The 134,924-nt window shown below is 40.1% G+C and overlaps 1 protein-coding gene across 8 annotated transcripts; it reads left to right on the top strand.

The window, feature by feature from the left end:
* Nucleotides 1-20,886: 20,886 nt before the first annotated feature.
* TDRD15 (tudor domain containing 15) lies at nucleotides 20,887-126,352 on the top strand. Of its 8 annotated transcripts, none has more exons than XM_054701335.1 (8): nucleotides 21,259-21,359; nucleotides 21,867-21,975; nucleotides 24,600-24,691; nucleotides 27,853-34,066; nucleotides 34,822-34,931; nucleotides 47,941-48,014; nucleotides 95,317-95,527; nucleotides 126,336-126,352. In XM_054701335.1, exons 4-5 carry the CDS (start codon nucleotides 27,856-27,858, stop codon nucleotides 34,878-34,880), a joined length of 6,270 nt encoding a protein of 2,089 aa, XP_054557310.1. In that variant the 5' UTR covers nucleotides 21,259-21,359; nucleotides 21,867-21,975; nucleotides 24,600-24,691; nucleotides 27,853-27,855; the 3' UTR covers nucleotides 34,881-34,931; nucleotides 47,941-48,014; nucleotides 95,317-95,527; nucleotides 126,336-126,352. The 8 variants fall into 8 exon arrangements, with proteins under 8 accessions (XP_037384346.1, XP_054557310.1, XP_054557309.1 ...); XM_054701334.1 differs by lacking the exon at nucleotides 126,336-126,352 and adding an exon at nucleotides 106,522-106,536; XM_054701333.1 differs by lacking the exon at nucleotides 126,336-126,352 and adding an exon at nucleotides 98,134-98,685.
* The last annotated feature ends 8,572 nt before the right edge of the window (nucleotides 126,353-134,924 follow it).

Raw genomic sequence — 134,924 nt, 5'->3', positions numbered from 1 at the left:
CTTGGTTCTTCACTGAGAGAATCTGGTGGGTTTCCTAGAGGTGAAGCTCAGAAAGATGTGAGAGACTTATAAGATCAGACTCCAGAATCTCTTATTCTTATGCCAGTGCATACTCAGTGTCTAAGGACTGGTCAAAATTACCATGCAAGTCTGCGTATCAATTACGTGGCTTAGTGATTTCTGCTCCAGGTAATTGTCTGACTCTGTTCTCTGTCCAGATATGGGGGAAGCTATTTGTCCTGCAATTTTAGCCCCCTTGTGTGTCCAAGAAAAGTCATAGATAAAGCTCAAAAGGTAGCTATTTCAATGATGTTCTATAATTTTAAGTACATGAATCTTATCTTTCTTTTTATTCTAAATATTTTATTCCATTGATGTTCTTTAAATGGGATTATTTAAATTCTAAATTTCCTCTTTGGATTGTTCATCACTAGTATATAGAAATAAAATCAATTTTTGTGTGTAGATCTTGTATCCCACAGCCCTGCTGATCTGCGATGGTAGAATGCTTCTATTTGGGTGATCAGTTAAGGCTTCTCTGCAGTCAGGGGAAATTGGATTTTAAAATGTCCCCAAGAGCCATTGCTATACTAAGAAAGCACACGCTTAGTAAAATGGCAGGTAAACAGCTAGAATGAGATGTGGGATCCAGACCTTCATTTTTATTGTGGGCCTGGCACAAGTGTGTTTCTGGACTGAAGAGAGAGCCCCATGGGAAGAAGAAGTTTGATATTAGAAATAAAGATGGATGACAGATGAAGAAAGTGCCAAAGTTGTCAGAAGAGGGTATGTTAAATGCAGGCATGCACTTTGCGATCCCTTAAGATTTACCTGTCTTGGACTCTGGGTAAGGTCAAAGACGTAATTGCAAATAAAAGTGTGGCCGAGGACTAAAAGCAAGAAGCTGATGGAGAGTATATGTGATGAATGCATTTTCTTAATGACTCCCGGTGACCTGATGAAGGGAAAGGTGTTAAGGAAATCCTGAAGGTTTGGAATAATTGTTGAGGAAATTAGAGAACAATCTGCCCAAGGATTAGTAACAGGGTGAATGAATAGGTTTTGCTAAGAGACCAATTGAGGCTGAGCAAAAAGGACGCCGTGAAAGGCACATAGGTCTTCAGTGCACAGTTTGAAGAGTGGTTTTTTTTTTTATTTTAAAAAATGCATAAACCTTTACTTCTATCGAGCTGTAGGATATTTTCATTGCTCTGGAAATTTCTCTGGTCACTCTTCCCACTCAATTCCTGCCCCTTTTGAGGCCATAGTCTTGATTTCGATCATCGTGAATTAGTTTTGCCTGTTTTAGAACTTCAGATTAGTAGATACATAGTAGGTATGCGTTTGTGTCTGGTTTCTTTTACTTAGCATGACATTCAAAGCAAGTCCTTCTAATAGAAATTTCACAGTACTAAGGTGACCATATTCAGTCCTGCATGAAGGCAGAGGGGTACAAGATCCCTGGTGTGTTTCTACCTCCTGAATATTTTGCCAAGAAAGCCAAAGACAAGTCTTAGGCATTACAGGAGCTCTCGTGTGATCAAAAACCACTCAGTTTTGTGCTCCATTACCCCTCTCCCTTCCTGAACTTTTTTTTTTTTGTCTCTACAATGAACCAGTAAGAAAACACTCCCCTCCCATACCTCTGAAAGGGGTAGTAAACCTATGTGCGTCATAAGAGGATTCTGTTTCTGCCTCGGGACTTAAATAGAAAACTCTGGAATATATTCTTCAACTGAGAAGTGAAATTCCAGTTTACACATGAAATTGTGGGATAGATTGTGTAACATCTGTTTCAACAGGAGCCAAAGTCTGTCTTTTTCCACTCCTTTAAACAGTGCTTGCCCATGTGGAGGTGCTGTAGGCACTCTACATTCCAATGTGGAAGAACTAACCCCCAATACAAGGGTGTTCAGCATGAGATGAGGCTTAGGGTTAGAAGAGGTGATGAGGGTGGGGTCCCCATGATGGGATTAGTGCCCTTACAGGAAAAGACACCAGATATCTCCATCCCTACCCCAGTCTACATTACAGTCTATGAGCCAAGAAAAGAGGCCTTAGAATTAAACTACCTTTCTGTCACCTTGGTATCCCCTCCCAGTCACTAGCGGTATGAGAAATAAATTTCTGTTGTTTAATCCACCCCATTTATGGTATTGCACATGGTGGTTCAAGGTGACTCAAATAGTAAGTAATTGTTATTTATTTATTTATTTATTTATTTATTTATTTATTTATTTTTTAAAGATCTATTTATTTATGCATACAAGTACTGGGGTGTAAGCCAGAGGTGTGTGTGTGGGGGGTGTGAGAGGATTCACCAGAGAGAGTGGGAAGCAGAATAAGCAGATATACTGAAATACACTGCTGAGGGGAGAAGCAGGAGAGACAGGAAAGGCCTGCTGTGCCATGTGGGTTACTCCCTGGCTGGCTGGGGATCGAACTTGTGCTGCAGTGGCTGGTGATAGCTTGATAGTGCTGTATTTAACCCCTGGGCCACCAGGGAGGCCCTAGTAAGTAATATTTATTAAGTAAAATTTACATGCTAAGCACTGTGTCAACTTTATCTTTTGAGGCATAACTAGGAGATAGGATCTAGTATCTCCATTTTGCCAGGGAGGAAAATAAATGTTAGCATCATACAACTAATAAGTAATGGCAGATATCATCAAATTTCCCTCGAGTCTAATGAAACTGCACACATTTATTCTCTCATTAACAATCCCCATACATTTACCAATCTTGATAATTAACCATTTTTAAGATCTTTGATTGGGCTATCTCATTGTAAGGCTCTTGATCTTGATGTCTTTATTCTCTTTTTGTTAATTGTTTTATTTTGTATTGAAGTAATGTTGGTTTAAAACACTGAAGATAAGATTAAGGGATTAATTAAACACCAGATGATATTTGAGACCCCCGCCAAGCTAAAGTTTTCAAGATCCTATACCAATTGACTTCCAATTATTTTCTAAGTCTCATCTTCTCTAACTCCTTGATATAAACTTTCTTTACATTTGCCATTAGAAATACATTTTCATATCACTTCAGACAATATAAAGTTCAACATTTAAGAGCTCAAGGCAAACGAAATACTTTTTCTCTTATCAAATGAAATCATTAATTCAACTTTTCATGGCCCATAAATGGTTTGATTGGTAATTTGATGAAACATTTATACACAAACATTACACTAAAGTATAAAATCTACAGACACCAAGAAATTTATTCAGCTGTATAGGTAATCTTAGAATAAAATGCTCTGAATACCCACAAATGAATAAGACATAAGAATATAATAAAAAAGCACTTTTACTGGAGGAGTTTGGCTGTACATGCCCCTAGAGATAAAATGATTAGAATCACTTTCTCTCCATTCATTTTACTTTAAAGTCCTTTCATATAACTCACTGCTTTTATGTTGGGGGTTTATCCTAAACTTAATTTTTTTTCTTATAATCTTAATTACTGTATTATTTCTTTCAAAAAAGATTTTAAATACTGGAATAAAAGCAAGATCATTGGCAAGTTTTACAAAATATCAAATTCTAAACTCCTTTGGACTTCTAAATTGTGTCATCCTACATAGCTGCTTTCTGCACAGCTATTCTTTTTAACATCAATGTTTTTATTCACTTTGTCATTCCAAAGGAAATCTGTCTATAATGAGGAGCTTTCCTCAGAGAGTACTGAACATAACTCAGTATTGTCCTTCTGGACAATATCCCCAGCCTTTTCACTTTTTTTTTTTTAGGATCATTTATTGAGCTGACATTGAACAAATTGCTGGGGATGCTGATACACTGATTCTGTACAAGTACAAGGTGACATGCTCGGGGCACCTTTAGAAGTGGTTGAGCTCTGCAGCCTGGAGATGATAAGGTGCTGAAAATGTACTTTAAGTGATGTGCTATCAGATTTTTCTGTTTTTTGCTTAACACATGCCTGTAACGTACAACTAATGCTAGATCTTCCACTTATGTATTTTTTTTATTCATTACCAGATGTTTATTCTCTTTTAATCTTCAAAAACCAACTGGCAAGATAAATGGGGTAGTAATACCCTCTGTATCTAATAGATGAACTCTAAGACCTGTAAAGCTAAGAGATTGCCTGGACCCCACAAAATCTGTCTGGTTGAAGTGATGATATAATTGTCTTTTAACTCCTAGTTCGATCTTCTTTCACTCACTTCCCCAATTTTCTCACAAAAATAGCAGAAAACTTAGTATTTCTGGGTAGGAATGGATATACAGTGAAAAGGAATACATAGACAATGAAATTTACCAGCTCCCTTCAAGAGATAATATCTAGATTTTATAAGATGGTGAATCTCCCCATGCTGGCGCAGCTAGAACACAGAGTCTTGCTCTTATCCCTGAAATCTACTCTGCCCAAAGGGTTTTTTTTTTTACTGCCCTGTTACATGTACCTCAGCAGGTAATCAGATCACTTTCCTAATTCCCCATAGCACAACTGAGAAATAATATTTTCAGTTTTTATTTATTCAGGTTTTCTAGTTCACATTAGGTCAAATATAATCATTTGTATTATAGATATGGCTCCATTAGGATTTTAAGTTGAGGTTTGATGAAAGATCTGGTATGTGTCCTTTATCCAAGTGTAAATTTGTGTTGGTATTGTCCTTCCAAGCTTGCACTGGGTGGGTGGATCTGCAAGAAAAGTCAACCTTTTTTTAATGCATAGTTTATCAGCATTTGATGGGTGAGCAGCACTCATTGAGATGAATGCAATAACTGCAGTGGATTTGGGGTCACCTCTTTTAGGGAGGAGGTGAGTGTAAAGATGAGTATGTATAGAAATATACAAAGAAGCTGGAGAAACTGATAAGGTTTTAACTGAGAACACAAACTGTCCACCAGGTCAGTTTTCCAGTTCTGGCTTTGGACACATCACTAGAGTCCATCTCCCTGTCTTCTTCACTCTTAGGCACAGCCACTGAGTAAGTCCTCACCAGCACAATGTGGATATCACTCATGCTGGCTCCATAAAAGTCTCTCATTTGTACTTTCCACCCTCCTTTCTGAAAGCTGGACATAGAGAACATGATTTTAGGAGATAGGGTGATGAAATACAAGTGATCTGAAGATTTAAAAGACTGCATGGAAGAGCTGACTGCAGTGCAGACCAGAAAATTTTATTTGGACAAATACTTAAGTGAGAAATAAGCTTCTTTGGTATTTACCCAAACTAAGGCAGAAAATTTAGGTTCCTGGTAAATATGCTATATCCATTTCTAACTTACTGAGAGGCTTTGCGGTTGTGCTAAATTTTATTAAATTTTGTTGACATCTATCAAGGATTTAACAGAAATCTTCTTGAGTCTCCCAGTCTAATAAATTTCAGTGCATTCATAGAGTTCTTAAAATAGAACTATATTTAAAGGAGACCATGATATGGCATTTTTTTAATGCTCTGCTGAATTTGAGTTTATTATAATTTGCATAAACCTCTACAAGTGCTTTATTGGTTTACAATTTTCTATTCTATTATTGTCCCTTTTTGGCATTGAGTTTATACAAAATTGAAATTGATGAACTTTCATTTTTTTCTTTGGTCTTGAATAACATATATTATGACTCATCAGGGCCTGGTATCTTTCTGAGAGAAACAATTTGTACTATGATGCTAGCTTCCTCTGTGGTCATTGGTCTACTTTCTATATCTTCTGGAATCATTTTTTTCTTTTTATTGAGGTAATATTAATTCATAACACTGTGCAGGTGTCAGGTGTACAGTTTCTTACTTCAGCAAATGCTTATTTTATGCCACAACCACCACCAATGTTCAATCTCCATTCACCACCAAGCTAGTCCCTCCCTATTCCTTCCCCTCTGGTCACCGCCATTTTGCTGTTAGAGTCTAAGGGTTTGTTTTTGTTTTTATTGCTTGATTGATCTTGCTTTTTCTTATGTTTCACAATAATTAAAATCATATAACACTTGTCTTTTTCCTTTTGACCTATTTCATTTAGCATACCTCTCTCAAGATTCTTTCATATTTTAGAAAATGGCAAGATTTCATCTTTTTAATGGTCAAGTAGTATTCCATTGTGTAGATATGCCATACCTTCTTTATGTATTCACCTGTTGATTGGGTACGTGTGTTGTTTCTAGATCTTGTCTATGTAAATAGTGCTGTAATGAACACAGGCATGCATATATCTTTTCAAATTAATATTTTCATGTTTATCAGGTAAATACCCAGAAATGGGATTGCTGGATCATATGGTAGTTTTATTTTTAATGTTTTGAGGAACCTCCATACTGTTTTCCAAAGTGAGCATAACAAATGACATTCCCAACAACAGTCAATGATGGTTCCTTTTTCTCTACATCCTCACCAGTACTTATTTTTTCTTGACTTTTTAATAATTGTATCAGTGTGAGGTGAAATCTCATTATGGTTTTGATTTGCATTTTCCAATGATAATTGATCTTAAATATGTTTTTGTGTGTCTATTGGCCATCTGTGTCTTTTTTGGGAAAATGTTTATTTACTTCCCCTGTGCATTTTTTTCTATCAGAAATTAAAAACAGGCACATAGATGAAAGGAACAGAATTGAGATCCCAGCCATAAACCCACACATCTATGGACAACTAATTTATGACAAAGGAGCTAAGACCATACTGTGGAGAAAGAAAAATCTCTTCAACAAATTGTGCTGGGAAAATTGTACAGCCACATGCAAAAGAATAAATTTAGGTTATTATCTTACACCCTATACTGAATCCAATCAAAATAGATTAAAGACTTGAATATAAAACCCGAAACCATAAAACACATAGGGAAAAGAAGAGGTGATAAGCTCTTTGACATCAGCCTTGGTGATGTGTTTGTGGATCCCTCTCCAATAATAAGAGAAACAAAAGAGGAGACAAGCTAATGAGTCTCTATCAAACGAAAAAGCTTCCATACAGCCTACTGAACAGGCAAAGATCTTTGTAAACTGTGTGTCAGACAAGGACTTAATATCCAAATTATTTGTAAACAACTCTCACATCTGAACAACAAAATATACAATGCAATTGAATCTATCTTGGTACTTTCTCTTTTATTATAAATTCAATGATTTCATTCATTTAAATTTTTCCATACCATCAATTATATCCCTTTTAAAATTCTGCTGTGCACTGTTCTTAATCGCAGTTTCCAAAGGGTAACGTATTTTCAAAGAATGTGAGTTTTATTCACTGTTCTCAGTTCTATCCTCTTTACCCATAGGATCATACCCCACTCCATCCAAATAATGTTTTTGATTAAACAATTTTAAAATTCTCTAATTTATTTTGCTTTCACCTTTTAATAGTACATTCCTTACTTTTGCTTTGCTTATTTTGTTTTTCTTTTTTGAAATATCTTGAGTGCTATTCATTTATCTTCCTTTTTGTTGTTGTTGGTTTAATTATAATGACAGAAGCCTTTTGGGCTAAGAAGTTTCCTCATTCCACAAGTACTGGTGCATAATATCCTTGTGTTATTTCTAAAATTATCTGTTAAAATTCTTCATTAAATGCCTTCTATAATAAGAACTGAAATAATGTTCTTATGCTAATAACATCCTTCCATTTCTCCATGGATATTGGAGTGTTCTGGGCCGTAATTTACTTTTTGTATGTCACATCAGGTGAATGAGTAAGGGGCTGAAGCAAGTCCAATTCCTCTATAATGCTTCTTATTCTTGAGTTTCAATTTTACTCACTTGTTTTTTTTTTGTTTTTTTTTTACTATTTAATCTTACTGTGAACAGAAAGGAACCTGAATCCTTATAGGTAATCTATTTCTTTTTCAGTACTAATTGGAAAAATATACAAAAATTTGTACTATATATTAAAACTTTTTAATTCTATAAAAATACGAGAACTTATGATATAAAAATTGGTACATTCCATTCTGTCTTTAACTGCTTTCACAACTATATGTGCAAATGAGATACCTTATTAATATGACATGGAAATTTATACTTCTTTATTATCTTCATGGAATTAGTTGCTGAGTTGAAGCTTAATATGGCTATAAAATAACCTTTATATGATTCGCTATAAGCATTTAAAGATGCGTTTTCTCTTATCTTCTTTAATCATCTCATTTTTAAAACCTGTTACATCTTCTTATGCATAATAAATTCATTCCTTGGGAAGATGTCAAATATCATGTCTAGTCTATAATATCGTTGTTCAAAACATGCACTCTGGTTATATTATTTACTAGCTCTGTGACATTTGGCAAGTATCTTAACCTCTCTGGACTTTTGCTTCCTCAAATTTAAAATGGGGATAATTATAGCACTTAACTAATAGGGTTTAACAAGTGTTTAGAGTTCAAGTTGTAAAGTTCTTAGCACAATTCTGGGGACAACATCAGCGCTGGGCAAGTTAGCTATTTTTATTATAATCTGGAAGCAATCACATCAACTGCCACTGAAAACATTTTTTGCTGATTTCCCTCTTATTATTAGAGTGTGCTTTATATATATAAAGACATTACCTAAATTATCATATTCTCATCCTCAATCCAGTGATGGCAGGATTACTACTCTCCCTGTGAGAAACTAGAAGTGAAAAACATTGCTCAAAATAATGATGTTATGACAAAACTGGGAGTTCCTGCCCCCAAAGTCCATGTTGTTACCATTATATCTCAACCTAATACCCTCCCTCTCGGTAAAATCCACCACTAGAACTTCTTTCTGCCATCATCAATAAAGGTTCATCCTTTTTGGTACATAGAAAAGATTGCATTTATAGTGACAATGTGGTACCTCTGTCCTGGGATTAAGCTCTAAGTATCAGATATCATTAATATTTATGGCTGCTGTTCCCAGCTTAGCCCAGGTCACTTGTCAATCAATATTCAGCCTTTCCATTTTCTCTAAGCCATCCCTCCCTCCCAGTTCCTAGTTTCAAAGGAATATTTAACAAGGCCCGCCTCTAGGCAATATCATGGTGATGGTGCTACACAATGGTGTCTGATCAATATCACCCAGGATATCTGGGGTTCATGGTGGAGCAGGAGGAAAATAGCTGCTTTCCAAGATGGGGAGAAGAGTAGTTGCTGAGAAAGTGCTTCCTAGGCCTGGAAAGATTCAAGGTTTGGGTTGTGTTCATTCAAAGACCTTTGCCCCATCTCGGCCTGCACATCCAGGAAGCCAGCCTTCCCTGGACACTCCTGTCCTGCAAGCTCACCACCTGTCCTCCCACCTCCTAGAGTAGCCTTGAGTCCCACAGTGGCCTATTAGTCTGCATTGTATTAGGTATTTCCCAGTCTCTCTGACAAAATGCTAACTTCCTCATATTTCCCCTTGTGTCTCTATCCCACATGTTCTCGGCCAAGTGAGGACCATTATCTTCTGCTCATCATAGTAAGATGTACATAACAAAAAAATTGATCTCTTTAATCATTTTGAAGTGTACAGTTCAGCAGTGTTTAGTCATTTACATTATTGTGCAACTATCCCCACCTCTGGAACTTTTTTTTGCCATGCCCAGACTGAAACTCTGAACCCGTTAAGCAGTCACTCTCCATTCGCCTGCCCCTTCAACCGCTGGAAATCACCATTCAACTTTTTGTTTCTAAAAGTTTGACTGCTCTTGTGTAAGTGAAATCAATCACGTGGTCTTTGTCCTTTTGTGTCTAGTTTATTTCACTCAGCATAGTGTCTTCAAGGTCCATCCATACTGCAGCATGTATCAGGACTTCCTAACTTTTTTTTTAAAGATTTATTTATTTATACAAGAACTGGGTATAGGCCAGAGGTGTGTGAGGGTGAGAGGATTCACCAGAGACAGAGCGGGGAGCAGAACAGGCAGATGGACCGAAGTACACTGCTGAGGGGAGCAGCAGGCAAGACAGAGAGGTCTGGTGCGCCATATGGGTATCTCCCTGATTGGCCGGGAATTGAACCCGTGCTGCAGAGGCTGCAGACAGCTTCACAGTGCTGCACTCAACCCACTGTGCCACCAGGGAGGCCCAGGACTTCCTAACGTTTTAAGCCTGAGTAATATTCCAACATTCAGATATATCATATTTTACTTGTCCATTCATCCACTGGTGGGTATTTGGCTATTGTGAACAATGAACAGTGATGGTGTACTAATGTATGTTTCAATCCCTGTTCTCACTCTTTTGGAGTATTTAGTAGTGGAATTGTTAGATCATATGGTACCTCTATGTTTAGTGTTTTTTTTTGAGGGCTCACTATATCATTTTCCACAGTATTGCACCATTTTCCATTCCCACAAGAAATGTACAGAGTTCCAACTTTTTAATATGCTCCTAACATTTACTAATTTACCATCATTCTTCTGACTTGATTATCATGACAAAGGAATAATTATTACTCTAGCATCTGCAGTACACTTCACAGTTGACAATTTTATTTTTTTTGCATACTTTGTCCTGGCTTTTGTAATAATCTTTAAGTGTTACTTTATATTACAAAAAGAAATTGAAGCTTAGATATATTAAATCATTTTCCTAATATCACAGAGCTGATGGATGGGAAAGTCTCAAATACCTGACTTTAATCCTGATTCTTTTTTTGTAGTTTTTTTTGTTTATTCTATAAAAATTAACATGTCGTGTTCTTCCTGATTCTCCCCTACGTGTTCTGTTTACTCTGAAACAGCAAAAGGCAGGTTCACACATTGAGTAATGATTCCACAATAGAAGACCTGCTGTTCTCCCATATCTCTTAAGGTCTCAAAGAAAATAAATGGCTTAAATAAGTAGCAGGAAAGATTTAGGTAAGTTATTAACTGGGTGGCTGATGTTGCTGAAACATTGGAAAAGATTATTGAAGGATACTTTGAGATAATTCAAGTTCTTAAAAATGCTATGGGTTGGATTCCATCCCAGTGCATGCCTGAGGGCACAGAAAGTAATTCAGTGAATTCTTGCTAATTATTTGAAAGCAGGGGATAAAATGATTTCACATAAGTTCTTCAAATTCTCCGAATCTGTAACACAGATTTGTGCTATTCAGAACAGCTATGCTTTGGCGTTTGGGGATGGATCTAGCTGCCTTGACTCTTTCATCCTTCCACTCTCTCTGTCTGTTCTCAGATTGCCCCCCAGGCCTCAGGGGAGGGCTGAGCCAACCTACCTCACTTGGCGGGCTTAACTATTCCTGAGGCAGTTGGCTTTCTTGATCACAGTGATTTGCTTTTACTCTGCTCCTCAGGGAGATTTGAAGATGTTGCAATTTTGGTCTAGACTAAAGGGGACAACTCCAATGCCCCAATTTTATGGGTTGTTTTCTAGTGAATTAAAAAGACAGTAACCCTAATGGAATAGTGCCTAGAGGGGAAATAAAATTGTATGTATATTTCTCTACGTGGTGCCCAGATCAGCTGTCTGCATTACAGCACAGTTGATAAGGTATTTAGATGTCGTGTGATTTCACTCAAGCTTACTGTCCCACCCCTGTCCTGCAGAAGTGTGATTGTATGCCTTTTTAATGACCATACCAGAAAAATTCTGCTTCCTTGATGTACTTGAAATCCATGTGTTTTGGCTTCCTCATTATTCCAAAGGAAGTATCAGAACCTCCCCCCTCAAGGTTGTTAGAAAGCTAACCAATAAACCCCTTTGGAAAGTGGCATGCATTCTATGCACTTTAAAGACCTTTCTGGAGACTGTTGAAATTAGGAAAAAAAAAAACAAAAACTGTTCTAGAGATCATTTAACAAAATACTAGCTGAGAAATTGAGGTAAAGTGCTGCACAAACAAAAGAGATAAGCAGTTAATAAGTAATGACATTTGAAACTTAAACAGATAAAAATGAGAAACATTATTTTTTATACAAAAGTGTAAAAGTATTTGCTCCCACCCACTTTCTTTTTGTACTTTCTCATTCTTTGAAGTCCCCATATCAGGGGCCCTTACCTCCTACCTTGTGAGTAACAAGTGAGGAGCTGGGTTTGGGGGACAATTGCTGAGCACTGCATTAGAAAATAGCTTCTGCAATTAGCTTTTCCAGCAGGCGAGCCCCGCTGACCTGGGCGGTGAGCCCACTGCTCCTGCTGGATCACAGTCACTTAGTGCCCAGGACCACGGAGCAGAGCACACATTGGTGAGCAAAGTGCTCGGGGATAATGCCATCCAACCTGCACTGCTCTTGTGCAGGTAAAGCAACTGGAGCAGGAGCGATGTCAATTACTTTTAAATTTTAGAGTTGGAGATTGACAAATGCAGTGGGAAACAAGATGAAAAAACCAAGGGTGTATCCCTGAACCCCCGACCCAGGCAGCCCTCATTTGTAGGTAGACCCAGCCACCCTCCAGGAACAACTTGGTGATGCGTCCAAATCAGGTTTTTTTTTTTTTTTTTTTTTTTAAAGATTTATTTATTTATTTATACAAGCACAGGGTACAGTCAGAAGCGCGGGAGGGTGAGAGAATTCACCAGAGCCAGAGCGGGGAGCAGAGCAGGCAGAAGGACCGAAGTACACGGCTGAGGGGAGCAGCGGGCGGCAGGAGAGGTCTGCGCGCCATGTGGGACCCTCCCCGGTGGACTGGGAGCAGCCGGGGATTGAACCGGCGCTGCAGAGGTTGTGGGCAGCTTCACAACCCAGCGCTCAACCGCTGCGCCACCGGGGAGGTCCCAAATCAGGAATTAATTCAACAAACACGTGGAGTTAAGGCCAACATACCCTGGATTACTGCTGAACAGAGCCTCCTTCTCACAGAACTCCCTTTTGAGGCCAGACACCTCCACAGGATGCTAGAAACCACCCCCAAATTGCTGCCTTTCTACCTCTGCGGGGCTGCTGGAGGCTTCTGCAAGAAGAGTCCTAATCCAAAAACCTAGTTCTTCTCACTGACCCTTGGTTACCTTCTCTTGAATTGCCTGAATTTTAGTGTCTGTGATAAGAACTGAGAGGTGTTAATAGCATCACATACCCTGGAATCCTCCACTGATTATGAGCTGTGCCCTGCAAGTGAAGTTAGCGATAGCAACATTAGTCTAGTTAGGAGTGTGGGGTTTTGTCTGCACTGCCAGGGTCTCCACGGAGAATGCCACGCCCTGCATCTTCTATGGAGCTGCCTTAGTTCACCACTTTTCACACCTGATTGGGATACACTGTCCATCTTGAGCAAGGTCTGCACCCAAGTATGCTGTGATGTTTCACATAGTAAGTCTCAGGATTTAAACATCAGAAGCATAAAGCCACCTGTCTCTTGTTTATTCTGTAAGATTTAACATGTCATCTTTGCCTTTCATCGCCAAAGAGCACGGTAAACAAAATGAATTGTGGTGGGATTATGAAAATATTTTCCTTTTTTAATACTTCTATATCATTAGATTTTTCTTTTTTTTTAAGATTTATTTATTTATGCATACAAGAGCTGGGGTACAGGCCGGAGGTGCTGGGTGAGAGGATTCGCCAGAAACAGAGCGGGGAACAGAACAGGCAGATTGACCAAAACACACTCTGAGGGGAGCAGCGGGGAGACAGGAGAGGTCTGCTGTGCCATGTGGATTGCTCCCTGGAGGGGGATGGAACTCATGCTGCAGAGGCTGCAGATAGCTTCATAGTGTGGCACTTAACCTTGTGCGCCACCAGGGAGGCCCTTGTTAGATTTTTCTACGCTGAAAATTATTCTCTTTATAAACCAGAGAAATGTTTTGAAGAATCCTGCCAGGTATAGTGGGGGTGGTTGGGTCTCCCAGGGCCTTTGTGACCCGGGATCTCAGTCACTCCCTCACCTCTCTGCTGAATGACACCCTGGGACTTCCAGGTTGTGGATATATTGAGGTTTTATGATTCCAGGAAAGATCTAAACTACTGATCATTAAAATGGATCTGCTGGGCCTGAGAGATAGGCTTGACCTCTAGTTTTATCATAAGAAACCCTCGACTTGGAACTGGATGGTGCTGAGGAGTCTGCGGGAAGCAAGTGGCTGTCCAGGATGGGGCTGGGGGCAACATGAACATTCCTGTGTTTTCTGCTTCTTTGGTGTTTTCCTCCTTGTGACTAACTAAAATGCTCTTTGTTCTTTGTTCCAGAGTCAGAGACATTCCTGCCACGCGGCACGTAGATTTATAACTCTGGGCAAAGGTTTTGACAAATACGATTTCTTCACTCCGAAGTCCATCTGTGTGTGTTCCCTGAAATGAAGGACAGCGCATATCTGTCTGCGGCTCTCAGCTCCCAGGAGCTCTGAGAGGGGCCCAGGAGGAGATCCAAAAAGGTCTTCTTAGAGCTCTGCCAATACTTCCTGGTGCTGAAAGGCTGGCACTGCCAGCGGGAACACCTGTGGACTTTTATTATTTCCTTTTATTTTTCCAGCTGAGATAGTGCCTATACTATCTGTCCAGACACAGGCAGTCCAGGAAAAAGAAACTGTCTTTTACAATTTTATAGAGACAGTGTCAATGGACAAGATCATAACCCAGAGGGTCCGTGGAAACACGCTTTTTGTCCAAACCATCATTATAATGTTGCAGTTGTTCTACTCAGAGAAAGAAAGTTTTATAAATTAGCAATAACAAATGAAAAAGAAGACAAGATTTGGGATTAGGTGGGATGATCTGGACCATGCAAGGAACATATTAAAATTTCTGATTTCATATCTGGGATCTGGGAACATGATTTGAGACATAAATCAGAATCTCCACCCCCCCTCTGATGAAGATGAGCAACAAGGAATGTGCTGGAATTCTTCTAGGCCCTGTGGGTGTCACTTTCTTTCTTTGGCATCTACATAGATGGGCTGGAATAATAACTAAAGCTCACCAGGGTGCCCCACTGCAGTTCAAATGTCTGAAGTCCTTGTGATAATTCCCACTGAACATTTGACTTGAAGCTGAGGCCATGACACTGAACCCATGACAGTGAACCAGTTTGTGCGAGGCATCCCTTCTAAGGCCTTAAGCTGGAGGCCAGCCCCAACACTAGAGAAGCTCAGTATTACAATCTCACTCCAGAGTCTTGTGGCAGAGTCCAGGTGTGGTGTTCACCTTTGAATGACCTAATCTCCGAAGGAGCCCAGTGGCCTATGGAACAGCTGAAAATGAAACACTGCCTACCAGAGATGGGAAAGTTCGCCTGCCTTAGACACTCTGATAAGAGGCCCTTGAAGCTGGAAAGCACATGACGTCAACCATAAACCTCGGTTCTTGAGAAGTTCACTGTATACCAGGCATAGCAGTTGAAATAATAATGCCTCAAAATAACTTAGGTGCTACCCTAAGGTACAGGGTGCTGTCAGGACAGAGGAGCTTCTAATCCAGTCAGGTGGCGAGGGCACTGGAAGGCTGCCACTGTATCTGGTGAAAAGGTCAGAAGAGAGTTAATGCATCTTATCTTGAAGATGACGCTCGCCTGCCTAATACACCAGACTCTTCCCAGACCTGTTCCAAGGGACTTAGCTTCTCATAAAAACTCTTAAGTATTTATTTGCCTGTATGAATGAAAGGGAAAAAGGCCAGAAGTGTGCCCATGGTCAGATGCAGGCCCATGTCTCTGCTCTTTACTGTGGTCCACTGTTTGTGAATGAGTTCCTGAATCAATATACCTTCCTACACTTTTTTTTTCTTTAAAAAGCCAGTTATTTCCTGTCTTCCAGTCTGGGCTCCTACTTCTCTTTGCAAAATCCTTAACAGGTCTCTATTTAACCACTAGAGCAAATTGCTTAACTTCATGGGATATTATTTTTCTGGAAGATAAATCTATAATTGCTTCAGATAATTTTTTTTGTTTACATTATGCAAGATTTTGCACCACTTGATACTTGCCGTTTTCCCTCCCCTGTCTTCTGCCTGCTTCAAGGGAGCTTCCCAAATAGTCTGGCCTCACCCACTCACATCTGAGTCATATTTAGCATCAGGTCTTGCTTTATAACTATAGAGGATATGCATTAGAGAGCAAGAGATGCTTCTAGCTGGAGAGATCTGGGAAATTTTTATGGAGGTATCTTTAACTTTCTCTTAATTCATTTAATAAACTCTTGTTGATGTTTACCTCATGCTAGGAAAATATTTATTTTCTGTGAAGTTATCTAAGTAAGCTGAAAATCAGAGAATGGGCTCTATCTGATGATGAATAATCACACAAATAAATTAACCTCAGCGGTCCTAGCCACATTGTGACAGTTCAGTGTCACGTGTGGCTACTGTATTGGATGTTTGCCTCGTGGCAGAAGATTCTATCGGACAGGGTTGTTCTAAAGCAGTAGTTCTCAGCTGGCGGTGATTTACAAATCCTCACTGCAGCGTAATCTAGCCATTTTGTTTTCTACACTTGGGCATGGGAGGGGCCTACTGGTATCTCCAGGGATGCTTCCAGATATTACAGTGCAGGGCACCTCCCCAACAGTTAACAGTTCAAAAATGTTAACAGTGCCAACGTTGAGAAGCCCCTTCCTAAAGCAATAATGTCTAAATCTGGCTAGCACTATATCCAAAAAGCAAACCAATCACCCACCCAGCTTTATATGTTTAAGGTATAAATATGTTACTTTGCGAAGTTTATGTGTGGTAGTATGATTGCTGTTGTAGTGATATGTTCCATCTTCCATAATTATAGTGCCATATTATTGGCTATATTCACATGCTTGCCTTACAACCCAAAGTCTTTTTCACTGTTCTATCCTAGCTGGCTAGCTTTTAAAAAAATCCACCTACCCCAACTTTCAGCCCTAAGATTCTGATTAAGGAAGTAGAAAGAGAATCTGAGGATCTGGTTGTTCAAGTAGTTCTTTTAATTGGCTAGATTCTAGAACTATTGTGTTGTTAAAAAGGACGGACTCTCAGTTCTTAATTCAGAAGAAAATCACCTGGCAAACATTAACAGTACTCCCAGAATACATTGCTGTCTCCAAGGCCATTACCTCTTCTGTTTAATTTCTCTAATCACCTACTTCTCAATTAATGGGGTCATTAAGCACTTAAGACTTGCATTAATTTCCCTTCTCTTTTTTTTAATTCTTTCATTCTGCATAAATCCAATTGCAAATGATTACATCTTGTTAAATATTGTACACTTTCTGTTTACAAACAGAACAAATGACCTAGAAAATGTTTGGCAGCTGTCTTTGTTTGCGGGTGCTTATTGGGAAATAGCTGAGCACACAGGCCTGCAGGAGGGAGGTGTTGCACTTACCCCTTACCACCACCCCCTCCCTTACCTCCGGCTAACTTAATGCATGAAAAAGGAGTTCATTTTACATGGTTAAAAGGTACATTCTTTAAGGTCAATATGAATCTGCTGAACTTAGTTAAGAAAGTATTTAAATGAATTAACTTTAGTTTTTAAGGCTTTCTCCTCGCCCCCCCCACCCCACTTTCTATCACACTGTGGTCAAGTTATAGGAGGAATATAGGGGAGCCAAATAAGACATTAGGGGGGGAAATAATTACAATACAAAACACGACAAAACAAAAACAGACAATTATAAACCGGAGACATCCTGCAGGGGAGGAGGAGGGAGAGGGATCAGAGGGAGGCAGGGAGGAGCACAGGGGGCTGAGGTGATGGTGCACAGGTGCCTTGGGGAAGGACACTCTTTGGGGACTACACCTGAGGTGGAGGGAGTGGGGGAAGCAAACATTGTTTAAAAATGAAAACGTGATGTAAAAATTATATAAATAAGTAATAGTAGAATTAAAAAAAGGAAAAGAACAGCTCTTAAGAAACTTAAAAGGTACTATAATGTAGTCATGGAAATGAGGCATAAACATAAGTAACTACAAGAACAGGTGTTAAATATTCTAAAAGGCTGCATATTTGAGAGGAAGAGCTGCTTCTGGCTGGTGAGATCTGGGAATTTTTCACTCAAGCAGCAGCTTCTTGTGCTTCCCCATGAATAGTCCGCTGATAGTTACCTTCAGGCTAGCTTCAACATCTTAGGAGTCGGGGATCAGCAGGCACAGTTCTACGCAAGGAATTTTAATTCCTAGGGATTGGTCAGCAATCAGTTATTTATTGTGTCCTACTGTGTGCCGGACCATATAGAGATAGGCAATGATGATTCAAAGTGATGTGTTAAGATAGGTGTAGGACATGGTCCAATTAATTACTGACTGGTGTTTTTATTACCCCAATTCTCCTCCCTGAGCACAGGCATTACTCTGACCTCATTTGCAAGGCCAGGTTCATAGGGCACTCCTTCATCCTCAGCAATAATCTCACCGTGACAGTGATTTTAGTGCAGCTCTTGTTATATTTTGTAACCATAGTGGATCACAAGTATTCATTCTGGCATCCTCCAAATAATCTTTAAAGGATTGTTCCTTAGAAACCACCGATAGGGTCTCAGTTTGTTAATTTCTCTGACAAGGTTTTCTGATAGAATATGTAATGACTTGTCTGTATCAATTTTGAGATTATTCAGGAATATGATCACCATTAAAATACACCATATAGTGTATTTTGTTGTCAGAAGTTCATAGCGTGACTGTAATTTTAAATTATAAGACATTTCAAGCACACTGAAAGTTCAGAAAATACTGTAACAGACACAGATATATGCTCCCCACAAAACATAAATGACAGTAACATTTTACTTTTTTTTAACTTTCAGTCTGTTATATTCTCTGGGAAACAACTGAAATAAAATATTAATGAAATAGCAAAAAATAGCTAAAGTCCCTTTGGCACCCTCCCCCAGTTCTTTCAGGCTCCCTTCCTCTCAGAGGAAGACATTATCTTGAGGTTGGTAAATTGACATTCAAGCTCTTATGTATTAAGTGAGAATTAAAAATTTTAGTTGAAAATTAAAATGTTAATAATACAATTTTTAATGGCCACATACTCACCTGTTATATGACTTGAATTCTTTATATTTGGACCTTTATGTCCCTTCTAGCTTATGCTATTATGACCAATGCTGTACTGAATGTGCTTGTAACTAAATATTTGCACATGACCATAAAAATTTCCTTAAGGTTAATTACAGGAGGGTGGGAGAATTATTGGAGAATGCCAAGGCAAAGGATATGAAAGCAATTGTAAGGCTTCAGCCTAATGCAGTTTTCAAATTTTCTCAATTCATACTTGGACCACAAATGTATGACAGTGTCTGCTCTCACATGTCCTTGTTAACACTTGATGTTATTGAATAAAAAAAGGTTTAATTACATCTCAAGTAGAATGATTCTCTCACTTCCCTCAGGAAGTGGGAGAATCTGAACACACATGTCTGGGCATTGGGGGTGATTCATGCTGCCTCCTGGTGGCATTTAAAAAACCAACAAGACAGAAATGACAGTCAAACCAAAGAGACAGAACAAGTCAGCAAGTGTTAATTTATTTAGGGCTAACATTCTAGAGGGTGGGTGGTAAAACAGAATATTTAGGATATTGGAGATATGGGAACTAGAGGAAGGCTTTTCTTACAAGTACAGCTTGTGGCATCACCCACAAAGTGCATTTGGAGATGACTTAGTAAACTGAACGATCGTAAAAGAACATGAATGTCTAAACTGCAGACAGTGAGGTGGGATCACATGTAGCTTCCTTAAAGGAGGGCATGGGGACTACAACATTGTACAATTTAGTATTGATTTCTCCATCTAGAGGTAAAGACAATGAGACAGAAAAAGATTAAGAAACGTGCCCAGTGTCATAGTCTAGGGTAATCGTTCACTGAGAAGAAGACTGTTAACAGTAGTTATTCACTCTGCACTTTAAATTGCTTTGGTGAAGCAGGTTGATTTTGACTTTGGTATTCGTGTGTGCAAACCATTGTGTTCCTTACTAGGGTCAGAGGAGGAAAGGAAAAGGAAAAGAGCTGAAAAGACAAAGGATACATTTCCCCTAAAAGGAGTTATGAATCCACTGCTGTTTTCTAAATTTCCTCCCTCTGCTCTGCTCCCCTGTTGCTGGGTAACCTCATCTACTGCCAGGACTCAAATACCACCTCCTCAGTAATGCATTTGCTCATTCAACCTTCCATTTCAAGATTCACTGATGAATCCCTATGAAACCTGATATTGTGGGAGATACAGATATTATATAAACATGTAACAAATGTGTTTACATATTATAGCAGGAACAAAGTTTAGGTTACAATGAAAAAACAATAATAAAATTATTTGCTCTCATATCCTTAATGTTCTTATCGCTAATGAGTGAGTTATAAAGTGAGGACTTGACTTGATTCTTTAATCTTTATTTTTTAGTGCTAAAATTAGAGACTTCCTGGCTTGAAAAAGTATTTTCAAATAGAATTGTCTACTGTCTGAGCTTTTGGGAAGTTTAACAAAAAGGCTTTATCAAAAAATTACCAAATTAAATATTATTCTTACCTTAAATATGCTTACTTAACAGATATGCTCAGAAAATATATTCTTAATTTTAACAAACCTTTCAAAAGCTGTTTTTCTTTTTTCATTAAGGTATAACATACACAAAGTGCATTCATCCTAAGTGTATCTATCAATGACCTTTTAAAATGAAGACTGTGGTAGCAAAGAATTGTTTAATAAACATCTTTATTTTGTAATGTGTCAGGCGTCAAAGATCTGGTGAATTCAATGTCTGAAAAATGTCTGTAAGCAACCTAAGTGAAAGTGAATTGTCAAAGTGAATTCTCATTTTCAGATCATTTAGCTAAACCTGACTGATTCTGTCAGAACAAGTCTGACTTTATTTTTCATTTCAAATCAACATGTTAGCAAGCATCTCTATGATAACCATCTTATTTCTGAATTCTAAGATCGATTGCAAAATAATGAAAGAGCCCTTGCCGCAAGTTTGTAGTCTGAATGAAATAAAGCACCTCTGCTTTGAAAGCCACCTGCCTCCATTTTTGGGTTTGCTCTAATAAAGGAGCGCAAATACCACGCACACAGCCAGGCATCTGCTCAACAAAGGCCATCACTTTCACTGATCTGCGAGGTCACTGGGTCTCCTGGGTTTCCTTCCACCTTGGGCAGGTCACAGGATGGGTCTGTCAGTAGTGTCTGCAACCCCAGCACAACCAGGTAAGTGGGCTGTCCCCACCTCAGTGCCAGCATCAGGCAGGTGCACACCTGACACCCCAGTAGGCCCTCCCAGAGCGCCCAGCGCCATCCTCCCCTAAACCTTACCCCACGTCCCACCCCACACGAGGCTTTAATCAGGCCGGGCCTGCAGGTTTAATCAGCGGATCCACCTTCAGCTTGGCGCGCAGGCCGGGCACAGCCGAGCTTTGGGCGGCAAAACTGGGCGCACCTGGTGCGCGGGCCCGGCGTCCACACTCTGCGCATGCGCCGCCGGAAATCCAAGCGGCGCGACCAGGCCCCGCGGGCCGCCGGCCATCTTGAGCTGAGGCCTGCGTGGAGCCCGCGGAAGAACCGTCAGCCGACCGCGCCGGGGCGTCTCTGTAACTCGGAATCTGCTCTGGACGGTATTGCTCTCAGGGGCGTCCGCCCCACCCCCTTTTATCGCTGGAACCATTGTTGTTTCAGAAGTGGGCGCCAGCCCTTGGTGATGGGGTCCCCTCAGCCATGGCTTGGGGCGTCCTACCCGCCCCTAATGGCGTTTGACCCTGGGTCGCCCCTTGGGTGCCGGTACCGCGACCTGGACATGTGGGGTTCACAGAGAGGGGGTCCTCCGGGGTGGGTTCAGTGAGGACGGAGACTGTTACTGGGTTCTTTTTAATTTAATTTTTTTTTTTTTTTTTTTGGTGGAGTTCAAAAGACAGTCGCAGTAGGAAAGTGCCTATTCCGACATTTATTTTAGTCTTAACTGTAATGTTTTAACACACTTTCAAAAATAACTTACTTTTTGGAATTAAAGCTAAACACAAGCCCTGCATTTGCAGCCTTTCCTAAACAGAAGATAAAGTTAACTCCCCTTCCCTTTTCCTTAATTTAGCTGTTAAACGCGACTCTTCCACACCATCTCTTCGTAGGCAAACGCATTCGTCTGTATGTGGGGTGCCTTGTTGGTTCACTGGACCCGTCGCTCTGACACTCCCGGCCCCAACTTAACAGGAGTCCTAGACCTACTCGTCAGAGCTAGTAAGTGTGAATGTTACATAGACATGCTGTTTTTTAGTCATAATTAAGAGACTGCAAGAAAGGCTTTATGATTTAGTCTGCTGTCCACTGGTAAATATTTAGGTTGTGGGGGGAGGGTGTGTGTGTGTGAGTGTGTAGGTCTCAGCTTTACTGAAGCATAACTGAAGTACAAACTCCCCACAAAGGGAACAGTTGGCTGACACTTGAAACATATATACACCCATGAAATTATTATAAGAAGTGAGTAGTTTATTGACACTTGACACCCATCAAAACAATTTTCATTATACAGCACACAACCATTGTGTATGTATGTATATGTGTGTGTGTATGTATATACACATGATTATTTAGATTTGGATAGTTCAGACATTTATCAAAAATGAGTGTGCACTTGCAATTATGGATTATATGATCTGTCACACATGTAAGAGATGTCTCAATAAGTCATATTTTGAAAAACTACATCATAAAACCAAATAGAAGCTCTTTTTACATCAAGCAGCAAATTGTAAGAGCTTTTTTCTGATCATTCCAAAAGGGATAGTTAATTGAGAGAGAAATTTCAAATAGAAGTGATGAAAAAAATGAGTGAAGCTAGCTTGTCTCTTTAAGGAAAACTGACAGTTGTTGTCAGTGATAAAATTAAAGTTTTAAAGCCCAGAATAGAAAGCTGGAGAAGTAATGTCCGCCACTGCCAGCTTGATGACTTCCCAATATTTCAGAGTTTTCTGACAAGGCTTCAGACCATGTCTAGGCATACTTCTGGCTGCTTTTTTTTTTTTTGCTTGTTTTTTTTAAAGATTTTATTTATTTATTTATACGAGCACTGGGTATAGTCAGAAGGGCAGGAGGGTGAGAGAATTCACCAGCGCAGAGAACAGAATAGGCAGACTGACGAAGTACACTGCTGAGGGGAGCAGCGGGCACCCCATGTGGGACCCTCGCCCATTGTCTGGGGATCGAACAGGCTCTTCAGAGACTGTGGGCAGCTTCGCAACCCAGCACTCAACCGCTGCGCCCCCAGGAGGCCCTGGCTGGGTTTTTAATACAACTCCCTGGTGTTGCTTTCAAGCACACTCCCACTGTATTAGATTGAGCCTGAGAAGGGTGGAGCGGGGAGCCTTGCCATTCTGTGCTTTGTAGTCTTTAGTTGTGCAGCTGTCTACCTGGCTCACCCCAGCAGTTTCACATGATCTCCCACAGTTAGATCCACACTAAGCAACACTACAACCACCGCCCCTCCCGCCCTATCATGGGAGCACAGGTTTGAATTGTGCAGTTTCTGCCTTGGCCACTTTTTCCAGGTGCCTCCCACCTTGCTGGCTACCCTTGTTGGTGGAGTTGCATTTTCTCAGGGTTCCTTCTGTTGCTAATGGTCAGCACTGAACCCTGAGATCAGGAGGTGCTCTAGTTTTGCCCTACATCATGGGATCCTCTCAGTCTATTGCCCCTCTGGAACACTTTAGATTATTCTCCTGTGAGCAGAACAGGGAACCCCCTTTTAACACCAATTTACCTCCAAAACTTTAAAAGTAATCTTTTGGTTTTCATTTTCGTGGAATATCTTTTTTCATCCCTTCACTTTAATTGTGTGTCCTTATATCTGAATTGATTCTCTTACAGGCAGCATATAGCTGTTTCCTTGTTTTATTTTTAAAAATCTGTTCAGCCACTCTCTTGTTTGGAGAATTTAGTTCTTTTTAATTTAAAGGAATTATTTATATGTATTTACTATGCTTTGTTAATTGATTTCTGACTGTTTTGTAATTCCTCCCTTCCTTTTTATTTGTAGTTTGATGACTTTTTTTATTGGTATGCTTAGAATCTCTTTTTCTTTGGTGTATTTATGATAGTCTTTTACTTTGGTTACCATGAAATTTAAACAGAATAAATTATAATTTACAATAGTCCATTTTAAATGGATAATAATTTAGATGTGAATGCATTTTAAAACACTACATTTTTACTCCCTCTCCCTGCATACAACTTATGTTTTTGATGCTAACATTTGCAACTTTTTATCTTATATATTCCTTAACTAATAATTGATTATTTATAGTACTTTGTTTTTTAAACTTTATACTAACATTCTTAGTAAATACATCTTTACCGTTTATTTACTTTTACTAGTGAGATTTGCTTTTACTGGTGAGAATCAGAAATTTAGTGTAGGAAAGGGCTTTCTTACCAATTTTAATAGTGTTTGTAGATTGAATTTCGCACAAACCTTAGAACTCTGATGCTGTGAATTTTTCATTTTAATTCAGAAGTTTGTGACTTTTATTGATTCTCTGTGTATCTGATCCTCTATAGTTATGGAGCTATTGAATGTCTCTGAGTGTGTTTATCTCAATACCAAACAAAAAATAATGTAAATTATATAATGAGAGCTTCTATAAAACCAGAATTAATCAGTATTAATCAGAATGGCTTTATCATTTTCACTTACTAACTTTATAACAAGTTGTATAAATTTATGAAATTATTATCATGGCATTTTTGAATTCTATTGTAGATATTTTATGTTTTCTATTTTTTTCAACTTATGTGGTTTATGAGATTCCTGTTGTCAGAAAATGGCTTGTAAAACCCTAATTTGATTCAGCCCTCTCACTTTTCAGATTTAGAATCTGATTCTAAGAAAAAACAGGTCCCTAAATTTCACACAATTGATTGAATCTCAAGTAAAACTCACGTTTCCTGTGTGTACAGAGTAAGTACTTTCTATGAATATAGTAATTGTAAGAAATATATTGAGTAAAGGCAGTTGGATCTGAAACATCCTGATTTAAATGAAAATTTTAATATAATTACCTATTGTATAAAATGATTGTTTTTTCCCTTTAGTTTTCTCTGAATTATAACACTCTGATCTCCAAATATGCAAGGTTAGGAGTTTTATCTGATATTGGGAACTTCCTTTATCATCCTATTGAGTAAGCATTGGAGAGACAGGTGAAGGAAGCTAATTGACATCCACAGAAAGGTTATTCTATCTACCTGCTTAAAAGTCTTTTTCATAGTGAGGCCCTTTGGTGAGCATCATGGGACTTGCACATTTCTTTTATGTGTCAGTTTTTAGAGGCTCATCCACATTCCTCTTCTTCAGATTTCTTTGTAATAAATCCTACAGTCTTGCTCCTTTAGAATAGCTAATCATCCGGAAGAAATGGTTAGCTATTGTCCATTAATATATATTGATTCTTAACTCAAGCAATTTTTTTCTTCATGTAAAGTTGATGTACCAGTAGGTTTATCAGTTGCAGATATTTCCGTTCTTAGATAAGGCTGTCTTTGGATTGGTGTGTAATGCCTCAGTGGTCTATTTCTAGATGTTACTGCCATTAGGTAAGATTAGCATTAGATGAGAGCAGTGTGCAAAGTAGGCTCAGGTTTGTTCTTGTGCTGTGAAAGTCCCCTAAGGCCCATTGTATGGATTGAGGAAGGAATAGCTTTGTGGAGGAGTAGGTTTCTGGTAGTTTGAGTGGCCTGATCATGCCACTTCCTTCTGTCTGTAGACTTTCTCTGGCTTATATGCTTATGTATACTCCATACACCGTCTTCATAGGGCCATATCTGCTTTTATACACCTAAAAAGAGTGTTGTGGTTCCTGAACGATTATTTATTCCCTTTCCCATTTACCCATGTTAGTGGGCACATGTTCTTTCGGGTGATCCCCAAGAATGTTTTTGGTATATTCAGAACATGATTTCTTTCTTAAGAGTTCCTGGTCTTCACTTTGTGTAAGGAATTGTGGTCTGTAAAGTGACTAAAGTCTGGGAATTGGATGAAGCCAATGACTTTAAATAATGGTGTCATAAGGACCTGTTTTTCCCTGAAGTTTTTTGGTTTATTCTAATGAAAGTCTTTAGTGTTTTAACACAGATTTTATTCTTAGATTCCAGGATCAACTAAGCATAGCCTAGGATCGCAGTAGATTAGATCATGCAGATTACTGCACAAAATTAGTTACCGAGGTGGAAATAAAAAGCATAGTCAGTACCCAGATGTCATCTTCAGTCTTTTCTTTCTGTAGCTTTTTAATGCCCTGTTTGGGTTTGTGGACTTGAATTTTATGTCTTAGAAAAGACTTATGTCCTGTTATTTTATCTTGCTGAGATAACATTTATACCTTTGTAAGACTTTCTACTCTGATCTTTATACTCTTACATCATTTTATCCGCTTTCTCTGAGTTTTGGGGTATTTTCTAACAATTCTCTACTCTACTTGTCTTTATTTGTAGTGACTTTCCCTATTGCAGTTTTAAATTCACCATATGTGTATAGTTCTATCTACTTTTAATCATTGCCTCATAGTGACTATTTAGTCATATAAAAATGCATTATTTTCTTTGACTGTTTTGAAAACAGGAGACAGATTTTTGAAAGCAATTCTTTGCTGTTTCCTTCAATACATTCATTCCTTGCTTTCTTTTAAGTGGTTCTCTCATAATTTTAGGCCCTGTTTGTATAATCCTCACAGAAAAAAAATTGAGGGCCTCCCCTGGTGGCGCAGCAGTTGAGCGCTGGGCTGCGAAACTGCCCGCAGCCTCTGTAGCGCTGGTTCGATCCCCAACCACAGGCGAGGGTCCCACATGGCGCGACAGACCTCTCTTGCCACATCCACTGCTCCCCTCAGCAGTGTATTTCGTCAGTCTGCCTGTTCTGTTTCCCACTCTGGTGAATTCTCTCACGTTGCCGCGCTTCTGACTGTACCCAGTGCTTATATAAATAAATAAATAAATATTAAAAAGAAAAAAAATTGATACCTGCCAACTATTAACTCATAGTCAAGTAGGAGTTGAGCTATGTCATATCACAGTAGATATTGTTGAGTGAATTTGCATAATACTTTATACTTTTTGAATTTTTCCCTTATTTTTTTAATTTATTTTAAAAGATTTATTTATTTATACAAGCACTGGGGTACAGGCCAGAGGCACAGCAGGGTGAGAGAATTCACCAGAGACAGAGCAGGGAGCAGAACAGGCAGACGGACGAAAGCACTGCTGAGGGGAGCAGCAGGCATGACATGTGGCAATCTCCCTGGCTGGCCGGGAATCAAACCAGTGTTGCAGAGGCTGCGGTAGCTTCACAGTGCTGCACTAAACCTGCTGCGCCACCTGGGAGGCCCTCCCTTATTTTTAAAATCCCAACTAGAGTAACTTAGCTTGAGTCATAGTTATAGTAGAGAGCTTTGCCTTTATGCTAAAGATTACTTCCTCTTCCCACCACAGTTTTGGTAACCAGTTATGCCATCGACAAGGTCCACATGTATTTAATCTACCTCAGAGTCTTTCATGTTTGCCTTTCCTTTGTGTGGTGTTCAGGACCTAACCTGATTAAAGAAGAATCCTGGAGTTGTGTAGTGACAGGGTCCAGATATTGCTAATTGACATAGACTGGGGAGAACAGTGTGTCCCCTGTTGATTCACCATTTGCACTTGTTTCTAGCATTCCCTTTGAGTTTTGGGTTGTCAGAAGGAGTCTGCATGAGGGAAAGTAGTTTTCTCACAGTGGGAGAAAGACTTTAGTGGACTTTGTTTGGCTTCTTCCTTCTATTATATCACATCTCTCCACCCAATATCTAGTAGAAATTTGTTGGTTTCTGGAAAATTAAGATTTTACTTTGTTTTCCAGTGACTCTATATTATTTCCCTATTTTTTTGTCATCTCTTGATTACGTCAGTAGAATTTTGGAAGTGTGGAAGGCACTGAGCAGTTTAAATGCCATCTTGTCCAGTGTATATAATTTTTCCAGCATGTTAAATTTGTTAAATATTGGTGCAGAATTATTTTTCAAGTTTATATTTACATATTTAATTTTCATAATTGTCCAGAAGCTAATAAGTATTTGTTATTTGTTTTTTTAGAAAATGGAGTCTGTGTCTCCGTTACAAACATTTTTAGGTATGGATCTAACAATATCACGTATAGAATGTTTCCCTGAGGACATTCTGGTGAAATTTCAAGGCAGAAGTAATACTGAATGTGAGTTTGACTATCACATATTGCAGAGGGAAATACAGCATATTCCCAAAGTAAAAAATAATGTAGACATTGATGATTTTTGTTTGGTAGAAGAAAGAGCATCTGGAGAATGGGAGAGAGGAAGAGTTGTGGAAAAGAAAAATGAACTCTATACTGTGCTCCTCATAGATAGTGGAGAAGAACGAAGAGTTGATAGCACACAGGTTGCTTCAGCCTGTGGCAACTTATTTGAGCTGCCACCACGGATGGTATTTGGTATTTTTACCAACATACTGCCAGTTGGGGAAAAATGGTCCCCTAAGGCTTTGAATTATTTCAAGTCTTTAGTAGGACTGCAAGTGAAAGGTTATGCACAAGCTATTTTGCCTCTTCAGATGATTCTTCTTGAAGTGCCCAAAATTATATCCCAGGTTCTTGAATTACAGTTAGGAAGACTTATTGATGGGGATTCATTTTATCTTATTGTGGAAATGTTAAAAGAATTCCCGCAACAAAAGCCGGATTTATTACAGCATGGAAGACCTGAATTGTCATTAAATAATAAAGACACTTTACTTGATATTCAACACATTCTGGATAATTTGCAGCCATCATTGTCAGTAGGTCATATTGGAAGTGTAAAAGTATCATCTGCATTGAGCCCAAGTAAATTCTATTGTCAGTTAACTAAATGGATCCCAGAGTTAGAAAACTTGACAGTGCACATGACTTTGCATTATGATAGTCTCAGTCAAGAAAGTAGTCCCATGTGTGATAATTTCGGATTACTGTGTGTTGCCAAAAGGAGAAATGGACAGTGGCACAGAGGAATTCTTCAGCAGCTGTTGCCCAATAATCAAGTGAAAATTTGGTTTATGGATTATGGCAGTAGTGAGGCTATCCCCTCAATTTATGTAAAGAAACTTAAGCAGGATTTTATGTCAGTACCGTTATTTTCATTTCCATGTTCCCTGACATATTTACATAGTCCAGATAGAGATGCAAGAAAATCCCAACTGAATGTATTCAAACGAGCTTTGTTAGGACAGATTGTTTTAGCACACATTGATTGGTTCAGTAAGGATGAGCATTTGTATTATGTGACATTACAAACTCAAGAGTCTATAATTAATTCGAGGTGTCAGAAAACTGTGGGCACACCAGTACTTTGTCCAGTGTCTGATTTAAAAATTTCTAATTGGCTAAAAGAGACTAGTGCTTTTGATATGAACAGCTTTGCAGCCCAGAGTTTTATTGGAAATATTGATTCTCTAAATAAAAAAGATACTTTGAAAGTAGGTTTTCCTATTAAAACTGTAGAAATGGAGGTAGAGGCCACCTACATAGCTTTTGTAGCATATGTCTTAAACCCATCCAATTTCTGGGTACGCACTAATGAACATCAAAATGAATTTCAAGTTATAATGAAAAATATAAACAAATTTTATGACTTGTGTGAAAATGATGACCTGATCCTAAGAAATCCGGAACCTGGGTTGTTTTGTTGTGCTAGGTACAGCAAGGACAGATGTTTTTACAGAGCTGTCATTACTGAAATTAATAGTTATAAGATTAATGTGTACTTTCTGGATTATGGAAATACTGATTCCATACCGTTTTTCGATGTAAAAATTTTGCTTCCAGAGTTTTGTGGATTGCCTGCCTTAGCCATGTGCTGTTCACTTGCACATGTATTTCCTGTTGATGATTTATGGGTAAAGGCTGCAATTGATTATTTTAAAAAAATTGTCTTGAACAAAGAAATTTTGCTTCAAGTTATAGCAAAAAAAGACGACAAGTACACTGTAAATATTCAGAATATTGAAGCCTCTGAAAATATTGATGTTGTCTCTCTTATGTTACAAGCTGGGTATGCAGAATATTGGGAAGTAGAACCAGAATCTGTAAGTGAATATTCAATGTTAAATTTAAAATCTAAAGACAAAGACAATATTAAGGAAGTCACGTCTGCTTTTCTTGAAGTACCTAAATCTAAAATGTACCATTCAAATAAGCTGAAAGAAAGTAACTTAACTTTGTTAAAATCTTCAGCTGTCAATTTCTCAGATTTAAAAAATCCTTTCATCTTGTCTGTGGGACATGAGTCACCATGGCCTTACAAAGAATATTTTTTTAAACCAGGAACAGTCATTGACATTAAGTGTTCTTCTTCTTGTGGCCCAGGTGACTTTTCATGTCAGCTCCAGTGTAAGTTAGAAGATCTAAAATTACTAATGGAACAAATTCAGAATTATTATAGCTTACATCCTGATCCTTTTCAGATTGGGCAGGTTGCTTGTATTGCTAAGTATTCCAAAGACGGGAAGTGGTATAGAGCTGCTATTTTGACTCAAATATCAATAAAGGAAGTTGACATAGTATTTGTTGATTATGGTTACCAGGAAAGAGTTTTAATTAAAGATCTTTGTGCTATTAACCCACGTTTTCTTTTCTTAGAAGCCCAAGCTTTCAGATGTAGTCTTAACCATGTAGTTGATCCAATTAGTCGTAAATTACTCAAGTGGACAAAAGAGGCTTGTAGAGACTTTGGGAACTTTGTTACTTCATCTAGAGGGTTATTGACTTGTGTTATCCACGCCTTAGTTCTTATAAACCCAAACTATCTCTGTAATCTAGTGGATTTACAATCTCCATCTACTAGTGCAGAAGAATTTCTCATTAATCATGGATCTGCACAGTACAGCACATTGTCAAAGCCATTCCCATCTTCAATTCATCTTTACAGTTACTATTATTCTTCCTTTAACATAAAAATTGGAAGTGAGGAAGAAATATATATATCTCACATATATAGTCCCAAAAAGTTTTATTGCCAGCTTAGCAGAAATAATAAAGACCTAGAGATGATAGAATCAAAAATTTCAGAGATTAATAACCTCAAGAATTATAGAAAATGTAATTCTAGTAATATGAGACTGTGCCTATCCAAGTATATGGAGGATGGTCTCTCTTACAGAGGTTTAGCAGTACCAACAGATTCACTCTCTGACTTTCTAGTCTATTTTGTGGACTTTGGAAACAAGCAGTTAGTGGAAGAAAGTATGCTGAGGCCTATTTCAGATCAGTTTCCAGAGTTGCTCCTTACACCTATGCAAGCTATTAAGTGTTTTTTGTCAGATCTTAGAGATGTAGATATTCCAGCAGAAATCAGTAGCTGGTTTGAAGATAATTACTTGGGTAAACCATTAAGGGCCATAATATTATCCAGGGAGTCGGATGGCCAGCTTGGAGTAGAATTGTATGATGGATATCAACATATAAATCAGAAAATTAAAATGTTGCTCCATGCTTATAGAAAAAAGCACTGCAGCCAAACACACTGTGTAGAAAAAGGTGATAAAGTAAATGAGAACAGGAGACATACTCTTTCTTTGAAAGGCAAAGTAGAAAATAGCCATCAGCATAATAGTCTAGTAGCATATTCTGAAAGCAAAATAGATCAATTAATGAATTCCAAAAGTGTATATGCCAGGCTTTTGAAACCATCAGTTTGTTATAAAATTGAACCTGTGCTGAAAAACAAAGTGAAGATGTCTTTGAATGATGGAATTAAAAATAAGTGTGTTAAGATTGTCTCTGGATCTGCACATATTCTTGGTGAACATGATGTGGGCCAGAATTCAGAAAAGGTTGTTTCACAGTCTTTTATCAAAGAATTTAATCAAGCAGCCTCAAGAAACCTGCATAACCTTACAAGACCACAGATTAAAGACCTTCCTCAACCCAAAATTTATTTGAATGCCAAAGTTAAAGGGTATGTTTCTAATATCAGTAATCCAGCAAGTTTCCATATTCAACTTGCTGAAAATGAAAATGTAATCATCAGACTTGCAGATGCTCTAAATGATAGAAGAGCAAATACAATGGAGAGAAAATTAGTTAAACCCATGGTGGGAGATCTTGTTGTTGCAGAATACTCTGGCGATAATGCCATCTACAGAGCAGTTATTAAGAAAATCTTTCCAGAAAATTCTTTTGAAGTGGAATTTATTGACTATGGTAACTCTGCTGTAGTACACATATCTAAAATTTATGAATTTAAGAGGGAGTTCTTGACTGTTCCTCAGCTGGGAATCCATTCTTTTCTTAGTGGAGTCAAATGGAATGAGCCTGATGAAATATGGGACAGCAAAACTGTGGATTATTTTGCATCAAAAGTAAGTAACAGAGCTGTTTCTTGTGAATTTTTGAAAAAACATGAACAAAAATGGGAAGTCAACATAATCTGTGATGAAAAGTATGTCATCAGTGAACTGTTGAAATGGACAGCATGTTCAAAACTACAGAAAACAGTTTTGCAAAGACCTCATGTTGTCTCTCAAAAGGTGAGCTATGGTGAGGAGAGCGAAGTGAAGAAAGGGGGAACCAGTGAACATGGAGGTTCTGTGATCCCTCAGCCATCCAGCCAACACCTGGTTACGATTCCTCTTGAAGCCTTAAAACCTGGACAACTTGAAAAGGCTGAAATACTTTATGTTTCAAAAAGTGGGACATTTTACGTGAAGTTAGATAAAAATAAGACAGTTCTATCAGATTTAACAATATTAATTTCTAGAGAAGTGAAAAAATCCTCTTTTATATCTATGAACAATATTGAGAAAGGCTTAGAGTGCTTGGCAAAATCTAAGAAAACTTTCAAGTGGTATCGATCAAAAGTAGAGAGAAAGTGTGTTGATGAGAAAGTGCTTGTTTTTTTGGTTGATCGTGGTAGGTATGAAATAGTGCCTTTAAATCATACCAAGGTGCTTAGTAATGAAATCAGAAATATTCCAAGACAGGCCGTGCCTTGTAAGTGGATTTGGCTTGAAAATTTTAGGAACATGTCATTTGACTCCATTGTGTGTTTATTTGCTCATTTGGAAATAAATATCCTTTTCCTGAAATACTTAGACACTGCCTGGGAAGTAGAAATTTTGCTAGATGGCTTGTTGCTTTTAGAATATTTAAATACAGTCCTTGTAAAAGAAAACAAACTCAGACCTTCAGAAACTATTTTCAACCTGGAATCTAAGGCTTCAGTGTCATCCTGTACAATAAGGTCATTTACTTGGGCACAGCTCCATAGTGGCGGGCAGTACTCTGGCATTGCCACTGCTGTTTCTGATCCATCCAACTTCTGTGTTCAGTTAGAAGATTTCTTTGACACAATGAAATCTCTTTTTATGTTGCTTTCTGATCTGCCAGAAGATTTGCAGACAGTGCCCCAAGAACACATAATTCCAGGTTCTAGTTGTTTGTTCAAATATGAAATAGAAGATCAGTGGAACAGAGTAGAAATTTCTAAAGTCTCTAATCAGTCTTTAGTTCTTGTATTCATTGACTATGGATTTTCTGTTTACATACCTTATTCCGATATAAAACATCTTAAAGTTGTTCCTGAGGAGCTTTTGAATTTGCCAAGGCTAAGTTATCCGTGTAGCTTATATGGTATCTCACCTGTCAAAGGGGAGCATTGGAATGAAGAAGCAAAATCTGTCTTTCAAGATTTCCTAAGTAAACCAGGCTTAGTTTTTCAGTTCAGGAAACATAGTTTTGAAACAAAAATGAAAGTAGATGTCATTCATGAGAAAAACAGTGTGGCAGATATATTAGTTTCATCTGGTCTTGCACTGTATTCTGAAGATTCAGAACATATTGATGCATTTTCTGCTGGATCTACTAAAACCCAATATAAATCACAGAGTCAGCCTGTTTGTCCATTGTTACATCAAAATGGTTACAAAAGAGAGAATATAAATTATTTATGCCCCGAAAAACAAAAACTGAAAAAGCAGAAGTCTGTAAAGAGGAAAGATGTCTATAAGAAACTCTTAAGAAAAAACCGTATTAGGAAAAGATTATTACATTCCAGAAATTTAACTCTCAGAAAGATTGATAGTGAAAAACAAGATCCCCAACGCACCATTACATTTGGTACATACGCAGCAGCTTCATTTTGGGAATCACCTACTGGCTTGAAGAGCTCCAGTTGCCTCGAAAACATTTTTCAGAAACTACCAACTGAAGGGATGCAGGAGAATAACACAGTGAACCCCAGAACAGCGGGGCAAGCATCACACGTGAATGACAAGACTGTGTCAGAAGAACACTTGAAAGGTAAGTGGCCATTTTAAAAAAGTAGATTCTAGTTTTGATTCTTTAAGTTTGTTATTATGTGCTAAAATTACCCAAATTGAACATGTGATATTATAAGAAAGTTATTAGAAAATCTGAATAGAGGGATAAACTGACAGTGATCACTGGAATTATATGGTGATGCTTTACTTACTACCTATTTTGAAAGGTGACGTTTGAGAATATAGTGGAAGTAGATGATTTTAACCAGATATTCATGCATTTCCTCTAGGACCTAGTTCCTCTACTACCTACATTCCCTGAGGACTATTGGTTATCCTTAAAGAATGACTGTATTTGTTTTGAATGTATTTGGTGAAAAATAGTAGCTTAAAAAGTTTCTGGTGCTGCTGTGCAAGAAACTGAAATATTTAAGACCGTGTATACACATGTGCAGTGTTATATTAGGTTAATGGTTAAATTTCTATTTTGAAGATAGGAATTATGATTTAAGGGACAATTATAGTTCTAAATAAAGCTAGGTATTTTTTCCAGAGTGGGCATATACTACTAACTGATTAAGAGAAGAATATTTTAGTTATGTAATTATGTAATACTGAGGTATACCTTGTTTATGCCTGATTTTGTAACTTTTTTACCTTTATATTGTAGCTTTTAGGAATTAAGTAAAAAAGAAGTTTTGCTTATAGAAGGAATTAAAAAAAAATAACTCTCAATGTAACCCATAATGCTTGCAAACTGGATACAACATAGTTGTTTTTTTCCTTGCTTTTCAGTAGGGGCAGATGAAAGTTCAGATCGTTTATGCATCAGCTTGGCAACAAATGATCCCTAGGATGCCAAATAATCACTCTTGTTGTAGACGCTGTGATCTGTAATAGAAGTGGTAAGCATGGGCCAACTTTTAACATTAACACACTTTAAAGGATGTCATGTCATTCAGCCTGTTTTTCCGAGAGACACTGATTAGAATGTTGTAGAAATTTTATGTGACTGACAATTGCGATTTGATTTCAATAGGAAAAGTAGGTATGCCCCTAAAGTATCTTGAAAATATTTTATATGATAAACTTATTTGCATGTGGTTTCACACTCAATAGATGATCTCATCTTTACCAGTGGCTGTCTTGCATATTTCAGTTGCCTTTCTCACCTAAAGCCTTTTTAAATTAATGTTTTGTAGAGTCGTAATTGCATCCATGGATAATATAGAGTTAATGCTCTATATGCATGTTCCTTGGACAATACAGATGTTTATAGGATTGATACTTATTAAAAGGCTATCCAGGAGAACTCAAACTTCATCCTATGATTTTTTTCTCTCTTTAGTGCCTACCATGGTATTTTTCTTTATTTGATAGTTGGATATATTGGTTTTATATTTTGGTTGCATATTAGTTATGGATATTTGTGACATTCAGGAATGCTGATCTTTAGTGGGGTGGGGCTATAGATAATTTGTCAGTGCCTCTGCTTCTGAATTGGAATATATTTTGGAAGTAAACATTTATTGAGCAAATATAGAGTACTGTTTCGGTGCAGAGTTAGATCCATAAAATTGTACAAGTGTGTAAGAGTCAGTATAAGTCATATAGTTTTGAGAACTAGAGATTTGGTTATTTAAAGACTATTTGGGAAAACTTAGAAATATCGTAAGCTAGGAGAATAATAAATATATCATTCATACATGCACATTGTATGTGTTGCTGTTATCAGTTTTTTGAGTATAGGAAGTGATTTCCAGAAATACTGTTATTTAGTATACTGAAGTTAAAATTTATTCAAGGCATGGAAACTCTCTCTCTCTATATATATATTTTACATTATAAGCTAATCTCCAGTCAATTTACATTTTTGTAATCTAAATTTGAGTACTTTTGTCCTTTCCCCTGAAACCTCACCAGATCTTGAAGATTGTTTCCTACAATTTAGAAGAATTCTCCCATTGGAAAAAGGAATAACTGTACATAATTTCTGTGATTTAGATTTGGGTTTGTTTTTTTTGTTTGTTTTATTTTGGTGTCTTCGAATGATTTGGTTAGTTGAAAAAAAGAAATGACTGAATGCTAGAGTAAGAATTTTTTTTCAGCTCCAATTTAATAACTAAGGACAACTTTTAAACTTTTCAGAGTTCTTTTAACTTCACTTAGGTGTATAATGTTTTGTGTGGAAGAGACTAGAAATAGACAAACTTTACAAATTTAGCATTTAAAATATTAGATACTGTAAAAAAATGACATTTTTATAAGTTAATTCCTAATTTTTTTCCCTATTTGGGCAGATGTCTAATGCAGAAAGTATTTGATAATATGAATAAAATTAGATTTTGTTCTTTTAAGATAAATAGCACTGTTTTTCTTTTCCTTTTCTTTTGAAGATAGATATAAAGAGATTATATATAGTTTCTGCTGTACATTACCTGTTTTATTATGCTATGAATTACAACATGGAGAATTTATGGTAAGATATTTTCAAGTGAAAACAAAACTAGCAGAACATATTCATTTTAGGATTTATTTTTCAGGATTAGATTTTGTAAGGTAGAGGTGATAACAGTAGATGTTAGAGTAATGCTTTTTTCTACTCTAAATCACTTAAATTAACTTATGGGAGTAGAATCTGTTATTTTATGAATATTGATAACAGATTATTAATTTTTGGAAGCATTAGAATATTTCTTATATGAAAATATTTCAAAGTTTAGCATTATCTTAAATTTTCATTTCTTTTTTATTAAGTTGAAGAATGATATTTTAAAACTTAAGTAAAATGTTTTACAAATGTGGGGAAAGCATGATAGAAAAACAACTGGGAATATTGATACTTGGCAGCCCTCCTGCTTCTCTGTGACTATGCGGGTGCTGTTTTCACAAACCATTCTCGTCCCAAAGCAGTGGCAGCAGTGCTCTGCCCACCTGTGTCTGTGCAGTGCAGGTTTTTTTCTTTCTCCTTTTACTGATAAACTTGTCCTTTTAATATGTAAAAATAAAGATTATTGATATTTGTTTTTTAAGCATATTACAATTATGTATTTTCAAGACTGTATTGATATGAAATAATAACACTCAGATTCCAAACTGTTATATAAATATAAAGATAAATTAGTCATTCATATATTCCTCACGTGATCACTTTGATTCAGAATTCTATAATGAGATGCATGAGTCGGTTAAATTTAGTGTCTGATTTTTTTCAAAAATTTTCATTTGTGTGTATTAGCTTAGAACTTCTGTGTGAGGAATATTAGACTCTAATATCCATTAAATCATGTGTTTTATTTTTGTTGAATTTAGTTTATGTACATCCGAGGGAAATTTGTATATTTAATGTTTTGAGTTAAGTTTTCTACAATAAAATATTTTACATATACTCCCCTGAAATCCAAATTTGTGTTTGTTATAAAAGGGTAATATAGTGTTAAATCAGTTATACACGTTCATATTTTGATCATATATTGAATTCTCTTTACATTTTTCCTTGACCAAAGATAGCTCTTGATCACTAAGATTTTTCTCTTCCGTTTAATAGTACTGTATCATTTTATTCTCAAAACAGAGTTCTTCCTTATTATTCATTGTTTCACTAATAAAGGAGTCTTGGATATTTATTTATTTATTTATTTAAATTTTTTTTTGTGTGGGACCCTTGCCGGCAACCGGGGACCGAACTGGTGCTGCAGAGGCTGCGGGCAGCCTCGCAACCCAGCGCTCAACCACTGCGCCACCAGGGGAGGCCCCGAGTCTTGGATATTTAAAGATTATAAATTTCTTTAATCTTTTAATTTGGTCTGTAATTTGAAAATAATTACCTCATGTTTTTAGAAATCTCCAGCATTTTATTTTCTATTTTTGACTTTAGAGTAATTTTTCTTAGAATGGATATTATAACCTAAGTGTATTTAAGATTATAATTGTTTTTTCCCTTTGGCAATGATATATTAACATCTTAGAATGTGAACTGGTGAATTCATTTACTTAGTTTTCTCATAATGTCCTATTAATCAAAATGATCAGTTACTGACTAAAGCTACTATTATCATGTTTTCCATAGCATAATATTTCTGTCTTTATATCCTTGAACATATCTGTGTTTCTGAATATCTTCTTACTACCAAATCATCCTCCTTTACAATCTTGTCATAGTCTCTTATATGGTGTATTAGTCATTAAAGTTTTAGAAGCCACTTTACCAGATGTGGAAGATATAAAAGTCGTGGGTGAGTCATAAAATTCTCGTTCTTGAGATAATTCCATTACAGTGTTGGAAACACTCATTATAATAAAGTGCTATGTATAAAGGCATATAATAGGGGTTTGAGTGTGCCTGACTTTTGGGATTGAGGAACCACTTGAAAAGACTTACAAAATATGATCTATAAACCTTATTCTTTTTTTTAATTTAAATTTTATTTTTATATTCCCCATATAATTACAACCCCCTTATTTTGACCCCAATCCCTCCTTCCCCCCCCCCCATAGAGTGTCTCTGGTTCATAGTTGTTTGTTGATTTTGATATTTTCTTTCTTATAGTTACCTTATTCTTGAAAGACATGTGGTATAGTTTACCAGGGGACTTGGGCAAACACACATGGAGGAAATTTCAGAAAAAGCATTATAGACACGCAAAGTTGACTCATTGTATGAACACAGGCTTTAAAAGAAAAATATTCATTATTTGTAAATCAGTTTTCAATACATATGCAATTACAATTTGAGAATTTTTTTCTCAGTATTTGATGGTTTTGTTTTACTGTTTTTTGACATCCCCTTTTGATGCTGAGAAATCTGCTTTCTGATTAGTGGTTATCTCTTTTTTTATGTGTTCTTTTCTTTCTGGTCCTTTACACCTTCACTTATATTTGGTGTTATAACGTAGTACACCCCTTATTAATATTAATCATTACTTACATTTATCCTGCTTATGACTCTTTGGCATTCCTGAATTTAAATATTGGTGCCTTTTTTCAATTCTCGAAAATTCTCAGCCATTATACCTTTGAATGTGGATTCTTGTCAATGGGTATTTTTCTTTCTTTGCCACTGATTTGACATATGTCAGTTCTTATTGTTCAGTAACTCTTAATATATCTTCCATATGTTAGCTTCTTTGGATTACTTATGGATAGCATTTTTAAATCTCTCTTCTAAAAAAATTTTTTTTTCCGGTAAACTCTGGCTCTGGTACTTGTTTACTTCTGTGGAATAACACTTTCTGTGGTTTCTGGCTTCTCTGGGTTTCTTTTAGTTTCAGCTGCGTGTTTAAAAATATTTTTTTCAGGGCCTTCCCAGTGGCGCAGCAGGTTGAGCACAGCACTGTGAAGCTGTCCGCAGCCTTTGCAGTGCGGGTTCGATCTCAGCCGGCCAGGGAGAAACCCACATGGTGCAGTAGACCTCTCCTGTCGCGCCCGCTGCTCCCCTAAGCAGTGTATTTTGGTCATTCTGCCTGTTCTGCTCCCCGCTCTGTCTCTGGTAAATCCTCTCACCCTCCCGTGCTTCTGGCCTATACCCCAGCTCTTGTATAAAAATAAACAAATCTTTTAAAATAAATAAATAAACTATCTTAAAAATATATTTCACATTTTATAAGCATTTTATATAGGACATATCTGGGGTGTATTTCTGGAATCTGCCTTCCATATTGCTGGAAATGGAAATTCAGGTAGATTTTATTTATAAATGAAGAGCCTTTCATCTACAGAGGAGTGAGCATTTTATATTTCCCTATTTTGTCTTGCAAAAAGAAAATGTGAAGATATGATTAAAAAATTTTCAGTAGGGAGGGAGACTTTCTGAATTATCTGAGTGGGCCCAGAGTAATCATGAACGGTGGCGCAGCGGTTGAGCGCTGGGTTGCGAAGCTGCCCGCAGCCTCTGCAGCGCCAGTGCAATCCCAGGCTGCTCCCCGGCCACTGGTGGAAGGTCCTGCATGGCACGCAGACCTCTCCTGCTGCCCGCTGCTTCCCTCAGCAGTGTACTTCTTCGGTCCTTCTGCCTGTTCTGCTCCCCGCTCTGGCTCTGGTGAATTCTCTCACCCTCCCGCGCTTCTGACTGTACCCAGTGCTTGTATAAATTTAAATAAATAAATAAATAAATAAATAAAGCACAAATGTTAAAAAAAAAAGAAAAAATTGGAGAAAAATGAAAAATGTGGAAAATGGAGTGTTTATATTCATTGATTAATGTAATTTTGGTAAATGAAAAAGGCATCCCATGTTATAGGTCAGTAAATTCAACATTGCTAAAACGGCAGAATTCCCTGAAGTAATCTAAAATTTCAGTGCAATTATGAACAAAATTCCAGCTATTTCTCGGAAATTGACAAATTGATCCTAAAATTCATATGTAAATGAATTGCCAAACAATGTGGAAAAAGGAATGAAGTTGGTAGACTTCAAACTTACCACAAAGTTACAGCAGTGATGCATGTTGTGTTGTCATAAGACTAAACATGTAGGTTATGGTCTATAGAATATAGGTCTAAGATAGAATTGGACCTAGAAATAAACTGTTACATTTATGATTAACTGATTTTTGACTGGAGCACCAAGGTTTTCAGTGGATGAAAAATATTCCTTTGCAGAAATGGTTCTGGGACAAGCTGGGTATTCACACACACACTCAAATTTGACTCCTTGCCTTGCACCCTACATAAACATACTGACATGAAAACTAAAACACCATTAGAGAAAACACAGGTGTAAATTTTTGAGAACTTGTATGAGACAGTAGTTTCTTAGATGGATGTCAACAGCACAAGTAACAAAATAGAAAATGCGTAACTGGAATTTCAAAACTTTTGTGTCAAATAACATCAATAAAGTGAAAAGCCAACTCATAGGGTGAGGAAATATATTTGCAAACCATATATTGGATGGAAGACTTGTATCCAGAATAGCTGAAGAACTCTTATGTAAAGCATTTCTCCAAGAGAGATCTGTAGTAAAAATCTACAGAAATGCAAGTTAAAACCACAATAAATTGAAGAATCCACAGGAAAATGAGTATCTTCATGCAGCAGGATTTTATCCAGTAATAGAAATGGAATATTGATGCAGGCTATGAAGCTCGAAAACATTGTTAAGGGAAAGAAACCTGTCAAAAAAGGTCACATTTGTGATTACATTTATTTGAAATGTCCAGATTAGGCAAATTCTTGGAGACACAGAAAGTAATTTAGTGATTGTCAAGACCTGAGGGGAATAAGAGACAGGAAGCAACTACAAATGTTTATGATCTTTGTCTTTGGGGTGATGGAAATATTCTGAAGTGGTGAGAGTGGTTGAACAGCTCTGAAAAAACCACTAAATCCTACACTTTTTTTTTTTTTTTTTTTTTTTTAAATATTAAATTTTATTTTTATATTCCCCCATACAATTGCAAACGCCCCATTCTGACCTCAATCCTTCCCTCCGCCCCCACCCCCCAAAAAGTGTCTCTGGTTCATAGTTTTTTGTTGATTTTGATTTTCACTTTCTTATATTCATTTTCCTGGTCCCTTATTTAAGTTTTCTAGATTCCTGCTATGAGTGAGACCATCCGGTATTTTTCTTTTTCTTTTTGGCTTATTTCGCTGAGCATGATCCCTTCCAGTGCCATCCATGTTGCTGCAAATTGCATGTGTTTATCTTTTTTGAATGCTGAGTAATATTCCATGGTATATATGTACCACATCTTCTTGATCCAGTCATCTATTTTTGGGCATTTGGGCTGTTTCCAAAGCTTAGCTATTGTAAACAGTGCTGCTATAAACATAGGAGTGCAGGTGCTCTTTGGAATTGATGTTTCTGTGTCCTTTGGGTAAATACCTAGGAGTGGAATTAAATCCTACACTTTTAACAGGTGAATTTATGACATATATCTGTAAGGTTGCTTCAGTATTGTGTATGAAGCTTATGTATAGCTTACGAATTCAATAAGCTACTCTTTGAGAGCATTTCAAGAAGATAAGTGAAATGTGAAAAATTCTGATTATCAGGCAGGGATTACAAAATGAAAGGGATATCTTAAACTTCAAGGTAAAAACAAACCACTAGAAAGGTACATTGCTTTGGTAGTATTTCTAGCCCAGAGTACTCAATGGATGTCATTGACATTTTTTATTTTATTTTATTTAATAGCAGTAACGTTGGTTTTCAAACTTGTTTGTGACTAGCAGAATAGGCTCTCTCTGCCTTAGCTGTTCTTACCACACTACCCTGCACCCACCACTAGTCCCTTGTGCTCCCTCCCCACTTGGTTCTTGCACTGCCCTCTCCCCCTCTGGTGTCCTTGCTTCTGCAGTCAGATTCATGGAGTTTGTTACTAGTTTGACTTTACCTGACCCTTTGTTTGGTTTCTCAGTATCCCACATGTAGATGACACCACCCACTATTGGCCTTTTTCTTTCTGACTTACTTTGCTAAGCATAATCCTTTCCACTTCCTTCTATGTTTTCACAAATGACAAGAGTATTTCTTTTTCTACAGCTGGGCAGTATTCCATTGTGTTCATCTACCACATCTTCCTGATCCACTCCAACCCCCAAATCCCAGCTACCATAAGCAGCTTTGAACTTATGTTTTCTGAATCTTTAATTCAGGAAAACTATTCTGTGGTTGGCCTACACTGCACCTTGGTCCAGATTTCCCTGGGGTGAGAAGCAAGATGAATATAGGGATTTTTTGTGTCTCACCTTTCTTAAGGATTACAGCGCATCATGGGTTGCAGTTCAGGGCTTGTGAACAGTTTTTTAATATTCTTTCTAGGTTTTGTGTCCATTGTTTCTAATAACAGGGTGAGTCTAATGCTATCTCATAGCCTAGGCCAGAATTCTTTCCCTAGTTGTTGTTTTTTTAAAATAATTTTTAATATTGGACATGGAAACACTTGACAGTAAAATAGACACTTGCATTACATGTCCTCTGGTCTTTCATTTAATATCCTCTGGTCTTTCATTTACTACCCATTCTATTTCCTCCTATAAACTGAATCAAGTACCCCAGCCAATACAGTAACCTTCTCTTACCTATTAGTTTAGGGGCATGAGGAACAGGGAGTGACCAGGTGGTGGTCTGAGCTTCCAGTTCAAGAGAACCTTGTTGTGACTCCGTGGTGAAAGCTTTGTGTCTTTGGGAATTTCGACCTTTAGACCAGCAGAACATTGAGTTTTGGGAGTGGGAAGCATAACATTGTCTTGCGTGGGTGGTTTTCCTCAGCTACTAAAGGAAAATTCATAAATTGGGCTATAATACTGCTGCCATCCACTTTTGGGTCATTTTACTATTTCTTGTAAACTGTCTCTAAGTGAAATCAGAAATTTTTCTTCAATCATTGATCAGAGAATATCCCTCCCCCTTTTAAGAACTACAATTAAAAAAATTAAGGTAACACAGGTTTACAACACTGTATATGAACAAGATCCCACCTCTTTGGGTGGTCACACCACACAATGCTCCACTGTAGTCCACGTGCCCCCCTCTTTCCTTTCCATGCTCCCCGCCTTTCCTCTGATTATCTTAGTTTTATAGTGACTGTGCAGGTGTGTGGTGAGAGAGGGAATAGCATGCAACACAAATGGTCAGTAGATGTCATGGATGACAGGTGATTTGCCTGCACAGTGTCCATGCCTCTGGGGCCTCGTTAAGTCTCAGCACTGTCACCACGATGGCCCGGCCAGGGATCTGACCCACATGGCGCAGCAGACCTCTTCTGTACAATGAGTCTGTGTGATGGTTGCTGCTGTGCCGGTCATGCTGTGCTTAATGAACCAGACACCCACTTTGTACTGGGCAGCTCAGGGTGCAGCAGGAACTTGGTGACCTGCAGTCAGGTGGTCTGGGTGTTTCCCTCTCATGCACAGACATCTGATAAGTGAATAGCCTCACCCCCCTTTGAGGAAGACTAGGAGGAGTACTTTCTGTAGAAACATTTGCCAGCAGAGCAAGAGCCCTTTCTCAAGGGTACCCGCTGTCACCATCAGTGAGATTTTGGGCTCATTCAGTTCTGGGACCTCGATGAGGGCAGTGACTCTTGCAGTGATGTGGGCAGGGCTTCACCTCAGGCTTAGGGTTTGTTCCCATAGAAAGGAAAACCTCAGGAGACTTCCTCCAGTTCCGTTCTAGGAGTATCATGATCAGTCACTGCCACAGATTTATATGTGTCAAGTCATTTTAATTGGTGCCCTCCTCTGCCATTATATTGGTGGCATATGCCTTGTGGTTAAGTGACTCTTCTTGGTTGCTGTCACTCTGAGATTCCGTCATTCTCGATAATTATAGTGAGTCTGTAACAAGGGCAGCATATTTCACCATCATCCTTGGCATGCTGGTAATTATCACGACAGAGCTTTACCAATGTATTTCTCAAATCATAGATGAAGGGAATGTTTTCTCAATCCTTGTGGGACACCTAGGGAGTCAGAAAGCAAACCACATAATAAATGCATTTCTACTCCTATCTGCCATGTGTGGGGGTTTCTTCTGTATCAGGGGCTTTCAAAATTTTGCATGTATCACATCTGATACACTGTGAGTTCCCCTGAGAGTTTCTGATTTAGTAGCTGTGGAGTAGGCTTGAGAGTTTTCCCTAGGTGATCTTGGTGCTGTTAGTCTGGGGACCACCCTTTGAGAACCATGGTTCTGTATTAACCAAGGGAATTCTGGCCATCTTGATTTTAATGTAGGATGACTCTGTCTGCATTTTACTCAGCCAGCTGAGTGAGCTGTTAGAGCCACTCTCAGCTTCTTGAGCAATTACAGGGTCAGATAATGCTGAAAAGACTCCTACACTCATGCCATGTTTTAATAAAGGTAAAGGATATGGCGTGGCAGGAGAAAGAGCACAAGTTAAAGTCCAAGGTGTTTCAGGCCTCCCTGGTGACGTAGGGGTTAAGTCTTAGCACTGTCACCACGATGGCCCGGCCAGGCATGCGCAGCAGACCTCTCCTGTCTTGCCCTCCGCTCCCCTCAGCAATGTATTTCAGCCGATCTGCCTGTTCTGCTCCCCACTCTGATGAATCTTCACACCCCCTGCACCTCTGGCCTACACCCCAGTTCTATGCATAAATAAATAAAAATAAATCTTTAAAAAAATCCCAAAGTGTTTCTTTTAGTCTCCTAGAATGTGCTTCGTGTTTTGATTGTGAACCATCACAGTTCGTGTGCCATCCTCTGACTTGGGAGCTGTATCTCATTTGTGAAGGCACCTCACTGCTCTGTGGTGATTTTTTTTTTATAGATCTTTGCTTTGTTTCAGTGACAACTATTTTTCCTTAAGGTTTTTCTTGTCCTTTGTGCTGCTGGTTTTGCTCTCAGTATTTCATGTTAAGTACTGTTGGTGAAGGGACTAAAACAGTAATTGGAACTTTTCCATTATTGGACTGAAGGATGATTTGACTGAAGTGTTTATTCTGTTGACTTCTCTTTGGTTTGTTTCCCCTGCTGACATTGCTATCAGTCCACGCTTGGTGGATATAAACCAGATTACCATTCTGGGAGCTAAATTAGGAAGCTCGTACTATTCAGTTGTAAGTATAAAAATCTAAGTGTAGGGGTCTCACTTTGCCGCCAAATCTTCAGCACATTTTATTAACCCCTGCCCCCCGTCGTGCTCAGCACCAACCTGATTAGGAGGCTGTCTTACTTCCTGTATAATTCCGTGGAGTAGTAGCTCCCAAAGTTTTGGTCCCAATTTCCCTTTGCAATATTAAAAATTATTAGGGATCCCAAGTTGTTTTTCTTTCTGTGAACTATACCAAAATTCACTGTGGTAGAAAATAAAACTGAAGACTTAAATGTTAATTCATTATAAAATAACATGTTTTAGAAATTTAATTTTTAATTTCTAATTAATTTTATGAGAATAATATTTCTAAACCAAAAAAGAGAGAAGAATTACGTTTTTTTTAAGTTTTTGTAAATCATTTAAATGTTGACTTAGAAGCTTCATTTACTTCCTCCATAAAAATAAAACCCACAGGGCCTCCCTGGTGGCGCAGCGGTTGAGCGCTGGGTTGCGAAGCTGCCCACAGCCTCTGAAGCACTGGTTTGATCCCTGGCCGCTGGCAAGGGTCCCACAGGGCGCGCAGACCTCTCCTGCCGCCCGCTGCTCCCCTTAGCAGTGTGCTTCGGTCCTTCTGCCTGCTCTGCTCTCCCCTCTGACTCTGGTGAATTCTCTCACCTTCCTGCGCTTTTGACTGTACCCAGTGCTTGTATAAATAAATAAATATATCTTAAAAAAAAAAAAACCACAAAAAGGCAATGTTCTTGAAAATGCTATTTCAGGTTCTGATGACCGACTCCTCTTCCTCCACCAAGATTCTGTTTTCAAAACAGTAGAGCTGAAGTTATTACCTTCCTTGGAGAGGGAGAGGCAGAGGGAAGGGAAAGGTACAGTAGGGTGGGGGCCGGCTCCTACTAAGAATGGGACAGAGTGTTTCCCTACAGTGTTTCCTAGATTAGATGGTTGGAATAATCATCAATGGTGTTTGTCGTTTCCATTGTTGATTTTTTTTATCCTTTTGATCCATCCATCCATCCATTCATCCATCCATTCATCCATCCATCCATCCATCCATCACCTCTCCACCTGTCTACCTGCCTTCTATTTATTTTTCACATTCTTTAATAGGATTTTGAGAGGCAGTAAACATAAAAATGTCCCAGCCATTATTTCTTTCCTCCATAGTTATGCATTTGACAATAGCACTTTGGTCTCCTTTACTACTCCTTTTTTTTTTTTTTAAGATTTATTTATTCATGCATATAAGAACCGGGGTACAGGCCAGATGTGGGGGGGAGGGGCAGGTTGGTGAGAGGATTCACCAGAGACAGAGCAGGGGACAGAACAGGCAGACTGACTGAAATACACTGCTGAGGGGAGCAGTGAGGGAGACAGGAAAGGTCCGCTGCACCATGTGGGTATCTCGCCTGCTGCCAGGATTGAACCCACGCTGCAGAGGCTGCTTTCAGCTTCACAGCATTGCGCTCAACTGCCTGCGCCACCAGAGAGGCCTTACTATTCATTTCTTGATAAATGGATATGAAGGATTTTATTATCCAAAATGACCACAATGCTATTTCCTGGCCCCATTCTGTTTTTTTTTTTTCCCTGAAATTTTAATAATTTGTCAGTTATTTACGCATCTGTATCACTTTGGGGGTATATTTTTACAGAGTACAGAGAAGCGAGGCTGTGTGACTTGTGAGCTTGAGTCATGCAAGGCTGCATCCCTCTAACTTGCTCACTGAAATACTGTGCTGAGTTGCCATGTGGGACGTCCATTACCATGAGGTTGCCTTGCTGTGAGGGAATTGAGGTCACACAGGAGCCTATGTTGAGGCACTTTTTTCAGAGTTCCAGGCCGTCATCATTTGAGTCTTCATAGCAAAGACCCAGTCACTGTGGAGCAGAGACAAACCAACCCTGCTGTGTCTTGTCAGAATTTCTGCTTCAGAATCTGTGAATGTAATATGTTTATCACTAGGTTTTAGAGTCAGTTGTCTGGTAGTCATAATGCTGAAAGAGATTTTTGTAACATAGATGAGAGGCTGCTGTAGCTTTTGGACCAAGCAGTGGGCAGAAACTGGAAGGGTTTGAAGAGAGGAAACTTGATGGGTCTCAAGGAGCATAGTAGCGAAAGCTTTGAGGAAGCTGAGGAAGATGATGTTAGAAACTGGAGGAAAGGAGACCAGAGACCTTTGTAATGTGAAGTAAAGGAAATTTGGCAAAATGTTCCTGTCATACTATGGAAAATTGATGATGTACTGCAGAAGGTGAAGAATCAGACTAGAGATTTACTGGGATTAATTGCTGTATCCTTTTTTCATTTTGAATTAGAGTACTTACACAAGTTATCTGTACTTGTGCACAGTTGCATGTTGGATGTGTGGGAGCTAACGTGCCTCTCTGTTTCATAGGTCTTCAGATCAAGAGGAACTGTACCTGAGGACCCTCTCCCAGAGAGCCTGCTCTACTCTTGGACTTGATTTAGGTGATGAAGTCTGAGACTGTCGTGATGCCATAATAGATTGAGACTTTGGAGTCTTGGGAGAGGGGTGGTGTGTTCTGCTTATGGCAATGACATGGATTGTTGTGGCCAGAGAGTGGACTGTGTTACATTGTATTAGACAAAGATTGTTGTGGTGGTATATTTTCTGCCCACATGCTCTTATACAATGTGATTTTGCCCTTTGCCATCCACAGGTAGAGTATGATTTCCCTTCTCTTGCACCTGGGCAGCCTTATAACTGCTTTGACTGAAGCACAAGGCAGAATTGGTACCATGTGACTTCAGAAGGCTGTGTCATGAAAAATGAACTCTTCACCTTATTTTGTGAAACACTTGCCCCTCACTGTTGTCCTGGCTTTTTCCATCATGCAAGAAACTCAGCTACCACATGGAGCCTGAGGAGACCCGTGGTTGGGGTGGGGGGTGGGTAGAAGTCTCCTGTCAGCAGTTCCAGACCCAGTCTTTGAGCCTTGCTCAGGCCGTGGGCACTGTGCAGACAAGCCAGCTCCACAGGCCCATCATGTCAGCCTCTAAGATGCGGCCTCTGTGAATTTAACAGCATAGTTTAAGCTTTACGTTAGACTTTGAGGTAGTAACTGGTACACTGAATTACCTTAAAAACCACATAAGAATTATTTAATGTTTAAGTGGATAGTAAGGGTAAAGGAGTTTGATAATGAGTAAAGTGTGAGTTTAGTGAAAAAGTGTATGATACATTTAAACTACCTGGTGACTTGATTATTCATTTATTCAGTTTTGGGACACTAAGTTGCACGGTTATATCTGAGTTGTAGATAGTTAACTTTACAACTGTATATTAGTTTGTACTAGCTTATTTGCAAATGATTTATAAACATTTGCATTTTGTTCTCAGTTCAAAAATAAATATGATTCTCTCCATTTGTCTCTATAGTTTACACATAAGATGAGTGTACACTGATTTACTGAATATTAAAATTGGTCATTTTTTCAGAGAATACAATTCATTACCTTTTTTTTTCTTTTTTTAAAGACTTTTACTTTTTTTTTAAATTAATTTATTTATTTATACTAGCACTGGGTACGGTCAGAAGCGCGGGAGGGTGAGAGAATTCACCAGAGCCAGAGCAGGGAACAGAACAGGCAGACTGACGAAGTACACTGCTGAGGGGAGCAGCGGGTGGCAGGAGAGGTCTGTGTGCCATGTGGGACCCTCGTCGGTGGCCAGGGATCCAACTGGCGCTGCAGAGGCTGCGGGCAGCTTCACAACCCAGCGCTCAACCGCTGCGCCACCAGGGAGGCCCTATAATTCATTATCTTAAAAATAGTTAGAAAACGTTATAGATGATTTAGGAAATAGGGAATTACATATCAGTGTTAACCCTTATATTATTAAGGGTTGTTGTCTGCCTTTAAGGAACTTCATTCTTGGTAATTTATACATATAAATTAAATGCTTTTATGAGGTAAAGATTGTAGATAAAAGAGCAAAATTTTTCTAGCAGTTAAGAAAACTATTTCTGTACTTTATTGCAGGGTTTTACTGACATCTAGTGGCATTCAGTCTTATGTGGTTTCAATTCCTTTTAAATTTGTTTCTATTCATCTTTCCATGGCTGTCTTCTTGTAATTTTTAGACAAAGATATTTCAGATGCATAAAGGGTAGATTTTTTTTGGATTTATGATATTATATATACCTCATATAAATTATATATGAATAAAATATGATCCTGTCATTCATTCTTGAGTGTAGTTTTTCCCTGTTTTTCCTCATTTGATTGACTCCCCTTCCTTCCTGCCTTCCATTCATATAATTCTTCCACCTGTGTCCTCAGTAGGTCATAGCAGCCTAGATTTTCTGCTATGCCTGTCATTCAATGCATGAGTGATTTTAGTATAATTGTGTTAGTATATAAATGCAATGTGTACATTTGTTGCTATGCTTTGGAAAAGTAAGATCATGTGCATTTTTCTGCATTTTACTTTTCTCACTTAGCATAGATCTTAGAAATGAAGATAAATAACATAGTTCTATTTATTATTTTATGTCTATGTGTAATTTTTAAAAGTTGGAGTGTATTTTGATTTTGTTTTCAGCAATTTCTATTGATAACCATTTTATCTTTGCAGTTCTTGCCACCTTGATTATAGCTGCCATATACTTATGGGATAACTTTCTTTCTCTGAGACAGCTTTTAAGCAGTGATGCTGCTGGGGAAAAGAATGTATTTTTAATTTTTATAGATGTTACCATATTGCTTTTAAAACAACTGACATATCAATAAGCAACTTATAAGTATATCTTTCCCTGCACCATTAGCATATTTGATCACATGTTAAATTAACATTGTTGCCATAGGCTGGGTGTAAAGTGACTTACTATTTTAAATTGAATTTCCTGATTCCTAAAGAATTTTAACAACTTTTTAGGTGTTGATTCTGAAATTGTTCTGTGAATTTTCTTTTTTGCTGCTTGGAGTTACACGTGTACACAACAGCAGGTAGCTTCTCTCTACTGCTAACATGGTACCTTGTTTTATTTAGGTATTGGCTTTTGGTTGGAAGTGCTGTAAGGAATGCTCTTGTCTGGGCCTCTCTCTGAATCTCATTTTGCATTCTGCTGTCAGCAATCATTCAGATATTGAGAAATTGAAATACTTTGTCATCCGGTATTATGCAAGTGAATCTTTTTTTAATTTTTATTTTCTTGCATCATTGTTCATTTCCATACAATATTTGATTTATTCTATGAATTTTCTAATTTTAACTCTTGCACTTTGTGTATTATAAGATGTGAACCCTTGTTTTATCATCCAACTTAGATTATTTTGTAAGAAAAAAAGATATTATGACAGAGTTTTACTTCTTCATATAATTAACCTTGCCTGTAGGTAGCTTTTGAGCCTCTGATTTCCCCATATGTAACTAAGACAGTCTCCCCCAGATGTAGATTGCATTCCAGGCTCCTTTTTTTTTGATTTTACATAGTTTTTATTGTTTGAGTTTTACATTTAAGTTTTGATCCATCTGGAATTTATTATTAATTTTTAAAGATTTATTTTTTATTTATGCATATAAGAACTGGGGCGTAGGCCAGAGGTACCTGGGGTGAGAGGATTCCCCAAAGACAGAGTGGAGAGCACGACAAGTGGATCTGCTGAATTACACTGCTGAGGGGAGCAGCAGGTGAGACAGGAGAGGTCTGCTGTACCATGTGGGTAGCTCCCTGGCCAGGGATTGAACTGCTGCTCCAGTGGCCACTGATAGCTTGCTTATTAGCACTGACTTTAACCCCTGCACCATCAGGGAGGCCCCCTGGAATTTAATTATTTTAATAAACTTTAAAAAAATGAAAGGGTAACATATATATATACACACACACTATATATATGTGTATATATATAGTACATATATATACTTCAGTACTCAATCATTACTCAAAGTGAACATACCTGTGTAATCGGAACAGTTTCTTTCCCTTCTTTATTAGCCTACATCCCTCCAAACTAGATGCCATGGTGCTATCTATAATAATTATTTCCCTGCTTCTTTTACATAGTTTTGCCTCTTAAACTGGATCTCTAAACACTGTAGTTCAGTTGGGTGTTTCTTGACCTTAGTATAAATAAATTCATGTAATACATAATTTTTTTTATATCCATCATATTTTGCTTACCCTTTTTGTTTGTGAGTTTTCTCCACTTTGTGGTGTGCAGCAGTCCAGTCATCCTCCTGGCTGTGTGGGAGTCCATTGTGTGGATATTTGGCTCCTTATCTGTTCCACTGTAGGTGGATGTTTGGGTTGTTTTCTTTTTATGGCTACATGGAGTACTGGTGCTGCCAACACTCTTGCGGGTTACTATTGATTCTTTATTAAGACATTTCAGTTGGTATGTATGTTAGAGGGAAACTGATAGGCCATCGTCCAGCTTCAGGATGTCATTATTGCTTAAAACATTTTCTGAGGTTTTTCTACAGTTTGTAGTTCTACCATATTTAGTTACAGTTGGTCTATATTTTTACCAGCTCTTAACATTGTCTCCTTTATTTTTTTATCTTAGTCATTCTGATGAGTAGGTAGTGATATCTTACTGTGGTTTGGGTTTGCATTTCTCTGATAACTCATGAAACTGAACCAATTTTCTTATGCTTATTGATCTCTTAGTTGTACAATGAATTGCTCCTTCCTGGCAACTCTTCTATGAGATACATTTTCTTATTGATTGTTTCTTATTGTTCTTTAAGATTGTCTTAAATTTTCCTCAATTTTGCATTTCCATAAGCATTTTAAAGTTAGTTTTTAATTTTCTATAAAAATATGCTCTTAGAACTTTCACTGACGTTTCACCGAATCTGTGTGTAGGACATTTAAAAAACTGTATATTTATAATATTGAGTCTTCTAGTCCATGAATATGATGTTACTATGTTTAGTTAGGTTCTTTAAAATTCTTTTAAAAATACTTTATAATTTTTGATTGAACAATCTTGTGCATCTTTAATTAGATGTATTTATAGGTATTTGTATTTAAGATACTGTTATTAATAGTATAACTTTAAAAATTTTATTTTTAATTATTTTACTTTTTCTATATTGATCTTATATTTATTGATATTGCTTAAATTTTATGAATATATGTAATAAATTCTGGAAATTGAATTTCTTCTGTTTTCATTCTCATCTAAACTTTTTGCTTGCCTTAATAAATTCAATTTTTGCATAGAATTCATACACAGTAGATTTGTATGGAATGTATTTGTGGAACAGAAACAGTGATGGTGAGCATCTTCATGTATTTCCTAATCTTAGAAAATATTTAATATTTCACCACTTAGTATGAGACAAAAGTGGTTTTTAGATAGTCTTTGATAGAGCATGGTAGTTTCTTTTTATTTCTAAGAATTTTTAGTGTGAATGGGTGTTGAATTTTATCACATTGTTCCTACTGATATGATTGTATGATCTTTTTCCCTCTTGTGGTTTATTTCATTGTTTTATTTATCAAAGTTAAATCAACCTTACATTCGTGGACTAAACTCTGCTACATCTTGAGGCATCAAAATTCTCTGGATTTAATTTGCTAAATTTCAGATTTTTATGACCATGAAATAATTAGATTTTCCTATACTTTCTCTTAATAACCTTAGGCATTTTGCTGTAAAGATTAGATTGTTCTCATAAATTGAATTGGAAAATACTTTATTTCTGTTCTCTGAAAGACTATGTGTACTGTTTGTGTTAGATCATCTTTACATGTTTGGAAGAGTTTATCAGTGAAGCCATATGGGCCTGAAGATCTCTTTGTAGAAAGATTATTAAATATAGAGATTATCGAGATTCTAGTTTTTAAAATATGGGATTACTCAGATTTTGCATAGCTTGTGTCAAATTTGATAAACTGTCCAATTTTTGCAGGTTTTCAGATTTATTGGCATAAATTCATCATGTTCTCTAGATAATTGTAGGATCTGTATTGATTTGTCTATCTACATTTTCTGATATTGACCTTTTCTGATATATAGGGATTATGATTGTTTGGTAGGGAGACTATAGAGGTGAATTGTCATTCTTGTCACATATCAACGTTACTGGCTATACATGACTTATCACTAAGAATTTAAGCCTTGTTTACATGCCTGAGGTAACGTTGGCCACATTTTTTTCCCTGTAAAGTAACACTTTTCTCCCCCTTTTCATACTGTACTCTTTACAAAGAAGTCGTGAGGTGCATCCCATATTTAATAGGTTGGAAGTTATGCTTCACCTCTTTGAGGAGCAAATAGCTATATAAATTAGTTGAGATTATTATATGTATAAGGTATTTGTTTGCATCCATTTAAAAGTTCTTTATAAGCCACTTATAATCAATTTCATTTATATGTTCACTTTTGTTGGGTGTAGTGCTCAAACATGTCACTAGGTCATTTTTGTGCTATTTGGAAATTTTGCATTCATGCTAAATTTTTTCAATTCACATTTTTTTATTAGTGAGAGGGATATATTACAATCTCATTTTGATAGTGGGCTTGCTGTTTTTCCTTCTGCTTACTGTTATATATTTTGAAGATAGGTCTTGTTAAATCTACATGGTGTTGTCATCATTAAAGACTCCTTTTTAACCCTAGTAGTGCTGTTTTCCTTAATGGCAATTTTTGTTGATAACATTATAGCTATACTAGCTTTGGACTTTTGTTCTGTTAAGTGTTCGGATGATTTTCCATATTATACCTTTTCTCTCCTTTAATTTCCTTTTAATTTCTCTCCTTTTAATTTTGTATCTTTATTGAAGGTGTGTTTATCATATGCAATCTGTAGTTATTTTCCTCCAGTTTGACTGTATTTTTCTTTTGAATAGAGTATTCCATTGACATAATGTAATTAGAGATGTAGTTGGTTTATATATACTGTCTTGGTATTTATATCTGTCCTACCTGTTTTCTTTTTTTCTCTTTTCTTTTGAATCATTTTATTACATATTTTTTATATAAGTTTTAGTTATACGTACTTTCACAATCCTTTAATGGTTACCCAGAGACTATCACATATATCTTCGCTTTAATAGCTAACTATTTCTACTTTTTATACCTGATAGGATCGTAGAACACCTTAATGCCATTGACCATATCTCGCATTTTGTTATTACTGCTATACATTTTGATCTCATGAAATGTTATTTTAATAGGGTTAAACAATTACTTTATTTACCCATGTATCTGCTATTTCCCTTGGTCTCTTGTTTCTCCTTGTATCTTCATGTTTCCTTCTGGACTCCTCCTTTTTTTTTTTTGTAGAACTCATTTAGTATTTCCCTTAGCACATGCCTTGTGATGAGGAATGCTCTAATTTTTATCTGTAAATATATTTTTCTTCAATTTTGAAGGGAGTTTTCATTAGGTATAGAACTGTAAAGTTATTTTGCAACTATAGAGTAAAATTTAATTTTTAATAGAATTTTAGCATTATTTTCTTTCAGACATTTAAATATGCCTTTATATTATTTTGAGACTTTATGTTTTCTCTTGAGAAATCAGCTTCTAGTAGTATTGTTTTCCTTTCAAAGTAGTGTGCTTTTCTTCCTTTGGCTGCTTTCAGATTTTTTGTTTCATCTTTTTTGGTTTTTTGTGGGACCCTCGCCGGTGGCTGGGGATCAAACTGGCGCTGCAGAGGCTGCGGGCAGCTTCTCAACCAGCACTCAACCGCTGCGCCACCAGGGGAGGCCCTGTTTCATTTTTTTACAAGTTTATCTTTGATGTGCCTTGAACACTTTTATTTGTAATTTGTAATTGTCCTGTTTGGGATTTGTAGCACTTTTGGATCCTTAGCTAGATTTTGGGGGGGTCAGTTTTGTTATTACCCGTCACTACATCTTCAAATATCTCTTCTGCTCATTATCTCCCTACCCTACTTCCTTTTTGGGATTCCAGTTACATTCATGTTAGATGTTTTCACTATATTTTATGTGTTGTGTGGCATTTTATTTTCCACTCTCTTCAATTTCATTGCTTCAGTCTACCTACCTTCTGCTGACATATCTTCTACTTCACTCCCTTCTTTACTTGTATTTCCACATTTTGAGTTGTTATAGTATTAAGTTTTTAGTTCTGTGGTTTTTGCCTTTTTTCAGTGTTTCCTTTTTTCTACTTAAATTCTCCACTTTCTGATGCACTGGGAATCTTATTCTGTAATTTAGAATTAATAACATCGTTTTTAGATTAGCCCTTGAGTCTGCTTTGTCCTGTTTTTTCCTTTTGCCTTTCAGTCAGTGTTGTTTGCTTATTTACTTTTGATTTACTGCAGAGCATTGTATGTAATATTGTTTGTGGAAATTATGGATATTACCTTTTTTCAAATGATTTACTTTTGCTTCTGGTGGGTAGTGAAGCCAGTCATAGATCACTTTACTCCAGTCAGGTATGAGGAGGTTTTTTTTTTTTTTTTTTTTTAAAGATTTATTTATTTATTTATACAAACACTGGGTATAGTCAGAAGTGTGGGAGGGTGAGAGAATTCACCAGAGCCAGAGCGGGGAGCAGAGCAGGCAGACTGACCAGGTACACTGCTGAGGGGAGCAGCGGGCTGCAGGAGAGGTCTGCGCGCCATGTGGGACCCTTGCCCGGTGGCCGGGGATCGAACTGGTGCTGCAGAGGCTGCGGGCAGCTTCGCAACCCAGCGCTCAACTGCTGCACCACCGGGTTGGCCCAGGTATGAGGAGTTTTGAAGGTAGGCCATTATTGTTTCAAGGGCTCATCCTTACCAGTTCATTCTTAATTTTTTTATATACACATGTAGGTATATAAAACATATTACATATATGCAATATATATATTACATCATTGTGCATTTTTCTACAGTATACACTTGTATACTTTCTCCTCTCAGGTGTCAGCCCCATAAAATTCCCAGCACCATAGTCCCTTGTACTGTTCTCTCCCCCATTTTGATTTCTCTACCTCTCCCTCCCTTGCACAATGTCTCTGATTTATAGTTGCCTGCTAATTTATTTATTTATTTATTTTTCCTGATCCCTTATTTGGTTCCCCTATATTCCTCATATAAGTAAGGCCATCCAATATTTTTCTTTTTTTTTTCTTAAAGTGTGACTTCCTGAGTCATAACTGAAAGCTTTGGGTGCTTTCCAAGGCTCTGCCCTGGACATTAAACTTAAGTATTTCTCAGCCCCATGAAATTGCTAAAAGCTTTGCTCAGTGTTTAGACTTTTAGTCACAGCTTTTGGCAACTGACTGGCCTTACTGTGTAAAGTTGTACCAAGTACCAAGTTTTACTTTGTCATCTTTTCTGCTTTCCCAGACATTGGATCCACAGATTTTACTGCCTTGGTTATTTTCTGATAACTTCAAACAAGTGTATCTTATATTTTGTTCAGGCTTTCTGGATTTCTTTACCATGGGATTTGGTTCAAATCAACCTGAACTACTTATTACCACCTGTAATTTATTTTTACTACTTGCAGGTGCTTTTTGCTGGATTAAAGAGAATCTGTTGTGGTTATTTTTGTGTGTGTGCATACTTTTTATTATAGGTGTGTCCTATTTTTCTAATTTTTATTACTTAGTTACTAAATAATATCATCAAAATAACTATTTTAGTATATTATTTACATTGGTTTTATCTTCTTAGAACATGTTGTGAATTTCTAAGAAAGTTATGATTAATATTAGCTGTGAAACACATTCTGCTTATTTAAATTGAAAAGGATTTGCTTTTAACATACAGGATAATTTTTGCTGTTTTATTTACTATGTATTTTTTTAATATTTAGTATCTTATTTATTATGAAAAGCTGTTGAATGGTATTCAATTGACTCAATCTTTAATTCGTTGCTGTAATTTGATAGATCAACAATAATGTATATTGATAGTTTTTTTTTTTATTTTAAATCATCTTTGTGTTCTTGAAATAAATTTTGCTTGGTTAAATTAGATAAAACTCAGCTGTGATCCCAGATGGTCCATATGTAAATTGTTAAAAATAGCACACATTAAAAAAAATACTGTTGTACAACACTTAATGCAATGTAAGTAACTAATATAATTAGTACCTTTCAAGACCAAGAACTAGAACATTATCACAGAAGCCTCTCAGGTCCCCTTCCCTCCAAAATAAAATTATTCTAAATATTGTGTTTATCATTAATTGTAAAAAAAAGTCTTACCACTCACGTTTGTATCTCTAAACTTACATTTAAAAATTTTGTCTTACTAATTTTATAAAATGGAAGCCTACTTTATGTGTTCTTCTGACATATTTGGTCACTATGTTTTGAGGTTCCTCCACTTTGATGCATTTGGTGACTCATCCTTTTCAATTTTTCTGTTCTACTTCATGGGATTTTATATTGTTTCTAGTTTTGGTGTTCTACAAATAATGATGCCATAACATTTTTAAAAATTATTTTTGTTTTTACATTGGATATGGCACTATGTTTTAAGGGTTTAGGTTCACACTTCTAAAAGTGTATGTCATCACACCATGCCTACCACCAAAACACCACCCGTAATCTCTCACCAGAGTCCACTGAGTCTGCACCCCATTTTGCTCCCACCCCACCACCCTGTTTCTGGTAGTCAGATATCAAGGGTTTCTTTTTTTATGTGTCTCTGGTACACATATGCAAGAGTGTGTTTTGGGTGTATTCCTAGGATGAAGGCTGCCAAAGCTGTAGGATATGACATGTACAATGTTATTTAGTTGTTAACAGACTATTTTGCAGATTTTCAAAATTATGCACACACTGAGTTTATGAAAATCGACATTTTACCTCCATATCCTCACCAACACTTAATGTTATCTGACATTTACTCTAATTGGGGTGTGAAATGAATCTTAGTTTCTTTTAACTTTTTATTTTGAAATAATTTTAAAATTAGAGAAATAAGAATAAAATCATTTCTAAACTCTCCACATAGATTTTCTAGTTGACTGTATTTGCCTTCTTCTTTCTCTTTGTGTTTATTTGTAAGCATGTGTGTATGCATAAATGTATGTGCATGTGTGTATGTATACAGTAGGTAAAGTGTGAAAATGTGTGTCTGTATACATGTGTGCAATTATATATATGTAACTTCTTTAACTATTTGAGAATAATTTGTATGCAGTATCCCTTAAACGTTTCATTGTGTGTTTTCTCTAACCAAGGACACTTACTACATAAAATCGGGCAGACAATTTAGGTCTATCCAGATGCACAGTCCTTTCATCCAGCCCATAGACTCCTGTTCACGTTGTGCCAGTTATCCTAGTGGTGTCCATTAGGATAACTTTTGCTTTTGATCTTGGATCAATCTAAGTGATGTGTGCCCTTAATAGTTGTGTCTCTCAGTTTTCCTTTACTCTGGAGCAGTTTCTCAATTTTCTTGACATTCATGGCTGATAGTTTTGAAGAACACAGAACAGTTATTGCAGAATGACTGTCAATTGGGATTGGATAATTTCTCATGATTAGATATTGGTTATGCATTTGGAACAAATTTTGCAGGAATGATACCATGTTCTTCTCTGCCTATATTTGGTGGCCCACAACATTAGTCTGTCCTGTTCTGCTGATGATGACATCTATCATTTTTTTGGGATGGCTTTCCAGATTTATATATAATACATTTTATGCTTATTGATTAATGATTAAAAACTATTTTGTGAGGCTGTTTAACAGCCTCTTATTCATCAAATGTGCACCAACTAATTTTGGCATCCTTATGTTTCTTGTCTAATAAAATACTGCTATAATAATTGCCAAATGATGGTTTTCTAACTCCACCATCCTTTTTACACACATATAAATATTTATATACACACATATAAATATATACTTATTCATATACTTACATCAGCTATTACTCATGAATTCCTTTTCAATAGGTTACAACCCATTACTACCAATGATCCTTAATTCGCAATAGGATTGACTGATAGGAAACTAGTGAAGCTGATTTTCTGTTTTGGTATGTCTGCACAATTCTTTGAACCCTCCTTTTCCTTAGGGCATTCAGTCTTGCATTAAGATATTTCTCCAAGGATCCCTGCTAGTTTTTAGTGTCTTTTAGTGAAAATGACAATTATAAATTGAGATCTGGGCTTTGGTGTGTTCTCATATACTGGTTCTCTTAGTCCTGTACCCACTCAGTACACAGCTCTGTACACACACACACACACACACACACACACACACACACACACGTGTGGTTTATATACCTGCATATTTATGTATGTGTATATATATATGTGTGTAGTTATATTTCCATAGCTAGCTATATTAAAAGACATGTTCATATTAAACTCCAATTCTAGCTTCCCCCTTTTTCATGTTTGTACTTCTCTACAGTGAGAAACCTGTTTCCTGTAATCCTCAGTGTATTTACCCTGTTCAGCTTCATTTTAGGCATTCTGTCACCTGACCCTAGGCCATCTTTACCGCCCCAACTTTCCTGAAGATGGTGGTCACAAAACCCAACTTTACTCACTGTGGTGGTATTCCCTCTGAAATTTTAATGGACGTTTCTTATATTTCAAATTAGGCCTTTAGCTAATGGCCATTATGTTACTCCTTCAATACAATTCCTATACCTTTCTTCCCCCGCCCCACCCTTTGTATTGGGTGGTTCTCTTTCTTACTGATTTTGGAAACCATTTGTTCTCTAGATTTATTGGTGTTCTTGAATATGTAAATTGGTGTCATTTATAAATCTGAAAAATTCTTGCTATACTTTTCAATGTTTGCGCCATTTTCTCTTTTGGGAACTTTATTTAGATGCAAGTTATAGATGTTCTCATTAGAGAATGCTTTTAAACTTCCTTCTATGGTTTTTTATCTGTGTTCTGTTCTATATAATTTCTATCAGTTCTTTTAGTTCAACAGTTGTTTCTTTAGATGATAAAATCAAGCCATTGAGTTTTTGTCTGCTATGTAAGAAATATTTCGCTAGCCTATTATCACAAAAATAATCTAGTTTTAGCTAAAAGTTTTATTGTACTGCCTTTCACAATTAGATCTGAAATGAATTTTTTGATAAGCTGTGGGCTAGGGGCCTAGATATATTTTATGTGTGTAGATATCCAGTTGGTCAGTACAACTTACTGAAAAACTTACCCTTTATTATGTTGCAGTAAAATACAGTCAACTTATTGTACAGGTGCAGGCTTGTTACTGACTGTTCTCCCCCACTGGTCAGTTCATCCTATTGCCAATACCAGATTGAATTCCTTGGTATGGTTTACAGTAGATCTTGGTAGCTGGTGTAAAAATCTCCACTTTCGCTCTTCAAGGTTGTCTTAGCTATTGCTGGACCCACTGTTAATGCTATTTATAGGGTTACTACTTGTTTTTTTAAGGCCTACTTGCTAGTCATTCTCATTTGGAGAATATCTTTTCATCCCTTTGCTGTCACACCTGTTTCCTTCTGTTCCTGTGTCATTTCCCTGCCTGTCTCCATTTCTCTCCTTGTCTGTGTAACCCTTCACCTTTCCCTCACCTGCCCTTTGCCCTTCTCCATTTTCCACAAATAATGCTAGGAGAATATTTTCTAATATATTCCTGCTGTCCTCTTGCCCTCCCTCGTATCCCCCACACTCAGTTTGTTCTTCACATAACTGAGTAAACCTATAAAAGCTGAAATCTGATCATGTCCAAAACCTCCAGGGAGTTCTCACATTTTGAATAAAATTCACAGACCTTGTGCAGCCTGCGAGGCCCTGCATTGTCTGACCCCCCCCCCCCAACCCGGCACTGCCTCTCACTTCATCTTCTACCGCCCCTCAGTCACTATTCTCTGGCCACGGTGCCCCACTTACTGATCTTTAACATGTTTTTTTTTTGTTTGTTTGTTTTTGTTTTTTTTACCTCAGTCCCTTTCTACGACCATTCTTTAACCTACAATGCTTTTCCCTAGGAATACATAAATTCTCACTTTATTCAAGTGTTTTATTTAAAACTGCTTTATTATAGAGGCCAATCCTGACCATTCTCTATAAAGTAACATGTTCGTTTCTCTGTAACTCTCTCCAAATTATGCATTATTTCATGACAAATTGAAATTTGTTTGGCTCACTGTAGCCACTGCCTCTAGATCAGTTGTTGACTTATAATATGTGCCCAATAAATATTTGCTGAGTAAAGAATGGTTCAATGCAATTTCTGATCATGATCAGGTTTTCTGTATTCAAATCAGAACACACATGCCTTTTTTTCCCCATGAGGTTGGCTCTAAAGACTGCCAGACTTTTATTTTTTAAGTATGGATTTAATTTGTGTATTATCAAACTTATAATCATATTGTTAATTGAATGAATGTATGCATGATTTTTAGGAAAATTCGTTGTGCCTTATCTTTTTATAATCCACTCTGAGGAAGATGAACTGAAAAGTAATGCTATCCCTTAGAATTTAAAAGTTGAAATTTTGGCCACCAGATGGAGACCTAGTACTGACTATATGTAATAGATAATCTGACAAGTAAGCATAAAAATTAAAAAAAAAATGCTTAAACCAATTGCTTTGATATTCCCCTCTTGTTTTGTATATTCCTAATGATTTTTCACTCTTAGACATATTGTTACTTATTTTCAGGAGGTTTTGGTGTGATTGGCGTGTCATAGCATAAAGAAACCAGACTAGGAATGATTCAGATGCCCATACACAGATCAGGGCCTTTAGCTAATTCTGTGGTGAAGTAAAGTTGAGAGAGCACAGGCTGCTGGACAAAGTCAAAATGTGTGGGAAAGTGTGAATAATGTTGAACGATAGGATTTCAGGAGTCCAGGTGTGGGTTTTAGTGGAAAGAAGGGTCAAGTGGAGAAGAATTTAAAAAGGGAAAATAACTCACGATAAAACAGGTGCAAGCAAAGTGTGCTTTCCTACGTCAGCAAAGCAGAGTGGCAGTGTATGTCACAAGTAGAAACTCGTCACCACAGACTTGTCAGCAGCAGGGATTTTCTGACTGGAGAGGCGACTTGTTCTGGCGATCCTGCTTGTTCTTTCCTGAAGGAATGGAAGAGTAAGCTGATTTATCACTTTTTTATCCCTTTTATTTTTGGTCTCATTTTTCCAAGTACAATACAAATTGGAGAGTTTTTTTTTTTAAAAAAAAAAAAATGAGCCCAGAAAACAAATTTAAAATAAATTTCTCTGTTTCTTCACTGGGTTTCATATACTTAAAGAGATGACCAAAAAAAATTTAAGTGTTTCTCTGGCAATACTAGAAGAAAAACATTCCATGGCCTCTGCTATTTGATCTGAAGTAGAGGCAAGACTTGCCTTTTGTTCCCTGTTTCCTCAGAGTTGGGTGAGCTGTGCTCTAGTTCCCTTTTACCCTCTGCAAATGGCAGTCACCTTTCAACTGATCTCTCTGGCTCTGCTCTCTTTTCTGTCCCATTGGCCTTTTATAATCCTGTCAAACTGTTGTACCTAAACAAAGATGACCGGCCCACGTCTGTCAAAGACAGCATTACTGCAGGGCAAGCTCCAAACTCTGCAGAGTGCCCAGCGTCCGGTGACGTGCCCTGCCTGCTTCTCGGGACCTGATGGCTCAGCACAGGTTTAAGTGGCCATCTTATTTTTTCTGAACAAAAGTGGGGTAGCTTCCTTTTTTGCATTCTAATGCTTTTTATATTTTATATATACACACACTTCTCACACCATTTACACTGTGTCTGACTCCATTGATCTTGCTATTGCTGGGATCTGAGTTCCTCAGGTCTGGAAGGCTGCCTTGTTTCTCAGGTTCTTCAGTACCTGAAAGAGAGCACTTAGTAAATGAGTAAATTTTTTGTTGAACCTTTCAATTTTGTTTTTGTAGATACGTATAGTCCTTCATTTTCTGTTATTCTGTTATAAAGACTTTAGATAACTGATTTGATCTTTTAAATTCTTGCCTTTGTAATGCTCAAAAGCAAAATAGCCTGTTGGGCAAAATGGTAAACCAGAGAGAATATTGTCATTTAAACCTCTTAACATGGTAATAGTGCCCACCTTTATATTATGGATAAGGTTTAGTAGAACTTATTGCTTTTTTGAAAGTCAGGCACAAATTGGACAGCAATAGAGTCAATCAACAGCCTTGGAGGAGTAAGCATAAGGAAGAAGCAGCTTCTGTGTGCACCTCCCTCAGTAGGACCTGCATGGACCACATGCAAACTGTAACACACACATTTGCCGAATATAGAGACAGTTTATTTGTGAATCCAGTGTTGAGCGCTTTAAGATTCACTTATTCATTTGTCAAAAATTGATTGAGCACCTGCTCTGTCAGACAGTGTCGCTAGTTCCGGAGAACATCTAAAAATAGTCAACTCATCACTCATGGACTTACCACCTATGAGGGGACAGAAATAAATAAACAATAAGAGGGCATCATGATTTTGGAAAATGGTGATTGCTGTTAGGAAAAATCTGAGCAGTGGTTTACAGCCTTGCTGGAAGGTCAGGAGTTCTGACTTTTCCCCCTTCATTTAAAGGATTATATGAGCAACGGTGATGGATTACAGTGGGCGTGGTAAGTATGGGGAAGAAGTGTGTGGGGGGGAATATTTTGTAGGTAAAAACATCAAGACTTGCTGATGGATTACATTTGAGGTGCCCAGGAAAAAGAATCCAGGATGATTTAAAGTTTTTCTTTTGCTTGACTATATACAGATTTTAGAGAACTAATGTGATTTTGAAATTCTTGCATTTTTTTCCCAGATCTATGAGGATGTAGGGGCTGTTAACTGAAGCAGGAAGACATTCTATAGAGATAATGAACAGGAGTGAACTTCCCACAGTATTCTTCAGCCTGACATACTCTTGTTGAGGGAACTTAAGAACCATTTTCTGCTTCTTTCTTTATCAGTATTATATCTTTGTGATGTTATCAAATAGTGTTGCAGGTAACATTAGTCTGCAATGCTGTAACATCTTAACCCTGACACCATGTCCATAGAAGCTGGACATGGAGCTCATGTGATTAATGACAGGATGTAACTATCGGCGTGTACTAGGTATTTTCTGTTTTTTTCCCTCCAAATTTACTTTCCACTCTTGCATCAACCTGCTGTTTCCCAGAGGATGACCTTTGTGCATGGCATCAATAAGCAGTCCTGCCCTCTGGCCTTTGGTTAGGGTCAGTCAATGGGATGCACTGACAGGAAATTGGACGGTGGGAAGAGAGTGGCACTGGGGTGTTTCTTCATCCTCTGTGCTGCCAGAGACACAGAGGTTTTCGAATTAGCATATCATGGAGAACCTCAGAAGGCTGGTCCTTCATCCCACTCCTCTCGTCAGCTATCTAACACCAGAGGTCACTGCTACTCAGAACATCTGACTAGTGTGCTGGCAATACCTGTGTCCTCTGCTCTGGGTGGTTCTGGGCTTATACTGTCCTGCGATCCGGTCATCCCAGGGAATCCATCGTCCCCATGTCACCTGTGGCATCAGCATCAGCATCCTTATGTAACAGAACAGACTCTATGACTCTTTGCAAAGATGTTGGCATTCCCCTCAACTGATTTATTTTTATTTATTTTTAAAGATTTTTTTATGCATATAAGAACTGGGGTGTAAGCCAGAGGTGTGGGGAGTGAGAGGATTCACTGAGAGAGTGGGGAGCAGAACAAGAAGATCTACTGAAATAAATTGCTGAGGAGAGAAGTGGGCGAGACAGGAGAGGTCTGCTGCTCCGTGTGGGTTAGCTTCCTAACTGGCGGTGATCAAACTCCTGCTGCAGCGACTGGCGATTGCTTGATAGCACTGTTTTTAACCCCTGCACCACCAGGGCGGCCCTCAAATGATATATTTTAAAACCCATGAGTAAGTATCGTCTAGGTTCTCTTGGAGGACATAGGATGGGAGAGTAGGCCATTCATAATATATTAACTCCTGTCTTCCAAATTCTTTTGATTCCTTCCAATATATATCATATCAAGAATTTTCTGATGTTTCAACATCATTTAATGTAGTTTTCTTCAGAACAGGGTTCAGTCAACCAAGTAAACACAAATTAGAACCATACCAGCTCCTCAAGCCAATACATCAAATTCAGAATCTTTGGTAAGTAAGTTCATGTTGATAAATTCTTCTCAATTTAAAATTGTTAGTTTTTTCTTGGCCTAGTATCTTCATCTATTCCCAGACACGGTCCCGTTTTTTGATGTTAAAATAAGCAGTCATGCAATTCATTTCATGAGGACGCTTTTCTGCTGGGTTGACTTTTCCAAGTGGCTCTCTGTGGAAGGGGTGGTTTGATTCTGGTTGCAGGTCAGATTGCAGCTGGAGGCTTGGGGAGAATTGTCTTTCCGACAAAATAGCTGTTTCAGAAGAGATGCATAAGGGACCTTGTTCTCTGAGCAAATTAAGAAGAGCCCCATAAATCAGGAGAGAATGGGCTGTTTTTTGGCAAGGGATCCTCAGTGGATTGAGGAGAGGAGTAATTTGGGTCACTTGGATCTCCTGTTTATCTCCATTCCAGTGTTTGGGGACATAATCGTTTGCAATTATTGCCCTAATTTCCATATAAACTTTCAGCAATTCCTTAGTAGGAAACTAAGAGATCTTTGAGATTAAAATTTTACTTTTAGCTACTTCAGCCTTGTTCTGACTATGGATAACCTTTTATCCAGTGTTACAGAAATGTGGTTTTTCAGCCTCATTTGAGGGGAGACTCTAGCACATTGTGAAGTACCTACTGATGGTGCTTGACCGCCTCGTGCCCTGTGCACTGTCTTGGGCGGTGGTTACTAGGTCCTCAGGCATGGCATCCGGTGGTAACTTAGAGATTTCCCCACTGTGTGTCTTTCCAACCATATTCTGGCTGTTGGAGGTGGGTCCATCAGCACCAGCCTGAAAAAAATTTGGATTAAGCAGAAATGGAGTTTTGAGAGATGATGTTTGGAGAATCAGAAAAATAAATAAGTGACCTATCATTCCTGACCTGGTGATAAAATCGCTGCTTGTTACTGCTGTCCGATGGTGCTTTACAGGAAATTGATTTATTAATGCTGCGGTAGTGAAATTAGCTATTTTCACTGGGAACTGAACTGCTAGAGGAAGCGAAATCAGCCTGTTGGCTCTCCTGCAGTTGGAGCCCAGACACTGAGCCCTGCCCACTGCTCCAGGGACCCAGAGAGTGCCCTCCACGCACAGCCTGCTTTCTCGAGTTGCTGATATCTGATCCAAGTTTTGTGCAGGTACGGTTGAGTCCAGGTCACCTGCTTGATGCTCAGAAGATTGGGTTTTGTATTCTGACTTCTGTGTTGGGAAAGTGGAGCTCTTGAGATGAGATGTTTTCTAAATATAGAAAAGCTATTCAAATGAGGACCATCAGCAATGCCACAGAGGACATTGGATGTCTTTTTCTTCTTTCTCATTTATTTAACTTATGGTTCATATATAGTAAGTATTAAGTGGATGATTTATATCACTATATTTTATTTTGAGTGAAAGAAGTCTTCTAAAATATTAAACCATAGTATCATTCATATAAAAATATCTTAAAAGATAATGTGTATCATTAATATGAACTCACTGAACAAGAATAGAGACCAGTTAATTATAGTCTAAATTAACAGTAAACCGAAGTAGTTTGTTCTAAAAATAATAGTTGTTCCAAAATTAAAATGTAGTAAAGAATTTTTTCAGTTCATTTTGGTATATATAAATAAATTTTGTGTTGGATTACTGAACTGTGTCAATGCATTAAACTAAAACAAATGGTTTAATATTTTTCCCCAACTATGCACATAGTTTTAGATTTCATAACTATTTTAATTTTTTTATTTCCTAGTTGGGTTCTTTAACATTGCTTTTTCTATAAATTCCTCTTAAGTTGCAGTTCCACTTCATCTTTATTTTTTATTTATTTCCTACCCAATTGGCTAAAATTATCTTTCCCAGTGTTGTCTCCCCACAGCTCTGCTCTTCTTTCTCCACATTTAGGTCACAGTTATCATTATCCAACTTTCTGTTCCAACTTTGCTTCTGTGGGGCCTGATCTAAACACCTACCCCAAATCCCACCAGCATTTCAAGTGCCATTTTACCAACTACTGTAATATTTCCTCAATATCGTTCAAGCCTCATGTTTTATTCATTTTACATGTTTTCTAACTAAAGCATATCACCTTCCTCTGGGGACCTCGCTTACGTACTGGAGTGTCACTTTGCGCTCCTCCCCTGGGTGCCTGCAGATCTTCAGGGTGTGGCTGAAAGAGGTGTTTCTGATTTTTACTTTTTAGGGTAGAGGTGGGATCTACCAACAACTTATAAATAGAGGAACTGAGAGCATAGGTGGGGAGAGTCCAGAGGGTTCCACCTTGGTAAGTTTTCAGCAGCCCAAACTGAGAGTCTCTTCAGACTATGTGACATTATAAAAGATGCACGTTTGAGCATGAATTGCTTTCAATGACAGCCACTTACAAATCACTGGCTTGAATAATTTTGAATGATTTAAGTTTCATTCTAATTTATTCGTTATTGTTAAAAATATTTATACAAATCAAGCTGTTTGATCTGTGCCTCAGTCTTCTGACTTGATGTCTTTTTAAGTCATAGGGTGATGTGGGAGAACAGGGCTCTGAGGACAGGTCAAGTGCTGAGTCTTTCACAGAGTAACGCTGACTCCTCCATACCCTGAAATCAATGTAGTCTACTTCTGAACTGTGTCTCCAGTTATCCTCGTATTTTGTAACCCATGTTGTCTTCTGTCAATTATTGTAGACTTTTATGTTTGTATTTTTTTAAGATTTATTTATTTGTGCATATAAAAACTGGGGTATGAGCCAGATGTGTGTGTGTTGGGGGTGAGAGGATTCACCAGAGGGAGTGGGGAACAGAACAGGCAGCTTGACTGAAATACACAGCTGAGGGGAGCAGCAGGTGAGTCATGAGAGTTCCGCTGCACCATGTGGGTAGTTCCCTGGCTGGGAATTGAACTTGTGCTGCAGAGGCTGCGGACAGCTGCATAGGTTGCGTCTTAACCTCTTGCACCACCAGGGAGGCCCTGTATTTTTTTTCAAATAACCTTTATTTTTTTGAAGATTTTAATGCTTATTTTTGCTTATTTATCATTAAACTAGTATTTGATTTATCTTCAAAAACTAATATTAATTGGGATTATATTATTTTCAGAAATTTATAGGGGGTACGTTTTCATTTTCCTCTTTGTGGCAATTAGGGAAAAAGTATTGAATACATATTACTTCTTAGTTCATAGCATACTATTATCACCAATTCATGCCTTGTTTGAATTTGCTTTTTTTTTTCTTCCTTCCCTTACTTTCTCCTGATAGGAACCTATTTTCATTTGTTGTGGATATACCCTCAAAACATGCTTGTATATTTCTACTGACTTTGTGAGAGCATATGTTTTTAATTTTCATGACTGCTACTGTTCTATATGTACTTCTTACTTTCTTCACTCATAGTAATGCCTTGGAGATCTCTGTCCAGGTTGCTATAATGTGCATGTAGTTTGTCATGTTAACTATGGAACTATGGACCATAGAGTTGTTGTTTTTTTTTTTTTTTAAGAGTTATTTATTTATTTATACAAGCACTGGGTACAGTCAGAAGCACGGGAGGGTGAGAGAATTCGCCAGAGCCAGAGCAGGGAACAGAACAGGCAGACTGACGAAATACACTGCTGAGGGGAGCAGCGGGTGCGGCAGGAGAGGTCTGTGCGCCATGTGGGACCCTTGCCCGGTGGCCGGGTATCCAACCAGCGCTGCAGAGGCTGCAGCAGCTTTGCAGCCCAGTGCTCAACCGCTGCGCCACTAGGGGATGCCCCAACCATAGAGTTTTAACTACTGGATAATATTTTATTTTATCCCCCTCCAGTTCCCTGCTCGTGTGCACTCAGACTCTGTTTTTATGCGATCTGAAGCGAATGATAGTGAACAACCATGTATTTGTAGAGACAAATGGAACTGTAAGTAAGAATTCATTTGTGATAACTAGTGAGACTTGGAATTGTTGGGTTTTAGGACAAATAGTCAATGCAACTAAATACTGCTAGATTGTTTTGGGTAAGAACTATTAGCAGCACACAAGGCCTCGGTTTTTTCTATTAGTTTTGCTAACACTGGACATTTACTCTTTTGAAATTTTTTATAAATCTAATTGTATTAATTGGCATCTCACTGCTGAAATTCACCCTGGTTAGTAGTGAGTTTGAACATCTATTCATTAGTTGTTAGCCAGTCAGGCTTTCTTTTTAGGAAATTGTTTATTGTTCTTTGTCTTGCTATAGATTTTCCTTAGTTTCTTCTTGATGTGTAAATGCTCCCTATATATCATAGACAGGAATCCATTATTGGTTTTAGATGTTACAATTATCTTTTCCAAGCCAGTTAATGATGTCTGTGGTGTTTTTTGTTGAATAAAGTCAAATTCATCTTTTTTTTTTTTTAAAGATTTATTTATTTATTTATACAAGCACTGGGTATAATCAGAAGCGCGGGAGGGTGAGATAATTCACCAGAGCCAGAGCGGGGAACAGAATAGGCAAACTGATGAAATACACTGCTGAGGGGAGCAGTGGGCACGGCAGGAGAGGTCTGTTGTGCCATGTGGGACCCTTGCTGGTGGCCAGGGATCAGAGGCTGCGGGCAGCTTCAGAGCCCAGCGCTTAACTGCTGCGCACCAGGGGAGGCCCTCATCATTTTTTCTTAAATGTAGGACTTGAGTTCTTTGAATGTCAAGAAATCTTTATCATTTGTTCATGTATATATTTATTAATATTTTTAATTATAATTTTTGTGTTTTAATATTTTATTTTTGTCTTTCACATTTAGATCTTTTGTCCACATGAAATTCAGCTCTGATTATGATATAATTTAGGAAACTTTTTCTCCATATTTTCTCCTTTAACTTCTCTACCAGTTTATACTACCAATAACCATTTATGCTATATCATAACTAACATCTAGTTTTTAACATTTTTAGTCAGTTTACTAGATAAATGATGTTTTCTTGCAGTAAAACATTTTTCCTATGTTATTGAACATTTCTAATTCTTTTGAGTACCTATGATTAATCATTCACATCTTTTGCCTATTTTTGCCCAATCATTCATATATTTTGCCCAACTACTTAGTGCCACTTACTTGATTAACCAATTTAAAGTTGTCATCCTCCCCACATACATTCTTGATCCTTCTTAAACTATCTTGTTTTCATAGTGCTGATCACATTCTAATATATTATTCAGTTAATTTGTTATGTTTACTGATTATTGTTCACTGTGCCAATTCCATTGTAGTCTGTTTTGTACATTAAATAATGCCTAGCAAGTATTAGGTACTTGTGTAAGGCTTCCTGTCCCTCAAGGAGTTAAATATATTTGATCATTTTATGAACTCAAAAACAGTGATTAATACTTTGGTGTATTTTTTCCATTTTCTTTTCAAAAGAGAATGCATTTTATTTGTACTTGAAGTAAAAATTCTGTGCAATTTACTTTTTGCCTTTTTCACCTAACATCATGACAGAACTTTGCCCAAACTTTTGTTAAACACATTTTAATGACCACATACTACTTCAATAAAAGAATATATTGCATTTTCTCTGCCATTTTGATTTCTGATATTTTTTCTGTGTGCGAGATCACATAGGCTCACTGACATATCAGTTTGCTATAAATGTTTATCTACTCTGTGTAACACTGTGTTTAACTCTAGTGATGGTAGTGGGAAGATGTGTAAATGGGGCATGGATTATAAATTATAATGCAAAGTATGAAAGTTGATTTTGGAACACAGAAAAGGGAATAGTTTGGCATTGGCATTTTGGCATATGGTGCACTAATGATTGACATTTGAAATGGCCATGGAGACTTAGTAGACTTTTCAAAGTAAGGAAGAACGGGCATTCAAGGTAGAATACATGAATAAAGGACTGGAGTAGGGAAAATATGGAATTCAATACTCACTTACATATCTGTGCTTATAGCAATCTGCTGATATGTCTAGACTATTTCTTAGTAAATACTTTCACCATATCCATTTTTAGACCCGCAAAACTGTTGATAAGAAAATCCAGTCAATTATGTTATTTGTATATTATGTCTGCACATTTCCTTTTGTCTCCTGATGGCAGCTGTGAAAAATAAAATGGTTAAGTGACTGGTTAGATATGAGTCTTTTGTTCTCTTGTATTCTGTGTTTAAATTCATTAGTCTTACGAGAAATTGTTTTGGGAAAAGGCAGTAGCCATAGAAAGATAGGAACCACCCTGAAAATGTCTGCAAGGTCTTACGTGGAAATGAATAGATATATTTTTTAAAGAAATAATTGTTTTAATGTAGTGTGAAAGCTAGCATGTAAAATAGAAGAAAGTCATTTTTTGACTCTCCATCCTTGTGTGTATTTCCTTTAATATTGAGAAGATTCAAGAATTACTGAGGGTGAAAAATTCTGAAAACAAAGGACTGATACCATACATACATACATACGTACATACATTGCAAATTATAAGTGGCCATTTTATATGTGTTTTAATGTTACCAGAATATATGTTGGGGGTAGAAATCACTATCTCTGGAAAAAAGGAGGCCTTTTATCAAATCAGTAAAAGGGGAGTAAGTTTTGTTCAGGATGAGCTATACTGGTTAGATAGTATGTGAAGTCTGTGAGTAGCACTAATTGCAGCAAGAGTAGAAGTCTCTCTTGAAATCACTTCATGCTCTGAAGATTTGTTGAATTTGATCAGAACAGTGCCCCATGTTACAGCTCTCTCTGTCAGACCTGATGAATGAACATCACATGCTGCTTCCTTCCGTCTTGAGTGTTCCCACAGTTTCCTCAGTGCAGTGTGGCTGCGTTATTATACCAAGCAAGAAGGAAGCTTTCCACCTTTGATAGCAAAAGTGCAATTACCTAGTGGGGGAAGACTACAGATTAAGTGCAACAAAAAGGATATCTACATTGTCTTAATTTAGCCAAGCCACCTAGCTATTGAAGCTACTTAATAAAATAATTCTAAACTTTATCTAAGATAAAACTTTAATGGCAGTCTTTTTTTTTTAAAGCTGAATATTAGTAATTTAGTCTTTCTAGCACAACTGTGTCTGTGATACAAATATAAGTATTTGCTTGTCTTTTCCTTTTCTCACTCAAACTTGAGGAAAAAGCTGAATATACAAATTCATAAAGCTTATAGAACATCAAATTATGTAAATACAACAAAACCTACACCAAGACACATAATAGTAAAATTGTTAAGAGTCAACAATCTAGAAAAAATATTAAAAGGTTGGTAGGTAACCTATAAAGGTATTTCCATCAGGTTTTCATCAGATATTTCAGCAGAAATTCTATAGACTAGGAGAGAGCAGAACATATTCAAAATATTGAAAGATAAAAACGACCACATAAGGATACTGTATCAGCTTTTATCCTTCAGATATAAAGGGGAAATAAAATCTCTGATAAACAAAAGCTGAAGGCATTCACTACCATTTATTTTACAAGAAACTCTGAAAGGAGCTCTTCCATCTAAAATGAAAGATGAAAATCCACAAAAATTTGAGTGAGATGATAGAATCTGCAAAGTGCAACTTTATCTCAGTGTAGACTATTAAGCACTGAATTATAGCATCAAGGTTAAAAAAGAAGCATATATGTGTATGTATATATAAGCATATATATAATGTGTGTATAAATATATATGCACACACATGTTAATGTGATAATTAAAGTGTAAAGTATAAAAGGAATATTTTTTGAGAGCAAAGTATTAATGGGGAGAATGAAAAGGTGGAACATGTACAGGCAAATTAAGCATGTACTTAATCCAGCACTGACTTCCTTGTTATAGAATGCAGGCACAGGATATTTTTCATTGAACTGTTTCTTCTTCCTCAAAGTTTCTCAGTGATACTGTGGCCAACTTCACACTGATACCCTTTAAACTGAAATCAGGACACTGTACATATTCTTGTAATATACACACATAGACATAATAGCATACCTTCATTTTATGAGTTTGTAGGATCCCCAGTGTTCTGAAACTATATAACTACTGTCAGCAATAGGACTAGGTTGGAGGCAGAAAAAGAAATCCTCATCCTTTGACCTCTCTAGTTAGGAAACGTGAAGATGTTACTTGAAATGCATACCTTGTTTCCTTCGCTAAATTACTACCAGCAAGTAAAATTTGTTACTTGTTTAAATAGACTACACTTGTGTCAAATATCATGATTCCAAAAAAGAACTTGGGCTCAGAGTATTTCCCTTAGGGACGCAGAATTCATTCATTCCACAGATATTTTGGTGTGTCGGTGGGATGCAAATCATTCCATAAATATTTATGCATGATCTGTGTTTGGAACACAAATAATATCTTTCCTGACCTCAAAAAATTTATTTTTGATAGGGGAGATGAGAAAATTAGAGTTATCTGTAATAAAAGGTGGGATAGTGTAAGTTCTGCATTAATGTCCATTTAATATTTAGGGAGTAGAGCAGAGTAGGACTTAGTGTTACAAATGTATTTTAATGTTAGTTCAGACCAACAAAGGCAATTTGAAAACAAAATCTTTGTATTCCATGGGCATGGAGGTGAATTATTTCCAGAAATAACACTGTCACTTTGCCATTAAGAGACAAAGCAATTAGATAAAGAGTTTGAAATTCTTCTGTATACTTTGCCGTATAAGAAGTTATCTAGCTCTTTCCACTCAAATAATGAAAGCAAACAAACAAAGGAAAACACCTGCTTATTTCACCTCTAATTGTGTTTTCTTTCATCCTGAACCCCAAGGGCCAGATTTAGTCAACAGCTGTGCACCGTGTGTGCCCAGAATCTGTAGGAATTTGTGCCATGGAGCTGCAGAGCACACACTCTCTCTTTCTTTTCATGGTCATGATTGGATTTAGTTAATTTTTCCATTGTTGCATTTAAAGTATGCATGATGAGAAATTAATACACACACATATATACATGATTAAAATTACCCTGCAAAACAAAATGGAATTACTACCCCATCCATCTCTTAATATTTGACAACTACAAAGGTATATGATGAGTTGCCCTTGTATCATCTACCTTTTCATGGGGAGGGAAAAGGGTCTCACTGTTCTCACAGTGACTAATCTGTAAACTTTTACTGGGGAATCATATGCTATGGAATCTTTATAATTGCATTGGGGATAGGGAAACGTCATCTTTGCAAGCAGAATGTAGCTGAGGAAGATAGAAGTAATATACACAGGGACAGTAGCAATATGAAGTCATGTTTCTTGAGTATTTTGGTGTGTATTAGAGCTGGTGTTTAGGTGTTCCTTATAAAAGATTTAAAAACACTATTATCTTTGCTGATTTGAACTATCTTTTTCACAGGGAGGTAGAGAGCTGTAGTTAACTTCATGTAAGTGACAGAAACAAAACCTTTCTGAGGATTCTGTGGTGACTTCATCCTTACTTGCATCTCTGTCTTGTGGCTGGAGATTCCCAGCTGTGGTCTGTGCTCTAGTAAAGTGCTGGGTCATCACGTTTTTGCTAGATTATAAATATAGTTATCTTCTTTTAAATGTGCTTTATTTTAAAATAGTCTACATTCTTATTAAGCAATGACCCCACACCAAATAAATCAAGATAGAAATAAATGAGAGCTCAAGATTGCATTAGCCCAGTTTGTCAAAATCTTGATGATGTGGGCCTCCCCAGTGGCACAGCAGTTGAGCGCTGGGCTAAGAAGCTGCCCACAGCCTCTGCAGTGCCGGTTTGATCCCCGGCCGGTCAGCGAGGGTCCCACATGGCGCGACAGAGCTCTCCTGCCGCGCCCGCTGCTCCCCTCAGCAGTGTGTTTTGTCAGTCTGCATGTTCTGTTCCCCACTCTAGCTCTGGTGAATTCTCTCACCCTCCCGTGCTTTTGACTGTACCCAGTGCTTGTATCAATAAATAAATAGATCTTTAAAAAACAACCTTGATGATGTAGTGATAAAAAATAGCAGCAGTGAGTTATGATGACAAGTGACAAAAGTAAATGATTAAATTGGTTAACATTGTCATTGTTTAAAATCACCCCTATAAATTCATACATAGAATCATATCCTTCTGGGAATCCAGAAGACCCCACTATTCCACAGGGATGAATGCTTTCATCAAAAGGAAGTTATAGTTTTGAAATTAGTCGGAAAATACTTGACTTGTTCTACAATAGCATCACACAAGGTTTTATTCTTCTTAGTTTCTTTCATCGTTCTTTGATGGATGTTCTGTGGTCCTGGAGGGCCTTTTTGTTAGATTTTTTTAGGCTTGCTTCTTCAAAATGATGCTTCATGATTTTGTTAACACTGGTGATTACTGTGACATGTGCTGCTTTTCCTTCTGGTCTTTGAGCAGAGAATTCCCAAGCAAGGAGCAACACATCCGTTACCCTCTGTCCTGCTACTGGTCATCTTCCTACTCTGGCCAGGCACAGACCATTAGCAACTGTTTGGACCTTGTAATGAATGTTAGTGATTATGTGCATAAATGGTGGCGAATCTGGTGAAGGCGAACAATAAGCCACACATTTTATAGAGATTTTCCTTGATATAAATTATATATAAATAAAACTTTAGTATGAAGTTTATTGGCTTTATTAATCAGACATTTCTAAATGTTAAAGTAAATGGACTTGAATTTTGGTGAAACTAAGGCCTACTCAATTAAGTGTGGTCATGAGGTGTGTTCATAAAACAAGTAGGAGTATTTTGGGAGAGGTGTCCAATGGAATGACACGTGAACCAATACACTCTCTCATTTCTTTCCCACCCATAAAATTTCACAAGTGGTGTAATTCTGGAACTACTCTTTATTTAAACTACCTGTGGTGGGCCTCTCCAGTGGCACAGTGGTTGAGCGCTGGGTTGCGAAGCTGCCTGCAGCCTCTGCAGTGCTGGTTCGATTCCCAGCTGCTCCACGGCCACTGGAGGAGGGTCCCACTTGGCGCGCAGACCCCTCCTGCCGCCCGCTGCTCCCCTCAGCCGTGTACTTCGGTCCTTCTGCCTGCTCTGCTCCCCGCTCTGGCTCTGGTGAATTCTCTCACCCTCCCACGCTTCTGACTGTACCCAGTGCTTGTATAAATAAATAAATAAATCTTTATTAAAAAAAAATAAACTGCCTGTGGTGACCTGCTTTAGTGACCGTGTTTGTGACTTGAAAAATGTTATATACTCAATGAAATAGACTTAGTACCAACATAGTTTGAGGCATCCCAGGTCCAGGGGTGTTATCTTTTGGGCATGTGACATGTGGAGGTGATGTCCTTGGTGGACCTTTTCACACAGAGCAGGCCCGGTTAGCACATGTCAGGGGCCTGCTTTCTTCCTGTGGTAACTTTAGTACAGATTTAGGTTTTTTTCAAAAAATGAACCCAGCAAATTGGGATTGATTTGGATTACATTTTACTATGTTTTTTTTTTTCCATATCTGTGTATTTGTTTAAAAAACAGAAGTTTTTACTTTTTGTCAGTTTGCATTTGGGCTTCCACCCTTTTCCAGGTGTTGAAATGTCACTATACTCTGAAGGTGAAGGATAATTCCTACAACAACTCTCTAGAATCTTTTCTGAAGGAATATCTTTTGATACGAGATTTATCTAGAATTTTCCTATGTCTAATTTAGGGACCAGATTGTTCAGGATGGTGCATTTATGTAGTTGTGGGGAAATGAACATGTTTAGCTTCTCAGATTCCCTTGCAAAACAAATATTTATAAAAATCAAACCACATGGAACATTTCAACATTTCTTTTTGATTCATGGAATTTTATAGCTAATATAAAAATTAAAATTCAGCCTTCACTATTCAAATGTTTGATTTCCCTTTCCCCTGGGGGTTTTTTAATTTATTTTCTTATTGAGTGGGTGGTTTGGGTTGGGGGAAAATAAAAATATACCCTTATAAAGAGATTCTGAATAAAGAATATTGCCAGCATTGACTCTCTCATGCGCTTAGAGGTTTTAACATTTATGGTATATTTCAGTGGTACATTGTTTAGCTAATATATAGTAGCTCTCTCTGCAAGAAAGGAAAGCATCCTTAAGGTCTATGCTGTTTTGTCAAACTACTTGTAGCAGATGTTTATAGTATGTCTAGAAAAGGAGAAAAGTTCTACAGCAAGTGTATCCTAGTTTTAAATAGATATACTTTAAAAGTTTTCTTCAAAGTTGCTAGCTCCTATTAAGGAATTTCAGTATTAAAAAAGATTTATCGCTTAAATAATTGGAAAACAAATACATTATTTTCTATGGTTTAGCTAGTAACAATAAAAACAGACTCATTTTACCCAACTTGAGAAACAAAGCCAGGCAACTCTGTCCCTTGCAACTTATATCATCCTCCTTCTCTGTTAGGTAACCAGATTCCTCATTTTAGTGATTATTATTCTAATGTTTTTCTGTACAGTTTTACACATTTGTATCTGATCCAAAAATATGGTATTTCACTTTGTGTATTTTTTAGGTTTTATATAAATGACTTTTTCCCATTGAATGTACAATTTTAGATTACAGAAGCTCATCCATTTTGATGAATGTAGCTATGCTTAATTCATTTCCTGATATTGATAATTTGTTTCTGTTTTTCTTTATTTATCTGGTTAGAGGGCTATCAATTTTATTGAACTTTTTAAGCAATTAGTTTCAGTTTCTTTGGTTTTCTCCTTTTTTTGATTTTTGAACTATATTGATTCTACTCTTTATTATTTCTTTTACTTTTGTTTTTATTGTTCTGGTTTTTAGTGTAAAGGTTCAGAAATTATAATTTGAGACCTAGTCTTTCTTATGTGAACATATAAGACTAAATTTCACTTTAATTTTTATGGCTTTTAATTTTTATTCAGGTAATATTGGTTCACAACATTGTATATAATATACAGGTATAGAATTACCAACCTTCAATGACTACACTGCAGCACCACCCAGATACCCACCAACCACCATAGACCATTGTGTCCCCTCCCCATTTTGTACTCCTTCTCACTTCACCCTCTGGTAACCTCATTCTAGAGTCAGATTTCTAGTGTTTCGTTGTTGATTGGACTTTGTCTGACCTTCTGTTTTGCTTCTCTATATTTCACATGTAAGTGAAACCATCTGGTATTTGCCTTTCTCCTCCTGGTTTACTTTGTTTAGCGTAATCCCTTCCAGTTTCATCTATTCTGTTGAAAATGCAAGAGTTTATCTTTTTAAAAAGCTGAGTAGTATTCCGTTGCATAAATATGCCGCATCTTCCTAACCTACTTACCTGTCTTTGTATGCTATGTTGATTGCTTGGATATTGTAAATTGTGCTGCAGTGAACATAGTTCGTATATCTCTTTGAATCAGTGTACGTGCATTTTTCAGGTGTATAGCTAGGAGTGGAATGGCTGGGTCATGCAGTAGATTCATTTTTATTATTTTGAAAACACTCCATACTGTGTCCATTAGGGCCTGGACCAGTCTACATTCCCACCAACAGTGTAAGAGGTTTTCTTTCTCTCCATAGCCTCTCCAGCGGTGTGTGGTCTTTTTGATTATGGGCCATTTGCACAGGTGTGAGGTGGCATCCCATGGTGGTTTTGATTTTCATTTGCCTGACAATAAGTGATGATAAGCATTTTTTCATGTGCCTGTTGGCCATCTGTATGTCTTCTTTGGAGAAATGCCTGTTTAGCTCTTCTGCCCATTTTCTTTTCTTTTTTTTTTTTTAAATAATAAATTTTATTTTTATATTCCCCATACAATTGCAGCCCCCCCATTCTGACCCCAATCCCTCCCCTCCCGCCCCCGCCCCCCTAAAAGTGTCTCTGGTTCATAGTTTTTTGTTGATTTTGATTTTCACTTTCTTATAGTTATTCATTTTCCTGGTCCCTTATTTAAGTTTTCTAGATTCCTGCTATGAGTGAGACCATCCGGTATTTTTCTTTTTCTTTCTGGCTTATTTCGCTGAGCATGATCCCTTCCAGCGCCATCCATGTTGCTGCAAATTGCATGTGTTTATCTTTTTTGAATGCTGAGTAATATTCTTTGTTTTCCTTTTTCTGAGTTGTATGAGTTCTTTGTAGATGTTGGAGGTCAGCTCCTTGTGAGATACATGATATGCAAATATTTTCCTCCATTTAATAGCATATCTTTTTTGTTTCTGTGATAGTTTCTTTCACTGTGCAGAAGGCTTTTAATTTGATGTAGTCCCAATTATTTATATCCTCTTTTGTTTTGGTTGTTGTTGGATATGAACCAGAGTGACCTCACTGTGACCTATGCCAGGGAGTGTTCAGCTTAGACTTTCTTCTGTGTATTTTATGGTCCTACGTCTTACATTCAAAACTTTTATTCATTTTGAGTTAATTTTTGTGTGTGGTATGAGATAGTGGTCTAGTTTCCCTCTTTTGTCTGTGGCTGTCCAGTTTTCCCAGCATCATATATTAAAGAGGCTTTCATTTCTCCTTTGTCATAGTTTAACTGAATATATAGATGTGAGTTTATTTTGGGCTCTCAATTCTGGTTCCATATGAATTTCAGTTTTGTTTGTTCTGTATTATTGAGTAATACCATTGAAGTTGGGATTCCATTGACCTACATGCTGCTTTGGTAATATGGTAAGAGGGTACCATATGGTAAGATGGCCATTTTCATAATGTTAATTCTTCTAGTCCATGAGCAGGGAATATCTTCCCATTTCTTTGTGTCTTCCTCTGTTTCTTTTAATCACATCTTATAATTTTCTTTGACTAGATTGTCTACCTCCTTTGTTTAGTTTATTCCTATGTATTTTATTCCTTTGAATGTAATTGTAAATGGGTTACTTTCTTGATTTCTTCTTCTTATAGCTCATTGGAAGCCATATGGTTTTTGTGTTTTGATTTTGTAAACTTCCATTTTGCTGAGCTTCTTTCAATTAGTTTTTTAGTAGAGTCTTTGGAGTTTTCTATGTGTATTATCATGTCATCTATAAATGTAGTTTTACTTATTATTTCCCAATTTGGAGTCCTTTTATATCATCCTTTTGTCTAATTACTCTAGCTAGGACTTCCAATACTGTGTTGAATAGCAGTGGTGAGAGTATACATTGTGTCTTGTACCAGATCTTAGTGGAAAAACCTTCTTTTTCTTTTCTTTTTTTGGCCATTCAGAATGTTAGCATAGGTTTGTCATATATGGACTTTATTATGTTGAGGCATGTTCCTTCTATCCCCAGTTTTTAGTGGGATTTTATCATGAATGGATGTTCACTCTTGTTAAACATCGTCTTGGCTTTTATTGATGTGATCATATGATGTTTATCTTTTATTGATGTGGTGAATTACATTGATTGATTTTTGGATGTCGAACCATGCTTGTGTTCCTGGAATAAATCCCACTTGGTCATGGTGTATGATCCTTTTAAATGCATTGTTCAATTTGGCTTCCTAATTGTTTTGTTAAGGATTTTTACATCTATGTTTGTCAGAGAAATTCGTCTGTAATTTTCTTTTATTGTATTATCTTTTTCTGCTGTCAGAATAATGACCTCATAAAATGTGTTTGGAAGTATTTTGTCTTTCTCAGTTTTTTGGAAGAATTTGAGAAGATAGGTATGAGCTCATCTTTGAAGTTTTGGTAGAACTCAATAACGAAAACAAGTGGTTCTAGACTTTTGTTTCTGAGACACTTGATTATTATTTCAATTTCAGATTTTCTATACCTTCTTAACTCAGACCAAGATGGCTATATATTTGTAAGAATTTTTCCATCTCTTCTAGGTTATTCAACTCACTGACATAAACGTTCATAGAAATCACTTATGATCCTCTGAATTTCTGAGATGTATGTTGTAACTCCTGTTTAATTTATAATCCTATTTATTTGAATTTTCTCCCTTATTTTCTTTGTGAGCCTCACTAGAGGTTTGTCTCTTTTGTGTACTTTTTCTAAGAACTTTCTGGATTGTCTTTTTGATTTAGAGCTTCTTCTGCTCTAATTTTTATTAGAGCATATTTTATTATTCCCTTCTACTGACTTCTGGTTTTATTTGTTCTTATTTTTCTAGTTCTTCAATGTGAGAGATAAGATTACTTGAGTACTTTCCTGTTTCTTGTTGTAGGCAGTAGGCTTCTTACCGCTGCTTTCGCTGTGTCCCTTAGGTTTCTGTTAGGTTGTGTCCTCATTTTTATTCATTTCCATGTACTTTTTTTTTTTTCATTTACTCATTAACCAACAGTCATTTAGTAATGTGTTTTTTAGTCTCCACATATTAGAGGTTTTTCCTGCTTTGTTTTTGTAGTGATTTCTAGTTTGATGTCATTGTGGTCAGAGAAGATGCTTGGTATGATTTCAATCTTCATGAATTTATTGATAAATTGAAAAGTTCTGAAACTTAAAACAGTAGGCAATAAAATTCATAGGTTAAAAAGGAAGTTAATGAGCTATTTAAAAATATTTTCTCTTAAAAATTGAAACAAAAGTTACAACATATCAGAATTTGTGATATGCAGTGACAGCAATCCTTAGAAGGCAATTTATAGCATAAATATATCAGAAAAGATTGTGGTTTCAAATCCATAATTAAAGCTCTACTTTAAAAAGAAAATAGCAAGTACAACCCAAAGTATATGTTAGAAAATAATTAAAGTAAGCACAAAATAAATGAAATGGGAATCAGAAAGATAATAGAGAAAAATCAATAAAATCAAAAACTTTCCTTTGGAAAGATTTAAAAAAAAGTCTGATTAAGAAAAAATAGAGAAGATTCTCCTAGATTCTCCTTCCTGTTTCAGTTATGAGATAAGGAATGATCTGGAGAAGTGTGAACCTGTTCCCCTAAATTGTAAACCAATGATACTGTAATGAAAAAAAAAAAAAAAAAGGAATACCAGTATAGACTTTTCAGATGTTAAGAAGATAATAAGGTAATATTGAGAAGAACTCCATGTCTATAGATTTGATCATTTTGAGGAAATTGTCAAATATTTTGGAAGACACAAACTACTGAAACACCTTTAAGAGGAAATAGATAACATGAATTATTTATCCTTTAAAGAGTGTGAATTCATAGTTAAAAACAGTCTCGTAATGAAAGCTCCCCATCTAGCTAATTTCATGTGAATTCTAACAAATTCTTTAGGCAGAAATAATAGTAATTCTTTACAAATTCCTCCACAGCAAATAGAAGAGGCAGGAACACATTTCAACTCATTTTCAGAGACCAGCATTACTCTGATACTAAACCTAGACAAAGACTTCAGAAGATAATAAGCTGTAGACCAATATCCTTCATGTACATATTTGAATTTATCAAAATGTATACTGTCATTTGAGCAAATGTCTACTGTCATTCTCCCAAAATATGTACGTAATCCTGGTAAGAATTTCAGGGATGCAAATTTAGACAAGAGATTTTTTTTTTAGCATCACACATGTTAAATTTGTTTTGCTCTTTTTAAAGCCTGTTTCAGATTTTGACATTTGGACTTTCAATTAAAGTCAGACCTTTTGTTGAGTTTGAGTTGATTAACCTTTTGCAGTAGATAACTTTCCTTTAAGTAGTGCCAAGAGATTCTATGAAGAAAGAATCCAATGAATACTTATTTATAGTCATAATATTACAATGCATCAGTCTGCAGTTTTCATATTTTAAATGGGATAAAAGTATTAACTATCACTGAAAATTCAGTTTATATATTTTTTATAAAACAAAAACATTAAGAGTAAAATTTGGCATTGAGTTGAGGGAATTTGGAATTCTGAGACATCTGTCTGAAACAATGTAAAGTGTCAACTCCTTATGTTGTTGCTGAGGTATAGTTAAATGTCTCACCTATACTTAGTTTATAATTATGTGCTATATCAGGTCATGCAAATATATTCTGATTTTAGACCTGACACTAAAGTCTGGAATGTAAATGACTTTTCAGTTTGGTTAGTAATTAGAGTTATCTTTAATCACATATAACTCAGATATCTAAGTGGCTCCATGACCTAACACCCAAGTTGCCCAGGACTGTGGGTATTTGCAGGATGTAAGATTTTCAGGGCTAGAACTGGGAAAGAAATGGATAAACTGGGAGGAATTGGTGACCTGTATCATTCTACATTTTTTTCTTTGCAATGATTAACACGTTCTCTTCTGTGTAATAGGTGAAAAACAAACAATATCTGAATCTCTGAAAACAGTTTTATCTTGACTTTACAAATGTAATAGGAAATCACTTTCATATGCTTGTACCATGCCCTTCAATTGCTTAAAAAACATCTCCAGGAACCAATTCTACATGCTTTGTTCACAATACTATGACCATGCAGTTGTCTGAAATGAATAAACTAGTTTCTGGGGTAGGAAAACAGACCATATTTATACTTGAAATACAGTTTGCCTTTATTTTTCTATTGAGGCAGATAAATGATACCAACAAAATTTCAGCCTTTGAAAAATGAATATAGGGATATATGTTCTTTGAAAATATCACGCTAGCTTAATCATGTGCTGGAATACTATGTGATGTATAGTGACTACTGATTAAATCATTTATGAAAAATAGCTCTAATCCATAATATTTCTAAGGTGGTGAAAGATGTTTCTTTTGCTTTTTCTTCTATAAAAAACTGTTCTTTGATTGTGTTCTTAGTGCTGTTGTTTCTTTAAGTCCTTTAATCAATTAATGGGTGGAATAACTGGAAAGGGACTGGGCAGGGAAGCATGCATAAATATGGCGAACTTGAGAATAATAGGAAATAGTTTTGGGGCAACTTGACAATGATGTGCTGTGTAGTTCTCTTGTGTGTGTTTTTCTGTGTACGTCCTTGGTAGAAGTTGGAATTGTTGGCACTGTAGGTGTATAGTTTTCATTACATTTGGGAAGTTTCTGTCCCACCCCTTTTTTCTTTTTTTTTTTTTTTGCATTGTGTTACTGTTTCCATGCCTGACTCATTGATACTGGGGTTGAGGTGAGCAATAACTTGGAGGAAATCTGTCATGACTGTGTTTGGTCTTAGTTTTGACCGATGACCCCACCTGTTCTTCTTTGAATAAAAAATTATTTTTTAACACCTGTATCATTTACCAATATTACCAATTTCTAGTACTTTTGCAGCTTCCTTTCTCATTCTGTGATTTCCTGTGCATTTTAGTAAGCAGATGAAAAGTAAATGAATTAAGTGCCTCTATCTGACTTAACATTTTACCTTTTGGTATTAGGTTAAAATTAAACTTTTAAAATTTTTCCTTTTCTATGATGTTTCATTTCAAACAGAACTATCCATAGATATTACTTTTGAATCTCCATCTTCTCATGTAGAACTGAACTTGGAGTAGACTGGCTTTCCACTGGATTCTAATACTGTAACATATGATTTGCTTTTCTCTAATTTAAAATACGTGATTCAGACACATAAATATCTATGCCTTCCAAGTTATGTGATAAAATGAAACTAAGTTCCAGTAAATATCATCCTATAAGCTACAATATGACAGAGTCCCGATTATTTAAAGTGGGAGTCACTAATATGTGTATGACAATTTCTCATTAACACTAACAACTTCAGAGCTGTTTTCACATCAGATTAAAATAGTAATTTAACTGCTTAGTAAATGATTAAATGCAAAGAGTGTTATGTAATCTGTTCACTAGGAGCTGGTAAGTGTTGCCAAGTACTAATGATTCATTTCCTTAATAACATGAGGGAGTATAAGCCCATAAATTTTAGTTAAGGAGATTCTGTCAGGACTGGACTCAGCACTGATGCAGAGGCAGTGAGAATACAAGCAAGTCTCAGGTGTAGACTGGGATCCCAGTAGGTGGCAACCATCTGCAGCTCACCTCTCTTTGTCCTCTTCTTAAATGTCCCCACTTCCATTGCAGGATTACCATCATGATAAATACATAATAACCTATGTACATTGTGCTTGTCTTTATTATCGTTAGGGGTTAAACTGGACTATATCTTCACATTGCTCTCTGTTGCATCTAAGATGGCATTTTTCTCAACAAAACAATATTCTGTAGGGTGGAACTAGAGAAAAAAATAGTGTTTTCTTTGTTGCAGCAGTTTTGATGGGAAGATGAGGCAGTTTTATGTTCTAGTTAGTTTAAAAATTCCTGTTATTTATTTAAATTATGAATTTATTAAATTTATTATTTATTTCAACAAAATGCCTATTAGTTCAATTACTCAGTGAATACAAATTCAGTGGTGTACTACAACAAAGGAAAAACCTAGAACCAAAATTCCTAAGCAATAGCATCTTATAATTAATTCATGGAGATGTAGAGAAACTTGTTTTATTATTAAATGTATCTGAAACCAGGATACTCAGGGTTTTCTCAAATAGTATCAGAATGAGAAATGGGCTTGATTTTCTTTTTGAGTTCAATGACTACATCTTCTCTTTAATATTTGGAAACTCAGTGAACCCATGTCAGGTAATTTGTTTTCAGGAATTAATATGGATGGTGGAGATAATCCAAAATCCAGCTATAGAAGAACCAGTTTCACATAGCTCTTTTTAGCAAAACAACAATAAGACCCAACAACAAAAATGAAATGACAGTGACTACGGCCTGGGGCAGGAGTTACAAGAAGGATGAATAAGAAAAATACAGTGGTTTGATGAAAACCCAAATCTCATGTTCTTTTATTGGCATTTTATTGCTCCCAAAGAGTGTCAATTGTTGCAGCAATGCAGTGGCAACACTGTTTCACTCACTAGTTTTTTTTTGTTTGTTTGTTTGTTTTTTGTCTCCAGTAGGCATTTGATTCTGCCTTTTAATGAATACTCATTAATACCTATTATGAATTTGAGATTGAAGATATATAATAGTATGTAGACAAACAAAAATCCTTGCCCTGGTGGAACTTATATTATTGTAAAAGAAGACAGAAAATGAAAAATTTAAGATAATATTTACTTTATTGGAATAATATATGCTCCGGGGGAAATAAAACAGTGAAGGGGGAGAGAGGGTATAGATGTATAGGCTTATTGCGAAGGTGATATTTGAGCAAACACCTGAAAGTGGTCTGTGAATTAGTCAAGTTCAGCATCTAGAGGAGGACCAGTCTTCAATATAGTGGGGCCAACAAGTATGAAGGCTTTATGTTGGCTTTTGAGTGACCTTTTGTATTTGAAGAACAGCAAGATGTCAAAGATCTTGGGGAGCCAGATCATAAAGTCCTTATAAACCATTATAACTTGGAGTGAAATGGGAAGTCATTGACGGGCTTTGAGAGAGGACGGATATGGTCTGATGTATTCTTAAAGGGTTATTGTAGCTTCCATAACAAGAGTAAAATATAAGGGGCCTCGAGAGGAAACACAAAGACCAATAACCCACTAAATAGCGCTAAGTTAGTGGGTGGTTCGCTTGTTTCCTGGTACGCGCAGTACCAGGGAGAAGATTGGCAGTGAAGATCCACTAAACTTCTGAGATTGGAAGGGTTGACTTCTTCCAGGGAAATGTGACTTCCTTTTCAAAATAAAGAAGCATTCTGGGGGAGGCAGAGGTGTCCTTGCTCCCATTAGTGGTGACAGGGTAACAGGAAAGTGAACTTGTGGGCCCCAGCTCTCCTGGTTATTTCAGATCTATTTCTGGGATGCAGGTTTTGTGAGGCATGTGTGGTGGTGCTTCTTTTTTTTATTCCAACTTGAAAGTTGCTAATTGGGTTGAGTTCAGATTCTATGTCATGGTTCTGTTTTGCAAGGAGAAGCAAATACAGAAGGAAACTCTATCTTCGTAGGTGCAGGACAAATGGAGTAGAGCAATTAGGCAGGATTGTCCCTCCACTGGACAGAAGCTTTAAGCAGTTCAGGCAAACACCAAACAAAAGCCTGGCGTCTGCACACGGATGCTGATACCTTGTGAAATCTTAGAAAATGTGTTCACATTTATTCTCGGCCGTGATACTCTTTTCACAAAGCGTTCCACACTGTGATAGTTATATCATTAGCCTGATAGTCTCAAGTTAATTCTCTCTTGCTTTTCACACGGTTTGCTCTGTGGCATTGGTTTAGAGCAGAAGGCTGAGTAGCTTAAAGAGATTGGACTAAGAAATTGCAAGTTCAGTGGGGAAGAATAATAGACTGTGCCTGACAAAGTAAAGTCAAGTGCAAAGAAAGCAAGTATCTTTGGATAAATGGGTGTTTGCATCTGTTGAGCAGGAAGTAATTCCCGTGTGTCCTATGCTCAGCTAGGTATGAGGGGATTCGCCATGGTGCCCTCCCCAGAGATGCCAGTATATCATAGGAGAGAGGATCATGTGGACACATGGCAAATTAGTTAATTATATCAGGAACACGTTGTAAGACTCAGGTTTTGAAAGACAGCAATTGAGAGGAGGAGAGGACATGAGGACATGCTGGACACGAGGCGAGGAAGCCGCTTCCACACTGTCATCTTTTACTAGGGACACAGAATTGGATTTTTCTTTTTATAAGTAAAAAAATTGTGTTGATGTAATATATGATATAATAAAGTGGGGAAAAATTAAAACCATGTAACTTTTAGTTATGTAACATTTAAGATTATTTCTACTTACCTCTCAAGAAAAGTCTTAATAATAGACAAGTTATCTCACGGGTGGTTTGAGGACGAGGACTCATCACGGAGTGCTTCTCGGCTTCCAAAACACCTGCATACAAACCCTGTCCTGTAATTCCCGTAATAGTCCTGTGGAACTTGGTGTAGCTTCCTGCTGCACACACGTGAAAACAAATGCACAGAAGTTAAGTGATTTGCATAAGATCCCAGGATGCCTGTGTGACAGAATTGGAGCCGTCCCCCGGGATGGGGCTGCTTCTCCCCTCTCTAGAACACCACAGTGGCCTTTGGAATTTCATGCCTCTCTTGCAGGCAGCAAAAGACTCCAGCTCCAGTGCAGAAGCCAGCCTGTGCCTGTTGGCCTGACAGCAGCAGTGTGGGTTTTGCTCGAAGGAGGGATGCTGGAGGGGATGTGTAAGGGAATTGTTATTCGGTGGAGCAGAGAGGAAGTTGGCTGGTCAAAGGGGAAGAGCGCTGTTTTCATATAGCTGCTATTATTAATGTAAATGAACTAGTAATTAATAATTTGAATACACACTGTCAGCATTATGTTTAGCATTTAGTGTCTTTTATTTTATGCATGCTACATAATGTACTTATATCTTCGCTTTATAGTTGGCTCTTAGTAAGTTATAGGTCTGAGATCGTGGCTGGAGAGTATCTGGACTCAGACTGGAGCTCTTTTCTCCTTGATTCTAAGTCTGGGGAGAAAAAATGAGTTGAATGTATAATCCTTTTGTCGCTTCCTCCCCGGGAAACCTGACTACTCTGTTTTTATTAATTTTTCAGGGACGCAGGAGAACGTGAAGACACTTTTCTCTGTTGCCATCATCCTTTCCCCAGGCACAGAGTTCCCTGTGCTGTCAGTTTCTCTCTGTTTTTCTCCCTTTGTTTTTCTCCCCTCTCTAGAACCGGGCAGCGGGCTCTGCACCAGGGAGCATTACTACCGATTGCTTTTGGACTTGGTTCTTTTCATTTTGTCCCTACCACCATCCCTTTTACCCCTTAGTCCCTTCCCAGTCCCTGCCCCTCTTAACCTCAGGTGATGTATTTGAGTGGAATCACCCGAGTGATTCAAATGAGCATATAGGCATTTAGTACTTGCTCAATAAACACTGAAGCTCCTAGTTTGCAGCGAGCCCCAGTCAAATACTTTGTATTTTCAGGCACATAGTCATTTGCTTCTGTTTGGAAGCCATAATGGAAAACTCAGAAGATTCAGTCACGCAGGAAACAAGAACGAAGGCTCTGTATTTAACAGTTATTGTCTCCTGTTCTGTATATCTCCCTTGGTGAAATACAGGTGGTATGATAAAAATAATTATTATATCACATAAAGTATAACATCTATGTCACCCTTGCCATACGTCAATCTTGAAATTTTGGGCTGATCAGTCTGCATTGTATTAAAGAGGAATCAAAAGTTCAAGAACAAGTGACTAATTTCAACTGAAGAGACTGATTTCAAAGAGATGATGTTATAAATTTACCAAAAAGTAAAGCATCGTATTACCTGTCAGCTTACCTTAACTGATTAAAATATGCCCAGGGCATGACTTTTCAATATAAGGTCAGATATCATAGGAGGAGTTTGAGGAATGTTCACGAGAATCTGGCCAGAGATTAAAAATCACCTTTTTCAAACAGACAGACGTACACTGCGCTGTGGGTCAGGGGTGCCAGCCCGCTTCTCTGTACCCCCGAGAGAGATCTGTGTGGGGACTGAAAGGACAAGGTTAAATTTGTACTATCCTCAGGGAAAACCTTCATAAGCAAACGGCACCTCTGTTTTTCTTTGTCTTGGGTTTATTGTGAGCGTAAGTGAAAGGACAGTTGGAAAAAAGGCACAGAATATTAATCTGGAACACCGACTAAGGACACTCAGGGAGGTGCTGTAAGATCTGCTGCAACGTTCTTACAATGCCTTTAAAATCAAAGTCAGTGCATTTGGGTTCACTTTTCTCCTAAATGTGAAGACCCTCTCTTGGGTGAATTTGATGGGCATTGAGAGTGAGATGCTGGAAGGGAGTCGTGTGAGGGGGAGTTAAGTTTTTAGGAGCATGGAGTCGCATGAGCCCTGGATGGGGGGGGGGGTGAAAGGGGACTAGGGGGTGGCAGTTGTCCACTGACAGTGGAAGCCCTGGCTTGTGGAGTAACTGGCACCCATCCTGAGCGAGATGTAAAGGACGGGGTGGCAGAAGCTGGAGCATGGAGAACAGAAGCAAATGAGCTGGCGTATGAGACGGGAGCTTGGTCACCTGGAAACATCCAAATACCCTCCATCCCCCCCCACCCCGTCTCTCCCTCCCTTTCTCGCTTCCCGGGACCCTTGGCTGGTGCTTATACAAGAAGACCCTTTGCCCCCTCCAGACCCTTTCCCACACATGGTGTCAACTTTGAAGACCTCTGAGGAATAAGTCTGCTCTGCCATGCCAGTCTGGCAGATGAAGAGAACGCAGGGAGTCTGCGGTGACTTGCCCAAGGCCACCGAGTGACAGGTTAGGCTGGAGATGGTAGCCTCAGAGTCCTGCCCACCTGTTTTGTAAAGCAACACTCTTGTGGAACATGTGGCTACTGCACAGTAGATGTTTGTAAGGATTGGTTGTGTCCTTCAGAAACCCAGGCTCACAGTCAAGATTCTAGACAGCTTCTGGTCAGGTAGAAAACAGGGATTTATTATCCTTTTTCTTCTAGTATTTTGAGTGAGATCTTGTTGCCTTGCCCCGGAGGTTAATTTCCATCATAAATGATGCTGTTTACAATAAGACTGAAAGCGCTCACAAGCTTAAAAAAAAAAAAAAAAAAAAAAAGACCAGAAGGAGGAAACAGAAGAGCTAACATTCCATAGAAGAAGTTGTGGGGAGAATACATTAAAGTTAATGAGCATTAAACTACTAAACTATAAGATTTCAAAATTTTAAATATTTGTCTGGAAATAGAAGCTGGTGTCTGTCCTCTGTCCACATTCTGACCAATCTCCTGGACGACAGGGTGGTTGGCTGTTTTACTTCGGGGAAGAGGGTGGTCCCTAAGTGGTCTGGGTTTAAGTAAAATGAAGATGCTTAAGAGCAACACCGGATGAAATATGGGGATTCTTTACCCCTGCCATATGCTCTACCCCTGTTCTCCTGAAAATCATCAAATATGGATTATTCTAAACTCACTGTGAGGATTGAAGTATTCATGTCATCAGCAGCTGTTTTCTTCTAGCAGACTGCAGAGGAGAAGGCAATGCTGTCATCAAAGAATGGCTCTTTAGTGGTGTGCTCCCTGGGTCTTGCACCCCCGGTCTCCATGTAACGGCCTGTCTAGTTCACCTTTCTCCTTCTTCAGACAGCTCTGAAATGAATTGTCACTCTCTTGTGGGCCAGGTAGATGTAGCCAAGATCACTCTTTAAAATCCTGCTGAAGAGTATAGTGTAGAGGAAATGGACTTACCTGAGAATTGTGAGACTGTCCTTATTCCATTTGTATTAATCGCTGCTATATGGCTGTCAGGAGATCTAGTCTTCCTTCTGAATTCAAGTTTCCACAAGTGCAAAATGAATTTCTTCCCAGGATTGCTGATGTAGATTAGCTAGGAGGTACATGTCTAGCTTTGATACAGAAACACAGGAATTTATTGAGATAGATTTCAATCATACAAAACTATGCTTATCTCTGATTTTAATAAAATATTTTGTGTGAGGTTGAAGCTACTGGGTACCACAATATATAACCTTTTTCTCTTCTTCAGGTAGTAGTTACCATTCTGAATATTGTTTTTGACATGATCACACATGGCTTCATGCTTTTCAATATATGTAGTATCCATAAATGATTCATCAGATTGTTTTTACTGTTTAAAACTTTATATAAATGATATAATATTGACTTACCATTCTATATTGTATTAGAATTATTCCCTATTGTATTCTTGCCTTTTATTCCCTATTGTATTCTTGCATTGATTTTGATACTTTATTATTGTAGAGCTAGTTCATTTATTTTAACTACTATATTACTCCATTGCATAAATATATCACAATTTATATAACCATTCCCTTTTAATTTGCATTGTTTTTAATTTTTCACTACTCCCAAAATATCATAATGCATGTTCTTCTGTAAACTTGTGTCTTAGTTCAATTAGAATATGAAAGTGAGCATTTCTTTAACATATAAACCTAGAAGTAAAAATTGAATCATAGGTCATGCATATCATCAGCTTTACTGGATGTTGTCTATCACTTGAAATAATAACTGAAAGTTTGACGAATACTACATGAGATTTCTAGTTACTTCATTTTATTGCCAATGCTTAACATTGGTTGACTTAAGAAGTTTTGCTAATCTGAAATGGCTTCTTGTTATAATTTATTTTCCCCAGATTACATTATTGAGGATGACCACCATATTTTTATATTTTTTGTTGGTGTTTGGATTTCTTGTTTTGAAACCAATCTATTTATATTTTCTACATTTTTTCCTGTAAGGTGGTTTTGCATTTTGAAATCCAGTCACACCTTGGAGCTACTGTGGGTTTGCTTCTGGACCACTGCAGTAATGCACTATCTCAATATTTCAAGTGACATGATTTTTGGTTTTCTAGGACACATAAAAGTTATGTTTACACTATACTATTATAGTCTACTGAGTATACAATTGCACTATTTCTAAAAAAGAATATATACCTTATAGTCAAGAACTGGAAACAACTAAATGTCCATGAACTGATGACTAGATGAAGATTTGGTTTATATACACAATGGAATGGTATTCAGCTATAAAACAGATGAAATCCTGCCATTTGCAACTACATGGGTGACCTAGAGGGAATTATGCTTAGTGAAATAAGCCAAACAAATACTGTATGACTTCAGTTACATAGACAGTCAATATAGTTGAACTAAATATAGATTCCACTTTTAATTCCTGATACTTTCATTTACTGTTTCTACCACATTCTGCAGTTATTTCTGCCATTAACTTCTTGAACCCTTAAATTCATTCATAAAGGTTGGAATCAACTTATTCCAAACTCCTGTTAGTGTTGATATTTTGCTCTCCCCCTATGAATCACAAGTATTAATGACATGTAGAATGTTGAATCCTTTTCAATTGATTTTGCCTGGATCCATCAGAGAAATAACTATCTATGGCAGCTAGAGACTTACAAAATGTATTTTTTAAATAATAAAACTTGAAAGTCAAAATGACTCCTTGATCCATGCAGTGCAGAATAGATGTTGTGTTTGCAGGCATGGAAACAACATACATCTTCATCAGAGCCCTTGGGTGAGCAGTAGTATTTTGAAAGGGATCTTTTTCTCTGAATATCAGGTCTCAACAGTGGCTTAAAGTATTCAGTAAACTTTGTTATAAGCATATGTTCTGTCATCCATTTGTTGTTGTTCCATTTATAGTACACAGGAAGATTAGATTTAGCATAACTTGTAAAGTGCCTAGGATTTTCAGAAAGGTTAATGGCACTGACTAAAGTCACCAGCAGCATTGGTCCCCTTACAAGGGTGTCAGCCTGTCCTTTGAAGCCAGGAACTGACTTCTCTTCTCCAGCTGTGGAAGCCCTGGGTGCCATATTCTTCCACTACAGTATAAGGCTGTTTCATCTGCTTTGAAAATCTATTAGAGTAGCCTCCTTCATCAATTTCATAGCGAGATCTAGATAACTTGCAGCATCTTCAACTTCGGCACTTGTTGCTTCACCTGGCACTTCTGTTGTGGGAGTCATTTGCTTTCCTTTAATCTCATGAAGCAACCTCTGCTAGTTTTAAACTTCTCTTCTGCAGCTTTCTCACCTTTTTCATTCCTCACAGAATTGAAGAGAATTAGCTCCTTGCTCTGGATTAGGCTTTGCCTTAAGGGAATGTAGTGGCTATTTTGGTCTTTTTTATTTTATTTTATTTTTTTAGGATTTATTTATTCATGCATACAGGAACCAGGGTACATTTATGGGCATGGATTGTGCCACCCCAAAATAAGGACAATAGCAATGTCAAAGGTCACTGATCACAGATCACCATAACAGATATAATGTGGGAGGGTGAGATGATTCACCAGAGACAGAGCGGGGAACAGAACAGGCAGACTGATTGAAACACACTGCTGAGGGGAGCAGCGGGCGAGACAGGAGAGGTCTTCACACCATGTGGGTATCTCCCTGGCCGGCCGTGATCGAGCCCTCACTGCAGAGGCTGCACTCACCGCCTGCACCACCAGGGAGGCCCTAATTTGGTCTTTTATGCAAACCACTGAAACTTTCTCCATATCAGTGATAAGACCATTTCTCTTTATCATTCATGTGTTCACTGGCTTAGTACTTTTAATTTCCTTCAAGAATATTTCCTTTGCATTCACAATTGGCTAATGGTCTGGTAGAAGAGAAGTAGCTTTCAGTCTATTTCAGCTTTCCACATATCTTCCTCACTAAGGGTAATCAATTAGAACTTTTTTTAGTTGAGGTAATGTTCTGTGTGGCATTTAGGGGACAGGTTCACATATCCTCAGATGTATGTGTGACATATCAATAATATGACTTTTCCTTTCGCTGGAACATTTAGAGGCCATTGTAGGATTGTTAGTAGGCTCAATGTCAATACTGTTGTGTCTCAGAGAGTAGAAAGGCCCAAGGAGAGGCAAGCAGAAAGGAGAGGGGCTGGTGGGCATTCAGAACACATACAGTGTTTACCCATTAAGTAAGCCATTTATGGGCATGGATTGTGCCATCCCAAAATAAGGACAATAGCAATGTCAAAGGTCACTGATCACAGATCACCATAACAGATATAATGAAAATGTTTGAAATATTGAGAGAATTACCAATATGTGACACAGAGAAGAGAAGTGAGCACGTGCTGTTGGAAAATGGCTCCCATAGGCTTATTCGAGTCAGGGTTGCCACAGAGCTTCCATCTGTAAAAAGACAAATGCAGTATCTGTGAATCACAATAAAGGGAAGTGCAATAAAATGAGGTAGACTGTGTTGCTCTGTAGAGGCTCTCAATTGATATATTGTGGGTGTATATTTTATATATGTGTTTCAAAATTTTCACCTAGTCTGTATTTCCTATTATTTTTCTGTGAGGCTTTTGGTCTTTAATCAAATGAAATAAAATTTGATTGATTTAATTGTGACAGATTATAGTTTTCAAGCATAGTTGTGATGGTATCTCCAGTCTAGCACATTCTCCCAGAGACTTGGTGTTCCCACTTCAAAGAGAAGAGTCAATGCCTCTGGCACTGAATGGGGGCTTGTGACTGCCTTGACCATAGAGTTTGGCAGAGATGCTGCCATGTAACTTCAAAAGCCAAGTCACAAAAAGTACTATTCATTTTTCCCAGGTGATCTTTGGATGGCTTTTCTTAGAATCCAGCCCTCAAGCAGGGAAGAAGAAAAATTACTGTAGAGAGGGGAAGAGCTTGGTGAAAAGCAGGAGCTGCTGACCCAGAGCCCTGGCTCCACCCCCAGTAGACCATCAGCACCAACTTCCAGGCTACTTGAGTGAACCATGTGGAAAATGGGTCCTTTATGTTTCTCCTCAGCTTTATTGAGGTACAATTGACAAAATCTTATATATTGAAGTATGTGATGTGATGTTTGATATAGGTATACATTGTTAAATGATTTCTACAATCAAACTAGTTAACATGTCCATCACCCTCAATGAATGTCTGCACCAACATGCTCATCGCAGCATAATTTACAATAGCCAATATGGGGGGGATCAAGTGTCTGTGCATGGATGAATGGGTAAAGAAAGTGGGAGATCATGTGACACACACACACACACACATGCACACACGCACACAAGAAAATTATCCTGTCTTAAAAAGTTAAAAAGAAAGAACGAGCTGCGATTTGCAACACCATGAATTGACCTGGGGGACATTATGGTAAATGAAACAAGTCAGACAAATACTGCATGATCTCATTATATGTGGAATCTAAAAAAGTCAAACTCATAAAAGCAGAGATGAATGGTAGTTTCTTGGAGCTGAGGGGTGGGGAAATGATCATAGGATCAAAGGATAAAAAATTCAGTTGTGACAGATGACTACGTTCTGGAGATCTCATGCACAACCTGGTGACTGTGCTGAATAATACTACATGGGACACTTGAAATTTGCTAGGAGGGTTGCTATCAGTGTTCTCACCACACACAAAATATCAACTCTTGTACCTGAGGTTATGCAGCATCCGATGGAGAGAATAGAAAAAGGGCTTTCCCAACAAGCCCTACACAAATTGCAGATTTGAAGCATAATGAACCATTAAGTTTCAGGGGTGGTTTGTTAAGCAGTGGTAAATAATAACTGATAGAATCAGATATATCAGCCTTGTCCTTTACTGTTTGTTTGTGTGTGCTCATGAATGTTCTTAAGAAATTCTTATTTTCAAGACAATAAAACCATAAATCTATCTTTTCATGTAAAAGTTGTAAAGTTCTGCTCTTATATTTTTGGATTTTGTGATTACATATATATATACACACACATCTATATATAAAATTTGTGATGTGTACACACACACGTGTGAATCAAATAGGCCTCATTTTTTTCTCCTTCTGATAAACAGTTTCCAACACAATTTATTGGCAAATCTATCAATAGATTTTCATGCTACCTCTGTCCTATATGCATTTCTATACATGCAAGGGTCTATTTCTAAGTTCTTTATACTTTTCTTTGGCTTGTTTGCTTATTTCTATGCCAGCATCACACTGTCTCATTTGCTGCAGCTCTACAGTCTGTCTTCACATCTGTCAGAACATATTTCCCTATTTGGTCTTTTGATTCACAATTGTCATGACAATTTTTGGCCTTTTGTTCTTCAATATAAATTTTAATATAAGCTGTCAAGGTCCATAAAATACTTTTTTGATATTATTTATATGTTAACTTGGAGAGAGGAGTGTGTGTGGCTATACCTCATATACTTTTTATTATAAAGAGCATAAGGATGGACATACCGGTCTATGGAATAGAATATGGAGTCCAGACATATCTGCACACACATATAAAAGTGATATGTTTTAACTGTTGCCATATAAAAGAGGCCATTTGCCTTTCCACTTAGGTATGCTTTATATGCAATTACTTATACCCGTTTTAAAGGTGAATTATATTGGGTTTTAACAAATATAAACATGCCTATGGGTCTGCTAAGCTGAAAGGGCTGCTTAAGCTGCCATTCTGGCGATGCAGTTTGGCCTTTCCAGTACAAAGTCCATTTGGCCCAGTCAATTACCTAAACTTAAAGAATGCAAACTACTGATCCTGCAAAGTTACTTCTCAAATTAAACCAGAACAGGATGTTTAATCCCCTGGGACAATGACCAGGAATGCTTGGGGAGCTGTAGACTGATATGTAACTTTGCATCCCAGAGACTGATCAGTGGAATGCCTTGTTAATAAGATCAGAACCATCAGTAGGGGTTGGAAGCTTGATTTCGATCTTCAAACACAGGCCATGAAACAAATCTGGATCCTCAGACTCATCTCCCCAAAAGCCTAGATAACCAAGTCTTTGCATCACCTTCAACCTTGCTTGTCATCACATGGCTGCTGCAATGGGGATGCCCATCCTCAACAAGAATCTATAAGCAAGAAGTGGACTTTCACTGGCTCCCTAGTTTCTGCATTTTCTTATTTTTAAATCGGTGAGGAGAGGCAATGAGGAGCATGAAGGATACCTATCCCTTCCAGGCCCCATATAACACTTCTGGTCTTCCAATACTCCTCAAGCAGAAATCACTGCTCACACATTTTCCTTGTTTGTTTTTACTGCTACAAATTTGTGTGTCCATGTCCTTACTTGCAAAATATTTCTGGAATATCCTTGCTTCCTGACTTACATTTCCTAAATTTGTAAGGAACTTAAAAGCTGTGTAAGTAGTCACTTGGTCATGCACTTTCCCCTATTTGTTGTAGAGAAAGGATAGACAAGGGGGAAATTATTGGATATTTCAGGAGAATGTAAGGTGAGGAGTATCACAAGTCTCTCGATTCTAATGCCTAAGACTTGTGTCTCCAGTAGGATTTTTAACTGTGTGGAGCATGTAGGCATGTGGTAGATTTTCTTAGAGTAGAAATTACCTGCATTTGATTTGTATTTTGCAGACTTTCTCCCACGCTATTCAATGTCTGCATGTTTTTTAGACAGGAAAGCCATAAAAGGAAAACAGGGTGGATCTAATTTTGGACCCAATGGAAATGCCCAAGACACCAGCATCATTCCCCTGGACACTGGTCGCATTCCACAGACTTCATTTTTCTACGAAGACTGAGCAAGCTAATCAGATCTTATTCTAATTTTTGCCTCCGGTACATTCACAAGAACTCCATAACACTACCTACCATCACTGTTGTGATGATCATCTGTACCCGAAAGTGTAGATTCCACCAAGTGTTCATTCTGGTGGCGAAGAATTCTGTCCATTTCAGGGGTAACACATATTTTAATTAGCAGACCTGTCTTCATCAAGGTGTCTCTATTTAACAAAGCTGTCATCCAATAATCTAAGACAAATGTCAGTGCAAATTAGTTTTATAACTGATGTCCAATCTTTGGTGTACAATGGATATAATATTTTAATGGCAAAAATTAGCCTTTATTGTAATTAGCTTAAAAATGACTACATTCAAAACCATGCAAATTAATGCTGGGAGTTGATTTTTGACTCATCTATTCTCTATAGTAAAAGACTATTGTAAAGATGTCAGTTCTGGTCAAATAATCTATAAATTTAATGCTGATTCATTAATAATTGCAAGTTTAAAATATATTGAGAAATTTATACTTTATCTGGAATAAAATAAAATTGAATAATGATAGCGAAGAAATTTGATGGGGAGGATTGAGGTGCTATGACCTACTAGATCTCAAAGTCTGCTATAAAGTGATGGTGATGGAAAGTGGGTCTGACAAAGGAATAAGCAATAAGCAAAAGAAGAGGCAATTCATAAGCAGAACCTACTTTGTGTTAAGTTTTATATTTGGTGGAGTCAGCACTTTTAACCAATAGAGAAAATCCTGATTATTCAGTCAGTGATTTTGGAGTAATTGACCTGAATTAGCAAGAAATTTAAGTTGGATTTCTAGCTCATATTTTACAAATGAAGAAAGCCCAAGTGAATTAAAGATTAAATACTTTAAAAGAAATTGAATGTATTATTAGAAGAAATTTTCCTTCTAATCTTTTCGGTGAAAGACTTTTCACTGCTTGCCTCCATGGCCAGAAAACACAGAGAAAAAGAACACAAATTTGACTTCATAAAGTTTAGCATTTTCCATATGCTTGCCTAGAACATCCTTTTATTTCTTCAGTCAGCCAATGTTTATTGTGTAGCTACTACATGCAAAGCACAAATGGGAACAATATGTAGCTGATATGGCATATGATGATTTAATGTTTTAAATGCATAAAAATTCTTATAAATAACTACAAAAAAAGAATTTGAGAGATAGTAGTCAAAGTGAAAAAAAAGCTAATGAATAGCTGGGGGAAAAAAAAAACCCCTCCATAATCAAAGATGTAACTTAAAACAACAATGGGGTAATTACTTTTCACTTACCATATTAATAAAGATTTAAAGACTTGAGAATATCCACTCTTGCTAAGGGTGTAAGTATATAGACATTTCAACATCTCTTGTGAAAATATAAATTGTACTGCTTTTGGAGGGCAATTTGGCAATGTGTAATAATGTTTAAAATGTGCATAACTTTTCACCCAGCAGTTCTATTTCTAGAAATGAATCCTAAATAAATAACTGCACAAGTGTGCAGAGATTTATGCAAAAGGTTTGTAGCAATGCTTTTACCAAAGAAATGTGAAAATCACCTAGACATCTATCCATAGGGATTAGTTAAATAAATTGGGTTATAGCCATGCATTGAAATTCTGTGAAACTACTCCAAAATAACATATTCATTTGTTTAGCTACATGGAAACTTGCCCATAATATATTATTATATTAAGATTGTCAGTTTTAGACTATGTGGAAAATGACTCCATTTTAAAGTATATGCATACAGATTTCAAATATATGTGTGTATGTATATACATATATATATATATTATATAGTAACGCATAGAAGTAGCATAAGAGTATTAATGACAATTTGTGAAGGGTGGGATTTCAGGGGATTTATATTTCTTTATATCTGTTGGAATTTTCTGGAGTCCTGAAAATTGCTTTTATAGTAAAAAAAGGGATATTCTCATTTGAAACATTTAAGTCATAAAACCATAAAAATAATCCATAAAAATTATTTTAAGGTCACAACTCTTTTCTGTACACATTTTCCATGAGGATTTATAGGATCTTTGTTCCCACTTTATGTTGCCCTGAGAAATTCGCTTTGTCAGTTCTCAGCAGTCTTTTCAGAGAGCATTTCTTTAGGTCCAGACACTGAGATTCAGAGATGACTGGGCGTGACACTTCACTCTAAGGAGTTTGCCATTTTATAATGTGGTCACTTATGATGTAGTAAAAAGAACTCTCAGCAGAAGGAGGCTGGTTCATTTACCAGCAGTAGCTGCTGTGGGGTCCTTACAGAAATGTAGTAAAGGGCATCCTAGAGATTTATAATACGAAGACTCACAGCAGTGGCTGCTGAGTTCAGTCTACCATCTGTCCGTGTTCGTCCTGTCCAGACACATGCCCTGTCTTCACAGGATAGGCCAGAGCTGACATTTCCCATAATGCACTGCCTGCCTAGTGGATGTTTATGTCCAGAGCAGTGCTTAAGTTCCCACTCCTAGTATCACCTCACTTTTTGGCTCCCCCATTCTTGAAAAAGTGAAAAGTTGCCTTGAAAACACTGGGTAGTGGCAAGCCACCTCTTTGGCCTGTAGAAAAGGCGATTATCTGATCATCAGCACCCTACAAAGAAGGGCTAGTTCTGCTCCTGGGCAGATTGACAGGGTTCTTGTTCTTGGACTCATGCTACCAGCCCCACTTGTGATTCCCATGGGCTCAGAAACTCTCCTTCCTCCTGCCTTTAGTGGCTAATATAAGTGTATCTGGTTTCCTGTGATAAGCAGAGCCTTTCCTGCTAGTCCTGTGGGCTAAGAGAGGACCCTGATATACTTGTTACCACTCATATCGGTAAGCGTACAAAAATGTCAGCCCAGGGAGACCAGATTACACACAGACTCTGTTCTTTTGGGTCTCAGATATCCTCTGGGGAGGGGGGGCATTTACACAAATAACCATGTGTGCACTACAGAATTGAGCAAGCTGGGCTATGGATGCTGAGAGCAGGGAGAGCCACATCCTGCTGCAGAGACACCGGAGGCTCAAAGCAACAGGGTCCCTCTAAGATGTGTACATTTTTGATGAACAAGTGATAGGGAAAAATGTAAAGAAATGTCTTAGATGTCTCTTCTAATAAGAGCAAAGTGTAATCATTGGGGTACTTGAAATCTGTGTGTCCCCAGAAAGTACCTGAAAACATATTATTGATCTCTAAAGGCTTTTGGGGGCAGAGGAACATAAAGTGGGGGGGGGTGTATACCTGACAAGTATCAGTGGGTTCTGAAAAATAGGTAGGTTTAATATGTGTCCTTGTTGACAGTAAGAATGAAAGAGAAGGCCAGAGGACTTTTGAGGACCTATGACAGGAGTCAGAAATAGCAGGGGCCTTGTCTGAGAAATCTGAGATTCTGACTGAATCTCTCCCACACATGCTTTAGATAATTTTTTTCAAACCATAACATTTTCTTAAATACCCTTCAGTGCTTCTGTTTATAACCTGCCCATTCTTCAATGCCCGATTTGCCCAATCAAATGATACCTTCCCTGGTGTCTTCATGTATTCTCCATAGGGATGATGTGCTCCTTCTATGTACTCGCATAGCTTTCCTAGCTCTTTTTACTTAGTATTGCTCTAGATAGTATTGATCTAGATAGTTGTTCTAGATAGCATTAATTGTGCACTGGCTCGTGGTCTCATGATGCTTGTATCTATCCCATGTCCCCTAATGGAACGTGAGCTCATGGTACGTCGTTTAGCAAGCTCCTTGACAGAAACACATCATCTGTGCAGTTTGCTCAGTGAGTGATGAATAAATGACTATTCAGACAAATTTTTGTCTAGATTAGTATTTGCATGATTACCTCCTCAGGGATGTTTGGGAAATTTGTGGGGGACACTTTTTTGTCATATGATCAGGAGGATGGCTGCCATTTACTGGAAATGGATCAGGTGTGCTGGAGGTGCTGCAAGATGCGGTAGAACGCAGCCTGATGAGCAATCCTGTGTCTCACATGGTCTTTGAGGGACCCATCAGACATTCAGGAAGCTGACAGACATGTTCATAATAAAGCCTAAAAGCAAACTCTTTATATTTGTACACACACACACACACACACACACACACACACACACACACACACACACACACACAGGTTATTTGCACCATTTTACTATAAGCTGAATTTTCCAGGAGTACAACCAATATGAAAATTGAGAGAAAATTCTATCCTTTTTTTTTTAATTTTTTTTTTTTTAGAGGCATGTTTATTTATTTATTTGTTTGTTTGTTTTTGTTTATACATGCACTGGGTACAGTCAGAAGCGCGGGAGGGTGAGAGAATTCACCAGAGCCAGAGCGGGGAGCAGAGCAGGCAGAAGGACCGAAGTACACTGCTGAGGGGAGCAGCGGGCGGCAGGAGAGGTCTGCGCGCCATGTGGGACCCTCCTCTGGTGGCCGGGGAGCAGCCGGGGATCGAACCGGCACCGCAGAGGCCGCGGGCAGCTTCGCAACCCAGCGCTCAACCACTGCGCCACTGGGGAGACCCTCTATCCTTTTTTTATTTGGAATTTTACCAAGTCATGATCATCATTTTGGGAAATCCATCTTTGACCAGCACACCTCCTACAAGAACTGAGATGCTGATACAACACTCGCCTAGATTTGTATTTGTTGAGGCTTCAGTCAGAGGAATTACTGCTCTGTGTGTTCTTGGGTGGGCATGCCCAGCACCCACTTATTAAGTGCACAGTTTTATTGTAAGTTACTTCCCATCCACTTCCTAAAGTACATGTTACACTCTTGTAAGTTACTTCATATTTATTTCTCTTTTAAATTACTGATAGGGCGTTTGATTATTTTAAAATTGTGGCTAGGAGGGGCATACTGTCTTTGAATTTCATTTTAGGATAGTGAAAGGGGCGTTGGTTCTGCTCAGGTTCCAACCTGCTAATCTAGGTGGAGGTTTTCTATTTACCATGGAAAACTTGGGTGCGTTGCTGCAGGTCCAGAAATGTCGTCCAAGATGTTCTCCATGAGAATAAGCCCAATTCATATCCCTGGCCTCTGCTAAGAGCTGACATTTTAGCATTGCTAGATGGATATCCGAGGAGCTGTTTGCAGTATGATCTTTGGTAGTCACATGATAAGTTGAAATTTTTCAAAGTGTTATGATCACATCCTCCTACCCAAGGTCAATTCACACTTGAAACCATGCCTGTCATAGTTTCCAGGTCCTCCCTAACGATTCGGGCAGCGCTAGTGAGCTCATCCTGTTTGGACAGCAGTCCTCACACTACCCGTGCTTCAGAGCTATGGAAAGCTAATTAAAATACAGATTGTCGAGCCTTGTCCCCAGAGTTTCTGATTCAGCATGTCTGAAGTGGAGCTTGATACTTTACAATTTTAACAAGTTCTGAGGTGCTGCTGCCGGGGCTGCTCAGGAGCCCACACATGGAGACCCACTGAGGAGAGGCTAGAGATTAATACCTATTTATTTGTCTCTGCCTTGTCTTGATATGGACTTAAAGCAGGAGATTTTTTTTTGAAGGAGGAGAAAACAAACAAACAAAAATCAGCAGAGTCTGATACAAAAATGCAAACCCAAGGGTCACCTATGTTTGCTGAGGGGAGTAGGGGACATACATACAGCGGTGAGTTTCTGAGTGTCTTTACTGCCAGAAATGCTGTGTGTTTTAAAAATGGAAATCACTAAAGCCCTTGGGAAGAACCACTGTGTGTGGCACAGAGTTCCCACTGCCAGCCCGATGAGGGAAGCTCAGGTGTGTCACGATAATATCTTTTAAAAATACAAACTGAGGGGCCTCCCCGGTGGCGCAGCGGTTGTGCGCTGGGTTGCGAAGCTGCCCAAAGCCTCTGCGGCACCGGTTCGATCCCCGGCTGCTCCCCAGCCACCGGAGGAGGGTCCCACAAGGCGCGGAGACCCCTCCTGCCGCCCTCTGCTCTCCTCAGCAGTGTGCTTCGGTCCTTCTGCCTGCTCTGCTCCCCACTCTGGCTCTGGTGAATTCTCTCACTCTCCCGCGCTTCTGACTGTACCCAATGCTTGTATAAATAAATAATCTTAAAAAAAAATAGAAAAAAAAAATACAAACTGAGTGGCGCAAGGGGTTAAGAACTGCACTATGAAGCAATCACAGCCTCTGCAATACAAGTTCAATCCCCTGCCAGCCAGGAAGCAATGTACATGGTGCAGCAGACCTCTCCTGTCTTGCCTGCTGCTCCCTTCAGCAGTGTGTTTCAGTCAGTCTGCCTGTTCTGTTCCCTGCTCTGGCTCTGGTGAATCCTCTTACCCCCTGCATCTCTGGCCTGTATCCCAGCTCTTGTATACATACATAAATAAAAAAAATACAAACTGAGGGGCATGTGAGCGTGCACATGCACACACACCCATACACGCGTGGACGCACACACACGTGTGAACATGTCGTAGCCACTAAGGTAAGTGACTGTACTTAGGAGTCAGTACACACTTTTGCTTGTTCTGTCCATGTGGTTCATTTTTCACTTGCAGATAACCTAACTGGAAAACAAACCAACAGTAAGGGGAGACAACTGCCAGCTTCAGCCTCCTTCCCCAAGAAATAGGGCGGGATTCCATTGTGTTTATCGCCCTCTGTAACGATCAGGTCTAGCGTCACAAGGAACCCTTCACACATGACCAGACTGTTCTTGCTTTCTGATTGTCTCCTGCAGCGTTTATCTTAATGTTCTTCCATGTGTATAATTTCCCAGAAAATTTAGCACTTAATATTCTGATGGCTTCTGGTATATGTTTTGTCTCCCCACTGAGAGAGTAAGTGACTCAAGGGCACAGTCTGTACCTTACACCATTCACCTCCCAGGACGGAGTCCACACAGATACCGAGTAGCCAGGGTGCTTCCCATGTGGGGTGGAGGGGCGAGAGCACAGCAGAATCACTAGGGAGCTTATAGTGATTCTTAAGATTTAAATTTTTCATTCATATTATTTATATGCAGCCTGTCTTTTCAAAATCTTGTACCTGAGTAAGGGGACTTGGCATAAGAGAAATGTAGCATCACAAAAGCAATCGGTAAGTGATGGCTTATTGTGTAATCAGTGGTAAGAATACTGGCCCACCTATCTGGAGGAGAAAATATTAAATCCATTAATTAAATCACATATAATCTATTCATTCATTCATTTAACTGAAAACCCTACTTTGGGGCCATCTTTGGAAGAAACAGGCATGAGCAAAACATAAGCATAAACCTGTGAGAACAAAGAGGGTGGATGAGACAGTGAGCTCCAGGCAGTGAGCTCACATGCAAGAGGGGCTGTGGGCACAGTTAAGACACATGCACACACGTGTGTGACCACACATGTACACATGCACAAACACACAGGTACACAAACACACACATATACAGGACACCCCCCCCCACACACACACACACATTATTTCAGCTTTCCCTACTCTATGTGCTATATAGCAATGAAAGTGACATAGGACAGCAGGGGAAGATGCTCTTTTAGCCAGGGAAGAGCTAGATGCTCTTTTAGCAAGCATCTGAGATGCCTGCACTGAAGATTTTTTTTTTTTTAAGATTTATTTATTTATTTATACAAGCACTGGGTACAGTCAGAAGTGCAGGAGGGTTAGAGAATTCACCAGAGCCAGAGCGGGGAACAGAGCAGGCAGACCGACGAAGTACACTGCTGAGGGGAGCAGCGGGCAGCAGGAGAGGTCTGCGCGCCATGTGGGACCCTCTCCTGTTGTCCGGGGATTGAACCAGTGCTGCAGAGGCTGCAGGCAGCTTCGCCACCCAGCGCTCAACGGCTGCGCCACCAGGGAGGCCCTGCACTGACGTTTTAATGGCAGAAAGAAACGGGCCTGAAGCAATCTGAGAAATGGGTATTTTTTTTAAAGATTACTTATGCGTAAAGAACTGGGGTGTAGACCAGAGGTGCAGGGGGGGTGAGAAGAATCACCAGAGACAGAGTGGGGAGCAGAACAGGCAGATCTACTGAAATACACTGCTGAGGGGAGCAGCGGGTGAGACAGGAGAGGTCTGCTGCTCCATGTAGGTCACCTTCCTGGCCTGATCAAACTCAGGCTCTGGAGGTGATAATGCTGAGGCTTAACTCCTAGGCCACCAGGGAGGCCAGTAAAGGGTATTTTGGGTGGAGGGAACAGGTGGCCCAGGGAACCTTCTGAGGAGCAGCACAGCGGGTGGGATGGAGCAGAATGTGAGTGGTGGTGCAGGGGAGCGTGGCGGGAGGACTGTCCATCTTCCTCCTTGACAGGGGAGGAGGAAGACGCTGGAGAAAGGATTTGGCTAACGGACTCCAGGAGTGGAGACACAGATTCCTGCAGAAGTGTGAGTGTCAGACTCATCTGAACTAACCCCTTATGAAAGGTTCCGCTGGCAGATGGACGTCTGTTTCCATGCCCCCGACTTGCAGCTGAATGAGTGGCTGGTGGTATCTGGCGAGATGTGGCGAGTGCCCGGAACTGGAGGAGCCCTGTGTCTCTGTTCTTCTGTTCAGGCCGCTGTAATCTAACACCACAGAGTGGGGGGCTGAGAACCACTGGAACCGATTTCTCATTTTTGGTGGATATTGATAGACGTTGGAGGTCAGGGTGCCAGCATGGCCAGAGAGGGTGTTATTGGGGGGCCACAGACTTCTGGCTGTGTCCTCATCGGAGGGAGGGACTGGTGCTGTGTGGGTCCCATGCATGAGGGCTCCATTCTCAAGACTTCATGGCTTCCCCAAAATGCCACCTTATTCATACCACCTCCTGGGAGGATTTGGGTTTCAACATATTAGTTCCGCGGGGAGGACACAAACATTCAGACCATAGAAATGTCCAAAATAGGGAAACACGAATGAGGGACTCAGCTCACATCCAATGTGAGCTGGATGTGTTGGCAAAGCCCGAGTTTGTGGCTGAGTCACCTTCTATGTGGAGCTGGCTGCTGCCCGGGACTCTGCCCAGAGGGTGGACCTGTCATCCCCTGGAGAAACTTCCACTGGAAGACGGCAGGAGGAGGCACATTCTCCCCCTCGCCCTTATTTCCTCACCTCCTGTGTGGGAAGGGTTTCTTCCAGCACAAAACAACAGAAAACATCTGCTCAGGGTAGCTTCCCACGTCAGCGAGGTTTTAAAGATTTGGGAGACCCCCACCCTTCTAGGAAATGGCTCGGTCCATTGTAGGGACTGTGAGTCTGAAATTTGTCAGGCTGGCTGCGGGGCTGCAAGTTCAGTAAGAGTTGATGCTGTGGTCCTGAGTCCTAATTCTGTAACAGGGTGGTCCCCAGGAAAGGGGGAAGTTCCAGGTTCCCTGCCCCACCCAAGGGAGGGTGGAGCTGAGCAGGAAGAGGAGAAGCTGAAGAAAAGACTGAGGAAGGAAGCAGGATGGAGCCAGAAGGAGACCTGGAGGAGGCACATGGAGCCTAGAGACACGTAAAGAAACTGCTTGTCTTTTGGTCGTGGACTGGGTGACACAGATGTGGGTGAGACCCGTGGGGAGGTGACAATGGCAGTTTTTATCTTGATGTTGATTTTGCTCTTTTCCTTCCGGGCTTGTCCAGTTGTTTGTGACCCTTTTCTGTGGGTCCCCACTGGAAGATGTTTTAGACTTGTGGTAGACTTTGGGGCCTTGTTCTGGGCCGATCCCATATGGATGGACTTTTACCCACGAGGGGATGGGTAACTTTGGGTGCTTCATTTAGAAACTAGACTCTTTGCCTTACCTGTATTGTTTCCTAGTTTTATTAAAGTTCCTTCCCATTAAAGTCTCATGTGTTTTGTGTTGATGCGGCGGATGGCAGAACCCATTTAGAATAGGCAGGTTTGCGGGGTTTTGGGCTGCCCCTCTCCCTGTCCTATAACAATTCCACACAGCAGTGGGCTAGAAACTCGGGCGTGGTTTCTACGTCATAGTCGTCTTCTTTTTAATCCCATTTTTACCAGCTTCATTGAGGTATAGTTGACAAATAAATTGTATATATTTAAAGTGTACAACATGATGATCTGATCTATGTAGACATTGTGAATTGATTGTTACAATCCAGTGGATTAACACTCTATCACCTCAATAGTTCCTTTTTTTTTTTTTTTTTTTGTGACCCATGCCTGCAGCAAATTTCCAGAACAATGCTCTCTGTGTGTCACTGTCACTGTCCCAAGAGAACTTCTGCTTTAGAAACCTCAGTCTTAAAGCGAAGAGAGCCCCACCCACATTATGGAGCCCAATCTCAGCATTTACTTACTTAAAGTCTATGGTTCACTTACTAATTTTCCCAATTTAATCCTTTACTTCCTATTTATTTGTTATAATTTGCCAGTTGACTGATTTCAAAGTCTCCTCTAAAATAGCTTTACAAAAACATCTAGACTGGTATCAAAACAAACAACAGAGCACTCTGGCCAAGTGGACAGGTGACATTCCCCCCACAGGTCGCTCCCCTGCAGGGATGCTGCCAGGAAGGGAGTCCTCCTTAGCCCAGAGATTATTCGGATGTGCAGTGGTTCAGACCATTGTCTCTGGAGTCAGACTCCTGGGTTTGCATCTTATCTCCACCACATACCAGTTTTCTAAATGTTGGGTAATTTACTTAATCTATTTGTGCTTTAGCTTCCCCATCAGTAAAATATGAATATAATATTACTACTCTCGTAAGGCTATTAGGAGGATTAAGTGAATTAATCCAGATGAAGAGTATAAAACAGTGTCACATAGAAGAGCTCAGTAAATGTTAGCAATAGTTATGAACATGATTATCATTCTTTGGTGGTTTAGGTGCTGGGAATAGGGACCCAAGAAAAAGGCAAAGTAAGTGAGAGGAAGTAACTGATATGTGCAGGAGCAGATCTCAGTAGCAGGGCAGGTGCTAGGGGAAAAAAAAGGCCGGCAAAGGTGACTCCTGGGTTTTGGGAGTACTAAAGGCTGAAGCTTTTGTTTGTTTTATCTTTTCGTTCTTTTTTTTTTTTTTTTTTGGTCCAGGTTTCTCCAATTTCTGAAAGATCATTCCTATTTGGCATGATTTGGTGGGTTTTTTGGGGGGGTTTTGGAACTTCCAACAATGTTTCCATATAAATTTGTGGCAGTAGCATCCCCAGACCCCCAAAATAACTTAGCAAATCACACCAACTAGGAACATTGCAGTTATAAACATCAGGGGAAACGGGCATTGTAATTTTTTATGATCCCCTCTAGTGTTCAGGAAAGTAGGTTAAGTCCTACAATCCAGTGTCAGCCGGGGTTTGCAGTTGCCCTAGGGACTAGAAGCAAGGAAATGAAATAGGGACTCCAGTGACTTTATTTGAATAGAAAAGGAAAGACTCCAGAACCGGAAAACCCGGGGGCATTTCAGCAACACACACAAATGCCATTGCTTCCCCTCTGGAGTCTTGTGCCCCCACTATGCTAGGTGTGTGTGGTCTGAAATACTGACCTGTCTTAGTTCTGTCTCTTGGCTTTTGTATATATGAAAATGTTGTGTCTGGATATTTTTACTTTGCTCAGAACATAGACAGGCATAAAAGGTAATGAACAAGAGGTGTGAAAAGCAGGTGCTTGGGGGTACTGTCTTGCAGCTTTGATCAGGCTGAAGTTTGTAAAAGGGAAGTGCTTCTGAAAAGTAGCCAAATGACCTTGGGCATTTAGTAATGAGGCCCCAGAGCAAAGTAGGTGAGACTTTGATTACTTCCCTTAATTGCCCACCCAAGTGGATTCCAGGCTCAGCCTTAGGACTGGAAAAGGCCAATTTGAGATTGGTCAGACTTGAGCACCTCGCAAACAGCTATCACAAGCCCAGTCACTGGTGCCCGGCAAGGAAATTAGCATTTATCGCATTTCAGTAAAAATGATGTGGCCCAGTTAAATTAGATTTCCTTTCATTTACAATAGACTTAAAGTCCTATTTAGCTATAATCCAGCCATTGTAAAATTGGTTACAAGGATCCTAATTTTCTGAGATATTGAAGCCTCCCATTCTATCAGAGCATCTTGATTTTATCCATTTTCATCCATCGTTAAATTTCTTATGGCTGAGAATGCCAGAGGCGACCTACCTTTCCAATCTGCTCCTGCATTCAGCAGTAACTCGACTGAGATCGGAAACATTTATTTTATTCAATGCCTTATCTGTTCCTTTCCACTATTTTAAACACTACTGAGGGTCAGACTGAAAATCCTTCTGATTCTAACTGTAATCAAGCGGGAAATGATTTTATTTTATTTGATACTAGTATCAAGTTTAAGAAGGCAGCATTGTTTCATAGAGGGAGACTGAATGGCCCATTCTGCCACTGCTGAGCATTTACGGTTTACCTCTTACCACAAAACCATGCTTACGTGGTGTTTCTCACTTAAAATTCTCGGAGCCTTCTCTCTGCTTAAATTGATGTTTGTCTCATTTGGAAATCAGCTCAGGCTTGGCCACTTTTAGGAACCTACAGCCGCAAGTGGTTTCTCTCCTGCCTGTGAATTGCTGCTGCCCAGATCTGTTTCCTAGGGTTGATTTGCCCCCATGCCATGTCGTTGGTTTCTTTCCTTCCCAGCAAGTCTTGTATCCCCATCTGTAAAGGCAGGACCAGGACACAGTGCAGGTTTTCTGATCCCATGCAGACTGGGTAAAGGAGGAGTCAGAGTCTTCAGTGGTTTTGCAGGTTTTTATTGGGGTTCAGCGGGTACGTGGCAGGCCTGCCAGCCTCCCAACCCCCACCAAATCCTCACTCTATCTGGGCTCTCTGGTGATCTCGGCTTCTCTTCGGCTTCTGCTGCTGCTTTCTCGGCTTCTGGCGTCCCTGTGACACCACCCTTAAAAGCACAGTCTTAGCCCAGGTGTACCCACTCCAGGTGCCCGCCATCAGGCATGCATTCAGGATCACAGGGTTCCCTCATCTATCCTGATGGTGGGAGGGCAGAAAAGCCTGATACCTTTTGCCTTACCCTACACCATCCCAACTGGGTGCTTTGTGACAGTGGAGACTGAGGCTCACCCCACTCCATCTGCTTCTCCTAGTGGAGGGAGAGCCCCTGTTGGTGGGTGAAGTCCAGCCAGCGGAGCCTGGCTCGAGCAAGAGTCTGTGCTTTCTGCGTTCCTGACTTCAGGATCTTTAAAATGTCAGCCTGATAATCTACCAGGTGCATCTTGTTCCCGCCTCCTCTCAGGTTTCCTCTAGGCCTTAAAGCCTTCAGGAAATGTCAAGGGACTCCAGGCTCCAGGTGGGCGGTACTGGCCTCCTCTGGGAGGGTGCCTGGAGCGGAATCAGCTGTGTCTTGTGGTCTGCCTAGCCCGATCTGCAGCCCTGGAGAGCAAGGGCTCTGCAAGGAGAGTCTCCTTCCTACTCCCTGCCCTGACCATGTGGTGGCTCTGTACAGCTCCCCAGGAGCTACCTGCTGAGAGGAAGGAAGACTTGGATTGGAATGTTCTCAAGGAATTTGGGTCGCTCTGATTCAGGAGGCAGCATTTGTAACCCACCTCGCACTCGGCAGTCTCAGGTGAGCTGGGACCCGCACGCTCCCAACATGGCACCCGGTCGCCGCTGGCCCAGAACCTGCCGTGAGTCTGGTCTGTTGGAGATGCCAGGGTTTGGGGTGCAGGGACTTAATACAGCCCCAGCATTTGAGTTGCTAAATCCGCAACTTGGGGACTGAGTCCAGGCTTCATGTTGTTACAGAGCAGCCCTAGGACATCCTTTCCCCCTAACAATGTCTTCTGGGTCCCAAAATTCAAAGTAGGGGAATTTGCTGAGACAAGTAGGGGGGTAGGAAGAGGGACACGGAGGGTCAGGAAAAATGGAACATTTCCTACTTATTATTCAAAAAACCTAATGAACCTTACATCAACCAGAATGTACGAAACTGAAAATGCTCTGTTCTGGAGGGGAGAAATCCAGGGGTGCGACACCGGTTGTGCTGCACAGCATGGGGAGCTGCGTGCCCCCCTGGGCAGGGCCTCTCCCACTAGCCATGGCTTCCTTGAGCTGAGGAAGCAGAAGGCATGAAAAGGACTGACAAAACACTTTTTTTTTTTTTCAAAATTATTAAGGAGAACATTAGCCAGAGTGCCTGCAGAAAGAACTGTTCATTGTTCCAGAAAGTTTGGGTCAAGTATTTTTGTTTCTTTTGTTCTGTTTTGTTTTCCAAAATTCAAATATGATGACTTTGTGGAGAAGAAATCTTCTGGGTCTTTCTCTGTCTCTCACATTTTTCTGGAAGAAAAAAACTCTGAAAGAGGAGTTAGAAAGCAGCATAGGCTGCACCCAGTTTCTCCCTGATCACAGGGGTGCTGGGTAGTTGTGCTTGCAGCACTTTGCCAAGGAGCCCCTGTGGGGGTCCCTGAGCTCCCTTCTTCTCACTCTTCTGTCCTCCCACTTGCACACAGGCTATGGAATGACCTAGGAGAAGGGAACCGTTGTTTGGGAGGCCACCGTGGCCTGGGCTGTGGCTCACCTTTTTGTTCTTTTTGCCCATTGAGGAGTTCCTAGGTCTTTGTCAGGAAGACTTGTCATGTCGCCTTCCATCAATAGCCCCATTCTCCGGCAGTGGGGAAAAATTGGTAGCAGCAGCACAATTACCCTTACAGGACAGGGAGAGTGGCCTCACCTGCCCTTGGAGCGTGTTGAGCAGAGGAACCTAGACCACAGAAGGCTACAGTGTGTGTGTGTGTGTGTGTGTGTGTGTGTCTGTGTGTGTCTGGCGGGGTCTCCCTCAGTAATCAAACAGGACTGGAAGGGAGGTCAGGGATTTATCTGGGCTAAGCATTCAAACCCCTTTCTCTTCCAAGACCCCTATTCCAACAGGAGTCAGCTCCCCAAGCTCTTCAGGGAAGGTGTTATAGGACAGCCCCGATATTGAGCGGGTTCCTGGCTGCGGGTCCTCACCCGCGCGCTTAAAAGGGACTTATGAATACTCCACTACAGGCACACACAAAAGGTTAATACAAGGTTTATTTACAAGGGAAAAGGAAATAAGGAAAATGGACAACTCAGGGAGAAAATAGGGAAATAAAGTCTTTAATGCGTCCTACCCGATCCGCCAACCTGGAAACCCAAAGTCATTCTCAGAGCTGGCCGGACGCTGCGAGCTGGCGGAGAGCCAAAATGGGGGACCCCTCCAAAGCCCACGTGTCTGCCTTTTATACTAACCTGGCTGCTGAACCCCACCCTCAGGTCCCAGCCCCCTTCCCTTGGGTGGTGATGGGATTTGGAGTTCCCAGTGTCTTTGGCTTTGGCCTGGGGTGGGGGTGGAGTCCACAAAGCCTGTATGGAATCAGCTTTAGGACAGCCTTTTCCCCTAACAATGGGACAAAAAGGAAGCTCTAGTATAGCTGGGAAGTATAGCCTCCTTTGATGGCATCTGACTGAGGCGACTCCAGCTGTATAAGTCATGTGGAACAGAAGCTTGATGAGCAGAGGGTGAGCCCCCACTGAACTGTTGTCGTTTTTGGAGTCTGTGGGTTTGGAGTTGCGGGTCCTTGGGTTCACTCTGGGAAAGGTTTTACCAGAGCTCCCGTTTCAGCGACATGCGGAAAGTTTTCCAGGAGAGTTTCTCCACGAGTCAGAGACATTAGTTATATTTAAGGGCAGGTTTATTAGGGAAGGGATATGACAGTAAAAGACACTTGCATAGGGCCTCCCCGGTGGCGCAGCCGTTGAGCGCTGGGTTGCGAAGCTGCCCGCAGCCTCTGCAGCGCCGGTTCGATCCCCGGCTGCTCCCCGGCCACCGGAGGAGGGTCCCACGTGGCGCGCAGACCTCTCCTGCCGCCCGCTGCTCCCCTCAGCAGTGTACTTCGGTCCTTCTGCTTGCTCTGCTCCCCGCTCTGGCTCTGGTGAATTCTCTCACCCTACCATGCTTCTGACTGTACCCAGTGCTTGATATAAATAAATAAATAAATAAATCTTTTAAAAAAAAAAAAAGACACTTGCATAGACCCAAGTGAGCACAAGAGCTGTCCTAGAAGGGACAGATTTGCTAAGAGAGGCCTGCATGGTTGCAGGCAGCGGCCTTGACAGGACACGGGCAGGGCAGGAGGCTGCTGCCCTGCAAAGGGAAAGAGTTGGTGAAAAGAGGCACCTGCATAGTCACAGGTAGGCAGTGGGATTGCTGCCCTGAGCCTGTGCAGAGACTACACTGATACAGCTTTCTTCTGTTTGGATGGGGTTCACTCCTTATGAGCTCTCAGTTGGTTGCTAATTTTGAATAACTATGTAGAATTTGAAAGGGACCTGAGATTCTACAATGGGATCAGTCTCCATATCTTTACCTTTTGGGGTCTGTTGGGCTGGATCTCCCTATCTTTACCCTTGGGCCTGTGCTCCAGTCAGCAGTCTGATACCTGCTTGGGTGTTATGCTTTGTAATCTAGGCCTCTGTCCTGCCTTGGATACTAGTGCCTGGGGATACTAGTTTCCACACCTGGGTCGATGGTTATGCTAATCTCTTCTAACCCCACCTCCTTGTGTGAGCCAGGTTTCTGCTCTTGTGGTGCCTCCTTTAGTGTTTTTTTGTTTTTTTTTTTTCCTATTCTTATCCTCCATCAGAACCACCTGGTGGGTGAGGTTCTGGGGAACCCATACCGAACCACTAGGGATAAGGGAGCTCCCTGCCTCAAGGGAGAATTTCTCCCCTTTGGCTACAGGCTCTCTTCCCTTGGACTTTGTGCCACGGAGCTTTGCTGCAGTTCAGCAATGTTGTTCTGAAGGCAGGTCATCAGAAGTGAGGTGAGATTCGAAGTCATAGGTCAAGGATTCCTGTGTCTGTTCTCCCAGTGACAGTAAACACTCATTTCTACAAGGAATTCCTCCTCAGTTCTCACTACAGCTGCAATTCTGGCAGTTTCCGTTGTGGCAGTTTATCCATGGTGAAGCTGTTCTATGGTGGAACAGAATCAGAATGAACCTTTAGATGTTGTTTAACAGGAGAGTTGGAGTCCAGCCCTGTGACCTGTCTCATCTGTCTTGATAATTCTGCCACCTGGTCGGTCTTGTGCTATGTGACCTTGAAAAATTGACCTTACCTTAAGCCTCAGCTGCACACTTGGGTGATCAGTGTCCATCTTACAGGGTCTTTCAAATAGTATATCAAAATAGAACATTTCTGTATGGTACCTGACACACAGTAGGTGCATCTGGAAATGGCAGCTTTGGACATGATGACTGGGTGACTATCAGTAATCAGTGAGGGTTAGGACACAGTGGTCTCTGAAAAGAGTGGAGGAAGGTAGGTAGGGGAATTGACCCCATGAGATTTGTCTCCTTTGCTCTATTCTCTCTGGTTGTCAGGCTCTCTGCAAAGATGATTCACCTTAGTCCAGCACCAAGGCTGCCTGGAATTCTGGTTTGTATTCTATTGGGACCTGGAACAAAGCCAGGGAGGCACAATGAAGGATGTTTCCCTTTGTGTCTCCAGCTGCTTCCTGGTTACAATGGGCCATTGTTGTGCTAGGTCACAATGGAAGGAAAGTGTAACTGATTGGCTAATTGATTCTGTCTTGGGCCTCAGAGGCTCTGCTCTGTCAGGGGCATCTGAGGTTTTGGGAACTTATTTCTAACAGTAAATGAGTTATTACTGACTGGCAGATGGATTATTGATCTTAACTCTTTTATCCTTCTCTGTAATAGAATGATACATTCATGAGCTTTGCCATGCGACTTTGGACTGCCTCCCTTTAAAGCAGGAGTATAGGTCCCATCGGTTTTGAGAGTGGGTTTAACCAATGGGATGTTAGTATAGTTGATATGAGCCTGGGCTTTAAATGAGTAGGATTTTCGACTTGGCTTGTATTTCTGCTCTTTTTCATGGAATGGCATGCTCTGGATGGCTCCTGATCCATGGAGAATGAAAAGACACCAGTGTCATAGCTGACCTCTATCCTTAGTTAGGATCCAAGCTGGTAGAGTCCAATTTAGATCAGCTGAACCCCAGTCTACCCACAGATTGATGAGGGAGAAAATATCATTATGAGTCAATGAGATTTGGAGCTTGTTATGCAGCATTGCTGTGAAGCAAGAACTAACTGATGCACTGACACATGGATCCTTTTGTAGAGAAAGGATCAGCAAGAGGATTTGATGGTTACAGACTCTGATATAGGTTCTTAGAGAAGGACCCAGAATTTTCTGAAAAAGAATGCTTAGTTGTCTTTTCTCTTAGGGGAGACTAGAGAGAGTACAGGCTGGGTATGGTTTGTTTCCAAACTGTTCCCAATCTAGTACCTTGCTCACAGTAGATAATTGATAAATGCATATTAGATCTTATTGGAATGAATAAACATAGGGTAGGAAGGATTTATTTCTGTAAATGTCATTTTCTGTAGGAGCATCCAAGATGGGAATCAGAGAAGAGGCCATAGGAAGAGCAGGTTCAACCCACCCCAGACAAGGCCATCCCCAAGAGAAATTTTTGGAATACCCTGGATCTTGGCACAGCCTTGATAGATTTTGTTCTCTGAAGGTTGCTAGAGGATATGCTTGGAAATGTATCATTTTTGTCTCAGTGAGGCCAGATAATTTCCCAGAATACCATTGTGATGCTTAGTGGGTGTCTCCCCTTCTCTTTCTGGCCAGCTCCTCAGAGAAGCTGGACTTCCATTGCTTCCAGAGAAGACTGACTGGGGTTAATGAATAACATGAAAACGATGGTGCTGCTTCCTGATAGTACAAGAAAGCAGAGGGAGAGTGAGGGCTTGGAGGTATTTGGAGTCTGAGGGCTGGCAGCTCAGTGTCCTCATGTGGGAATTGTAGGAAATCAAAGCTTGTCTCATAAGGTCATTGGGAGGGTCAAAGAGATCCAGTGGGTGACAGGTCACTGAGGGACAGGGTTCTTGCAAATAGCATGATGGTAGAGTGATGGGAGAGAAGACTGTTGGGGGAAGGTGGGCAGTTTACATCAGATGCAGTGTCAGGAAGCCAAGTGGTGGCCAGGCAGGTGCCCTCTAGTTCCAGCCAGCTTGGTCACATCCCAGCTCCTCTGCCTATTAGCCATGTGACCTTGGGCAAGTGGCCATCTCCTTGTGCTTTGATTTTTCCATCTCTAGAAAGGGCAAAGTAGTAATACTTTTTCTCCATCATGATGGTGAGGCATAAGTGAGTTAATGCCAAAACAAATACCTGAGCTTTAATATAAAAAGATATTTAAACTGAAATGGCAGACAATAATCTTCAAGGTATGCCAGCTATTAAAAAAAAATCCTTATTTTGAAATAACCATAGATTTGCAGGAAATTGCCAAGAAATGCCAGCCTCCCCCCCATGTTGGCTCTTGGAATAAATATAGTTTTGTGTCAATACCAGGAAACTGGCGTTAATGACTCTGCAGAGCTGCTTCATATGTCATCAGTTTCATATGTACTCCTGTGTGTGTGTGTGTGTGTGTGTGTGTGTGTGTGTGTGTGTGTGTTTGTAGTTCCATGCTTAGCTCTGTGTAAGCACCAAAACATCAAGAATCAGAACTATACAATCACTATAAGGCTCCCTCAGCACCCACCCCTCCCAACCCCAACCCACCGAGAGCCACACCATAGAATTATTTTCAGTGCAGAAATAGCCAGGAAACAATTCTCCTCAGTAGACGTACATTATAGCAGGAAATGCCTGCTACTGAACTTGTGAAACGCTAAGCTCCATGTAAACATTCAACTAGAAGCTGGATCTTCTTTATCAGGGATTTTTAAAGTGGTAATACAGGAGAGAGGCAAGGGATTGGGGTGCATTGAGCTAAGGTCCCAACTTGAAGCTTCTCTGACTATATAAGAAGTTGCCATAGGGAAGTGAGGGATCAAATGAGTCTTGAAGAGCAGGAAGGCAAATGTGAGACCATACTAGGTGAGCCACAAGGAAGCCAGCTTTGCTCTGTCCCCTGACCTTAGTGACAAAGCTCTGTTGTGCTCTGGGCCTATTGTCACTACCATGTCCTCGCTCAGTCTGCCCAGAGTGGTCCCACACTTGCTTCTTCTTTATAACCCAGACTCGTTTCTGGAAAGGAAATATGACCAGTTCAACGAGGTGGTTTCTTCTAGTACCGTCTGTGACAAGGTTCTTTCCCTGGAATGCTTTCATTCTTTTTTTTTTCATGGGACCTCAGCAGGTAATTTAAAAGACTAACAAACTTTGGCATAGATCACTTTAAGAGCCAGAGAGCTGGCCGGAATATTAATGAAGTCATCTGGTGATAGAGTTGCTTCCTGATGCAGGAATATATCAAAGAGGTTAGGTCCATGAGTATTACTCTGCAGAGCCCCATCTCTATTATCTAGCTCTTAATTACTTCATTAAAATTCAGCAGAGAAGCCGCCCAAATCCGGTAGCATGCCCAAGCCTTGCTGGGTGATTTCCCTGCCTCTGGCCAGACGTGATTCTTAGTTCTTTAGGTCTCCGGAGATGAGAAGCCAGGTCTTAGGCGGACAGATCTGCTGCTGCTGGCTGCATTAACTTGCAGCACTGGGGGGCTGCCTGCCTTGTGCACAGTTGGACTTCCTCCCCTTCACCCATGCACCAAGGCTCTACTTATCCAGTATCCTTGAAGGAGCTGCCCCCCCAAAGTGCTAACTAGATCTCAGCGGTCTTCTCCATAGATGCACATGCATTCGGGGACTCGTTGGCATGACTGCCGCCTCCTCCCTTACCTCTGAGGCATCAGTCAGGACACACTTTCAATTTGGTTGGCTCATCGTGGAAGAAGTGGGCATGGTGGGCTCTGTGTCTCGTTTCCTAACTTCCTCAGTTCCCCTATAAAATGTCTCTCCTGTAAAATGAAGCTGCTCAGTGGCTTGGCCCCTCCTTGGGTTTAGATTCTAGTCTTAAGAGCATCCATTTTCTTCTGGATCCAGTCATCTATTTTTGGGCATTTGGGTTGTTTCCAGGTTTCACCTATTGTAAATAGGGCTGCAGTAAACCTAGGTGTACGGTGTTCTTTTGAATCATTGTTTTTGTGTCCTTGGGTAGATCCCTAGCAGTGGAACTGTTACAGGGCAGCCCTGATATTGAACTGGTTGCCTGGCTGTGGGTCCTCACCCGCGCGCTTACAAGGGACTTATGAATACTCCACTACAGGTGCACACGAAAGGTTAATAAAAGGTTTATTTACAAGGGAAAAGGAAATAAGGAAAATGGACAACTCAGGGAGAAAATAGGGAAATAAAGTCGTTAATGCATCCTACCCGATCCCCCGACCTGGAAACCCAAAGTCACTCTCCGAGCTGGCCAGACGCTGCGAGCTGGTAGGGAGCCAAAATGGGGGACCCCTCCAAAGCCCATGTGTCTGGCTTTATACCAACCTGGCTGCTGAACCCCACCCTCAGGTCCAGCTACCTTCCCTTGGGTGATGATGGGATTTGGATTTCCCAGTGTCTTTGGCTTTGGCCTGGGGTGGGGGTGGAGTCCACAAAGCCTGTATGGAATCAGCTTTAGGGCATCCTTTTCTCCCTAACAGAACTGCCCGGTCCTGTGGTAGCCCCATTTTTAGTAGATTGAGGAAGCTCCAGACAGCTTTCCACAGTGGATGGACCACTCTGTACTCCCACCAGCAATGTAGGCGAGTTCCTTTTTCACCACATCCTCACCAACATTTGTTGTTGCTTGTTTATTTATTTATTTTTTATTTTAACATTTATCATTTTTTAAATTTTTTTTAAACAATGCACAATGGAATATTATTCAGCAATCAAAAAAAGATAAACTCATGTCTTTCACAGCCACATGGATGGAGCTAGAAGGAATGATGCTCAGTGAAATGAGCCAGAAGGAAAAAAGAAAATATCGGATGGTTTCACTTATAACAAGAATATAGGGGAACCCAATAAGACATCAGTGTAAGAAATTAATAACAGTACAAAACACAGCAAAGCAAAAACAGACAATTGCAAATCAGAGACATACTGCAGGGGAGGAGGCGGGAGAGGAAGCACAGGGAGGGAGGGAGGAGCACAGGGGACTGAGGTGATGGCGCACCCCGTGCCTTGGGGAAGGAAATTCTATGGGGACTCAACCTGGGGGGTGGGGTGGAGGGAAAAATATTGTTTAAAAAAAAAAAGCACATCCATTTTCACCCAGGGCTCTGATGCAGCGCCACCTACTGGCACGAAAAGGCACCAGTCAGCGTCTGTCCTGCACTATCCCTGTCCACTCCTCGCTGGGTGACAGCCTCATCCCTGCCTCCCTTGCTAACTCCGGGCTCAGGGAGCTGCCTGAACGATCTTTATTTTTCTCTTATTTAGTTTCCACTTTATTATTTTCCTTTCCTCTCTTTTAGACAGTAGTAAGTCGTCTACCATAATCATTGCCACCACTACTAAATTAAAGCTTTTCTCGTGATGCCGTGCAGGAGTTACCACGTCCAGCATCATCGTTAGGGGGTGGTGCCCCTTCTTTGGAATTTTATGAGCGCACGGGCTGTGGGAGCTTGTTTTTAGATCCAGAGTCCTCTTAATGTTTCTGGATTTCTGTCTGTGCTCTAAGTCTGTGGATTTTCCTAGAGTCACTGAGTCAGCAAAAGACAGTGCATGTGAACATGTTTACCTCTCAGTGGAAACAATGTGTTTGCCCATAAAATCTGTAGAAGCTTCATCAGCCCTTTCTTGTGCTCCTTCTGCTTTCCCATGTTTATTTTGCTATTTTCCCTAATCACTAAATCTGCCCAAAGTCCTTCAGAGAAGAACAGGGCGAGTTCAGGATCTCCTGGGTTTGGGCATGTGAGTCTCCAGTGCCCCATCACGAAGATCCGGACGTGTGGGAAAGCTCCAGGCAGGCCCACGCAGAGCCTGAGGCCAGGCAGGAGGCCAGCACAGAGCAGGGAGGCTTTTGAAGATGAAGACTGAGAAGAGCTTGTATTGAAGAACGTGGGGCCAGTGAGCCAGACTGAAACTTCTGGTGAACAGTAAAAAAAATAGCCAGCACTGTTATAGGACAGGGAGAGGGGCAGCCCAAACCCCGCAAACCTGCCTATTCTACATGGGTTCTGCCATCCGCCGCATCAACACAAAACATAGGAGACTTTAATGGGAAGGAACTTTAATAAAACTAGGAAACAATACAGGTAAGGCAAAGAGTCTAGTTTCTAAATGAAGCATCCAGAGTTACCCGTCCCCTCGTGGGTAAAAGTCCAGCCAAATGGGATTGGCCCAAAACAAGGCCCCAAAGCCTGCTACAAGTCTAAAGCATCTTCCAGTGGGGACCCACAGAAAAGGGTCACAAACAACTGGACAAGCCCGGAAGGAAAAGAGCAAAATCAACATCAAGATAAAAGCTGCCATGGTCACCTCCCCACGGGTCTCACCCACATCTGTGTCACCTAGTCCACGACCACAAGACAAGCACAGTTTCTTCATGTGTCTCTAGGCTCCATGCGCCTCCTCCAGGTCTCCTGGCTCCATCCTGCTTCCTTCCTCAGTCTCCTCTGCAGCTTCTCCTCTTCCTGCTCAGCTCCACCCTCCCTTGGGTGGGGCAGGGAACCTCCCCCTTTCCTGGGGACCACCCTGTTGCAGCACGACTCCTTCTGAGTATTTCCAGAGGAAATAGAGCCTTTGATGGAGACTTGGGGATCCTTCCCAACCCCAGACCTCGGCTTCCTGGGGTCTTTTCTAAATCCAGCAGGCATAGGTGATATATCGAGCTCCAAATGTCACTTCTGGCTTCAGGAAAATGTTAGACAGGGAGTCTCCAGCTTGGGATAGCTTGGAGCACTTCTCCATGTTTCTTTTCTTTGTTTCATAGTCAGAATTTGGGGTTTGGTTCTTTTCTTTTTATGTATATATATATACACCCCTGGTTCTCAGGCCTTCAGGCTCACACTGAATCATACCCCTGCTCCCATGTCTCCAGCTTGCTGATGGCAATCCTCAGCCTCCTGTGACACATGTGCGTGAATTCCTCACAATAAATCAGTGTGTGTTTGGTTCTGTTTCTCTGGAGAACCCTGACTAATTCAGGTGATTGCATTACGCTGGACTCTCCCCTGGGCTTCTTGGATGTGTACTTATCCAAGAGACAAAATAGCTTAAGGTCATACCTCATTCGTTTAAGTAGAAAACATTTTTCTTTGGGGGGGTGGTGCTCATTTCAGATCTAGTTTTGATTCTAGTATACTCATTCAGTGCAATAGAGCTCAGCCACTTATGCATCCTTGTCATGTGCCAAGCTTGATGCTGGACAATGGTGCGGTGATGTGGTCAGAGGTGAGTTGCATGGAAGTTCTGTCCCATGACTTACCTGACCTCCGCTTTTGACATAGCTGCATGTCTGTTAGCCTGGGTCCTTCAAAAGCAGTGCTGGTAAATGTTAGCTCTTTATTTGGAAGGTGCAAGTCCAAGGTGGTGGGAGTGAAGACAGAAAGGAAAGATATGAGTCCAGCAAAGCTGAGTTTCTGTTTTGCTGGCCAGATACCTGAGTACCTGTGTGTGGCAGAGGCACCTCGCCCTTCTGCCCTCTTCCAAGATCAAGAGAAAAATAGGCAGGGTATCTGTGAAGACATACAGACCTTGAGTCCCAAACACCGACTCTCTCCTCACGGTGAGGAAAATTTGGAATCCAGTGGAGTGTGGGGGTGGATGTGGCTCAACTTCTAAATTCCTTCCTTCATCCCCATCTGCTGGAAATGATTGTATCCTGCTGACAAGCTCCTCCGCTCGGAATCCTCATCCAGGGGCTTAGCAGTAATAGAATGGCTTCTGCTGCCCCACCTTGGCCTCCCCTGGGGACCCAATCCAGCCTTATCCTCTCCACAATCCCTTAGCAGAGACTCAGATCCTTATTAAGAAACACTATGGATTTTTAGAGTAAAAAATCTATAGAGAGACTTCAGAAACAGTCTAGTGAGATTATAAAGAAATGTGGGCCAGTTTTCCAAGAAGATTTTATAGAATATTCAATAGCACTCATGTCACAAAAGGCCTATGGAGGTTTCCCAGGCTGAGACTGGCCCTGAGTTACGATTCCCTGATGCAGAGCCCTGAGAAAGGTCACAGCGTAACAGATTAGGGCTTGATTCTGTGGTGCTTGTAAAAATAGAGTCACCTCCCTAAAATGCAGTGGGGATATTAATTTCCAGGACTGAAGTTCAATTTAACAGAAAGACAGAGTAGAAAATAGAGCTGTCTTTTCAATCCCGATGGTCATAATAGAACCCCACCCTGCCCCTCTCCGAAAACTGTCTCCCAGCCAGCTTGCAGACGGTCGAAAACGTGCCTTGTGCTTTTCTTTCAACGATAACTGGAACTGGGTAGCTGGAGGGACAGCAATTACTGTCCACAGATGAGGAACCTGAGGCATTTGGAGGTTAATCTACTCTCTCATGGGCACGGAACAAGTCAGAGGAAGACTTGTTCTGTTTGCAGTTAGTAAAATCCTGCTCGCGGCTGGGAACAGATGACCATGTCCCCTTAACTTTTATACAAGAAGGAAGGAAGTCATGAGTATCCCTACTGTGTGCTAAGCCCTGTGTACTGTGCTTGACAAACACTCTCTCACCCAATTTTACAGTGAACCTTATGGGTCAATATTGTCCCCACTTATTAGGAAACTGAGGCTCAGAGAGGTCAGGGACTCTGTCCACATAAATCACAGAGCTCTTAGGAGGCCTAGAGTTGAGAAGAGTTGGTGTCAGACATCCGGCTGGTGTCTATCCACTCTCCTCTTGACCACACAGGCTGTCTGTCTTCTCCACTAGACTGGAACCACCATGGGGACAGGAACTATGTCCTGGGTCACCCCCACACCCCTCAGTGCTGGCTCAGGTTAGGGCTGTCAAGGCTGCTGAGAGCCTCTCACCAGAGGATTTATCAGAGTGGATGATATTAACCTAAAAATTAGGGAGACAATTAGAAGGCAAAGCATATTTATGTGGGGATCAAAGAATTGCAACTTGGGAGCACAGAGTCAATAATTATAAGTAATGTCTCCAAAGGGAAAAAAGTCAGGGAATTTTTAGAAAGAGAAAAAGAATGAAGAACGAAGTCAGGTGAAGGAGTCTCAAGGTGAAATGGGCCAGTCGAGTGGGCACAAGGTGAAAGTGGATACAAGTTGACTTTGATTAGACCTTTCAAGCAGGATGTGCTATTCTTTCTGACTCTCAAGCAACTGCTCTTCAAACAATTACCATTTGGCTCCACCCAAAGGTCTGACCCAGTTTAAACAAAAATGCAGAGTGGTTTGCCTGGATGGCCACCAACATGCTCCGCTGCTGTCAGCTTTTCATAGAGGGAGCCCCCAGGAAGATGTGTGAGGTTGTTGCGAACATCTGGCCCATTATTCCGTGAAACTGGTCGGAACATTAACTGGAACTCTGTCCTTAAGATTCAGTGAAATATCCGTTTCTAGGCAGAGAGGGAGAACATGAGGGTGAATTTATCCAGGTCAGTAAGAGTGGGATCTTGGGAACTGAGGCATTTGAAGTCCACCAAGGGACCTCAGTGACTGCAGTGCTGCGTGATGAATGGAAAAGTCTTGAGAGTTCACCATCTTGATGGTGGGCTCACAGCAGGCACTCCATCAGCTTTTCCTGGCCTGCGACAGCTTCTTCCCTGGACCCTCGCCATTAGCAATGGCTCCCAGCCTAGACAGGCCTCCCACCCATGGGTGCTGGGAGGGACCCTCCCCAGTGGGAGGGTCCAAGCAGGTGTTCTGTGTGGGGCCTGGTTCTAGATGCTCCTTCCAGAGGCAGGGGTGGGAGCTGGTTGTGTGTCAGCCCCATTTCTGCCTTAACTAAGGGAAGGCACTAATGAGAAAATGTGCGTGAAAGCAACTTACTAAACAGAATGAGCCTTTTTTCTTTTTTAATATGTGTCTTTTTTCTAAAAAAAGATTTATTTATGCATACAAGAACTGGGGTACAGGCCAGAGATGTGTGTGTGTTGGCGGGGGTGGGGTGAGAGGATTTACCAGAGACAGAGGATTTACCAGTAGTGGAACAGAACAGGCAGACTGACTGAAATAGACTGCTGTAGGGAGCAGCGGGCGAGACAGGAGAGGTCTGCTGAGCCATGTGGGTTGCTCCCTGGCTGGCCGGGGATCGAACTCATGCTGCAGAGGCTGTGGACAGCTTCACAGTGTGGTGCTTAACCCCTTGTGCCACCAGGGAGGCCCACCAACAGAATGTACTCTTATTCTCTATCTCCCCTGCTGCCTTGATTTGTTGGCCACTGTCCCAGGCCTTCTCAGTGGCCTTGGGCAAGATGGAGGTGCTCCCCCTCTGCTATGGCAGTGATGATTGGGGTGAACTAGTGAGGCAGTGGCACCAGGTGACCATGACCCAGCCTGGGCTTCCACACTGGCTCTGGGTTGGGCTGTGACACTTGCAGCAAAAGCCTGTATCGCGCTCACAAAGGGTCTCATTAGCGCTGGCTGAGCTCCCTCCCTGGCTCTTTCTAACAGCGAGCAGTTTTAATTGCATTCGATCACCTTTTGCGATGACCTCTATGGCATCTAACAGTTTTCTTATCTTCCAGTGACTCTGAGACTGGATACGTGCCTGTAGCCTGCACCCAGAGTGTGTGAAAGGGTCATGCACGGCACTGGGAGAGGAGTGGGTGGATGTGTATCTGCATGATGTGGGAAGCCTCACAGCCTCCATCTTTGTGCACAACTGAGACTCTATTTTCAGCTCACGCCCCACTGGAGGTGACTTTTCCAGGCAAAAAGAACAGAATTTGCCCACTCACTTCCTATTTCCACTGTGAGTGGAACACAGAAGCAGTGAGGGAGTGCAAAAGATTTCCATCGGAGCAGCTGGCTCTCAAATTTCAGGGTTCATAGGGCCTCCCCTGCCTGGGAGGTGTATTACGATGCGGGTGTGTGAGCCTGATCCTTGGAGCTTCTGAGTTAGTAGATCTGAAGCAGGGCCTGGGCCTCCTCCCTTTGGAATAACCTCTTCAGGCCATTTCTGCGTGTGGACCACACTTTTAGAATCACTGGGTTAGAGACGTGAATCTGGCCCAGATGGCTGCAGAAGCCCGCATGGAGGGAGAAGCAGTTCTGGGGAATAATTATCAGCTGGTGGATGTAGACTTCTTCAATGAGACAGTGGACAAAGCCTTCCTATTCGGGTGGCCATATGCCCTGTTTTGTCCGGGTTCATGGCTATTATAGGTCTATTAATACCTGTTAATTATTTTTAGTGTCTCCTTCCCCCTTCAGAAAAGTGTCTGGGTCTGGACGATTAATTATATAGTTACCCTACTTTAAAGCGGACCTTGAGCAGCTCTGTCAAGGAAAGAGACATTTCTTCATGCCCACATGGGCTCCAGACAAAGGCCCATCACTTCCCCGGTGAGTGTCCCTGGCATCTGAGGGTCGGGAGTGAATGCATTGTGTTTGCTCAGCTGTCCTCACTAACAGCCCGGCTAAGGGATCACCCTAGGGAGGGAAAGAGCCCCGGTTTCTGCAGCATAAATGATTCAAAAAGGCCACAGGCATGTTTTCAGAAGCATAAGAATCTTATTAAAATCATGACTTACTCCCAATAAATTCAAATCTGTTTACATTCAACTGACTACATATGGTGGCAACAGAAAACCTTCACTTATTCTAATCTTAACAATCTTCTCTCTTGTTCAGCATTCAGATTTTATTTCCACAAACACAGAACTGCATTCTACATTTGGGATGTCATTTAAGGCCAAGAAACTCCAATAAAAAAGCATTTATCAGCAGTAAAGTTTGTTTGAGGATTACCCACTGCGAATAAAGTCAAGCGCCCCTTTTAAACTGAAGGATGCTATTTCGGGAATGTGACCCCTTTCATGAATAAATGACATGGTGACATTTACAGATAAAGCAAGATTTAACTGCTATGAAAGAAGGTGACAAATGTCAGGATGTCAATAATGATCCGTGAACATAATGGTTTCTTGCCTGAGCGCTGAGCAGATACATAATGTAACTACTGCCTGCCAGCATTCTGCAGAGAATACTCTGGAAGTCTCACCGCACTAAGAGGCTCAGTCTATGATGGTGGGTGCTCGAGGTGGGGGTCTGAGCAAAACCTGACTAATAAATGGGGCTGTCTGTTCCCTCCTTCATGTTGCTCTCACGCCTGCACTCCAGCAAGCATGGAGCTTGTCTGTCATCAGTGGCTCGGAGGAGGATTCTGATGCTATGAAAATAGCCGTGGGGTTGTGCCTGACCAGGGGCACAGGAATGGAAGCCCCACCCAGGGGGCCATCTCCTCTGGCCTGGGGCCAGCCAGCACTGCCACGGAGCAGCCAAGCCAGAGCCAGAGAGCGTTGGCGCAGCTGGACCACCCTGCGCCTGCCAAGACCTGTCTCCTACCCCCAGCCTTGGATTCAAGGTGCTGCTCCTTCTTGGCTCTGCATCTACATCTTTGAAGCTCTTTGCTATCTGTTACTGAACTTTTATCTTCTCTTTTAAAATTGGGTGCCCTTGGGCAGTGGTAAATGTTTAACACCAGCTTTGGACAACAAGCCAGATTTAGTCTGCAGATTTCAGGGTGCGAATACTGCCCTTGGCCCTAGTCAGTTTTAAGCCTTTTTTCAACATGAAGCCCTGAGCACAGAGCTGAGTAGACCTGCGCATAATTACTCCAGCCACATTATGTACCCCAAGGTGAACTTTGGGGTCCCGTCTGCCTCCATCATTGCACCATTCCCCAAGACAGTACTATCATTTTCATGCAAAGAAACTGAAATGTCTATTTTTGGCCTGATGTAATGTCTCCCCAGATGCAACCCACATTTCCAGTCCAGAACACCGCTCCTCTGCTTCCACCTTGCAGTGGATCCGCCTGGCGCCCTCATCTGTGACCTGCTCAGTCCCGTCCGTCTTCAGGCTCACGGTCTCCAAATCCTCCATGTTTGCAGCCCCAGCCAACACCCAGGTATGAATAACAATCTCTTTTCACATAATATGCTAAAGCTCATGTGTGTCCAGCTGTTACCTCATTTCACAGTACAAACAAGGAAATAAGGAGAGAGGCCTAATGTTACCTGACCTACCAGGGGCCCATAGGGTGCTGTGTCCAGAACCCAGATTTCTTGATCCCCATAGGTAGCACCCTACTTTCTCATCACTCTTAAAGGCCAAGGCCTGCCTAAACCCTTCCTCCACCTGTAGCAGCGCACCCCACCCCTTACCACAGCCTGCCCCCCGCCCTGCCACAGCCACCCTGGCCCTCCTCCGAGTTCTCTCCAGTGGTGGAGAGAGAAGTTGTTGACTGTTGTTGCTCTGGAGCCTTTGATTCCACATGGGGGCACATTTTGCTCAGCCTTCCTTCAGCCCCTTGGTACACATGTGATTTTCTTGACAAATACTATAGTCCTGTCCTCTGTGGCAGCCAGAAAAGCCATGACCTTTAAGAGCAAGAGCAGGTCAGGAAGCAGGGTTGTCATAACCAGCACTGGCAGGCCCCCAACCTCCATTAGCAGGCGGTGCTGAGCTGTGGGCTTCTGCCCTGGCTGGGGAGATTTTCTCCCTGTGGGGAGGGCTTTTGGAGACAGACAGAGGAGTGACACCCCTATGTCTGTAAGGCGAGGGCCTGGATTCATGTCCTGCCTTGAGTGTGTGAGCAGCTGCCTGCTGGTAGCTACACTGTGGGGTGAAGCCAGAGGCCTTCCCTGCCTGGTATCTGGAAGGTTGGACCTGAGTTCAAGGAAGGGAGAAGTTTCACTGGCTGGAAAGATTCTGGGTGAGGAGTGGCATGGGCAGAGCCTTGAAAGACAGTCCAGATGTGGTGTGGACAGGTCACTGGCCAGGAAGCCTGTACAGAAGAAGAGGCTAGAGGGAATGAGAGTTCTCCCCTCTCACTTTCCTCTTGGGTCTTCTTGCTGCCACTGGCAGCTCAGGCCAATGTAGCAGGTCCTGGGGGAGCAGGGACTGTATTATGACTGACTGTTGACCTTTCCTGAAAGAAGAAGCTGGTGGGTAGTCTAGTACAGAGAATACTCTGACCCTGAGGGGGCCGCAGGATGGGCCAGGCCTAGGTCACAGGCCCCAGACCACTGCCTACCTGTTCACTTCCCCACATGGAACCTGTGACCTCTGACTGCTGACTGGCCCTGCCATGGCCATCTGAGGGCTTGGGGGGCCACTGTGGGTGGCTCTGGTGCAGGCTGTGGGCTTTGCACCTCCTTAGCAGGTTTGAGGCAATTAGGAGCCTGACTGTCACTTTTTTCCTCAGCACTAACTCACTTCCATCCTGCTTTGTTCTTATAAGCTGACAAGATTTCAACCCAAGGAGGGAGGCTCATGACGCTGTCATAAAGTACATGTGGAGAGGAGCTGAGAGGTAAATGCATTTCACTGGAAGTCAATTTTGTCTGGAAGTTTCCCTGTGGTTGGAAGTTTCTTTGAAAACTTGGTGATTATTAAGATGTCAGTGGTAGGAGGAGATTGCCGCTGTCTGCCTGCTGCCCGGCCCTGTCTGTGCTGACAGGCCTCCTCCTTGGGCCTCTGCTCAGAGCAGGGCAGAGAAGGGTGAGGGGCGCTGAGGGCAGTGGGTGGCTGGGAGCACTTGCTGCTGAGACCAGAACCCTGCAGTGGCTGCTGGGGGTGGGAGGCCTGGTCACTGGTGCTAGAGGCCCTTCAGGGGTTTTTCCTCCCCCTGCATGTGGCAGGTCCCAGACAATTATGTGGCTGAGAATACACACAGGCAGGATGCTCTGCGGTGGAGGAGCGGTGTGCTAGGAGCTGGGGAACTGTTAGTAGGCATGTTGGTTTTGCAGAATCAAGGCCAGAGCCTAACCCAGGAGGAAGAGGGTGACACAGGAGGCTATGAAACTGCTCTGGAGAATGATGTAGCAGTTTCAGGTCAGGTGAGGGCTCTGGGAGTCATTTGGAAGTGAACTATTTTGTTCAGGCTGGTGGAGAATGCGGGCCTCTTGATTTAGGGAGCAGGAGAGCACCCCAGTGAACTGCTAGAATCTGGGGACTGCCAGTACCATGGTGGTGGAGTGAGTGGGTATCTGTGTGATACGGATGAGGGTCTCTGCTGCCCGAAAAGGGGCATGCTCTCCCTCCGCATGGAATTGCACGGGGGGCAGCCACTGGAGGCTGTGGGTTCACATGGTCCGCTTGGAGGCTTTCCTTTTGCACTGTACTCCTTGGCTCCTCCGCAGCAGAAGGGGCTCAGAGCAGTGAGGAGCAGCTTGCTCGGGATGCCAGTTACTGGTCTTTCTTGGGGTTCACAGCAACACTAAGAGAGGTGGTCTGCTAAGAATCACGGTCTTTCTGCAGTCACAGAAGAAGAATTGGATCATATTTATTTAGATAGAAAAGGATTGCTGACCCTGGGAGAGGGAAATGAGGGATATTTGTGTCTGCCTACATGTTCCTTCATCTGGCATTCATGTATTCCGACAACAGGGGAACATGATTTCCAGTTCAGCTTCTGTCAAGGATGCAGAGAAGAAAACAGACCCAGAGTCTGTTCTCAAGAATTTTTCTCTGGTTAGTGCTTTACTGCTGCTGTTACTAGTGCAGAATCTTATATGGTTTAGGAAATTTGCAACCTTGAAGGGGAAAGCTATTTCTGCCCAGAACAGCCCATGGCTTCTGGAGGCGCTTTGGTTTTGTATTTCTGTCCCTGGAGTCAGCTGTGGAGAAGCATGGAGAGCCCTGGGGCAGAGGGAAATATCACTCACTCATTCTGATGAAATAATTTTATTCCAAGAACTCCATGGAGCTTGGAGCTTGGGGGGGGGGGTCTGTGTGTGTGTGTGTGTACGTGTGTGTGTGCGCTTGCACAAGCTCGCACTCGAACTGGCCTTTTGAAGAGGCCACGCCTGTGAGTACTTCAACATCTCTCTCTTTATGTTCTTCTTTAACCTCTTGTCTGGCCTGCTGGGCTGTGGGGCTCTGGGGTTCAGAAACCTCCTCAGAGAGGCAAACCTGAGTCTGACCATCCAGCAGCTCCCAAACTGCTTGGCAGAATTAAGCAAAGAACACAGAACCTGCTTCAGAGGGATTTCCTCTCTCTCCACCAGGCAGTTTGAAATTAGCAGCCGCTTGTATTCAGGTGCCCTTGGAGCAGGATTTGGGGGTTGGCAGCCTTGACCAAATCAAGGTCATAGCAGACATAATCAGCCCAGTCTGCCATAACAGAATACCACAGATGGGTGGCTTGAAAAATAGTTTATTTTTCATAGTTCTGGAGGCTGGAAGTCCTAGATCAATGTGCTGGCCAGTTCAGTTCCTGGTGAGACCCTCTGCCTGGTTTGCAGATGGCTGCCTCTTGCTGTGTCCTCACAGGGTGAAAAGAGAGAGCAAGCGAGCTAGCTAGTTCCACTGTGTCTCTTCTTATAAAGACCCGAACCCTTGTGTGGTCTCCACATGAACTAATTCCCAAAGTCTCCATCTTGATAATAACATCGCTTGGGGATTAGGGGCTTCTGTGTACTCTTCTGGAGGGATGCAGGCAAGCAGTCCATGGCATTCACTCTGCCCTCTTACATGTGCCTGGGCCTCTTTGACTCCCTTCCCAGACACAAACAGGGCCCGTGTCAGCCTCCTGGATTCCTGAGCTCCGAAGCACTATCCTGGGCCCACACCCTTCCTGAGAACGTCCTCTCAGCCTAATGGCTCCAGTGAGGCAAATGGTGTTTCCTGGGCATTTGGGTCTCAGCTTCAGCCTGTGCCCTGTGATTTTTATTCTTCCATCACTTTGGAACAAATCCAGACTCTGCTGAGTGTCCGCTGACTCAGTTGCCTGGGGTCCTGCAGCCACTGCTGCTCGAAGGGGCACAGCTTTCCCCATTGTCCGCTGCTCTGGAGACTGCAAGACACAGGCTTTTGACTCCCAGAACTTTAATCAGTTGAAATGTCACAGCTGAAAAGATTCAGACCTCAAGGCAAAGTTAGGATGACACTAAAGCTTTGTGTCAACTTACCTGTGGAAGTAGATGTGCCAGTGTTTTTGGATGACATGTGCGTGTGTGTGCATGCTCACGTGTGTGTGCCCACGTGTGTTAAAACATGCTTGTCAGGTCTGTATGAAAAAACACAAATCAATGTAGTTAGGAGTCTAATATTTTAACAATAAATCTAGAGAAAGCCCCGAGCGAAGGCTTCGGTGCCTGTAGTTGAAAATGTTCTTAACTTCTGTGATGAGAATGTACATGAAATAGGACAATAAGTGGTAAAAGCCAGTTTCCCTTTGACCGGCCTGTCACCTGGCCCGGGGCTGCTTCCTGCCTGTGCTCTGCACCAGTGTCACTGGGGGAGGGTGTGAACACAGGTGGAATGAGCAGGGCCGGCTCTGGGGCTTCACTTGGCCCAGGGGCAGCGGCTTCTCCTTTGCTTCACTGGGCTCGACAGTCAGAACTGTTCTCGGTGACTTTTAAACTTCTAGGGTGAAGGGCACAGTGCCGGTCTGCGGGCGTGGCGTTGCTGGAATGAGCCCTGAGCAGTCGGGGAGCCATAAACATGTGCATGTTCTGGAGCGGCCGGGCACAGAGGCTGCTATTCTCCCGCATCCCACAGTTTTATGACCCCATACCTTTAAATATTCATTCCCAGCGCTCTCCACAAGGACATAAAATCAGACTCTGCTTCCACAAGTGCTGGTGGGCACCGACTCTCAGTCCTGACAGCAGGGAGTGAGCGTGCCCCCTGCCACCCGCTGACCTGGAGGGGGTGACAGCTCCTGCCCAAGAGCTGACCTGACAGCTCCTGGAGTGGGGGATTGGGGGGCCCTGCTGGACCCAGGAGAGGGAGGGTGACTGGACAGTCAGTGTCCCAGTGTCCTCTGCTGACGGTCACCTCAGGACACTCTCTTCTCCGTTTGTTCTGCGTCAGACTGGCAGCTGCGTCGCTTTATTAGTATGTCTGGGAGTAACACCCTTCCCCTTTAACCCCCGAGCTTCCAGTGCTCCCGAAACATGCCGGGTGGTCAATACCCATTTGTTGAACTGATGAACAATCTTCACACTGTGATTCTTCATTGACGGTGGCCTCGCCGGGCTATAAATAAAATATGCTGTGGGAAGACCAAGTAATGAGGCCACACCGTCAGGCAGATGACTGTTGCTCCTTCGCTTCCTAACCACCTTGCCATCCTAACAGCCTGTGCTGGAGTGAGGCCTGTGATTTGGGGGCACATCACCAAGTCACCCTAGAATATCAGACAGGCCAGGTACAGGTGACTGAGTTTTGGTAGCAGTTGAGGATCCAAAGAGAATCACTTGCCTGTACAAGCTACTTGTAGCTTATCACTGAAGGACTTAAGTGGGGTGCACAGATTGCCCCCCATGGAGTTTTCCCTATTTCTTCAGTTCCTTTCTTTGGTACTCAGGTGCCTTATAGAATCGTTGGTCAAGCTGGAACATTTCAGGGATGTGCACAGTCACCACTGCTGGGCAGGGCGTCGCTTCTAGAGTGATCAGGAAATCGGGGTCTGGCGCAGGACCCACCATGCCCTACAGCGAACACTCTGCAAGTGTTGTACACTGGTGAAGCACTGTCCCTGCACAGCTCCTCGGGGGTAAGATGAGTGACAGGGGGCCTCCCTGGTATCCTAGGGATGTAGTCTCAGTGCTATCAATTCTGTATCCTGAGTTCCAGCCCAGCCAGGGAGCTGACCCACATGGCACAGGAGACCTTTTCTTCTTGCCTGATGCCCCCGTCAGCAGTGTGTTTCACTGGATCTGCCTGTTCTGCTCCCCACTCTGTCTCTGGTGAATCCTCTCAACTCCTGCACGTCTGGCCTATGCCCCAGTTCTTCTACATAATAATAATAATAATAATAATAATAATAATAATAAAATAATAATAATAATAAAAAGATTAGTGAAAGGTAATCACTGAATGAGAAAGGGGTTCCTATTCAACACGGGGTGCTGGGATGTATCCGTATCACACATAATGAGGGAGCATCCTGGCATCTCACAGGTATGTCACGCACCTGCAGACGCTGCACTTCTGGGCGGGAGCAACATACAGCGCACTAGGCAGACTGTCCCCATGGCCACCGCGGAGCTCAACTGCAAGGAAGCCGCGGCGGGCGAGGCAGGGCTGTGGTCCAGGTCCCTGCCCAGACATCTCCCAGTAAACAGTCACACTGCGGCCTTCACACCCCACCTTGTGCCTCAACCCACAATGTCGGGGGTCACTGCTCCCCCCATGTCCCGGGCTGCTCCTGCTGCAGATACCTCAGAGCACCGACAGTGAGCTGGGAGGGGGGACAGGGGACCGTCACCTCCGTTTATACAGAGCTGGACGCCAAGGCTCGGCGAGGTGAGGCCACTTACTCAGAAGGAACTGACTGCAGGCTGGGCTGGTCCCAGAGCTCAGAACTTCTGAATTCTAATCCAGTGCTGTCTACACTGCCTGGCATGCTGCCACCCAAGCCAAACTATCTCTGCTCCCCAGGGGTGTCTGACCTTGACCGTCCTTTCAATCAGTCTTCAAAACTCCTGGAGCACATGTTGGCTTTGTCCCTGAACTCACCTTTTCCGCCTCTCGGCTCCATGTCCAGGAGCTGACCTGCTCGTGTGCCAACCCTGCAGAGGCGTCTCCTCCTGCCCCCGGCCCTGGCCTGCACACACCCTCCACCAGGAGCCGGCCACATCCCACCCGGGTGGCACGTGCATGTGGGATTCCTGGCGCTGCCTCCTGGAAGGTCTGAGGACAGAACATGAGCGAGTGACCTGAGCAGGGCCAGGGCATAGGCCACACGAGGAAATGCAAACTTCCCAGTCCAAACCCGGCTGTGAGGCGCGGAGGAGGCTACGTGTGTGCCCAGGGCGCTTGGCTCT

Source organism: Talpa occidentalis, unplaced genomic scaffold (assembly GCF_014898055.3).
Source record: "Talpa occidentalis isolate TD23 unplaced genomic scaffold, MPIMG_talOcc4v2.1 talOcc4.5, whole genome shotgun sequence".
In the NCBI taxonomy this organism is placed as follows: Eukaryota; Metazoa; Chordata; class Mammalia; order Eulipotyphla; family Talpidae; genus Talpa; species Talpa occidentalis.
Note: the sequence above shows the minus strand (reverse complement) of the source record. Positions and strands in the feature narration are given on the sequence as shown.

Coding starts and splice junctions, on each gene's coding strand:
- TDRD15 (XM_054701335.1), top strand. CDS start 27,856: ATGGAGTCTGTGTCTCCGTTACAAACATTTTTAGGTATGGATCTAACA. Junction 34,067..34,821: donor GTCAGAAGAACACTTGAAAG/GTAAGTGGCCAT, acceptor CTTGCTTTTCAG/TAGGGGCAGATGAAAGTTCA.